The 119,667-nt window shown below is 41.2% G+C and overlaps 2 protein-coding genes and 1 long non-coding RNA gene across 3 annotated transcripts; 1 reads left to right on the top strand and 2 right to left on the bottom strand.

Moving 5' to 3' along the window:
• Nucleotides 1-42,246: 42,246 nt before the first annotated feature.
• On the bottom strand, nucleotides 42,247-72,054 carry ppm1f (protein phosphatase, Mg2+/Mn2+ dependent 1F). The gene is made up of 7 exons (XM_033043520.1): nucleotides 71,757-72,054; nucleotides 59,021-59,142; nucleotides 53,318-53,517; nucleotides 49,495-49,683; nucleotides 48,316-48,459; nucleotides 45,090-45,183; nucleotides 42,247-44,126 (listed from the first exon to the last, which is right to left on the bottom strand). Exons 1-7 carry the CDS (start codon nucleotides 72,029-72,031, stop codon nucleotides 43,753-43,755), a joined length of 1,398 nt encoding a protein of 465 aa, XP_032899411.1. The 5' UTR covers nucleotides 72,032-72,054; the 3' UTR covers nucleotides 42,247-43,752.
• LOC116987460 lies at nucleotides 56,410-70,974 on the top strand. Its single transcript, XR_004415716.1, has 3 exons — nucleotides 56,410-56,431; nucleotides 62,927-62,931; nucleotides 70,957-70,974. It is a non-coding gene; the product is annotated as an uncharacterized LOC116987460 (long non-coding RNA).
• A 9,451-nt stretch (nucleotides 72,055-81,505) lies between the features above and the next one.
• On the bottom strand, nucleotides 81,506-111,351 carry top3b (DNA topoisomerase III beta). The gene is made up of 17 exons (XM_033043519.1): nucleotides 111,229-111,351; nucleotides 108,291-108,422; nucleotides 106,500-106,606; nucleotides 103,711-103,785; nucleotides 102,759-102,955; nucleotides 101,117-101,273; nucleotides 99,951-100,064; nucleotides 98,836-98,926; nucleotides 95,746-95,900; nucleotides 95,180-95,285; nucleotides 90,381-90,527; nucleotides 89,120-89,293; nucleotides 88,497-88,625; nucleotides 87,481-87,630; nucleotides 86,013-86,113; nucleotides 84,928-85,129; nucleotides 81,506-82,246 (listed from the first exon to the last, which is right to left on the bottom strand). Exons 1-17 carry the CDS (start codon nucleotides 111,296-111,298, stop codon nucleotides 81,768-81,770), a joined length of 2,586 nt encoding a protein of 861 aa, XP_032899410.1. The 5' UTR covers nucleotides 111,299-111,351; the 3' UTR covers nucleotides 81,506-81,767.
• Nucleotides 111,352-119,667: the final 8,316 nt, after the last annotated feature.

The following is a 119,667-nucleotide window of genomic DNA, read 5'->3' as shown; positions in this document are numbered from 1 at the left end:
CTTAGTTAAAAGCAAATGAGATCCTAAGGTTTGTGATAAAGACGTGGAGTATAAGATCAAAGATCATTATGTAGCAACCTTTTCCAAATCTTTGGGTTCAGCTACAATAAGACTATTGCGTTCAATTTTAGGCATTTCTATTTAAGAAAGATGCGAAGGCTTTTGAGAAAATATAGATATCTACTAAAATGATGCCAAGGACGAAGGACTTCAGGCATGTGGATTGTCTGGAAAAACTTCTTGGAGCAGAGAAAATTGTAATGGTTTCTCGTAAAGCTATTTAAAACCATGGCCTGTCTATATACGGAAATTGTTTCCATTGGCAATAACTAGGGGATATAGATTGACAAAAGAACCAAAAATGTGAGGAAAAACATTTTATGCAGGAAGCGTTCAGGGAATGGCAACAGATTTATTTGTAGTGCACAAAAGAATGATTATAAGGAGAAAGAATAGGCAGACCTAAAGGGTGAGCATAGGAGACTGGAAAAGGTAGTTTGCATAATTGGTACAGACCTAATGGATCGAATAGTCTTCTTCCTCGCTGTAACTAGTCTGTGCTTCTTTGAAGATGTAACTAATAGAATAGATAAAGGAGAGCCAGTAGACGTAGTGTGCATGGATTTCCAAAGCACATTTGATTTGTTCCATATAAAAATGACTGCATAAGGTAAAAGCATCATGTCAGAATGATTAGAAAATTATGTAGCAGGCAGAAAAACAATGGTAATAGTAAACTGGAGACACGAGACAGCAGATGCTAGAATATTGAGTGAAAAGTAAAATACTGGAAGTCTGATGAAGGGTTCCAACGCAAAACGTTTTTTTCCCATTTCCGTCAACAGATGCTGCCTGACCCACTGAGTTCCTCCAGCATCTCTTTTTTTTAACTTTGGAATGCAGCAAATGGTAATTTTCAAGTTGGCCAGCTGATTAGAGCAATGTCACAGATTCAGTTTATAATCTGTACTAATTACAGATGTATGAACCCAGTCCATTTTTCCCTCAACTTATAACACAATTAAAATAGGAATACGTTTTGGAGGAGACACAAAGAGATATAAACATGTTAAGTGAGTAGCCAAAGTGATAGCAAATGGAGGGAAAATGTTAGATTTTCCAGTTTAATATGATGAATAGAATTTAAAGTATGATCGAGAGTCATAGACATACATCTCGTAGAAAGGCCCTGCAGTCCAGCAAGTCTGCATACACTGTCAAACACCCGTTTACATTAGAAACCAAAAGTCTATGTTGGCCATGTCAGAACATACTAAAAAAAAAAATCGCTTGGTATCGTAACCATACCCCTACAGTTTTTGTAAAGAATGATATTAAAAGCACATAAGACAGAAAAGCAGCCGACATAGGGACCATGTACTCCCTGTTCATTTCCTCTTCTCTACTGTCAGGCAGAAGATACAAAAGCTTGAAAACGCATACCACCAGATTCAGAAACATCATCTTCCCTGCTGTTATCAAACTATTGAACGGTCCTTTCATGAACTAAGGTGTGGTCGTGATCTCTAAAAATTGTGGACCTTGCCCTTTTTATACCTACACGTTTGCTGTAACTGTAACGTTTCTCTGTAATACTATAAAGTTGTAACACTGCACTGTTGCATTTTTCTTTGCACTACCTGCTGTACGTGTATATATATATTGATTGTACTCGTCTGGTGTTATTTGACAGGATAACATGTAAATAAATGTTTCACTGTTTCTCTGTACACATGACAATAATAAACCAATACCCATACCCCCAAAAAAAATTACAAGTGGAGAGAGAGGGGTAACTAGTTCTACCATTCTTGGGAATTAATATATATATATACATACATTGGACTTTTGAATTTAGTAATATTAATGGAGCTCTTTAGTATGTAGGGGCACCTGTACGTTTCCATCAATTCCCCAGATTCTACAATTCAACTGCGGTGGCCAGTTAACGTACCAATCTTTGAGGTATTCGAGGAAAATGGAGCACCCGGAGGAAACACTTGCACAGGGAGAACATGCAAGCTATATATACAGACAGTAAGCATGGTCAGGACAACATCTGGATCTCTGGTGCCCTGTGGCAGTGACTGCACTAGATCCTCACTGTGCCCTTACATAGTACAGAATTAAATATTGTCGTTCAATGAGATCCTTGTACAACAAAATCTCAATGATTTTGTATTTCCAATGATGAAAGCAATTAAGAAGTCATAAAGAATGAACATAAGATTAAGGAAGTATTATAACAAGTGTTAACAGTGTTGGTGAGAGAGCCAACAGTTGGAACGCTGAGTACACTTTTGATTTTTATAATTATAGAGGATGTACTTGGAGGCAGTTAACTGGGTTGTTGCCTGGAATGAAAGGTGTCATCTTATGAAAAGTGATTAAGAAAAATGAGCCTGTACTCTCAATTCCAAAAATGACAGAAGGTTTTATTGAAAATATGATTCTGAGGTGACTTGATTGAAATGTTGATTGATTGTGGATGTTTTTCCTAGGAAGCATAACCTTAAAATAAAGGGACTACATTTTAAGACTGAGATGAGGAGAAATTCTTTTTCAGATGATTCTAAGTCCTTGGGATTCTCTACCCTAGAGAGCTGTGGCTTTGGAACCATTAAGTGTATGAAATTGATTGATTTTTCAACTCCAAGATAATCAAGGAGAGCAAGGATATAGCAGGAATAAGGTGTTGAACCCAGACATTAGATCAGGTCAGATCAAAGGAGCGACCTTATGACCTCCTCCTGCAGTTAGGAAGTGCAAAGTTAGGAAATCTCAGCAATTCTCTCACACTGTTTTTGGTGTGGACACTAAGATATGGATTTTTTTGTTAGATTAGGTTTACTGGAAATAGATCATCTAAATTATGTTGATGCGCAAGTCAGCCTTCTACTAACTGGATGGGTACCACGGGCTGAATGGGCTGCTTCATTCATGTTGGGTAAGTGATAAATGTCGGCTCGTTAGACGGGATAAATTCCTTGCTAGCTTTTGAATACTGCTTTGGGATTTTTTTATGCTCACCTGAGAAAGTAGGCTGTGCTCAGTGACAAGCCTCGTGAGTGGGGTGTGGAGACTTTTGTTAGGAGTGAACAATACTAAAATAAATTTATCATCTAATTCAGTTTGTTTGAATTATATGCAGTTTACAACACTATGCTATTTGGGACAACATAGTGTTTATATTCTTCGTGAGTCTTTCGGATGGTCTTCTGCCACCTATATCACTCTTATTTATTTTCCTCACAAGAAACCATCAAGTTTTCCCCAAAATACTTTTAATGTTAATTGCTTCAACCACTTTCAGTGCAGAAGGACTCAGATCCCACCACAGAATTCTACAGAGTTTTTTTATTTGATCCGTTTCCAACAGTCTTGTGACACTGCTCCCATATTTGGAAGTTCTCTACAAATATAAGCTGTTTATGCATGTTCATACAAGCTACTCATACTTACTCACGCCTCGCATAGTTTTAAAGACTGCAGTCGGCATTCCCTTCTGGAGAAAAGCATTAACGTGCTGAATGTTCCCCAGTAGTTGTATCTCTCACATCTAGTAATACTTTATCTATTTTATTCTGCCCAATATCTTTAGCTTTAGTACAAAGCCATTTAGAACGGAAACGAGGAAACACTTTTTCTCACAGCGAGTGGTGAGTGTGGAATTCTCTGCCTCAGAGGGTGATGGAGGCAGGTTCTCTGCATGCTTTTAAGAGAGAGCTAGATAGGGCTCTTAAAAATAGCAGAGTCAGGGGATATGGGGAGAAGGCAGGAACAGGGTACTGATTGGGGATGATCAGCCATGATCACATTAAATGGCGGTGCTGGCTCGAATGGCCCACACTTGCACCTATTGTCTAAAGAGCAGATCTTTGTACAATATTGCATGTATGATCAATCAAAAATTCTGTAATTGTGCATTAACCTACAGGAAAGGATGAAACCATCAACAGAAATGTTAATAGCTTTTAAAATGTTACTCGATTGTCCCTATATATTACAGCACAGAAACCAACAGTTTAACATAGTAAGTGCATACTGAAAAAGGATTTGGTGTTGATGTTAAATGAAGAGTTGGATATTCATGCATCCTTGATGACACATGCTATTGTTCAATAAACAATCCGCTAGAGAAACTCAGTAAGTCGAGCAGCATCTTGGGGGTTTTGATGGGGTTCCCCTCTTCCATTATAGATGAGGCCCTCACTAGGGTCTCCTCGACATCCCGCAGATCGGCTTGCTCCCCCTCCTCCCACATTCGTAAAAGGGACAGAGTCCCCCTTGCCTCACCTTCCGCCCCATCAGCCGTCGCATACAGCACATAATCCTCCAAATCTTTCACCACCTTCATCGGGTTCCCACTACTAGCCACATCTTCCCATCTCCATCCCGTACTGCAGAGACCGTTACCGCCGCAACTAGTCCCTTCCCTCCCCACCCCCCTTGACCTCATCCAGGGACCCCGACAGTTTTCAGGTGAGGCAGAGGTGCACTTGCATCTCCTCCAACCTCATCTACTGTATCCACTGTTCCAGGTGTGGACTCCTGTACATTGGCGAGACCAAGCGCAGGCTCAGTGATCATTTTGCTGAACACCTCAGCTCAATCCGCCTAAACCTATCTGATCTCCCGGTTGCTCAACACTTTAACTCCCCCTCCCATTCCCACACTGATCTTTCTGGGCCTCCTCCATTACCAGAGTGAGGCCCAGTACAAATTGGAGGAACAGCACCTCATATTTCGCTGGCCAGCTTACACCCCAGCGGTACGAAAATTGACTTCTCTAACTTCAAATAGCCCTTGCTTTTCCTCTCTCTCCATCCCCTCCCCCTTCCCAGTTCTCCGACCAAGTCTTATTGTCTCTGACTATATTTTATCTCTGTTTGCTTTGTTGTTACCTTCTCCCAACTAACAATGATCTACTCTATATTTTCCTTGATCTCCATTCCCGTTGTCCTGTTTTCACACCTTACATATCCTTATCTATACACTTCCTTATCTATGTACCGCCCAATCCCCTGACATCTGCCTGAAGAAGGGTCTCGACCCAAAACGCCACCCATTTCTTCTCTCCAGAGATGCTACCTGTCCCACTGAGTTACTCCAGCATTTTGTGTCCATCATTGGTAGCTTTGTGTTCCCTCTCATTGGCCTCTTAGTTTCTCCTTCAGTCTGAAGAAAGATCCAGACCCTAAACGTCATCTGTCCATGTACTCTGGAGATGCTGTTTAACCCGCTGATACTCCAGCGCTTTGTGGCCTGTTTTGAAAACCAGCATCTGCACTTCCTTGTTACTCCACCTTCATCCTCCCTGCCCTCATCTGGTTCCTTGTACCTTTTGTCTGCCGCCACTGATCTCCCATTTCCCTCCATCTCCCAATTCCACTCTTCCCCCTCCACCTGGTTCCATCTGCATGTCAACCTCCATCTTTTCGTGGTCCACCAATCATCTACTGGCCCCTGTTTCACCACTCCCCCTCTCTTCTTTGTACTGGCTATCTTTCCTCTCCACTCTCAGTTCTGGTGCAGGGTTTTGATGTGAAATGTCGACAATTCCTTCTCCCCTCCCCACAGATGCTGCTTGACCCACTAGATTCCTCCAGTAGATTGTACCAGCACTTGCACTCTCTAGTGTCTCCTTCTCTTATTGTTCCTTGGCAACATCTTGGTGAATCTGCTCTGCAGCCTTCTCTCTCCATGTGCAGTTACATCCTTCCTATGGTGTGACAACAAGAACTATACACAGCACTCCAGCTGTGTGCACATTAAAGTTTTACAAAATTGTACCATAACCCATCAACTTTTATATTATATGAACTGCTGAGTGTATCCAGCAGTGGAGGATAGCAGGACAAATTAATGACATTGTTTTCTATATGAAAATAAATTCTGTCAGTTTAGGTGGTCATGGGCCTGTTTCCGTGGTGGGACGACTTAAATGAAAGTCAACATTTCCAGGAAATTTACTAAAGTAAATAGTTTGAAACACAACCAAAAAGACTTTAAATAATTTGCAAATGGGCAGGAGTGGGTTGTGTGCAAGCAGATTGAGCAATAACATAAAAAATAGCAGAAGTTGCAACATAATAGAAAAAGCAAAGGAGTAAGGCTTGGATGCAGGGCTGCCAACACACACGCATTGAGCGTGAGAATCACGCACGTGGCTAAATTCTCACGCTGAACACAAATTTCTCACGCTCGGTCGTGAGAAATTCTGTGATCAACAAAAATTTTAAAACGCATATCAACTGTATGGGCCACGGGTGTTGGAGAGCCGGGGCTGAGGGAGGGATGGAAACAGAACAGCGGCGGGGACAAATGTGGACGGGGAGTCGGGGCTGGCGAGTGTTTGTCAGGCTGGCGAGTGTTTGCTGGGCTGGCGAGTCGCTCGCTGCAGCTCCGGCCATGGAGCAGCCTCAGTGCAAGAGTCCCGGGCCGTCGGAAGCGTTGCGCTGCGGCCGTGAGAGTCTCTGTGCCGAATTCGCCCAGGTGACCGGCATGGATCAGGCTGCGGCTCAGTACATCCTGGAGGACAACCAATGGCTGCTGGAAGTAAGTATCAAGCACTGGGTTGAAACGGTGGAAGATAATGGCCTTCAAATGGGGGTGGTTGGAGAAAGCATCCTGTTTGCCTGCTAGATTTTCACTTACTGTAACTGCAGGAAAAATGTTCCCGATGTTCGGGAGGTTCAGAACCAGGGGTCACAGTTTAAGAATAAGAGGTAGGCCATTTAAGACTGAGATGAGGACAAACTTTCTTCACCCAGAGACTTGTGAATCTGTGGAATTCTCGATCTCGCTACCTTTATCTGTAGTCTGGTTTGGGACTGCTTTCCACCATGAGTTCAAAACTACAATGACTATCTTGAGGGATCTGTCTCCATCCATAGCTCAAAAATAAACGTGGGTCCATTTAGCAGCTCAGGCGGAAGAAATTATAATATAGCATAAAGGAATGACTTGGGCAATAGGAAAATTTGACTACCTGGGTCCGACTTAATTTACTCAGTCTCACTGTCAAACGGCAATTAACAAATGCGCCAAGAACATAGTGTCACCCAGACAATATTCATATCCACCACAAAGATTCCCTGTTCTCTTCCTCTATGCTGCCTAAAACACTTTTATTTTACCTTTTCAGTTCTGATGAAGGCTTATTAGCCTGAAATGTTAAACACTTTTGTCTCTCCCTGGATGGTGCCTGACCTGCTATGTATATTCAGAATTTTAAGATTTTATTTTAAATGCATTTCATCTTAGCGTTCCTCATAGAAGATACAGCAAAAAGAGTGAATGAGCAAATGTTTAATGATGGTGGATTACCTAATAATAAAGATAAAATAGTGGAAGGTTTAAATAGATTAAAAGTCAACAAATCTTTTAATTGTGATATCCTGCAAACTGGGATTTCAAGATATGTGGTTGCAGATAGATGATAATTTTCTAATATTACTGAAATTCTTCAACAATTCAACTAGCAGAGTAGAAGCTACATGTATCATGAATATTCCACACATCTCCAACAACTTGGTTTCATTTGGTCCTCCAACGCTGCCTGTTCTCCCTGTATCTGCAAGGGGTTCCTGCAATACCCTCCCATATCCCAAATACGTGAGAGTAATTAGCCACTGCAAGTTATTCCTAGAGTTTGGAGTTTGTAAAGGAATCAATATATATTTGAATAGAATATGTGGAGAATAAAATGAGAATATATTTGGTGGGCTGAAGGTCTCATTTCTTTGCTCTGTAAAGCCCCTGTCCCACTTAGGAAACCTGAACGGAAAACCCTGGAGACTTTGCGCCCCACCCAAGGTTTCCGTGCGGCTCCCGGAGGTTCCCGGAGATTTTTGTCAGTCTCCTTACCTGCTTCCACTACCTGCAACCACCTGCAGCCTCCGGGAACCGCACGGAAACCTTGGGTGGGGCGCAAAGTCTCTAGAGGTTTCCGTTCAGGTTTCCTAAGTGGGACAGGGGCATAACTTTATTCCAGAAAAGAGAAAATTAGGAGCTGGATAGGTTTATATCGTTAGTTTTACTTCACTGCTGAGAATCCATTATTAAGGTTGTGGTAAAAGTGCACTTAGAAAATCATATGATTATGCAGAGTTTATGTGGTTTTTGAAGGGAACATCTTGTTATTAAAGCTAATAGAATTTTATGAGGATGTAATTAGCAAGATAGCTAAAGGGATTGTTGGGTTTTTTTAAAAGGCATTTTACAAGGTAACATACAGCAGATTGTTCCATAAAATGGTTCAGTGTTGGGGACGTATATGAGCGAGGGAGTTAGTTAAAGAATAGGTTAAAGGCCAGAAAATGGAATGAGTTAGCACTACAGTGCAGCAGCAACCAATGCCATCTCACAAGTCCAGGGAGCAGGGTTACTCATGATCTCTGCTTTTTTCTGTGACCACATGGCTTTGCTATGTGCACTTCAGTGCTGATAAATTAATTAGCCACTGTAAATTAACCCTGGGTGGAAGTAAATGCTGAAGTTACAGGGTCAGAGGGGAAAAGAATGGGGAAATGGAACTAATGGGTTATTCTACTAGAACCTGGCATGTCCCTGAGAGCTGAATGGCCTCCTACGTGATGGTAAATCTATCTTTTTCAAATTTAAAGACTACTGATGGGGTTTCCTACAGATCAATGCTGGTCTCTTAGTTATTTATAATCTATTTTAATAACCGTTTTCATCTGAGGGTAGCATATCCCAACATCCTGATGACACAGAGCTAAGTTTGTAAATTGGTAAATCAGGCAATTTATCAGTCAATTTAAGCAAGACTGCTCTTAGCGAGCGGCAGTGAGTGAGCGAAGTGCCCTGTGAGAAAAGTGTGAGTCTTTGGCTCGAGAGTCTTTGGCGAGGAGACGAAAGAAGGAAATGTCAGGCAAGCTGATTCAGTGCGATGCTTGCAGTATGTGGGAGGTCAAGGACACCGCTAGTGCCTCAGGCTGCTACAAATGCGAGAAGTGCATCCAGGTAGAGCTCCTGAAGGGCCGTGTTGGGGAACTGGAGAAGCAAGTGGATGACCTCCGGTTCGTCCGAGAAACTGAGTCGTTCCTCGACAAGTCCTACAGTACGATTGTTACACCTAAGGTACTGGAAGAGAGAAGGTGGGAGACAGTGAGAACGGGAGGGAAGCATGGAATGCCAACGTCCCCGGGTGTTGTACCTCTTGTGAACAGGTTCACCCACTTAGAAGCTGCCGGGACAGAAGAGGTGTTTACACTGGGCGACGGACTGGCTTGTGATGCGAATAGGGCTGTTGAGCCAAAACCAAAAAGGCCTAAGGCAGGCAACGCCATTGTAATGGGAGACTCCATTGTGAGAGGTACGGACAGGGGTTTCTGCGGCAACAGACGGGATGCGAGGATGGTGTGCTGCCTTCCTGGTGCCAGGATCCAGGATGTCACGGACAGAGTGCAGAAAATCCTCAAGGGCGAAGGTGAACATCCGGAAGTGGTAGTGCATGTCGGCACAAACGATGTCGGAAAGAAGGGGATGAATATTCTGCAGCGTGACTTAGAGAGCTCGGAAAAATGCTGAAAAGCAGGACCTCCAGGGTTGTTATCTCCGGTTTGCTTCCAGTTCCTCGTGCTGGCGAGAGCAGGAACAGGGAGATACGGGACCTGAACGTGTGGCTGATGAACTGGTGCACGGGGCAGGGGTTTAGATTCTTAGATCACTGGGATCTGTTTTGGGGTAAGGGGGAACTGTACAAAAGGGACGGATTGCATCTTAACAGGTGTGGGACCAGCATTCTGGCAGGCAGGTTTGCCACTGCTACACGGGTGGTTTTAAACTGAATAAGGGGGGTGGGGTGTCGAATGGGATAGTGGTGGATGGAGTTAAAGGGAAAGGGTTTCTTAAATGTGTGAGCGTAGAGACAGAGGGGTGTAAAATGAGGGTAGAAGCAATAGGTAGCAAGGTGAAAAGTAAAAGTGGCAGGCAGACAAAACCAGGGCAAAAATCAGAAAGGGCCACTTTTCAACATAATTGTATAAGGGGTAAGAGAGTTGTAAAAACAAGCCTGAAGGCTTTGTGTCTCAATGCAAGTAGCATTCGTAATAAGGTGGATGAGTTGAATGTGCAGATAGCTATTAATGACTATGATATAGTTGGGATCACGGAGACATGGCTCCAGGGTGACCAAGGCTGGGAGCTGAACATCCAGGGATATTCAATATTCAGGAGGGATAGAGAGAAAGGAAAAGGAGGTGGGGTAGCGTTGCTGATTAGAGAGGAGATTAACGCAATGGAAAGGAAGGACATTAGTTTGGAGGATGTGGAATCGGTATGGGTAGAGCTGCGAAACACTAAGGGGCAGAAAACGCTGGTGGGTGTTGTGTACAGGCCACCTAACAGTAGTAGTGAAGTTGGAGATGGTATCAAACAGGAAATTAGAAATGCGTGCGACAAAGGCAAAACCGTTATAATGGGTGACTTCAATCTACATATAGATTGGGTGAATCAAATTGGCAGGGGTGCTGAGGAAGAGGATTTCTTGGAATGTATGCGGGATAGTTATCTAAATCAACATGTAGAGGAACCAACGAGAGAGCAGGCTATTTTAGACTGGGTATTGAGTAATGAGGAAGGGTTAGTTAGCAGTCTTGTTGTACGTGCCCCCTTGGGCAAGAGTGACCATAATATGGTTGAGTTCTTCATTAGGATGGAGAGTGACATTGTTAATTCAGAAACAATGGTTCTGAACTTAAAGAAAGGTAACTTTGAGGGTATGAGACGTGAATTGGCCAAGATTGACTGGCAATTAATTCTAAAAGGGTTGACGGTGGATATGCAATGGAAGACATTTAAAGACTGCATGGATGAACTACAAAAATTGTTCATCCCAGTTTGGCAAAAGAATAAATCAGGGAAGGTAGTGCATCCGTGGATAACAAGGGAAATCAGGGATAGTATCAAAGCGAAGGATGATGCGTACAAATTAGCCAGAAAAAGCAGCATACCGGAGGACTGGGAGAAATTCAGAGACCAGCAGAGGAGGACAAAGGGCTTAATTAGGAAAGGAAAAATAGATTATGAAAGAAAACTGGCAGGGAACATAAAAACTGACTGCAAAAGTTTTTATAGATATGTGAAAAGAAAGAGATTAGTTAAAACAAATGTAGGTCCCTTGCAGTCAGAAACAGGTGAGTTGATCATGGGGAACAAGGATATGGCGGACCAATTGAATAACTACTTTGGTTCCGTCTTCACTAAGGAAGACATAAATAATCTGCCGGAAATAGCAGGGGACCGCAGGTCAAAGGAGTTGGAGGAATTGAGTGAAATACAGGTTAGCCGGGAAGTGGTGTTGGGTAAATTGAATGGATTAAAGGCCGATAAATCCCCAGGGCCAGATAGGCTGCATCCCAGAGTACTTAAGGAAGTAGCTCCAGAAATAGTGGATGCATTAGTAATAATCTTTCAAAACTCTTTAGATTCTGGAGTAGTAAACGTAACCCCACTTTTTAAGAAGGGAGGGAGAGAGAAAACGGGGAATTACAGACCAGTTAGTCTAACATCGGTAGTGGGAAAACTGCTAGAGTCAGTTATTAAAGATGGGATAGCAGCACATTTGGAAAGTGGTGAAATCATTGGACAAAGTCAGCATGGATTTACAAAAGGTAAATCATGTCTGACGAATCTTATAGAATTTTTCGAGGATGTAACTAGTAGTGTGGATAGGGGAGAACCAGTGGATGTGGTGTATCTGGACTTCCAGAAGGCTTTCGACAAGGTCCCACATAAGAGATTAGTATACAAACTTAAAGCACACGGCATTGGGGGTTCAGTATTGATGTGGATAGAGAACTGGCTGGCAAACAGGAAGCAAAGAGTAGGAGTAAACGGGTCCTTTTCACAATGGCAGGCAGTGACTAGTGGGGTACCGCAAGGCTCAGTGCTGGGACCCCAGCTATTTACAATATATATTAATGATCTGGATGAGGGAATTGAAGGCAATATCTCCATGTTTGCGGATGACACTAAGCTGGGGGGCAGTGTTAGCTGTGAGGAGGATGCTAGGAGACTGCAAGGTGACTTGGATAGGCTGGGTGAGTGGGCAAATGTTTGGCAGATGCAGTATAATGTGGATAAATGTGAGGTTATCCATTTTGGTGGCAAAAACAGGAAAGCAGACTATTATCTAAATGGTGGCCGACTAGGAAAAGGGGAGATGCAGCGAGACCTGGGTGTCATGGTACACCAGTCATTGAAAGTGGGCATGCAGGTGCAGCAGGCAGTGAAGAAAGCGAATGGTATGTTAGCTTTCATAGCAAAAGGATTTGAGTATAGGAGCAGGGAGGTTCTACTGCAGTTGTACAGGGTCTTGGTGAGACCACACCTGGAGTATTGCGTACAGTTTTGGTCTCCAAATCTGAGGAAGGACATTATTGCCATAGAGGGAGTGCAGAGAAGGTTCACCAGACTGATTCCTGGGATGTCAGGACTGTCTTATGAAGAAAGACTGGATAGACTTGGTTTATACTCTCTAGAATTTAGGAGATTGAGAGGGGATCTTATAGAAACTTACAAAATTCTTAAGGGGTTGGACAGGCTAGATGCAGGAAGATTGCTCCCGATGTTGGGGAAGTCCAGGACAAGGGGTCACAGCTTAAGGATAAGGGGGAAATCCTTTAAAACCGAGATGAGAAGAACTTTTTTCACACAGAGAGTGGTGAATCTCTGGAACTCTCTGCCACAGAGGGTAGTCGAGGCCAGTTCATTGGCTATATTTAAGAGGGAGTTAGATGTGGCCCTTGTGGCTAAGGGGATCAGAGGGTATGGAGAGAAGGCAGGTACGGGATACTGAGTTGGATGATCAGCCATGATCATATTGAATGGCGGTGCAGGCTCGAAGGGCCGAATGGCCTACTCCTGCACCTAATTTCTATGTTTCTAAGTGGGAATAGCATCATACAGCTCAGAAACAGGCACTTCAGCCCAGTGAGTCCACGTCAACTGTCAAGCACTAATTTACAGTCATCTCAAGTTCAACCAAATGTTTATTTCCTCTCACTGATTCTCATCAACTCCCTATCCATATTCAATGACTCACCTACACAACAGGGGCAATTTACAATGACCAATTAACATAGAAATTAGGTGCAGGTGTAGGCCATTTGGCCCTTTGAGCCTGCACCGCCATTCAATATGATCATGGCTGATCATCCAACTCAGTATCCCGTACCTGCCTTCTCTCCATACCCCCTGATCCCCTTAGCCACAAGGGCGACATCTAACTCCCTCTTAAATATAGCCAATGAACTAGCCTCAACTACCTTCTGTGGCAGAGAATTCCAGAGATTAAACACTCTCTGCGTGAAAAATGTTTTTTTCATCTCGGTCCTAAAAGACTTCCCCCTTATCCTTAAACTGTGACCCCTTGTTCTGGACTTCCCCAACATCGGGAACAATCTTCCTGCATCTCGCCTGTCCAACTGCTTAAGAATTTTGTAAGTTTCTATAAGATCCCCCCTCAATCTTCTAAATTCTAGCGAGTACAAGCCAAGTCTATCCAATCTTTCTTCATTCTGCTGTCTTTGAGATGCAGAGGGAACCGAGCACCTGGGGGAAGCCCACATGTTCCCAGAGAGAAATGTCAAAGTGCCGACAGCACTGGAGGTCGGGATTGAACAAAGTTTACGGGAACCATGAAGCAGCAGTTCTACAAGCTGCACCACTGTGGATTGATTTGTCCTCGAGGTTGACTTGACTGATTCCTGGGTTGAGGGGGTTTTATGGGGCAAAACTGAGTAAGATTTGTCCATGGAATGAAAAATTGTCTCATTGAGAGGTGAAATATCCTGGCAAAATACTAAGTAGCTATCAACCCAGGCTGGAGAGTCCAGACACAGAAAAAAAGGCGTCGGGAGTGAGAGGATAAGAATTTTGACTCAGAGTTGTAAAGCTTTAGAATTATCTTCTCCAGAGCGTTGTCGTCATAGGTATAGAGCACGGAAATGGACAAGCCATGATCTGGTTGAATGACATAGCAAGTGGTATGGCCTATTCTGTTTCTGATCTTGTGCTCTTAACAGCCACATACAGTAAGCTTCACAACACCACACAAGATTTTTTTTTTTAGGGACAGGATGTTGGGCAATAAATTGTTTTTCACTTTGTGGCCTTGAAGCCCACAGATGCAGTCTTTAAGTGTTGCTTAAGCAGACTGCATCCTGCAGATCCTTGCAATTAACTAACAAGATATGACATACATTGCAGATGAAAATACAAGGCCAATATAAACCTAACGGTGACTATTCCACAGAAAGAACAAAACCCTTTGCTAGGTCCTAAGCTGATGAAACAGAATATGGAAATGTTGGGCATAGACAGCTAAACTTTCTGTGGAGGCTACCAAAGGGAGTTTATGCCTTTATTTGATCAAACACAATAACAGGAAAATAATAAGACAAGACAAAGTAGAAGAAAGAATTGGGAAGAATACTTCTCAATTTATGAATTCAAGCCACAAGTAAAATTACATTTTAGAGAGATGGTTACCGGTAATCTCTACAGCTAATCTGCAGAGATAGTTTTAAGAGATGTTGAAAAGGCACCAACACACACCCAAATGCAAGTATACATGCAAATGTACACACACACACACACACACAAATACATGTGTGCACACACAAATGGACATGAATACAAACATACCTGCACTTGAATGCTCACACTAAATACAGCAACACACTCACACATAAACGGATGCACAAATGTTGCAAATGCATGTGCATTATCACAGTGCCCCGTCCCATCGGTGCTGCTTTGATCGCTATCACTGGCTGACAGGCCGGGAGTGCACAATTCCCCCGCATCATTGGTATCAGCTGGGCACAATTAGGTTATATTGGTTTGACCACCTGAACCGTGTCAGCCTACTCCCTATAAAACTGAAGCATTCTAGTCAGAGGGGAGAAGGTCAGAGAAGCCGAAGAGAAAGAATGAAGAGAAAGAGGAAGAATGAAAAGAGGAAGAATGAAGAGAGAGAGGGGGAAGGGAGAGGAAGGGAGAAAGTGGAACACCTCCCTGTTAGCTGTGTTCCCCTGCCGCAGGTTCGAAGGTGATTGAGCCACTGGGACAAGCCGAGACCACCATCGCCACCATGTGGTCAAGACTGGGCTGCTGGGAAGAAGCCCTGGACAGCCAGCGTCTCTACTGAGGTGATGACTGTGTGGCCGGGACAAGCCTCTTCCTGCCCATGGATAATCAGGGATTGCGCCCACGTACGGAGGCAAAGCCTGCGCTGCCAGGATAGTCCAGAGACCGCCAGTGCCGCCTCTTCAATCTCCAAAACTGAGCCACCAGGGACGTCAACGCCTCCTCTCGGGGCAAGGGTGAAGCAGGGAGAAGCCTGAGATCGCCATGCCTTCTCCTTCGTGACCAGGACTGAGCTGCTGGGACAAGCCCGATATCACCAGTGTTACTGCTCATGCGCTCTGACGATGAGGGACAGTGCCCGCATGCGGTCTTGACTTTCTTGTCTGTAAATAAAACATGTCTCATGAATTCAACCTACTGCTACTGTCTGTGTGGTCATCGCTGAACGTGGTGTCATCCCCTACACTACATATACACATTCACAAGGCTCTGCACGCACAGATGAACAAACGTGTGTGCATGCATACAAACTGATGGCCACACAAATATACATGCATACATCCGTCTGAAGAACGGTCTTGACCCGAAACGTCACCCATTGCTTCTCTCCAGAGATGCAAATTTGAGGGTAGTAATCTCTGGAATACTCCCAAAGCCACAGGATATGGTAGGAATAGGATGGATGAATGCATGGCTGAGGAATTGGTGCATGGGGCAGGGAGGGTTTAAACTAGAATGGCAATGAAGTGTGAAGCAGTGTGGAAGGTCGGCAAATGAAAGGACTGATGGGAAGTTAGAGGTTACAACCAGTAAATCTCAAAGGAAGGACAGGCAGGGAGAGATTAAGGAATATGGTGACATGTGTTTATTTCAACACAAGGAGTATCATTCATAAAGCAGATGAGCTGAAAGCCTGGATCAGTGTTGTGGCCATCAGAGAGACTTGGTTGTGAGAGGAACAGGAATGACAGGTCGATGTTCCAGGGTTTGATGCTATAGACATGATAGAGAGGAAGGTAAAAAAGGTGGAGGAGTTGCATTAATAATCAGGGAGAATATCATGGCAGCATTCAGAGAGGACATTCTGGACTGTTTGTCCACTGAGGCAGGTGGATAGAGCTAAAAAATAAGAAAGGGACAATCACTCTAATGGGATTATACAAGAGGCTTCCCAACAGCCAGCTGGAGATAGAGAAACAGATATGTGGACACAGAAAGATGCAAAAGCAACAGAGTTGTTGTAGTGAACAACTTTAACTTCCCCAATATTGACTGGGACATTCACTACAAATGCCTTAGACAGGGCAGAATTAAGTATTATGGGTATCGAAGAGGCTTTCCTGATAGTTCAAGGTAGACACGGTCTGAAGGAGAATCTCGACCCAAAACGTTACCCATTCCTTCTCTCCAGAGATGCTGCCTGTCCTGCTGAGTTACTCCAGCATTTTGTATTTTAAGAGGGAGTTAGATGTGGCCCTTGTGGCTAAAGGGATCAGTGGGTATGGAGAGAAGGCAGGTGCAGGATACTGAGTTTGATGATCAGCCATGATCATATTGAATGGCGGTGCAGGCTCGAAGGGCCGAATGGCCTACTCCTGCACCTATTTTCTATGTTTCTATGTATCTCCCTTTGATTTAAACCAGCATCTGCAGTTCTTTGCTATGGATAGTTCAACTCGAGGATGGATTCTACAGGACCTTGTATTGGGAACTGAGCCTGACCAGGTGACTGGTGTTTCAGTGGACATGCTTTTTGGGAACAGTTATTTCAATTCCATACGTTTTAAGATAGATATGAATAAGGATATGTCTGGAATTTGGGAGAAGAAACTGAAGTTACAGTATGTAAGGCAGATTGCAGCATTATTAGACAGGGGGTAGGGAGAGTAAATTGGGAGCAAGTGTTAATGGGTAAATCCAGATCTGACATGTCATAGTGATTTAGAGGCCAGCTGATCAGAATGAAGAAACAAGGAACTGCAGATGCTGGTTAATACACAGAAGTACACAAATGCTGGAAACCTTCCATAAAAACAAACCTAAAAACCTACCAGAGATGCAACCTAGCCTTCAGAATTTTTGAATGTTAGCTTCATGGGAAAATGGTAAAAAGATTTCAGCTTGAATTCATAGTGAGAAGCTTGATCTAACAGCAGATGATTAAGGGAAGTGTAAATAATGCAGGTGATGGAAATAACTGGACATAATCCATAACTATTGACAGCCTTATGGTTGAAGATGTGAACACCAAAGGCATCGACAGAACAGATAGCATTCACTTGTGCATGTGGGATATCTTGGCTGAAGGAAATAAAAACTAAACTTAAGGTCTCAGGGCGTGGAAAGGAGAATCATCAGAGCTCATACATTTGAAGCCATCAAACAAAGAGAAGAGAGAAGTAAAGAACTACTTGGGGAGGTTTTGTGGTGATGTCTGGGGAAAGTACATGAACAGAGATGGTAAGAGGGAAGTAACAGATCTGGTGAATAACATTTACAAAGGCAGTCAATGAACATGTCAATGAAGGAGCTGGAGGAGTGTGATGAAAATATCAATTATGTTGATATCAAATAATCAAAAATATCAAATATCAAATGATGTTGAGCACTTTTTATACAAGGAACTGATTTCATTTTCAGTTTTATTTTCTCAGTGCCTCTTCGTGCTGTTTGTGGGTTTACATGTGCTCATACCAAAACTATGTCAAGAATGTATTACCAATACAAGAATAACCACAAACGTCCCTAGGATGCTGTCTGCAATTGAAGCCCTCAGGAGATTGCAATACAACAGAATGTTTAAAAGACCATATCGGTCTCCAAATCCAATATGGAGCTCATCAAGAAACAGGAGGCCTGAGGCAAGGCGGATTTGTACAGCCACTCGGAAAAGATACTGCAGAATATTTAAAAGCCTGAGCATTTGATTATGTAACTCCTTTAAGTGCTATTAAAGGTCCCTGAGCTCGGAATGTATCCTGAACCTTCAGCCCCCCCTGCTCACAGTAAGCAGCTTCAAACCATCATTGTTGATCGCTCAATTGAGCGACTATTCTACTTGAGTTCCCACAGGACAAGGCATTTTGTTGTTGTCTAAATTCTGATGTCTTAAACTTAAAACCATGGGAACATCAGGGACAGAAGATGGAGTGTGAAGCTGCACCAAACTATTGGTCACAACTAAAACGAGTACAGAAGATCACCATCCATCCGCCAGTCACGCGGTTATACAACATCTGGCCTAGTTCAAAGTTGGGACCCTGTCAGATGCAGACATAAGACAGAGCACTTTTGATTTATTCTACCATGTACCTAACAGTCTAAATCCTGGCCACACCCCAGTGGTGACTATCACTTTCTATGTAAACCCCAGTGTAGCTACGAGTGGGCACAGCCTGGTGCTCATTGTAGAGAATACAACTCACACTCTGATTCATCATACAATATTTCCACCTAAATGCACAAATGATATTCTGCTCCCGTGCCAGATTCCAACTTGGAGCCCTGATCTCCTGATCTCAGCGCTGAGCGGCCACAGTCCATGGCCCAGACAACACCAGCCCTTGCAGGCAGACTCTGTACACAGTCTGTACATCAGTCTGAAGAAGGGTTTCGGCCCGAAACGTCGCCTATTTCCTTCGCTCCATAGATGCTGCTGCACCCGCTGAGTTTCCCCAGCAATTTTGTGTACCTTCTGTACACTGTCAAGTGCTTTATGCCACACCCAGCAATGGCATTATTTTGTCTGCTTCATTGCCACATGAGAGACGGTGGAGGACTGAGCCCTTAACCAGGTCCCTGGCACATCAGCAAGGAGAGCACTGTTTCAACCCATGTTCGTGGTACATCAATACTGTCGGTAACATACCTCACTATTTCTAGGATGGCTCGTTTAGAGATAATTCCAGTCATGCTCGTAAAATGTCACTTGGTTATTCAAGTCATATCCTCATCAACCATCCGTCATGTGTAGCCCTTGTACACATCAGGGGAAATGTACTGTGGTCAATTAACCTAACAGCCCACATGCCTTTGGGGTGTGAGAAGAATCTGGATAGCCCAGAGGAAACCCACATAGGCACAGGGAGAACATGCAAACTCCACGCAGACAGTACCCAAGGTCTGTAACACTGAGACAGTGCCTCAACCAACTAAGCCATTGTGTCACCTTTTGTTGGAATTCAATTAGCATTATTTAGTGTGTTGACTCATTATTCATTACAGAACTGCCCACATCCCAACAACCCAATCCCAAATTTCAAGTCCATCTATAAACCGGAAGCCTAAGATCTCAGCTAGTGAAGTAAATTCTCAATGTAGGGTTAGAGCTTCTTTTCCTGCCAAGCCCAAGAACTGGAACTCAATAGTAACGAATGTTGAATGAGTTAGAGTCGTAAAGCATGGAAACATCCCAACTCACCCATGCCGACCAAGAAGTCCCATCTAAACTAGTCCGATTCGCCATATTCCTCTAAACTTTTCCAATCCATGTACATGTCAGAGCGTCTTTTAAATGCTATTATAGTACCTGCCTCAATTATTTCCTCTGGCAGATTGTTCCATATACCCACCACCTCTACTACATTGAGGACATTGAACTTTATCTAAGGAACTGATGCATTACAATGTGCTACAATTTTGAAAATATTATATTCTACAATTTGCATCTTCCCTTTCCTTTATCTATGGTATATCTGATGTATTTGCATTTGCAAAGATCTTCACTGTACCTCAATAAATGCGACAATAATAATAAGCCTAAACCTTTCTGAGTGAAAAACATTGCCCCTCATGTTCCTACTAAATCTTTCCCCTGTCACCTTAAACGAATGTCCAAGAGGACATCTTGATTCCCGTAACTAGGGAAAAAGACGCATTCACCCAATCTATTTCTCCCATGATTTTATATACCTCTATGATATCACTCATCATCTTCCTGCCTGCCAATGAATAAAGTCATAGCCTGCCCAACCTTTCACTATATCTCGGGTCCTTGGCCCAGCAGCATCCTCATAAATCTTCCTTGCCCTCTTTCCAGTTTAATCACATCTATAGCAGGGTGACCAAAACATAACACAATGTCACATTCCCCAGATTCAAGGTATGTTCTTTCCATTGTGAGATTAATACATGCCAATGTTGTGGAAGGGTTTAGTAAAAGGAGCATAATAGTGCAGCGGAGCTTTGAATGTTTATTCCACATCTAATCAGGGCTGATTGATTCAATTTGACTGCTCAATAATGAATGATTTGTAACATCTTTGGCAATGTGAATGATGCACAATTAGCAAAAGTCCTATAAACTGTGGTTTCATTACATCACTCGCCAAGAGATTGATGTGTCTCTTAGTCCAGGCTGCTGAATCATTTGGAAATATTTTTTGTTGAATGCAGATACTGAAATTCTGCTATAAAAACAGAAAAGACTGTTTCTAGATACACTCAGCAGGTTGGGCAGCGTTCATTTATAAAGAAACATGGTAATATAAGTTCATGACCATGTGTCACTTAATTGTGGACAAACAAGAAGGTTTCCTTTAAAATGTAATTGTTTTGAATAATTTAATCATCTTTCCTTGAGTATCGATTCCTTTATTGATCAGCAGGCAATTGGCAGGCAGTTCCCCACAATGTATCAGTAATTCCCATAACTGACCAAAAATGAGGTTCTGACCAATGGAAACTCTACAATAGCCAAACAGTGATGAAGAACAGGCAACCAGACTATTTTTCTTCCTCCGAAATAAGACAAGTTTAAAAGACTCTTTATCATCAGCATCTCCATGTGCCCGCACCAACCATTAAAAGAAGAGATTACTCAGTTAACTAATAACAGACAAGATCTATGAGTAAAAAGTCATCAAAACCTGTTCCCAAGAAATCCGACTTCATTACCTGCAATGAACCTGTAATTACCTGTAACGTTATCTGTGTGTTAAATATTCCACTCATTGCTTCACTGCTATTCCATTTGACAACCAATGCCATTTGTGATTTTTTTTAAACATCATGTAAAGTTGTCCAAAGCATTGTAAAGGACAGAGATGACAAATTCACTTCAAAGTGGGCAAGAACAAAATTGGGTGGAAAAACAATTGCGTAGAGAGGAGGAATTAAATTTAGAGGCAAAATAGCAGGGAATAGGAATTGAGCGCGTGAAGGTGCCATCACCAGAAGGTGCACAGAGTTGCTTGGGCTGGATGAGTTAAACACAGAAACATGAAACGTAAAAAAGAGGAGCAGGAGTAGGCCACCCTACTAGACATATCCTCAAAGATTTACAATAAATTCAGGGAGCATGATTTCACATTCATAAATCCATGCTGACTTCTAACTGATTCTGCCAAATGTTTTCCAAATACTCTGCAATGTACCACCCAGAGGGAACCAAAAAATTGACCAAAGGATTGACTGAAATTCCTATCCTAGGATTCTAGGGGACCTAGTATCAGAGCTGCAACTTTTAAACACTGTAAATTGCAAAAGGATAACCTGAAATGTTTGTTTTAAAGACAAATCCTTTTGACTAAAAATGTACGTCATCATATAAATAGAAAGACAACTTGTGGTGTGTATAGCTCAAAGAGCATTTTCTGCTGTGAATATTAATGTACGGTACTGCACACATAGATCTCTGCAAGAATGAAATAGTTGCAACATTTGATACCGTACATTTGGTAATTTCATATAACATTGTATGCAATGTCTTTGTAGTGCTTGCAATAATACTGCTATGACTCCATAGTTTCATTCCTAAGAACTGTTGTTAAAAGGTGTTATAAAAACAATTGCATCAACGGGGAAAATGGGGGTTAGGGGGATAGAGAGTTTCAAATAGTTATTTCTTCTACCGGACCTTCAAAAATAAATGTGTTTCTAACAGTCTATTTTAATTTTTATTACCTCAAACTAAAAAGTTCTGAAGATTTGAAACAAGCTGGTTTAAACAAAGGACAAAGTGCAAAGCAACTCAGAGAGTCAGGCAGATTTACTGGAAAACATGGATAGGTGACTCTTCTTCAGATACTGTGGGGGTGGGGAAGATAGCTGGAAGAGGAGAGGTAGGACAAAGCGTGATAGTAATAGGCGGACACAGGCGAGGCGGGTGGGTTTTGATAGGCAGATGGTTGGAACAGAAGCCAGAGATAAAAGCAGTAGGTGTGAGACGTGATTGAACAGTTGCAAATTGTGAAGCCAGAGGAAGGAATGTAAGGGGAGGGGGAAAATAGGTGGTGATCCATGTGGGAAACAGGGAGGGGGGGGGGGGGGGGGGGAGAAAAAGGGAGGATGTGGGGGTGAAAGGAAGGGTTGTTAGAGTTTAGTTTAAAAAAAACATTGACTCTATTTCTATTTCCAAAGATACTGCCTGGCCTGCTATTACCATCATTTTCTGATTTTTATCGTAGACAAAAGCAATGAATGCTGAGTCATTGAGTGCAGGACAGTATATGTAAAAAATAATTTTGAATGTGGACTTTACAGAGAGAAAAGAGTGGGATTCTAGCAACTTCACTTTTGAAATTATCAAGCCTGGCCTAACAGAAGCTGGAGTCTGGAGAGGAAACCAGACACATTGGGGAAGTGGAAGTTAACAGTGTTACAACATGAGCCAAAGCTCAGCTCAGGATATAACAAGAACAGTCTGATTCCACCAAAGAAGATAGCCAGTTATGATCTGTGAAGTGAGCGTTGTGATGCCGGCAAAAAAAACCATATCATAGTCGTAATTCCAATATCAATGAAAAGTGAGCATTAGTTATACATTTATTTGAGTCTTTGAAGTGCTGTGGATAAAGTAGAACATGTGGTTGTACTTTGCTTAAATTTACAGATGGCGTTTGATAAGATGCCACCTCAAAGGTTATTACAGAAAATGAAGCTTCTAGTGTAAATGACAACACATTGACGTCAATAATAGATTGTGCGGCTTACAGGAAACAGCGCAAATGGCCTGTTTCTGGTTGGTAAGTTGAAATGAATAGCGTGGAGCAGGGACTGATGACTGATGTTGGTACATCAACCTTTTTCAGTTTCCATATATGAATTGGACTATGGAATGAGACAAATGGTACGGCAGGTTAAGAAGAGGGCAAGTATGCTGCAATGGGTTGGATGAGAGGGAATAGAACTGTAAAATGGATTGTGATGTGGGGAAATTGTGATATTGCCCATTTAGACACAAAAAAATGAAAACAAGAAGCATAATGTCTAAATGGTGAGAAATTGCAGAACCACCAAATATGAATGGATTTGAATTAGTTCGTACGGTTTAATTGATTAGTACGGGTGTCAGCGGTTATGGCGAGAAGGCTGGAGAATGAGGTTTTGGAGGGAGAGATCGATCAGCCATGATTAAATGGTGGAATAGACTTGATCTAGTGGAGTAGACTAGAATTAGGCCGAATTCTACTCCTATCTCATGATCTTGCGAAAAAGATTGCTGTTGAGGTAAATCAATTAATTATGAAAAATAAGTGTTGGAGGAACTCAATAGGTCAGGCTACAGAAGGAAAGGGATAGACAGCGGGATACTGAGTTGGATGATCAGCCATGATCATATTGAATGGCGGTGCAGGCTCGAAGGGCCGAATGGCCTACTCCTGCACCTAATTTCTATGTTTCTATGTTTCTATGACAGGTGATGTTTTGGGTTGGGGCTCTTCTTCAGTCTTAGGAAAGCGAACAATGTTATTGCTCATTGCAGATGTTGTATTTTATTTATCTTAAATCTACATCTGGAGCATGACATAGAGTATTGGCCTTATTATTTAAGGAAGGATGAAAGTGCAAATAATTCAGTATGATATCTGGAATGAGCAAGTTTGAACAGGCTGGGCTTGATTCTGCTAAAAAAAAACGGGGGGATTAGGTTGAAATGTGCAGGGTTGTCAGAGGTTTTCTCATGGGAGAAACTAGAACTAGGGGTCAATTAATAAAAAATAAGGGGTTATGTACTTGTGATGCTGAGGAGAACTTTTTTCCAATCTCATGAGCCATTGGAACTCATTTTCTGATAGAACAGTAGAAGCAGAGTCTTTGAATCTTTTTTATAACCGAGGTAGATTGATAGGTGATATATAAGGGGTGAAAGGTAGACAGCAATGCTGAGTCTACAATAAGATCTAACACGATCTTATTGAATGGCAAAGCAGGTTTGAGGGGCTGCATGTCCTACTCAGTTTCCCTATTTTTATCACCATAAACAAATGAATATCAAAATTGGGAAAGCATGTAACCAACAACTAAATAGGTGTCAACCATTTTACATCATTCTAAGTCAAAATGGTTCCCACTAATTCTAAGTCAAAATGATTCCCACAAATTAGTCGCTCCTGTGTTTAGCTGGACGAAATCAAAGGCTGGAAAGCAGTAGAGAGGTAATGGGAGTGGGGAGAGGGAGCATATGGAAGAGTCGGGAGAAGTACTAGTGGTAAAATGGAACTATCAGTTTGTAGTTGTAGATGATGCTGTCATGGAGTTTCCCCGGAGGCTTGGAAATGGAGGGATCCAAGATTGGGTCTGTGGCAGTCTCCAACAGTGATCCTGAAGATGGGAAGAGATTTACAGGACAGTTTCATAATGGTCTCAGAACAGGGTTCAGCCATTTCAAACTGAAACGAGGAAAGATCTCATCGTTCAGTGGTAACCAGGCTTTGCAGTTCCTACCGTACAGGTTGTGAATCTCTAGATTTCAAGTCTGAAGTCGGAAGGGAACAAGAGAATGCTGCTAATCTGGTAGGAAATGCAAAGAGGTAAAAGTGCAGATTCTAGGGGGGAAATGGCCTACTTCTGCTTCAGATTATGTTTTCGCTGTTAGAGGTGCTCAATAGGTGCCCTGGTATATGGAATTGTACAACATATAAGCAAGCCCTTCTGCCTACCTGTTCTATGCTGACTATCAAAGTCTGTCTGTACTAATCCCACTTGCCTGCATCAATTCCATCTTTCTCTATGCCCTGCCCATTCAAGTACCTGTCCAGAAGCCTCTTAAATGTTGTCACACTTCCTGCTTCCACCTGCTCCTCTGGCATGGCATTGATGGGTGAAACGGGGCTTGCTGTCTCTCCCTTCGGGGGAATACGACCTTTTTGTCGTATCCCCCTTCTCTGCCTCCATCTACGCTGAGGCCTAATGGCGGAGCTGGCGACCTCGGGACTCTGGAGGCAGCTGACAGGACTTGCCCTGAGCTCGCTCCCGTGATGGCGGCCCAGCCCGGGGCTGGAACTGCGCTCCCGTGAGAGCGGCCTGGCGAGGGGCTGAGAGACTCTCCCGTGAGGGGCTGTGGCCCGTCGGAGTGGCCCAGCCCGAGGGAGAACGGCACTCCCGTCGGAGTGGCCCAGCCCGAGAGTGGAACGGCACTCCCGTCGGAGTGGCCCAGCCCGAGGGAGAACGGCACTCCCGTCGGAGTGGCCCAGCCCGAGGGAGAACGGCACTCCCGTCGGAGTGGCCCAGCCCAAGAGAGAACGGCACTCCCGTCGGAGTGGCCCAGCCCGAGGGTGCAACGGCACTCCCGTCGGAGTGGCCCAGCCCGAGGGAGAACGGTACTCACGTGAGGGCGATCCGGCTCGGGGCTGGAACGGTGCTCCGGTGGCTGGGACGGCGTTCTGGCGGCGGTGACCTGAGTCCTGGGTTCAGCCGCGGGCCAGCGGCTGCGTGTGCTGGACTGGAGGGCGGCAGCTTCGACCACCCCCGGGCCGCGGTGTTTGAACCGGCCCGTTTGCGGGGCTCGGTGAGCCGCGGGACTGTTGTGCCATCGCCCGGTGGGGAATCGCCTCAGCGCAGAGGGAGAAGAGGAGGGAAGAGACAGTAACCCTAAGATTTTTGCCTCCACCACAGTGAGGAGGTGCTTGGAGGATACACTGTGGTGGTGTTAATTTGTGTTTATTGTTGTTTATTATTGTATGATTGTATGTATGACTGCAGGCATGAAATTTCGTTCAGACCGTACGGTCTGAATGACAAAGGTATTCAATTCAATTCAATTCAATGTGCTGTGAATTTCCAGTTTTGTTGATGGGGAGTGGTGGAATTGTTAAACAGGTTGCCAGTTTGAGGGTGAAGTAAGAGGATCTGCTTGTGACCAGAACAGAATTGATATCAGCCTTCTTAGAACATAGAACAGAACAGCAAAAGAGCAGGCCCTTTGGCCCACAATGCCGGTCCAAACATGATGCCAAGATTCCATGACCATCTCTTATTTACCTGCACATACCTCACATCACTCCATTCCCTGCCTCCAGATGCCTATCCAAAAGTCTCTTAAATGCCACTATCACCGGCAGCGTATTCCAGGCATTCACCACCTTCTAAAAAAAGCTTGCCTGCACATTTCCTTTAACTTTGCCTCTTTCACCTTAAAGCTATACCCTCTTAATCATCAGTCTGAAGAAGGGTCTCGACCCGAAACGTCACCTATTCCTTCGCTCCATCCTCACCCGCTGAGTTTCTCCAGCATTTTGTCTACCCTCTAACATTTGATTTTTCCATCCTTGGGGGGGAAAAAATAATTCTGACTGACTACCCTGTCTTAACCTCTCATAATTGTATATATCTCTATCAGGTCCCCCATAATCTCCAGTATTGCACAGAAAACAATCCAAGTCTGCCCAACCTCTCCCTGCAGTTAATACTGCTTCTGTGATGTCTTTATTATTTATTTTATTCTGATTATATGTTTATATTCCTGTTAACCTATGTAAGGTGTCCTTGGGATGTCTGAAAGGCGCCCAATAAATAAAATTTATTATTATTATTATTAATTCCAGATATCACTCTGGTAAACCTTCTCTGCACTCTTTTCAAAGCCTCCACATCCTGTAATGGGGCAACCAAAACTGCATGCAATACTCCAAATGTGGTTAACCAAAGCCCTACACAGCTGCATCATGACTTCCTGACTCTTATACTCAAATGCCCCAACCTATGAAAGCAAGCAGACTATGTACCTTATTTTCCACTCTATCTGGTTGTGTTGCCACTTTCAAGGAGTTATGAACTTGGACCCCAAGATCCCTCTGTAAGCTGTTAAGGGTCATGCCATTAATAATATATTTTCCCCATACACTTGATTTCCCAAAGTGCAACACCTCATACTTGCTCAGATTAAACTCCACCTGCATTTCTCCATTCATTTCTGTAGCAGATCTATATCCCGCTGTATACTTTGACAGTCTTCCTCACAGTCCATGACTACAACAATTTTGGTGTCTTCTGCAAACTTACGTACCAACCCATCCAGGTTTATGTCCAATTCATTTACTGTATATATATATATATATCAAACAGCAGTCATCTGTTCAGTCACTTAAAATCGAGAATGACTTGCTTGTGCTCCAGGTTCAGAGATGGGTAATGATACAAGTGTGGGACCTTGACTCAGTTGATGCAGAGTGGGAGGATGTTGTGTGAGATGCTGTGTTCCTTCCACTGTTTAAGCTGGGTTGCTGATAGCTCCCAATGAAGAGGCTCTGCTCAGTTCCACCCTGGACACTACTCCTCCATTCAGACACTCCAGAATCAGGGATTCCTACGAGCCAGTGAGGCTTTGACCATTTCCTTAGTCTTTACTCTGCCCGCTTGAATCTGTGAAGGAACTCGAGGGAGAAAGTGTCTCAGGAATCCGATATCAGGCATGCAAATGACACAAAAAGCTGGAGTAACTCAGCGGGACAGGCAGCATCTCTGGAGAGAAAGAATGGGTGACATTTCGGGTCGAGACCCTTCTTCAGACTGGTGAGGGTCAAGGGAAACGAGAGATATAGTCGGTGATGTGGAGAGATAAAGAACAATGAATGAAAGATATGCAAAAAAAGTAACGATGATAAAGGAAATAGGCTGTTTGTAGGCGACAATGAGAAGCTAGTGCGACTTGGGTGGGGGAGGGATAGAGAGAGGGGGAATGGCGGGGCTACCTGAAGTGATAGAATTCAATATTCATACAACTGGACTAAGCTGCCCAAGCGGAATAGGAGATGCTGTTCCTCCAATTTGTGTTTAGCCTCACTCTGACATTGGAGGAAACCGAGGACAGAAAGGTCTATGCGGGAATGAGAGGAGAATTAAAATGTCCAGCAACCGAGAGATCAGGTTGGTTTATGCAGGCTGAGCAAAGGTGTTCTGCGAATTGATCACCCAGTCTGCGTTTGGTATCGCGGTGTATAAGAGTCCACATCTTGAACAACGGATACTGTAGATGAGGTTGGAGGAGGTGCAAGTGAACCTCTGCCCAACATGAAACGACTGTCGTGGGACCCTGGACAGAGTTGAGGGAGGAAGTATAGCGACAGGTGTTGCATCTACTGCGGTTGCAGGGGGTGGTACCTGGGGAGGGGGTGGTTTGGGTGGGAAGGGATGAGTTAACCAGCGAGTTGCGGAGGGAATGGGCTCTGCGGAAGGCGGAAAGAGGTGGAGATGGGAAAATGTGGCTAGTGGTGGGAGCTTGTTGGAGGTGGCGGAAATTTCAGAGGATTATGTGACGGCTGATGGGGTGAAAGGTAAGGACTAGGGGGACTCGGTCTCTGTTAAGACTACGGCCGAAATGGTCTGCCCATTGAAATGCTAGGGGAGTATGATGGAGTCTGTAACAGAAAGCTAGGGAAGTTAGCTTGCATAGTTAGCTGATCCTGCCAGTGGATATGAATGATTTTACAGAGACCTTTGAGCTACTTGCAGTCAACAATCCAGGTCTCAGAACCATAGGGACGGCAAGAATTCATGCTGGCCAAGTAGCTCTTGACCTTTAAAGACTCTTTGTATCTGACAGCTACCAGTCCGCTGGAGATGAAGTTCATCTTTCCCTTGAAATATCAAACACAGCCAGAATGCTCTGGTGGGCTGCCTGTGGGTATTGGAAATAAATTCTCCAGGTTATTTTCCTAAATTGACCTGTCTTTCTATTTGGATTGCTGCCTCTCCTTGTAAATTACTTGTCTGCTGGGCTGAATGAATACTGCTTGATTCATGAGACTGTTTGAAAGATATGGTTTGTTCCTTTAAAGCTGTTACTTCCCACCATTTTGCATTCATTCTGAGTTGTATTTTTAAGCAATGCTGATAATGTTGACCTGACACATCGGATAGATCTCCAGTCTAGTTGAGGCCTCAATGTCCTGAGTGCAGATTCAAATTACATCAAGCACCAATCCCAAATTGCAATAAAATTATTTAGTCAGCTATGATCTCTGTTCTGGTTCCCATTTGAAATATTTTGTTATTAATAAAAAATCAATTTTTATGAAGTAGTTATTTTCAGATTCCCATATATTGATCTTTGGATGGTTAAAAAAAACATTTTCTTAGTTGTTCTTGTCCAGGCTCTTCCTTTATGTCCATTTCACATTGAACAGTTGTCATAATTTTATTATCTTTGACATTGTTTATTAAATACATAATATGAGTATATTATATAAATGTATACTCTGAATCCCTCCACCCTGTTATAATCACCTTTCTGATATCTGCCGGGTTCATCAATACTGCCATTCCTTGTGTTCGGTTTAATATTATGAAATAATCAGAGAAAATGGGGGACAAATTCAGCATCTTGGAGAGAAAAACAGATACTCCATCTGAATTGGGAGGGATGCAGTTAGATTTAAGATGCAGGGAGGGTGGGGGAGATGGAGAGGACAAAGAGCGTGGCTGAAGTTGTCCCGGGGATCAGCTGAGAATGTGGTGATTTACTTATTGGGCTAATGTGAGAATTGGGAAGAATGAATATAACCCCTTGTTCACAAAAGCTGCGTGATGAGGGCAGTTGTGAAATGAGAACAGACACTTGTCTTTTCACCTCTTACTTTCCCACCATCCATTCTGTGCAGGTGAAGCAGTGACGCACTTGCATTTTCAGTCTCATGCCTCCTCTACACTGGGGAAAACAAATGCAGGTTGAGTGACCGTTTTGCAAAGTAGGCTGCAGGAGTGACTCTCAGCTTCTGCTTGCCTGATACTTTAATTCCTCATCCATTCTCTGTGGCCTTCTAAACTCCTGGAATAAGGCCTAATGCTAACTTGAGGAACATCATCTCATCTTCTGCCTACTTGAAAATATGGAGGTCTATACCTCCAGGTAAGTCTCTCAGTCTATGTCGTCCATCTTTAATACAGGCATGTGTTTTCTCTCTGCATTGTCACAGGCTGACCTGCTGGCATGTTCTATGGCCTTACATCTTACATTCCTTTGTCAGTGTTCTTACTCTCTAACTGTCCTCCTTTAATTTATTTTATAAACAAAGGACCATATTTTCTTTTTCTCCCATTAACCACCCGTATTATCCCATTGACCATATGAACGCATTTACAGTATATCCCCACAGCAAGTCTTGCTTCACCTTATAAAAGGTAATCGCTTTGTCCAATTCATCCCTTCCCCTCCCAGAGGCTTGATACTAACGTGACTTATCTCTTTCCCATTTCTGATGAGAGGTCAAACCAGCACCTTCACAGACTATTCAAATTGGCAGAAATACTTCTTCCTCATTAACAGTCGATAAGAGAGCACCTCATGGCTGTGTGCTCAGCCCCCTGCTCTACTCACTCTTTACTCATGACGGTATAGCCGGACACAGTGCGAACTCCATCTTCAAGTTCGCTGACGTCACCACCATTGTTGGTCAAATTGCAGATGGTAATGAGTCAGAGTATAGAAGTGAGATCGACCGATTGACCAAATGGTGCCAGCACAACAACCTGGCTTTCAATATCAGTAAAACCAATGAAATGATTGTAAACTTTGGAAGAGGAAGGATGAGGACCCACAATCATGTTTCTATCAACGGAACGATGGTGGAGAGTCAAGAAACTTCAGATTCCTGGGTGTGCATATTTCCAAAGATCTTTCCTGGACCCAGCACACTGATGCAATTATAAATAAAGCACATTGACGCCACAACTTCCAGAGAAGATTAAGGAAATTCGGTATGTTAAAGAGGATTCTCTTGAGCTTCTACAGGTGTACAGTAGAGAGCACATTGACTGGTTACATCATGGCCTGGTTCGGCAACTTGAACGTCCAGGAGCGGAAAAGACTGCAAAACGTTGTGAACACTGCCCAGTCCATCACCTGCTCTGACCTCCCCACCATCGAAGGGATTTAGTGGAGTTGCTGCCTCAAAAAGGCAGCCAGCATTATCAGAGACCCACACCACCCTGGCCACACACTCATCTCACCACTGCCATCGCAGAAGGTACAGGAGCCTGAAAACCGTAATGTCCAGGTTCAGGAACAGCTTATTCCCTACAGCCATCAGGTTATTAAATACGACAACCTTAAATAAGCTCTGAACTACAATCGACTATTATTATTATTAATGCACTACTATTGTTTGTTTTTTGAGTGTGTGTGTGTGCGCGCGCGTGTGTGCGTGTGTGTGTGTGTGCGCGCATACTTGTGAGTAGGTGTATATGCGCACTGAATTTTTTTTCCTCTCGTTTATCATATTGTTTACAGTGAACTATGTTTACTTATTCTGTTGTGCTGCAGAAAGTAAGAATTTCATTGTTCTATCTGGGACATATGACAATAAAACACTTGACTTTTCTCTCCCCACAGATGTTCCTGACTAGTTGAGCGTTTCTGGTATTTTCATTTCAAATTTTATTTCTGTTTTCCAACACCCGTATTTTTTTATTGTGAAGCCATCTAATACCACATAAAGTCCATTAGCGGTCCTCAGCTGCGTCTCTCTGATATAATTAACAAGAGAAATGGATGGAAAGAGCACTTGTAAAACCTACATTATTGTAAAAGCAACCCTACTCAAAGCTCATTGTTATCTTAATTGTATCCTGTTTCAACCATGATCAATACTCTTTTCAGTTTAGAGTCTACAATGCTGCTTTTTGTGGTTCACCATTTCCTTAGACCTACACTAAAACATTTTTATTTCAATTACTTCCATTTCATGATGTCCTTACATATTTGATCTATGCTTGATACAACATGGCCCATCAAAGTATTCATTACCCAAGAAATAAATTCTGCCCTGCCTACTATAACTCTATATGGCATTTTAGTCTGCACATTCTTTTAAATATACTGGAACCCATCAAGGTGCCATTGTAATCTGGCAGCTTGACCTCTACAATGTTGAAGCCAGGCACCAGATCTTGATATCTCATCATTTCAAGGGGCAGGAGTCGGCCACTCAGTCCCTCAAACGTGCCCGATCATTCAAAATGATCATGGCTGATCTGCCTCAGGCCTCATCTCTTCTCTTTTGTTCCCCATAGTCCTCAGCTCCTGATCTTTCAACAGGAAATACTTTCTCTTTAAATACTCGTAATGATCTAACGTTTCAGGATTGAGTCCAGAAATTCACCTTCTACAAAGTTCCTACTCGCTTCAGTTTTCACTCCCCCTTTATATTTCAGTAATATCACCCCTCATTCCTTTAACCTCCAAAGAATATAGATATAATTTCTTCAACTATTTATGATAGCACAACCATCTCAAAAGGGGACTGGATTAAGAAATAAATTCTTCAAAGGAATTCTTGTAAGACATGTAAGGAAAATTGGAGAAGTCATTTACCTGGGTGATTGTGATGAAAATATTTTTCAAATCTTTAATCGTAGGATGAAAATGTTTTTAAAATCTTTAATCTAAAATAAAACTATAAACTGCTGTGAGCGAACAAGCATAGAACTTAAAAGCAGATAAGCTAATCATTATATGGTAGTCTTGATTAGACAACAGATAGAACATAGCGCACAGTTCTAATCTCAATGTCAAAAAGTGGTTACCGAGGCAAAGAAGTTGTTGCAGAATTGAAACTAAACAAAACTGCAGGTGCAGCAATCGGAAATAAAACCCGAAAATATTTAGGCCAAGTAGTACCTATGAAAACAAAGAATTGGCAAGTTAGGTCAATGGCCCTTCATTGAAGAAGCATTGATTAATTAACAAGTAAGATAGATCAAAATGCTGGAGTAACTCAGCGGGACAAGCAGCATCTCTGGAGAGAAGGAATGGGCGAAGGAAAGGAATGGGAGAAGGTTTTGTAGTCGAGACCCTTCTTTAACAAAGTTTGGTGTTCACAAGAAAGATACCAGAATATAAATGAGGGGCTACCTAATTGGGGTTTTAAAAAGTATGAAGGCTTTTTTTTAGATAGTTGAAGACAGTATGTCTTTGTCAAGGAGTTGAAAACCAGGCATAATTATAGGATAGTCTGAAGAAGGGTTTCGGCCCGAAACGTCGCCTATTTCCTTCGCTCCATAGATGCTGCTGCACCCGCTGAGTTTCCCCAGCAATTTTGTGTACCTATAATTATAGGATAGTTGTTAATCAATCCAATATTTTAGGATTTGGTTTTAGCCATGGATTAGCTAGACTATGTATTGTGATCACTACCACATGAAGTAATGGGTACAATGTAATAGTTGACAGATTGTTATCTATTCTATTGCAGAACAGTTTTACTTGGGTCAGCATAATCAGCATAGTACTAACTAGCAACTCCTGGTGATTTACGGAGTCTATTCTTAGTATTTCCAAATGCTGTTCATTTTGGAGGAGTACTGAATCATCAGTAGAGGGAGGATAGTGGGTGAAAACAATCATGTTTCCTTGCCTACCATGAGGATTCGTGGGATCCAGAATAGATGTGGAGAGCTCCCAGGATTACTCCATCGTGAACGCTGTGCTGCCACCTCTGTTGGATCTGTCTCCCTAAAAATTAACTCCCTTTAAAACACCACATAAAAATGCTTTTGGTCACCTGCTGCTGACATTTTCTTGCACCAAAAAATATTCAGATAGATCAAAAGTATCAAATTTTGTTTGATAATATTTCTAATAAGTGCATTGGGGTATTTATCTGTGTTAAGAAAACCAAATAAATACAAGATGGAAAACTTGTATTACTTTCTGTTTTATATATTTTCATATTTGAAAATACATAATATAATAATATTTACATTTGTAGATTTGCCATTCAATCTATATAATTAAAAGTCTCATCTTGACCACTTCCTGTTTGCACAGTGCTTTGATTTTAGAAAAAAAAACACTGCCACATATGGCTGGGATTTTTTGGCCATCTTTCTTAGAGTCCTCCAGGGAGAGGTCACGACTGAGCTGGGAAACTACAGAACACTGTGAGTATGCAATGTACTTGAATAAATTATTTGTTAGCCCTTAATGAAAATGTAATGAGTTGTTTGGCCTGCCCTGTGCTTGAAACTGCAATGGCAATGGAAATGAAGTGAAAATGCAATGAGCTGTGTGGCTTGAGCCTGCCCTGTGCTTGAAATTGCAATGGAAATGAAAATGCAATCAGCTGTTTGGTTTGAGCCTGCCCTGTGCTTGAAAGTGCAATGGCAATGGAAATGAAATTGCAATCAGCTGTTTGGTTTGAGCATGCCCTGTGCTAGAAACTGCAATGGCAATGGAAGTGAAATAAAAATGCAATGAGCTATTTGGCCTGCCTTGTGCTTGAAATTGCAATGCAATTGGAAATGTAATGAGTTGTTTGGCCTGCCTGAAACCACTAATTTCGGCTCACATGGCCCCTATTAGCCGGGAAACCAGTCCCTTTTGCCCAAAATGCCCGTATTAGCCCAGGAGGAGCATTTTGGCCCAAGCCAGGAAAAGTCCAGAAAAAGTGCCTTTCACTGAGATTTCACTCCAATTTTGTTTTAAAAAGAGCCCCTTTGGCCCATCAGGCCTGTACTAGCCCAGGAGTCCCTTCGGCCCATTCCCTCTGCAAGTATTAAACCTCACCCCAGTATTTTCCCCCCTCTCTTCATTTGCTCCCTGTGAGATCCAGGCCAGGATAGACTTTCCTCCTTCATTGCTGTGATCTGCAGAAAAAGATGAAAAATGTCTAAAATTGATTTTCCACCCTCTCCCCCTTCGCTCTCACAGAGTCTCTCACCTGTTTTGGGCAGAATTTCTGGCAGTTTCTGAGCTGCCAGCCCACCAGGCCTAAGTGACAGCTGCCAGCCCACCTGGCCTGAGCTGCCGACCCACCAGGCCTGAGTGACTGGTAGCTGCCAGCCCACCAGGCCTGAGTGACTGCGCTGCCAGCCCACCAGGGCTGAGTGGCTGAGCTGCCAGCCCAAGAATTCATTCGCCCACAATGTCCATACTAACCCTCTGGAAACCAGTCCCTTCGGCTCACAACATCTGTATTAGCGCTCCAGAAAGCCCCCCCCCCCCCCACCCCCACACTGGTAGCTATATTGGAATTGGTGGAGAGGCGGAATATTGCGTTGGGGGACCTCCCGTGTGAACATGGGACCCAATGGGTCCCACTTAGTCTAGTATCTCTATGTATTTCTGACAAAGTGACACTGATCTATCTCAATTTGTGGTGAAAGACCAGCTCTGCTTAGCATTTCCTGGCTCTCACTAATTTAGGGAAGTTATTGGAGTTTGTAATATCCTATGTAAAGGACATGCTTGCCAGAGTGAGAATGCAACAAACATTTACCAGCCCGACTCCTTGGATGGCTGGACTGTTGCATGAGAAGAAATTAGGGCAATCAGGCCTGTAACATACAATGTTTTGACAAGTGAGGATGTTTGCCCTTGATGGGGCACAAAGGTTACAGGGAGGAGGCACTTGTGGACTCACTGTGGTGGATGTTAAACTGTGTTTATTGTGTGTTCTGTTATTTTATTCTCAGTCATGACTGCAAGGTACGTAATTTCGTTCAAACTAAAAATTTGAAGACAATAAAGGATATTTTACTTTACTCCTGCCTCCTCCCTGTAACCTTTGACACTCTTATTAAACAAGCACCTATCAATCTCCCCTTGAAAAACACCCAATGTCTTGGTCTCCACACCCACCTGTGGCAGTGAATTCCACAGATTTGCCATCCTCTGGCTAAAGAAATTCCTCCTCATCTATATTCCGAAGGTACGTCCTTTTATTCTGACTCTCCCACTACTGGAAATATCTTCTCTACGCCCACTCTCTCTAGGCCTTTCAGTAGGTTTCAGTAAGATCCCCCCTCATCGATCCAACATTTTTTTACATTGTGGGACATAAGGGAGTCTCCCAGAAATACAAAGCTAAATCTTTTACATCCCTCAATTTTCTGTTAAGGGTGCAAAATACACTGTATGTTTCTTTACAACTAAAAAAACATTGCACTAAAATTAATATAGCAAAATTGTTTTATTATGAGAGTAACACTGCATACATAAAATTGTTTCAGAAGAAATCCCAACCACAATAAGGCAACTAAACAATTTGGTTTCAAACTTATAGCTTAGTAAGGTATTATACTGTTTCAGCATTGTCAATGAATGATGTTTGAGACATCTTTGACAGACTGCTTCCTGTTGGTTTTGTGCAGTGTTGAGAAGGTACAGACCACTGGAGTCCTGGCAAAAACTGCAAGCTAAGCTACTGAAATAAGCTCGCTTGTTGTGAATAGTCTGAGAGCAGAGAGATGCTAATAAGGTCAAAAGGCACACCATAGACATCATCTAAAAGGATACGTTATGTATTTTCCTACAAAATGAATGTATTTTAACATAAACCATAATGAAAAGATTTGACAGAATAAAAATCTATTATGAATCCATCTATAGCACCATAGAATAATCAGTTATTCTAGATTTATTTCTTCTTTCCATTCTTTTCTGCCACCTGATGAGATTGTACTCAATCGATTTAGTTGCTGTCAATTACAATTATCATTTACTAATGGGATGCATTAAATGGGATAATGGTAACAATATCCTTACCATTGGTAGTTATGTGTGTACCATTTTTTCCACTTAGATAAAACTATAATTGGATCATTTATAAAAACAAGAAATGGCAGGAGAGTTTGATCCTTTGCTTGAGTAAGAAGACACTTGTCCTAATTCTCCTTCAAAGTGTGGGTGTGCTAATAACGGTTGTCAACTGCAAAATGATTGTCCTCCAAGACATTTGTTTTGTTTGATACCAGGTGGAAGTGCACATTTACAAGATTTTTTACTGCAAACCTATTTTGGAAGCATGTGATATTAAGCCTGCCATGAGCCATTACCAATTTATACAATGAATTTGGCACAGAAGCAATTCTATGGACATTATGTATTCATTACTATATTTAGAAATCCAAATCTATCCAAAGAAAATTGGTAGGATAGGATAATTGTCTACCCTGTCTCAAGGATAATATACCGTTACAATCCAACTGTCCGAAATGCATTTACCTGGCAATGTCAGGGTGTGTTCTTTCTTGTAACTATACTCATGCTCACCATCATAACTTGAACCTGCAGTTCAAGCACGGGCTTGTCAAGAACCTGTGCATGTCAAAACCCAGAGGCTGTCTTGGCACGCTTGAAATTTGAGACAAAGCATTCACATTTAGGTGTGGTGGGATCTTATCGAATACCGCAGGAGTGAGGTGGCTCATAAACATTGAGACAGAGATCAGCCCATGGCACATCACATCTCCTATGATCAGAAGAGGCCACACATCTGTTTGACAATCAATTTGACATTTAAAAAAACTTAAATTGAAAACCAAAGTCGAGTGAGCTTAAAGTTGTTTTGAAACATACATTTTATTTTTTTCTTCTAAAGCTTCATCTCTTCTCACTTGCAAACGCAAACTTTCTTTGACATTTAAAGGCCATGCGGCATAAAGAGATATTGCAAACCTGGGACTTTAGAATTTTGTGCAGTTCCTGAAAGAATGTTCAGTGCACCTAAAAATATCTAGTCAGCTCAAAACCATCCAGGAAAAGCATTTTGTTTAATGATCATCTCTGCCACTGAATTTTCTATCCCTAGCCCTTATGAACATAACCACCTCAGGATGGACTATAGCAACTCACTACTAAGATTACTTCTACCACACTTTCCTCAGAACGTTAATTGCTAACAATGTAACATGCCGAACACCACAAAACATTTGGCTGATAAGTTAAAGCAATTCTCATGGTAGCACACAGGATGACATCCAGGACTCTAGCTGCATATATTGACCTTTCTGCAATCTGCACATAACCACATCAAGCATCAGTAAGTTTCAGGATTACTTAAAACAAATACATGTGCATATCAAGCAATGGGAATAAATAATATACTTAGCTTTAAAGTTTTATGGTTACATCAAAAATGCAAATAAATGTGCAAGAAACAGCAGAATGAAACACTTGAAGTATACACAGGCAGCAGCTCTGCCATTCCAAAATACAGTGTAATAAACATTAGTAAGCTACATAATGGTGCACAGATATAAATTGCAAAGGTTAGTATCAATATGAAAATAATTATCTTCTCTGAGAATTGGTAATCGGAAATTAAACTGACCAGCATCAGGTACAACATTAAACAATGATGTGGTTTTATTCTAGCATAAAAAGTCAATGGCAACATATTTGACTGACAAATGAGTTGATAGAATGCCACAGGATACAAGAACAGAGAACCGTTTCATAGACTATGTGTTTATCAGAGCAAAATGACAAAACAAATCCACAATTAAAAGAATAAAAGCACTCAGATCTTGCTGTGATCATAATGTCCCCAACACCCATTATTCAGCGTTTGTGCACCAGTTTATGCAGGATGTTCTTAAATGCATAACTCAGCCCTGTAAAAAGAATCAGATATGCCAGAGCTATGTCATAGAGAAGGCTCTTTATCAGCTGTAGGCCATTTAAGTTTTTTACCTACAATTTTCTCTTAATTACCCAATATGATGGCATGCATGTAAACAAACTAAAGGGATTCAGGATGTACAGAATCTCAAAGATGGACACAAAGTAGTGGAGTAACTCAGACGGTCAGGCAGCGTGTCTGGACAAAAAGGACGGGTAATGTTTTTTAATTTTAAATAAATACAATGTGGTGAAACGACTAGCATGGATAAAGGGGCCAAGGGGGGAGGGGGAATGATTGAAGGCAGAAATTACTTAAAATTAGAGAAATCATCATTCATAGCGTTGGGTTGTAAGCTTCTCAAGCAAAATATACCTCCAATTTATGTGCGGCCGCATTCCGGCAATAGAGGCCCATGACAAAAAAGTCAATATGAGAATGGGAAGGGGAGTTGAAATGGTTGTCAACCGGGAGACTCCATCTGGGCGCAAGTGTTCAGCAAAATGGTCGCTGCGTCTATATTTGCTCTCGTCGATATACAGCAGCCCACTGGGAACACTGGCGGCAGTAGATGAGGTTAGAAGTACATGTGAACCTCTGCCTCATCTGAAAGGACTGTCGGGGTCCCTGGATGGACTCGAGTGACGTGTAAGAACAGGGGTTGCATCTCCTGCGGTTGCAGGGGAAGGTACCTGGGGAGAGGGTGGGAAGGGATGAGCGAACCAAGGTGTTGTGGAGGGAGCGATCTCTGCGGAAGGCAGAAAGGGGGTGGAGCTGGGATGATGTGATTAGTGGTGGGATCCCCTAGGTGAAAGAAATGTTGGATAATGAAATGGTTCTGACCTGAAACGTTACCCATCCTTTTTCTCTTGACCAGAAAGTTACACGAGTACTTTGTGGATCTTTGGTGTAAACCAGCATCTGCAATTCTTTGTTTGTACAGAATCGTAACTGGTGCAAATCCAAAAATATTTAATATGCAAAAACACAAGAAAATAGTTGGCCATTGGGATCCTCAAGCCAATCCTCAACATTCAGTATGATCATAGCTGATCTACCTTGGCCTCATTTCCTCTTCTGCATCAGTTCCCCATAACCGTCAATTCTCGATCACCTGGCCTCCATTACCCTCACGGGCATGGAATTCCAAAGGTTCATTACTCTGTAAGAGACAATTCTTCTGTGCACCTCAGTTTTAAATGATCAGCCCGTTATTTGGTAGCTGTGTCACCTTACTCGCGACTCTTACCTGCGAGGGCTCTCTGCCTCTACCCTGTCAAGTTGTATTAAGATCTTATGTTTGAATAAGATTCCCTTATGGCGATCCTTCCAAACTTCGAGGAATGCACCAATTCTTAAACTCCAACCACTTCATAATTGCCAATATGCTGTTTGCCTTTTTTAGTCCTTCCAGCTAATTTTAATGATTCATGCACGAAAACACCTAGGTCTCTGTGACTTTCACTCATTTGCAGTCTCTCTCCATTTAGATCAGAATCCACCTTTTCATTCTTCTTACTGAAGTGCACAACCTCACACTTCCCCACATTAATCTCCATTTGCCAGATTTTTGCCCAATCATTTAATACATAATCTGTTGCAGAATCACAACATCTTCTTCATAACATTCCCTTCCACCTACTTTCATACTGCTGCCATCTTGGCAACCTTACATTTTTGTTCCCTCCTTCAGATCATTAATGTAAATAGTAAGCAATTGAGAGCCAAGAACTTGGAGTATTCTAAAAGCCACAGTCCTCCAGTCTGAAAATAATTTGTTTAACCCAATTCTTTGTTTTCTTTCAGGAAAACAAACCTAAACTGTCAGTTTTCAATCCCATGCTGACATACTTCCTCACATGCGACGTTGGTGCATAAATTGAAAGCTCGTGGTATCGGAAGAATGTTAGCATGGGATTGAAGTATGGGTGATTGGGCAAAAATCTGGCAAATGGAGATTAACAGGCATGCCTGTTGGAAAATTAAATGTCCCACATCTACAGGTTCCCCTCTAATCAACTTTCCCCGTCAATTCCTCAGAATGTGGGACCTGCATTCAAACTGGAACCACTGGGAGTGAGAATTCATGTTACAGCGTAGAGGAATGTTGGGGAGAATGCCAGCGAACCCCTTTCTACATTGGAAAATAATCTAGAAGCTCAAAATTGCAAACTCATTAAATATTACAAAATTGGGAGAATAAATGGTTAACAAAATGCAGTCAATGTGTGAGCAGAATGGGGCGTTTAAAAGTGATAATCATGCAATGAGAAAAAAATGATACATTTTTACCTTTGAAAAAAGCTATCAAGTTTAAAAAGTGACATATGCTAATTGCAGAGACCAGTAACTATTATGCAATGATGGAATTAGCTGTAAAAAGACAAATTGTTGAGGTTTCCAAATCTTAGTCAACAAAGCTTCAGCAAAAACAAGTTAAAGCAAGATGAACTGCTGGAATTGGAAGCTTTGGAGCTGCGATCGATAATCGGACACAAGGTAGGAATGCAAAACTATGTGGTCATGTTCTGCATAAAAGTCCTGCCTCCGTTCTAGTTTATTTCTGGGGCAACATAATCAGCTGAATTTTGCAAAAACATTGCAAAACATTGCTACAGATTGAAGTTATCTGGGTAAATTTGTACTAATCAAGATAAGAAAAGCTAATGAAATAAGTTTCTTTATTGTGAATAGTCTGACAGCAGGGAGATGCTAATAAGGTCAGAAGGCACACCCTAGACATCATCTAAAAGGATAAGTTATCTGGGTAAAATTGTACAAATCGAGATAAGAAAAGCTAACCAAATTAAATTACAGAGGAAGCACTAATATGGGACAGCGTGTGTGAGAGGTTGAATGTTCTCCCCCTGTTCCTATTCTTACATCAGCTAAATGTACTCCCTGATGGACGGTTTCGACCTGTAACACCGCCTGTCCACATTCTCCAGGGATGTTACCAGTCCCAGAGTTACTCCAGCATTTTGTATCTTTTGTTTAGGAAGGAACTGCAGATGCTGGTTTAAAAAGAAGATAGACACAAAATGCTGGAGTAACTCAGCGGGACAGGCAGCATCGCTGGAGAGAAGGAATGGATGCTGTTTTGGATTGAGACCCTTCTTCAGACTGATGAAGGGTCTGAAGTTTGAAGAAGGGTCTCAACCCGAAATGTCACCCATTCCTTCTCTCCAGAGATGCTGCCTGTCCCGCTGAGTTACTCCAGCATTTTGTATCTTATGTTGTTGGGTGCAATACTTGGAATCATTTGAGATTTCCCTCATGAGGGTCCAAGGATGAAAAGATGGAAATTGTTGAGAATGGAGTCAGCAGCAGTAGTTCCCAAAAGACAGCAACATGTCAACACATAGAAAATGGCAACCTTGGTAGTGGGGCAGTGGAGAGTATTGGAGGCTACTAGCATCCACTGGCCCTCATCCCTACGTGTACACATAATTATCATCAGTTCTCAACAAATCCTGGTTAAACATCCGCCATTATCATTTTTTTCCAGTTTCAAATAAAACTTGATAATCCAGTTTGTTGGGAATGCATTTAACTTCTTTGCACATTGACTTTTAATATTTTATTAAATAACCATATTTGAGGGTCCTAGATGCTTTTGAGGACTCGTGTACATTACTTATTATGTTATGCAAATTCTGGGCAGTTGGTTGTAGAATTCTGGGCGAGCAAAGTTTTTCAAATGCACAGTATCGAAGACCATTCAGTTATTAGAACACTGTTGTGAAAACCATAATATTTCCACAACAGGTCAATTCCAGTTGTTATTTTTATTTAAAACCACAATACATTCACATGTGTTTATATTCTTTAACACAAGCAGTAGACTGAACATTACAAATTCAGCATTAAATAAAATGCCTAAATAAAATCATCTCATATTTTTCTCTCCCAACAAATGGCAATGAAGCAATGCTACAGTGCACAACAAATACCATCGCCATAGGTGTGCAGAGATGCATAAGGCACTAAACAGTCTGCAATGGATCCGTGGAACAGTACAAATTATTACATAGTTTGTACTACACACAGATCAGAATAAGGCACTAGATTGTCAACCTGTATTTTTTTTTTCGCTTGAGGAAAATCAGTACGTAAGGGTGCTTGAAAACTTTGCAAACATGAAAAAACAATTTTGAAAAAATGATGAGTTTGCATTTTTACCACACAGAACTTGGTCAGCATGGTAGAATAGCCCAAACATAAAACCCATTGTGAATTTTTCTATTAATCACCGATGGTTCATTTACACAAGTAAAAGAAAGTGGAATAAAATGCTTTGTAATGCAGGACATTAATGACTTCCAGATAATATAAAAATAATCTCACAATATCCCCCAATGGTCATCCAACTTTCATGGCATTGTTACTTGCAATCACTGATTTCAGCTTTAAATATCTTCTTATTTAATTTTAAAGCATAAACCAATGAAATAGCTTGCTCCCAAAACTTTGGGTTAGTTGCTGTGGAAAGCTTGCAACAGAAGAGGTTGTGAAACAGGTGTAGTGCGAATGGCACAATTTTGTTGGTTTGGAGGAAGTTGAAAGCAACGTTCCAACCTCTAGGCATAGCTCATGTCTGAAATCAGACCAAATACTGTCGTAATATTCTAGCATCCATTCTGGTGAACAGGATTAGGGAACACTTTCCATTTATATGTTCTCCATAAAAGTCAAAGCAAAGCAATACCAGGCTTAAATCCAGCCTTTCAGCCTGGAATTTACGAAAACGTGCGATGGCGTGACCGCTGTTCTTGGCCACCACTCGCCTTTCCCATTGAAGCTTCTTGCACCCTCAATTACTGAGTTTAGACACCTTTTTATTAAAGGTCATACAGGAGACTTTAGATTAAAATAGATTGTTATACACACTGCAGGCATAGCTTTGCCAAGATGCGGGCATTTTAACACCAATACCCTTCCCCTCCAATTCTTTGGCATCACCGAGTAAAATATATTCCCTGAATGTAACACTGTTAAATGATCTCATGATCACGACTAAATGATAGTCAGCCATCAGCAAGTCATATAATTTGTCTGGCTATCTTTAACCTCACTTGAGAAGATTAACTGTTTCAGAGTTTCCTTTGGCTTGGGGGCACTTACTGTCCAGACCGGCATTCTCACTGCCCACTTGCGATTGGCTGTCCTTTAAAATGACCTGTGGGTCTTGTAGAAAGAACACCACCACAGTGATGTTGTCATTCGATCCACCTTCTTTTGCAGCTGCTACAAGCGTCTCTGCAACAGAACTGCCATCACCTGCGTTTTCTAGTAAGTGCTCTTGTACAATGTGCACAACCTTGGAAGGTTCAATTCCATCAAAGAAGCCATCACAGGCTAAAATAACGTAGTCTTCTCTGCCATCCAGTTTGAACGTGGCACAATCCGCGTCCCCCGAAATGTACGGTTTTTGGTCAATATCCCCTAGAAAATTAAAAATATCATAACAGTGGACAAGAGAAAACACCACACTAGGACTTGATATACTTACTTGCATCTCAGAAACATTTGGGGCACTACTACAGCTACAGTTCACCCGTGGTTAAAGCTCTCGTTTGTCACCTCCAGAATACCTTCTTCAGTGATCTTTTGGTCAGCTGTCCACTTTGCACTTTCTACAAACCTGAGTTCACTCTGCTGTGTTATGTTAGCCAAGAAGATTAACAGGAAGCCAAAGGAATAGATTTGAGGCTATACTCAAAACACCTTGAAAAAATGCAATATCCCCATTGATTACCTAGAATCCCATTGCCCACAACCACTCAAAGAACAGTTGGCATGATACTGAAAATATCAAGAATATGAATCTCGAGCATATAAAAGCCCAGCGTAAATGACAGAAGGCTTGCGTGATCTCACAAAGCACCCTTCCACTTGTCCCATCAGATACCTCCTGTAGTCGTTTGCAGGCCCAACGTTGGCCTGTCACTCAAAGGGGTGTTCTGAATGAAGGAGCAAATGTGATAAAATAAATAAATCATCTATGGGACAATACCAGACCCGTACTTGCTTATTTCAAATATTAATGAAAACTGTTTAAGAAGGAACTGCAGATGCTGGAAAATCGAAGGTAGACAAAAGTGCTGGAGAAACTCGGCGGGTGCAGCAGTGTCTATGGAGCGACAAAAGTGCTGGACATAGATGCTGCTGCACCCGCTGAGTTTCTCCAGCACTTTTATCTACCATTAATGAAAACTGATTCTTTCAGGTAGCAGTTTTGTTTATTGTTGTAGTTTCTTTTTAGAGATTTATAATACAAGTTTTTTGAGGAATCAGGGAGCTGAATTTTTGGTGTTAGGTTTGCTAAAATTGGTGCATTTCATTCACTGATAGTTTAAGATGGCCAACTGTTATATTTAGCACATCACCACTAAAAAAAAAACTTACCAATTGCCCTAGAGACTGCAAGTATTCCGTTTACACGCCAACATCCCAAAAATACTACACATCCACCAAGCTGTTCAATCCTTTGCTTCTCGTCCTAAAGAAGAAGAATTCAGAGATAATCAATAAATTGATTTATAACTAATTGAGCAAAATGCATTTAGCAAAAATCTACAAGATAAAGCAATATGACTCCAATGTTTATAGGGTGATTTCACGAAAGGTCACTGGAGCGTAAATCCCCACTCACGTGACCGAAAATTTTAACTGGGGGACAAGCGTCACTTCCGGTACATGTTAGTGGATGGGAAAACACGCACTTTCACACCCGTTAAAAACATCGAAAACGGCCAGGTTTTGAGCTGCAATTTACGGAGCCAGTCGGGGTGACCGTGAGGAACATCTACCTAAATTTACAGTCCAAAAAAAAGATAGAAACTAAGGTAAATACAAGAGCGAGCTGAAGGTGTAAACAAGGCGGAAGTGCTAGCGGACTTTTTTCTTGGAGATTTAAAGATCCAAAATATCGGGAATTATCGCGTTTGCTCGCTGCATTTCATCAAAAGTGGCATTATTGACTTTTTATCTTTATTCATTTGTTATATGAAAAGTATTAAAAGTTAGAAACCCGTCAGTAAAATTGCAAAATCGCCCATGGATCTCGGGTGGGTTTTAACATGCAAAATGAAAACGCTTCTGAAGCTCCATTTACCATTTAAATAATCGTAAACTCTCAATGCGTTTGGAAATCAATTTTACTGAGATGCAAGATTACGATTATTTAAATGGTAAATGGAGCTTCAGAAGCGTTTTCATTTTGCATGTTAAAACCCACCCGAGATCCATGGGCGATTTTGCAATTTTACTGACGGGTTTCTAACTTTTAATACTTTTCATATAACAAATGAATAAAGATAAAAAGTCAATAATGCCACTTTTGATGAAATGCAGCGAGTAAACGCGATAATTCCCGATATTTTGGATCTTTAAATCTCCAAGAAAAAAGTCCGCTAGCACTTCCGCCTTGTTTACACCTTCAGCTCGCTCTTGTATTTACCTTAGTTTCTATCTTTTTTTTGGACTGTAAATTTAGGTAGATGTTCCTCACGGTCACCCCGACTGGCTCCGTAAATTGCAGCTCAAAACCTGGCCGTTTTCGATGTTTTTAACAGGTGTGAAAGTGCGTGTTTTCCCATCCACTAACATGTACCGGAAGTGACGCTTGTCCCCCAGTTAAAATTTTCGGTCACGTGAGTGGGGATTTACGCTCCAGTGACCTTTCGTGAAATCACCCTATAGTAAAACAAGATACAACTTGCTAAAACAACCATGACATTCTTCACAATAATGAGATTTTGCAGCAATCAGACTTGCTGTGATGGAAGGGATTTAGCTATGGGGATAGGGCTAGGAAAAAATGGTTGATTTAACACGGACAATCCTCCCTCAACTGATGAATTCATGTTTAACACTGATTGGAAGCAGCAGAGTAACAAGGACAGTAATAATTCTGATCAAATAAGAGTCTAACCATTTAAACAATACTCAGTGGCCCCTGATATATATTAGACACCAATAATATTCTGGGGTTTGCTATGGATCAGAGACAATTAACTGGACCAATCATGTGGACGCAAGGTAGAAGGCTGTGTTTGTTTTTCCTGGAGTCTGAGAGGTGATCTGTTCAGATGTATATTAAAATGAGGAGAGGCATAGATAGGGTAGACATTCCAAATATTTTTCAATGCAGGGCATATAACAAAAGAGCACAAGTTAAAGGTGAGAGGAAGAAGTTTTTAAGGGAACTTGCGAGGAAAGTTTGTTAAAATAGAGAATGATTTAAATATGGAACATGCTTCTGGAGAAGGAGATGGTGGAGTCAGATAAAATCCATGACATTTAAGAGACATTTAGACAGGCACTGAAAGAGGCAAGGAGTGGATGGATACTGACCTAAAAGGCAAATGGGTTTAGTAGGGATGGTCAAAAAGGTTGGAATGGACATGGTGGGCTGAATGGCCCTAGTCTGCACTGTATAATTATCACAAAGCAATCCACCTGATTGACACAAAAAGCTGCAGAAACTCAGCGGGTCAGGCAGCATCTCTAGAGAGAAGGGATAGGTGATGTTTCGGGTCGAGACCCTACTTCAGAACTCTCGACCCGAAACATCACCTCTTTCTTTTCTCCAGAGATGCTGTCTGACCTGCTGAGTTACTCCAGATTTTTGTGTCTATCTTCGGTTTAAACCAGCATCTGCAGTTCCTTCCTACATCACTTGACTGACAACCTATCAACCACCAACACACGGTTGCTGCTCTGCATATCATTCACAAATTGCACTGCAGTCTTATATGGCACTTCATCTACCATCCAAAAGGACAGATGCAAGCGTCTAGCAAACACCAGTCTGCAGGCTCCACTTCAAACTATACACTTTGTCAACCTAAGGATATGACCATTCCTTTATCAATACCTTTATAAAGAATCAGTGGTTTAAGGGGGTGCCTCTCCACCACATTTTTCATGAGCACTTCGAGATAAGCAATAAATTCTGGCCATGCTAGCAAGAATCATATTGTCAGTTAATAATGAAACAACGTTTTATGCAGAAAATCAAAAACAATTATTGGAAAAAGTCAACCAGATGCACAATGTTTTTTTCCGAAAGTCTCAGGTGTGGTTCCTAGCAAAATAGCATGGCTGACTCACTGGTGCAAGGATACTTACTGCCAGTGTGGCATCGTTGAAGTATTGTGCATTTTTAGTAGCAACAAATATGAAGCTGATTGGGTTTCTGAAGTTCAGTTCTTGCCTAAAGAAAATTCCTAATCCCCTGGTTGCTGGTCTCACTGAATTCATTAGTGATCTTGGCATTGCTGTTACTCCTAGATAACATCTTTGATTAAGAACATGGTAATGCTGGCTTAGGGCTCCAATAAAAAATATAAACACCTTATCTGTAACAGTAATACAGGATTTGCAAACCGACCCATTCTGCAACTAAAAATCACTGATGAATATTTAATATGTGCACATCTCATGGGGAATATTAAATTGTGTTTCGTGGAACTCATGCATATAATCAGTTTGTCAAATACATTACTGTCCCAGTTTCCATTTAGTTGGTAATATATATATGCTCTTAACTATAATTTAGTCTGCATATAATGTTCAAGCCAGAAATCATTCGGCAGCACTGGTCCCTTTCCCAATATAATATACCCACCGTTTTCTCAGGTTTGTGTGGGTCCATAAGGTTCACAGCTTGGCCCTGTCGCACCATCATCACCTGCGAATCTCCAAGCCAAGCCACATGCAACGTATTGCCAGCAATTAAGGCTGTCACACCAGTGGTACCACTCCTTAGTTTCTGCAACACATAATTTGAAAACATCTGCACAATGCCAGTGACATGTTCATTTATTTCACTTTTTGCTTACCAAGGTCCCGATTTTGGATTTAGACCAAAGACCCTTTGTCTGACAAAGGATGTTTTATCTGCAGCTTTAACCCTTTCTCTTTCCACAGATGCTATCTGATCTGCTGATTGCTCAAGAGCATTTTATTTATGTTTTGTTTTTGGTCAAGATTTCTGCAATCAGCAGCTTTTTGTAAGAACAAAACCTGATAACTTTGCAAACAACTGAGAACATGCTTGTTCTCTCACTTTTACAGTTTTTTAATTCTCAGGTCCTTGGCTGTGTTTTTCTAGGAAGTGATGCTGTCTGATTTGCTGATTGTTTTGGGCATTTTGTATTTTTGCATTTCCAGTAAATGCCGGGTTTTTTCTCCAACTATCATCTAGCCCGTTAATTGAAAATCAAGTGAAAGATCTGAAGGTTTTCAGTATTTCTGGTTTATATTATCCAATCCAATGCTGTTAATTGAAAATTACAGTTTACTGCAAAAGTGGAGCATTTCACTACATTGCCTTGCAACTATTTTTCTCACAGAAAGCTTCTGATGACTTATTATCTTGTGCTTACACAAATAAAATTACAAATTTGAACAAATCTGGTATGTGGAGCATGATATTGAATGTGGTCCATTTTAAGTCATAAATGCAATTAGATGTTTGTTATAATTTTGTATTAAATGGCTCCAGAATTTCCAGTGCAGCGACAAAGCAAAACAGTCAAGTTAAATGCACATTGCAAATAATCTGAAAGTGATTCACCTTGGTAAAGAAAAAGAGGCTTAGCAGAACCAGTGTTCATCAGGCTAAGTAAAACCAGGCCATCATCTTCTACCTGTCAGTATTAACGTGCTAATAATTTCCTGAATTTGTGCTGTTGCTTGAATGAGTACAAATTAAAACCATGGAAAAGAATTTGCTCTGAGAAATGTTGGTGATAAGCCAGTATCCACATCCCATACGAACTCTGTTCAGTCACACTGCCATTACCTTTCTCTTGGCTCTCTGAAGAAACGTCTCATCAGTCTGTTTGAAGGCTTTCCTTAATGCTTCAGATGGCTGTGTTGAAAACTCTTCCTGATGAGCAAGAATGACATGAAGGTGTGTTGCAGCATAGTCAGCTGCGTCTACTCCACCATGCCCATCAAATACAGCAAAGTAAGCCCTCTCTTTCTCATCCTAGAGTAGAAAACAACAACACATCTCTCTTTATTTTTGCAGTATGTGTAACTCATTGTTGATAATGAGCACAATTTATTTCATAGCTCCATCCAGGTTGCCTTTTAATTTAGGAAAATCATGAACACAAAACAGCAACAGTTTAAATTACAGGATAAGTGTGGCTGCGTTTAATCAATTTATATCTTGTTCAAGTCCAAAATGCTGCAGTGAGAATCACCCGATGCATTTTCAATAACCATTGATTCATTTTTCAAAAAGAAAACAAATGACAGGGACTTTAAAAGTTTTACAGGTTCTGGAAGCAGTTATCAGAAAACATGAAGGTCGTCCTATGTTACAATGCAAGTTTAAATCCTTCAATTCAGAAAAAGTTGTCAAAGTCAACTACCAGGGCAAAGGAAACAGTGACCTCTACTGAAATTTACTGCAGAATTACAAGCCAATTTCAAACCATATTTTAAGCACAATCTCAAAAAAATAAAATGGAGAATTTGAAAGAAAAAAAACTATGGGGTTTACCATTGGTTGTGGTAAATCAAGTCAGATTAATTTCAAATTTCTTATTTTCAATTGGTGACATTTTAGCTCACGTTAAAAATATGAGCACAGTAGGAGAAACTCAGGTGAAAATCTAATTAAATCTACAGAACTAAAAAGGGAGGTGTTTTTGTACAACAGCATTGCAGTGACCGAACTCCAACATGATCCTACCACCAGTCACATCTGTCCCGCTCCCCTTTTTTGCTCTCTGCAGGACCACTCTCTTCACAATACTCATTCCTTTCCACCCTCCACTTGCTGCCCCTTGATACTTTCCATTGCAACTGTAAGTGAAACATCACACCTCCTGCGTCACCTCCATTAATGGACCTGAACAGCTCTGCCACGTGAAGAAGTAATTGACCTATACCTCCTTCCACATTGGTCTACTACATTTGTGATGTGGCCTCCTCTCCAAGCATAGAATGGGCCACCATGGATGGACCACTTGTGCTCGGACCATAACAACCATCTCAAGCTGCATGTAATTTTAACTCTCCCCCAGCTACTTCCACACCAACCTGTCCGTCTTTGGCCTTCTCCATTGAAATGGCAAGAAAAAACAAATTGTAAGAACTCATCATATTGAACTTTCTCATTTCAGATAACAATGCCGCTCGCATCTCACAGAGATGCTGTTAAATTCTGAAGCAAGATTGAGGGGTGGAGTAGCCTGCTCCTACAAGTATGTTCTTGATACTCCATTCTATGGAGTTTAACTAGAATTAAAGAATACTGGTTTAGTCCAGTACTTGAAAGAAAGAACACTGGACTGAGGATATGTTCAACTGGACGTCGAAAACACCTGATGACGGCTTGGCTGGAGAACTTGAGGGAGCCCAGAAGAAAGTAAATCTCAGGTGCAGCGCGCATTTACATGCTCAATACATCTGTGTTTCATCCCTAATCTATAAATAGTCAACTATGTTTTAAAACTAATTATCTTCACTAATACTGAAAACAAGAGTTATTTATATTAGTAGTTAAAGTTGAACTAATCTCGGATGTCTCTGGTACGAAAAGTTTGTCTTATCTTATTACTACTACATGTTCTTGTAGCTGCATGATCAGACAAGTTCTTCCAAATTCTTCCAGCAGCATAATCAAGGACGAGTCACACCCGAGCCACTCCCTCTTCCTCCCTTTCCCTTCAGGCGAAAGGCACAGACGTGTGAAAACACACAGCACCAGATTCAGGGACAGTTTCTTCCCAGCTGTTATCAGGCAACTGAATCATCATACTACAACCAGAAAGCTGTGCTGAACTACTATCTGCCTCTGATGACCCTTGGACTATCCTTGATCGGATTTTTCTGGCTTTATCTTGCACTAAACATAGACCACCACATGATTTTGGCCAACCAAGCAAAAACCACATTCACTTTCCTAACTATTTGCGGTATCTTACACTAGCCTTTTGTGAATCATGCACTAGGATATTCATTCTGCGATGCTGTCTTCTTTTCCTACATCATCTCCAGAGATACTTACGCTGTTGAGCACAACTTTATTATGGGGAAGACCAGATTTACAATCCAACCACTTCTGAGGATCACGTTTTATTTTATCTGTGTGTAGCCCATACATTATTTCTAGACATGCCGAAGGAGACAAGTGTTGAAGATCTCGCTGCCCCAGTCACTACTGGTCTGGTACTATTTTTCACCTTGTCAGATCTGTGCCCACAGGATTGCATCCCAGTGATATTCATTGACAGGCCTGTACATCATAACTGAATTTGGAGCTGAATATCAACCTGGATCTAGACTTGAGTACATAGGAAAAGATTTGACATTAAATAACTCTTTGGGTACCATAACCCTGGGAACTCACTTGGGTTTCCCCAGAGTTGCTATGCCTACAAATGGGGGTAAACTACCATAGCAAACAGCCACACTGGACAGAAGTGGGCTTCACGCATTGTGAGTGTGGTAGACCCATTCCACAGGTCAAATGTTTCACTACAATCTGAAGAATGGTCTAGACCTGAACCATTGTCTGTTCATTCCCTCCACAGATGCTGCTTGACCCACTGAATTCCTCCAGCACCTGTTTTTTTGCTCAAAATGCCAACATCTACAGCCTCTCGTATCTTGTTTTACACTGTGACTCTACTCTATACACTCAGTGACACTATATTTCATATACATAGGGTTAATGTTAGAGAGAGGCATAGAGTTGCACAACACAGAAACTGGCCCGATGGCCCAACTTGCCGACGGCAATGTCTATCTACGTTAATCCTAGTTACCTGCATCATGCCTGTACCCAGTTAATTATATTACTTGGACAGGTATTTAATAGGAAAGAATTAACTGGGTACATATCCTCAGATGCCATAACCGTATCTGCTTCTATCACTTGCTATCATGCAAGATTATGGTCTCCCAATTACACCATAATGCTTCAAAATATGCACATCTACTGTATAGATACATCTGAAGCAAAATAGACACACCTGAACACAAAGTACCAGCATTAACCAAGATCAACCAGACCAGCAGAGATTTCACTCAATTTATTAAATGTAAAATTGTACAAAACAGCAACACTTTTACAATTACTCTGCATCGCAACTGAAATATGAACTTTTCAAGGCAGCTAAACACCAAAGAAGGTGGCTAGTCTCAACTCTTGCATGTCTGAACTGACAAGGTCTTCAATGCTTCAAAAAGGAAAAAGGTAGTTTTCAGACATTTTCAGACTTGTAGGAGCATGCTTACATTCTACATACAATGTACAGGCAGAGCACAAATCCCTGCTGACAACTTTGGCAATTAACATCTGAGTTTTATGGTGTGCACGTGTACCCACTTGGAATGGGATTAAAACCATAAACCATACATGCAGTGACAAAATTGTACAAAAATTAACTGTTCCTGCACTGCAGTACTGCCCACATTTTAAAGTATGTTTTGGCTGTAAAATCGTTATCCCAAGATCATGAAAAGCACCGACTGGAAGTCAATATTTTATTCTCCTGCCTCTTTTAGAGCCTTTTTAGGCAAGAAAGTTTCACCTGATCAGTTTAGGTTATATTCGCTCTCCCATGGGGCCAATATAAAACAATGATTTAAAAAAACCAACTTACCTTAATGCCAAACAGAGCATTAAACTCGAGCAATACCACATGTCTGTCTTCCATCTTTCTTCGTGTGTTACGAATAGCATGAGTGGAAACTTTTAAATACTGCTTTGGTAATTGTGGCAATAGTGGTTCTCTTATCCAGTCAGAGCAGACCTCAAGCAATTTGTTAAATACTGTTCGAGCCACCAGTTCTCCATCCAGTACTAAAAAGAGAAAGAATAATAAAATTAGATAAATCTATCCTAAAAAGAAAAATAATAAGTGCTGTAAAATTCAGAGACTCGAGAAACTACAGATGCTGAAATTTTGTGCCAGAAGAACTTGGTAGGCCAGGAAGCATCTGTGCAGTGTATGGACAGATAACATTTCGGGCTGGGATCCTTCTTTACACGTCCTTCAGGGGGGGGGCACAAAGCTGGAAAAGAGTTACGAGGTGGGACAAAGCCTGGCAAGTAATAGGGGATTGAGGTAAGAGGGGGTGATTGGCACATGGGTGGAGTAAGCGACAAAGACTGGAGGTGAAAGAAGACAAAAGGATGTCAAATATGGAAGTCAGTTCATCCAGTTTTCACGTGGCTTACTCTGACAATGGGACAGAAAGATCAGTATGGGAATTGGATGAGGAGTAAAAAATGTTAGCAATCATAAGCTCCAGCAGGCCTTGGTGGACAGGGCACAAGTGTACAGTGAAGCAGTCACCTAGTTTATACTTGCTTGCATTATTAAAGTTATATCTGGATCACCAAAAGCAGAAGACGAGATTTGAAGAGGTGCACCTGAACCTCTGTCTCATCTGGAAGAGCTGCTGTGATCACTGGATGATTTCCCCCAACTCTTTCCTCACTACATCAGAATCTCTGTTGATTTCAACAACTTCACTACTAATTTCTGCTCTGTACTCTAATTCACTTGGAGTATCTCAGACACCCCTTTCTCAATCTCTCCGACTCCATCACAGGGGACAGACTCTTGAACAAGGTCTTCTACAAATCCACTGACACCTACAGTTGCCTTGACCAGACCCGAGATGTCTTCTATCTTCAGTAAACTTTCAGACATCTCCTCCTACTTATCCTTTGATTGTGATCCCAGAGATGGGACAGGAGCAAGCAGAAACAATGGTTCTGCCAGGACAGTTCTGTTTATGGATTTTGGGGAGAAGATAAAACCAGGCTGTGCGGGGAAGGGGAACGATAAGGTTGGAGGCTCCGGAGGGCAAATAGCCAGAAGTGATAAAATCAGAAATGGTCTGAGATTTTGGCCTGGTGCTCATCTCTGGGATCACGATCCAAGGATAAGTAGGAGGAGGTGTCTGAAAGTTGGTGCCTGGCCTCAGCGCGGTAAAGGTCAGCGCGCCAGACTGGTACCTCCCTTGTCGGCAGGTTTGATAATTTCACGGTTGCTGCAGAGTGAGCGGGGTGGCTGTATGTTCAGAGGGGGTGAGGTTAGAGTAGGTAAGAGGAGTGGAAATGTGATGGTTGATGTCATGCCAGCAGTTAGAAATAAAAAGGTCTAAAGAGGGTAGAAGTTAGTCCAAGTGAGGGAGTCCAAGATGAGGGGGACCGGTGGAGACGGTAGAAGGGGTCAGAACTGGCTGGCGAGGGAGGACTCCATTAGAAAAACGCAGGGAAGCAGAGGCGATGGAAGAAAAGCTCTACGTCGTGGCAGACCTGGAACCCACTGAGGTAGGGGCTGAGGGGAACAAAAGTGAGGCCTCTGTGGAGGGCAAACCATTCTGTATCGGAAAGGGGGAGGTCAGAGGGGGATGGTGAAGACACGACAAGGGTGGCGGTTGATTAATCTACCTTGATCTCAGATAATCTTCTGCCACAGCATGCAGCCGTCCCGGGTAATGAATGCTCAATTTATGGACACTCCTACATACATACGAATCAACTGCCATCATATTAAATTCAATAGTTTGATGTACGTTAATGTTTGTCCCTACAAACAGTGGAATGGGTTCCCCCCCCCCCTCTTTTCTTCCCCCCCCCCCCCCCCCCCACCCCATCCTCTCCCCAGACTTTTAGTAATTGTTCTTTCTTACTAGCCGTAAGCTTTTGATGCCATTCATTACAATATCATAGTGCTTTGGTTAGTGTTTCAAGCGATCTTTGGGCATGTTCCGACTTGTGATCAAAACACCACTTATCCACGTATGTAAAAAGTGAAACATGCTCGTTACCAGAGGACGGCCTGTACATTCATAACACTGACTGAGCAAACCCATGACTAAGAATCACCAGTCCCTATGCAATCTGTTGTACACCTTTCGGATGTCACATTTAGGATAAAATAAAGCTCCAGCAGTAGGGTAGGATGAAGTCAAACAGCAGGATATAATATTCATCCAAATTATTGCACACAAGCAACAAAAGAGATGCTGTGCTGTCAAAAGTTGAAATGTTAGTAAAATTAAAAATGTGTGCTGGCAAAAGTTTCCTGCTTTTACACCATACAACATACTAGGTTGTGATATACTTCATATCCTGGATTAAAGAAAGATGGCTCAATTTGTTTCCTACATTGAGTCATTTATCAGACACAAATGGATGGAGGAAGTGATTTTAATTACTCAGGCATCGAGCTGTATAACAGGAAGCAACTTCAGGCAGGACACGTTGAACTGGGTGTAACTGTTGTTTGCCCATTTTACAGTTGTGCTACCGAACTGCACGATTGTCAATTTTATCAGTGAGGCTGCTCCCCCCAAAAAAATAGAATCCTATGTTGAAAAGTGAACAATAGTTAAGCCAACCAGTGAATACAGTTTAATGATATACAAAATGAAAATCAAAAACTGTAGATGCTAGAAATATGGTATCAACAGTAAATACTGTAAACAGTTAGCAAGGAAAGAGAAACAGTTAAAGTTTCAGGTTGAAAATCCTTTATTTTGATGAACACGATTTAAGTTGGCAGAGGTTTTTAACTGCTGTTCAGGTATGTAATGTGTTTGTTGCCTTTCATCCAAATTGAAATTTAAGTTTCCCACATCCTAGTTCTTGCACCACTGCACTTTACATATCCGCAGCTCTGGCCTTACACTGATCAAAATGGCTACAAAGATTTGTATAAACTAAGGTAAGATAAGAAAATGCTTGAAACACTCAGGAAGTCAGCAGCATCGAAGCAAGAGTTAATATTTCAGTAATTAATCAGACCTGATGAAGTCTTTAACCTGATTTGTTAACTTTGTTTCTCTTTCTGCAGATGTTATCTTCCTAGCTGAGAGTTTTCAACATTCTGCCTCATTCAAAAACACAAAAAAATCTACCAAATCTATTTGTCCTTTTGAAAGGTGGAAATTGTACCACGTTTCTAGGAATTAACAACTTAACAAATATAGCCCTAAAATTATTTCCCAATGAGTCTGACATGCACATTTAATTATGCAAAGCAGTGCAATAACAAAAGATGTACTTTAATTCCAGGGCAGATTAAAAGCACCAAAAGGGTAAATGAATAAATAAAAAAATTAAAAACAAAAACAAAAATGAAATGTTATACAATTTGCTACTATCAAGTGATCCATCAGAAAATTGAATAGGGCAATATTTCAAATGGGAATAAACTTTGACACTGTTTTTTTTTCCTTCTTCTTCTCCTTCCTTCCTTCTTCTCCCCCTTCATGTCTGTCTGTCTGTCTGTCTGTCTATCTATCTATCTCTCTTTGTTTGTGCCGGCAATGTGTCACGCTGCTCTGCTTTTTCCTATCCTCTTCCAAACGCTAGGCCACAGCCTTCCCATTTTCACATATTCTACTCAGATTTTTCCCGTCGAAGCGATAAACATCTTCCCATCGCATTCCAACCTATATTTCCAAAGTTATTCACAATTTAAAGTTTCAAAATACAACTGCAACATTATCTCACAACTTCTATACTCTGACTGATGAAGGCTAATGTGCCAAAAGCCTTTTTGACCACCTTATCTACCTGCGACCCAACCTTCAAGGAACCATGCACCTGCACTCTTAGATCCCTCTGCTCCACAACACTCCCCAGAGGCCTACCATTCGCTGTGTAGGTCCTGCCCTTGTTAGACTTTCAAAATGCAACACCTCACATTCCTCAACCCACCTGGCCAATCGATCCAGATCCTGCTGCAATCTTTCACAACCATCTTAACTATGCAAAACCACCCACTTTTGTATCATCAGCAAACTTGCTAATCTTACCCTGTATGTTCTCATCCAAATCATTGATGTAACGGGCCCAGCACCGAACCCTGAGGCACACCACAAGTCACAGACCTCCAGTTCGAGAAGCTACCTTGCACCATCACCCTCTGCTTCCTTCCATGGAGCCAATTTGCTATCCATTCAGCTACCTCTCCTTGCATCCCATGGGATCTAACCTTCCAGAGCACCATTCCATGCGGAACCTTGTGAAAAGGGAGTAGGTGAAAAGCTGGATATTCTGTACCTTATTCCAACTCTTGTCAGATACTAGATAAAATTGCAATAACATACTTCCCTATTGCCTATGTCAGCCAACATCCAGGAGAAAACATGCTTGAATCTACCAAAACATGCTTGAATCTACCAAAACATGCTTGAATCCATCATTATCTTAAACATTTACTTCATCCACCAATAACTACTGCTGTACCATCTACAATCTATGGAGGCTATTTTTGACAGCCCTTTGTATGCTCTGACCATTATCATTAATCGGTACATGATATATCTCCAACTCATCCACAATTTTGATCTGGAAATAGATCAACTTTGTCACTTTGTCAACATTTTTGACCGACCTCCCCAAAAGCACTTTCATCGCAGGAATTACAGCTGTTCAAGGTGGCTGTTCTGCACTAGCTAATCTGGGGGCAATTATGGATGGGAAATAAATGCCCGTCTTGCTGATGATACTGCATCAATAAATGAATAGGAAAGTTTTAATTTTTTTAGCATTCTTTGAATGTCAGGAAGCATTTGAGGATAAAAAACAACCAGCTAATCATTAACAAAGTGATAATTGTTAATTACTATTCATTAATAGGATTGAAAATTGTAGAAAATAATTGCATGCAAGTCCTGCAACATTACTGAACGTCCGTCTAATCCTCCAGTTTGAAGCAAAAGTCCCTTTTAGTCTTTTTGATGGCCTTATCAAGATTTATCTGCACTTCTTAAATGAATCTGCGTCATCAGACTTGAATGCCTGAGGTCTGGTCCTCAGAAGATTGCGAACCTTCTGGTTCTTCCAAAGCTTCTGGTTGGGCATGCTCGGATGGATTTTGTGGGAACACATTCCTCCACACATTCCCTTCCTGGTCACGCTCTCATTTCACTCCTGCCATCAGAAAGGTAGCATAGGAGCCTGAAAACTGTAACATCCATGTTCAGGAACAGTTTCTTACCAACAACCATCAAGCTAAAGAACACCCTGAACTCTAACAACACTCCGAACTGCCTAGAGACTTTGGATTTTATTTTTGTTTTGTAACATGGTTTTTTTTTAATTTATTGAACCTCTTTTTGTTTATTATGGTATCAAGTAAGAATTTAATTGCTCTGTTTTGGGACACGTGACAATAAAACACGCTTGATTCATAGTTTGCAGATACACGATTGAACAATCATTCATTATCCCAAAAGATGATACCTAATTAATATTCTTTGAAGGGTTGGCTAAAAAGATCCGTAATAACACAGATTTTAATTTTTAACTACTCTTAAAGAAAAATCCAAATACCTACAGACAAACTCTTTCTCATCCTGATCAGGTTCCTTTTTGTTTTTAAAGATGGAGACATCCAGCTGTTTTACACGGGTAATGGCAGCATGCATCAGAGCAGCAGCATGGACGGGCAACATGTTCCTACAGGAGGAATAAAAAAAACTATGCAAGATTATCACTTTTCAACATTTTTAAACATACATGAAATCCACCCTTCAATCACACTGAAACACTGACAATGGAGGACAGGAACGATGGAATAAATCTGCTCTTTCACAATCTACAACTTATTTCTTACAGTTTATCTTTTTTGCTGTAAAACTCACTAAATCCAAAGTATTTATTGTCCATCATCCCAAGCAACCTTCAGCATATATAAGGGTAGATATTTGATGCCTTTCTAATTATACCCAATATGCTCTCCTTCTGTAATATTAGTTAAAAGTTCACAATTAATTTCCATATGCAAGCAGCATCCAGAATCACCTCTTCTTTGACTTAATAGATGGCTTCAGTTATTAAAGTACTAATTGTTTGGCCAACAAAATTATAGGTATCTAAAAGGAACAGCAAATGCTGGTTTATACCAAAGATAGACACTCCTGCATTCGCTATTGGTAATACTGTAGACATTTCATTTGGCGGCACGGTGGCAGAGTAGTAGAGCTACTGGCTTACAGCGCCAGGGACCCCGGTTCGATCCTAACTACTGGTACTTGTCTATACGGAGTTTGTACGTTCTCCGTGACTTGAGTGGGTTTTCTCCGAGATCTTCGGTTTCCTCCCACACTCCAAAGATTTGTAGGTTAATTGGCTTGGTGTAAATGTAAAATTGTCCCTAGTGTGTGTAGGGTAGTGTTAATGTACCCCCGCTAGTTGGTGTGGACTCGGTGGCCCGATGGGCCTGTTACCGCACTGTATCTCTAAATAAAAGAGAAGGAAAGTATTTTAGATGGACCATGTGAAAGTAAGGATCTGAAGGTGAGTCCTCAGGGAGGGGTAGCACCTCTGGTGGGGAATGTCCTTAAAGGGTAGTTCGTCCATGTTTGGCCCCCACCCGGCACCCAGCTCTCACCAGTGGCTCCAAGAAGCTGTTAGCATGTGACAGTGGCCACACCCTGGAAAACCTCTTCGGCTGGCGGGCGATACTAGGTGAGGGTTACTGACGGGTCTCAAACCATCGGTGAGTTTAGGGACTTGCTCAGCTCAGCATGCAAAGTAAGTTCCAGCAGATTGGGTGGAGGAAATGCACTGGAGGGTTCAGCGGCCAGGAAGGCGACTCGGCTGTGCACTGTGGAGTGCAAAGGGAGGGCATGAAAGGGAGTCAAAGCAAGAAGAAGACATGACCATCCACTGCAGCCAAGGGAGTTTCCAGTCGTAACATCTAACCGTGTCGCTGCTTTCAGTTCCTGCGGCGGAGAGGGTGGGGTTGCTCCTGTGCAACAGCCTCTCCACCATAATTGTTCCCACACACAGGTTTTTGTGCAAGTTGCACAACCATGCTATGGTCATCTGCGACGGGCCACCACCACTAATGCCTCCACAATCTCTAAAGCTATCTCGTTCAGACCTCTAGGGTGTAGCCCATCTGATCCAGTGACATCGGACCTTTCTACTTCCAAAACACATTCTCATCAGTAATAACAACTCCACTAACATGCCCCCTGACTTCTGCCTATGCTCAAAATTATTTTGTGGAGGAAATCTGTCAGTGGCTTCTATTTTATTTACATTGAAATGTCAATTTTATTGTAAAAGAAAGACATTGATTCATTTATATTGTAAAATATAAATATAATAATTTATAATAAATTTAAAATATAATTTTAGAATGTGATTCATTTATATTGCAAAAACATTTGTTCGTTTAATTTGGTTCAGATTTTCAGCTGGATTAAAAGACAATGTAGTTTGCTGTGTTGTAGATGGTATATAATGTTGTTCAAGTTTCCCACTTCCTGGATCCTGCACCATTTCACTCTGCCCTTAATGTAACTAACTCTAGCTGTTGCCCGACTGCTCTAATTGGCTGCAGGGGTATATATAAACTAAAATATAAAAAGAACAAATTAGAAAATTTTCCGGTCAAAAACCTTTTATCAGAACTGCCAACTAAGTGTTTCCAGCATTTTCTAGTTTTATTTCAGTTTTCCAACATCAGCTGTTTTTGATATTCAAATTTTATACAAAGGGAGGGTGATTCGACGGGGTAATACAGTACTTAATACAACTTCATACATCTTTATGCTATGAGGAAACATAGCAACTAATCCTCTGTTCTGTTTCCCCACATACATTATGTTCTGTGTTTCTAATGCCTTGGGATAATTTAGAGCAAGGATTTTATATTTCAACTGAGGATGACATATCATGAGTGTTTAATGTCAGCTGTCAGTTTTGAACAAATGTCTGTTTTGATTTTGGAATTTGGGTGGCTATGGATTTCAGAGAATAAAAGGATAATCTGACATCCAATTTAGTTTATCAATGTTCATTTAGCATTGGTTCCTTTGATAGGATTTATCAGAATCATTAGAATTCCCTTTACGTGTATCCAGTCTGATGATGAAAGAGCATGGCATGAAGTGATGTATTGCCATGTGTTGGGAGGTTTCCTGCTTGAATAAACCCCATTTCCTATAATTTGAGTTTATTTTAGTTTAGAGATACATTCACAGGGAGAACTTACAAACTCCGTACAGACAGCACCCGTAGTTGGGATCAAACCCAGGTCTCATGCGCTGCAAGCGCTGTAAGGCAGCAACTCTACTGCTGCGCCACCGTGCCACCCCTTTCTGGATCTCTGGTAGCGAAATATATCCATTAAAGGTATACAGATTTTTACAGCCATTTCAAATATAATGCCAGGACAGATGCTGGAATCTTGAGTAAAACACAAAGTGCTGGAGTAACGCAGTGGGTTAGGCAGCATCCTTGGAATATATGGGCAGGCAAAGTTTTAGGTCGGGATATATAATTCCAACATTATCACTCACAAGGACTTCATTCCATTCTCTTAGCTTCTCATCCGAGCACTGTATTTGCTCTGATGAGATTTTCCATGCAGTTACCCGAGATATCTTCCTCTTTCTTATCTGTTGTTTCTCCTCTGCCATAGTTGACGGAGCCCTTGAATGCATCACTTCTATTTCTTGGATATCGTTATCAGCCATTTCCTCCTGGACAGCCCAAGGATAGAGTTCCCTGGTCCTCACCTACCAGGCCAGCCTCCACATAATATGCGCCATTCTTTGCAAATTCCACCAGGTTCAACGAGATTCCACCACCATACACATCATCACTCTCCTCTTGGCATTTCAGAGATCATTGCTGCCATGGCTCCTTGGTGCGCTCTCCATCCCCACTAACCACTTTTTGGCATTTTTTCCATACAGCCTCAAAAGATGCAACATCTGACTTTTAACCTTTTCTCTTCCCACCCGTGGAAGGTTTTAAACAGTCCTTCGAAGTGAATCAGCAACTCACTTGAATTAAGCATTGGAGAAAGCAAAATCAGATTCTGTGATTGCTTCATGGAACATTTACATTCATTTGACAGGGGTGACTGTCATTCACTGCCATTTTAATTCTCCACCCATTCCACTCCGACCCATCTGTCTGTGACCACCATCATGTTAATGACAAAGCCCAACAGAAGCTAGAAGTGTAGCTTTCCGGACTCGGTATCAAATTCTACAAGTTCAGTAACTTGCTTTTTCTGTCTTTAGCTCTATTGACCATTTACTGCAAATCACTCATCTTTCATATTGGATCAGTTGTTCTTTCTCCATTGACAAAGCCTGTCCTGTGGAGGTCGAAAAGACCTGTATTTCACAACTTTTACATTTATGCTCTCTCTAAGTTCTCTCATTTTATTTATTTTGTTCATTTTCTCTCCCTTGCTAATGACCACATCAACCCATAGGCCAGGTGGTAACATGGGTCTCACCCTGTTACACAATTCCTTGTCCTATTCCACCCACCTGTTTATTCTGCAACTTAAATCCATTGTCTCTCTCTTCCTCAGTTCTGACAAAATACCTGAAACCTGAAACGTTAAATGTTTCTCTTTCCGCAGATACTGCATAACCTGCTAAGTGAGTCTAGCATTTCTTGCTTTTATTTCAGATTTCTAGTATTGGCAAATATTTGATTTTCTTCAAAAAAACACATTCAACATTTCACTAATCTTGTCAAATGCTATGGATCATTGATCTGTATGAGAAATGTTGTTCCAATGAGTTTTCAGAATTAGTTTGAAATGTTTCAAGCATGGTAAAATTGCAGATGTACTATTCTTACAACTTTCTTTGAACCTATCATAATAGTGAATGAGGGTACATAAAAATCATAATGGCACCCACTGGAATTCTGAAATTAACATAGGCTGGAAACACTCAGCAACCCAGACAGCATAGAGAAAGAATAAGTTTTAATCTTTCAGAACTGAATACGTTTTAATATTTCAGAACTGGAGCCCTTATCAAAAATTAGAAAGAAACAAGTTAGGGAAGGCAGAAAAGAAGATTGGGGGGGAACAAAAGACATTTCTCTGATTGGGTGAAAAAAGTGACAGTTAAGCTCTTTGTCCAAGTAATGGGTTGATACATTTGTAAAGTATGTATATTATCATATACTCTGACCTACTGGAACATGTTCAGCTGGTCAGAATATACAAATGAAAGGAATAGGAATAAAGGGGATGGCATCCAAAAAAATGATACAAAACAGAAAGAGAAAGTCGTCTAGTTGGAGAATTGCAGGCTACAACATGCCCAGACAGATGATGTGGTGTGGCTGAGCCTCGTTGTAACAGTAGAGGAGGCCGCAGACAGAGATCAGAGTGGGAGTGGGGTGATATATTAAAGTGACAGGCAAGTGGAAGCTCAGAATCACTTGCATGGACTAAACACAGGTGTGCCACAAGGTGATCACCTGCACTGATTTCCCCAATGTGGAGGAAGCCACATTGTGAATATCAAATCTAGGACTTTTTCCTTTCACAGATGCTGCCTGATCTGGTGACTTTTAATGCAAGGACATAATCAAGAACGTTAAACTAGGAACTAGCCCAGAGCAAGGTCTAACAGTTCCAATAATTTTTTCAAGTTATAATCAGATCAATACTTTGAAACAGACTTGGTTTTGTGGTCACCTTCACAATGGGCGTAGAGTCCAAATTTACTTTTCTCATCGTTACATTCCCAAATCACGAAATGCATCCTGCAAAATAAAACTGCCTGCCTGAAGGGGAGATTAGATTTAACCAAGTGCCACATTCTTTAAATTAATTCCCACCCATGCTGACGACTATTTGTTTCTAACCAACCCCACCCACACCTCCACATGCATTTTCAAGATTCCTTTTTTCCCCTTTGCCGATTTCTTCCAATTTTCAGAAATTCTTCAACGCAAGCATATTAGTGGTAGTAATACATATTAGAGAGTGGTGAATCTCTGGAATTCTCTGCCACAGAAGGTAGTTGAGGCCAGTTCATTGGCCATATTTAAGAGGGAGTTAGATGTGGCCCTTGTGGCTAAAGGGATCAGGGGGTATGGAGAGAAGGCAGGTACAGGATACTGAGTTGGATGATCAGCCATGATCATATTGAATGGCAGTGCATGCTCGAAGGGCCGAATGGCCTACTCCTGCACCTATTTTCTATGTTTCTATGTTTACCATTCTGTCACTCTGAACACTTTTTTCCCTAATGCAATAAATCTCTTGAAACTATCAGGCTGCACAGTCATAGAGCGATACAGAAACTCGCCCTTTTACTTAACTTTTAGTTATAATTTATACATTAATATTTTTTGATATCTTACATTCAACATCTAGCATGTCTGACAACCTACCCATGACAATCAATGTAATGACATTACCAAGTCTTCAGTCAAAGTCAGTGATCAGAACTAATCAGAACTGAGTGTCAGAACCCATCTGGACCAGGCATTCAAAGTACTTTGCTGCAAATCCAGAACAAAGGATGGGTAACCTGCAACAGGTGTCTCATGTATTGAATCCCCAAACATTTTCACCTTCACAAAGCTTAAGTCAAGAGCACGTTAGAACACTCTCCATTTGCCTGCATGAGTGTAGTTTCAACACTATCCTGGACAATATAATCTGCTTGATATACACATGATCCATCACCCTAAGCATTCATTACCACCACACTATGCAGGCAGTATTTCCCATCAACAAAATATACTACTATTGTATATTTCCTAAAACCGCAATCACTAGCACAAATAAGAAAAGCACAGACATAGCAACTTATTTTTGATGTAATATATCTGTTTACCAAGTGACCCTGCCTCCTGCCAAAAGATAGATTCTGATTTATGTTCAATATAATAGTGATTAAAGCAGGAGGAGTGTTCAACTCTCACTCATTTCAAAAAACTGCTATGACATCCTAACTCCAGAATTGCAAGGAACATCTGTCAAATACAATGAACAAAATCAAAAGGACAATTCTAACTCTTTATAATCTCAATTCAAACCTTCTATTTCTATCTCCTCCTCCTTTCCAGCAATTCCAGCATAAAGAAATCAAAGATCATTGGTGCCGAATACGACTAAATTCTATTACCTTATAATATATCAATGTAAAATCATATATTTATTCTCATTATAAACATGAAAGCAGCAAAAGCCATAGGCTGAAAATACATGCTTCCTGACATATGGGAAACATCGCTTGCTCTGCAGAATCTACTCATTAACTGGAGCAGTACTGCACTCAAACTTAGATCACGAATGTATGTAATTCCATGGGTCCTTAAAGAAACGTTTTAAATAGATTTCAAGCTGAAGAATCTTCAAAAGGAAAATATTTCTAAACATACAGGACTATCCAAGGATAGTTTACTTATTTGTTTGACTGCCCACATAATTTTCAAATTGACAGGTAAGTGTCCATTGGAGCAAGAACTTTTCAATGTACTGACAAGCACAAAGTTCTTCCACATCAAAACAACCAGTGAAAAATGAATGACATGACAAATTAAATCAAGCAATACATGAGCTTACAGGTGGAACAGTCAAAAGTGCGGGGTTTCCAATCAATTGTCATGGCCATGACTTTTATATTATGAAAGGAATATTTTGTAGTGAGCTGTGGGGAACCTGCAAAGACCAGCGGGCAGAATTGATCACCTGTATATAAAAGAGAGAGGATCGAATCACTGGTATTAGCTGCATTCAGAAGAGTTGGAGAGAGATATATGCAAGTTGAAATTACAGTTGAAGTGACACTGCATCAGGTCACCAGTGTACAAGAATTAAATCAGTGGATAGTATATTGAATATTTTGTAATTTTATGCACATACAGGTCCACCACCGATTTTCTGGCACTCTAGGTTCCCGAAGTTTGCTGGATTATTTGTTTTGCCAGACCAACGGAGGTCTCTGCATCCGAAAAGAGTCGATCAGCCTAGGCCAGCGACGGCCGAGGTACCGGCCCGCAAAATCAGCCTCGGAAGTCGGCTATGTGAACAAATCTCCTTGCTCCTGCCGAGCCAGAGTTCCAGAGCCCCTGCTGCAAGGGGAAAATTTGACCCGACAATCGGCCACAGTAGTTTGCGATGGGGACGGATCTGCCCCCTGCAGCCGGGCCAAACTTTCAGAGCCCCAGCCGCAGGGGACAAATTTGACCCACCTATCAGCCACGGAAGTTTTGATGGGGTCGAGATGCGCCGCCTCACCCGGCCTAGGCACCACATTTTAGGGGGACTTCCAAGGGAGATTTCAAGTACACTTTTGTAATTTTGCACCAGTTGCCAGAAAATCAGTGATGGACCTGTATGTTGTTGTTTTCTGTAATATTTTGTTGCATCATTTGTAGTGCTTCAAACTGGCTGCAGCTTGCTTGGTTTTAATATATTAAAAAGAATTCCAAGTTGAACTATGAATATTGACTCGTATTAGCCTACCAGGCGGGTTCAGGCCAAACTCCGATAATAGGTATTACTGCCTACTGGATGATCTAGCGGCATGTCAAAGCACAATTGCTGAGACAACAATCTCCAAAATGTGCCCGATCGTTCAGTCATGAGTCACACAACTAAGATTGTTGATATTTATGATAGATCTCCTTGTCTATTTTAGAAACACAGGAACTTGTTTTTCATGATTTCAATATTTTTGAAAATTGGGTTCTGGTGGTATGCTTGGTAAATCCACTCTCATTTCAGTCGAACCAATCTCTGCTATATCTCTTCTGTACACAAGGTCAAACATTGAATGCGATGTTCTTGTAAAGTAAAAAAATTCCAGATAATAAATAATTTCCAAGTAACACACACGTTCAATTTCTGTACGTGATTTATCACCTAGCTAACATCAGAATCAAATCCAGAAAATTGCAAGTTACATAAATCCTTTTCCCTGCAGCCAAATTTTATTCATAGGTTACCCTAACTCTTGTTTATGCAGAACAAGAGAAGAATTGTGGCACTCAGCACATCGTGGATTACAAGCAAGGAAGTAACAAGTTACGTTGCACAATGGGCTGCGTAAAAGGAAATAACAGAACAGCTGTTAGTTTTGAGACAAAAAGCCACCTGGCCCAAAGGAAGCAAATTCCTTTATCTTGTATAACACAAGAAGAAACAATATTTAAAGGAAACAACAGGGTCCCAATCCTAACAAAACTTGTAAAGTCAATAGAAATGGTCATAGGACTGAGCACTAGTGTTGCTTATCCACCTGGATAAGAACTGAGGATACAGTATGTAATCTAGCAAGTGAAACTCGACTGCAATATAGACGTCTGATGAATAGTAAATTATATTAAACAATTTTCACTTAATATTTTGCAAGTAAATACCCATTCTATGGTGTAGGAAGGAACTGCAGATGCTGGTTTAAACCGAAGATATACACAAAATGCTGGAGTAATTCATCATTCGAATTATGTTTTTTCTTATAATATAGAAAAATGGGTTTCAAATGTTTCTTGTTCTTTTTAAGCTCCAAATTCACAGATGGCATGCCACAACCTTCTTGGCTCCAGGTTGTTCGAATTAAGACTTCAAAGGGAATAGATTTTATATTCCTCCTTTTGTTTCCTTCAGTACAGAGGATGAAACAGATGGAAAACGTTTTATTTATCTACGCTATTAGTGACTGAGACCTTTAGGGCACAATATTTTCCTGAACAAATGAGAGTGAATGAAAAATGGCCTTCAGCTGTCACAGTAGTTACCTACCAGGCCAAAAATGCCACGAAGGATGGCGATCCAATGAAATTAGGTGCGATGCAAAGAGGAGAGATAAAATTGCCCAAAAAAGCAAATGTCTGAGGATTGGGACCAGATCAGAATTCAAGGGAAGACAGAAAGATGAAGAGGGGAAAATGGAGTATGATTGCAAAGTTGTAGGGAACATAAAAACTGACAGTTGAAATCTATACACAAACAGAAAGAGGTTAGTGAAAGAAATTGAAGGCTGTGTTGGCCAGCAATGGGGCAAAGTATAACAGGAACAAAGAAATGAGAGAACCATACTCTCTCACAGAGAAGAACATGAATAAACTCCCAGAAATCTTTGGCAACAAAGGATCTACTGGGAGAGAAGGACTGAAGGAAATCATTATTACTGTTGAAATTGTGCTAGGAAAGCGAACAGTGTTAAAAGCTGAAACACCGACAGGGCCAGATAATCTATTTAAGAGTAACAAAGAGCATATTTTGAAAAGACTAAACAGGTTGTGATCATCTCCGAAATTCTTTAGACGTAATAGTAGTCCCAGCAAATTGTTTGGTGGCAATTGTAATCCTGCTATTTAAAAAAGGGAATAAAAGCAGCAACGGACAGATCAGTAGGCCAAACTTCAGTTCTAGGAAAAATGCTAGAATTTATTTTTAAAAGATATAATAACATAACGCTTGGAAAACATTGACACAATTGAATGGCCTTCTCCAGTAGCTGAAAACTGATAAAGGTGACCTCAGAACACCAGTTCAACTAACTATATAGTTTGTAGGAAGGAACTGCACCAAAGACCAGCTAGACACAAAATGCTGGAGTAACTAAGCGGGTCAAGCAACATATCTGGCTCCGTCCCTCCCCCACCCTAGTTGTTAGTTTCACTGTCCTTATCTCTTCGTTTTCACCTCCACCCCAGCCAAAAATGGACCATAGTGGGCGCTTTGACCATCGGAACAGTCTCTGCTTTGTTCTGTATCTTTTCATACCTCTGGTTTCCCTCTCCCTTGATTCTCAGTCTGAAGAAGGATCTTAACCCGAAACATCGCCTATTCGTTTTCTTCAGAGATGCTGCCTGACCTGCTGAGTTACTCCAGCATTTTGTGTCTATCTTCTATATAAATAGTTTTCTTGCAGATCTTTTGTCACTTCCTGCTGACTTCAGCAAGGCATTTGATAAGGATCGAACTGGAAGACTGCTCTGGAAGGGTGGAATGCATAGGATCCAGGAAGAGCTAGCGTACTGGTTAGAGAATTGTCTCAATGGAAGGAAGCAGGTGATGGTGGATGGTTGTTTTTCATACCAGAGGCCTGTGACTTGTGGTGTGCCTCAGGGATTGGTGTCGAGCCCATTTGCTGTTTGTGGTTTATATCAGTAATTTGGATAAGGCATGATTCGTAAGTCAGCAGTTGATACCAAAGAAGGTGGTATCGTAGATCACGAAGGTGGTTATCAAAAATTATAGCAGGACAGTTGGGCTGAGGAATGGTTAATAGAGTTTAATGCATATAAGTGCGATGTGTTGCTTTTTGAGAAGTCAAAGAGAGCTCTCTGGAGCTTAACATCTCCAAGACCAAGGAGCTGTGTTGTGGGGGGAGGCGAACATCTTCCCCCCAACCTCTCTTTGAACCTCTGAGGCTGAATGGGCAGACAGTTGAGCAGGTAGAGGCCTTTAGATACCTGGGCATAGAGATTGACACCCGCTTGTCCTTCTCCCAGCACACAGACTCTGTGTACAAGAAGGCACGGCAACGCCTGTTCCTGCTGAGGAAACTCAGGAGCTTAGATGTCAGACAGGACATTTTAACAGCTGTCTATAAATCACTTATGGAATCTGTACTCACCTTTAACATCTCACCCTCACCTCTGTCAAAGACAAATCAAAGCTTTCCCGGATCATTAATCAAGCAAGCAAAATAACTGGCAAAACTCAAAATCAATTATCAGTACTCCACACCCAGGCAGTTAAAAGGAAAGCCAACCTCATTACACAGGATCCCACCCACCCCCTGCACAAGTCCTTCCAACTTCTGCCATCAGTCCGCCGATATAAAGTCCCCCTATCCAAGAAAAACATCCACAAAAACTCATTCATACCCATTGCCATAAACAGTTTAAATAAAAAATGAACAAGGGACAAATTAACCCTGACGCACTGTCACTTTACACGTATCCACAACTTTTATCTTGTCTATATTTACAGTTTTTAATCTTTATACTTGCTTTTAAGATCTATACACACTGTGTGTGCTCGCAGAAATCTGTGTTGTATGACTGCTTATCAGTACATTGTCCTGGTTGTATGTTGAGCCACGTCAAAGAAGATTTTCTGTTACGACAGACAATAAAGTTTTCTGAATCTGAATCTGAATCAGAGCAGGACCTTCACAGTGAATGGCAGGGCCATGGGGAGTTTTGTAGAACCAAATAATCAAGAATGCAGGTTCATAGTTCCTGAGAGTGGGTCACGGGTAGGGTGATCAAGAAGGCTTTCAGTACTTTGATCAGGGTATAGTGTATAAACAGATAGATCGAGTATAGAAGTTGTGAAATTATATTGTACAAGACGTTACAAATTTTTCTCAGTTGTGATGAAAGGCCATTGAGCCGAAACATTAACCAAGTTTCTCTCCACACAGATGCTTTCTGGCCAGCTGAGTATTTTCAACATTGCCATTTTTATTTCACAACCCCACTCACTTACTCAAAACAAAGTGCTGGAGTAACCCAGTGGATCAGGCAGCATCTGTGGAGGGAATGGATGGGCAAAGTTTTTGGTCGGAACCCTTCTTCTGACCGATTGTAGTAGGGGGGTTCATAGCTGGGAAAGTGAGGTGGGATTGAGGCTAAGCCTGGCAAGTGATAGATGGATGCAGGTGCAGGAATCTGTTGAGTTACTCCAACACTTTGTGTATTGCTCAAGATTCCAGCATCTGCATTTCCTTGCATCTCCACTCACTTGCTATTTTCGCCATAATGTAACCTTTTAAAAAGTTCACACTACCCTTGACAAGGTTCGTTCCAGATCACAATCTTAAGAAAACCTGAATTCCCTTAAGCCACGTCTTTTTTTTTTCCTTCAGGTCACTTTAAATGCCTCTATTCTGGTTGAAAATTTTAAAGCAACGCAATGTAAGAAAACCCCCCAGAAGTTGCTGGACTTGCCAAGTGATTCTAGCTTTTTATGATTTTTGTCTCCTATTTGGATTCTATCAAAACAACTCGATTTTGAACATTTTTGCTCAACTTTTGGAAAACTCTAGCTTCTTGCATTATTTTAGGTGATATTTGCGGCATTGCGCGTTACCACTTCAAAATAAAGTTTCATTTCAAGTAACTGTCATAGCTCCGCCAGGCTTGTTTTCACATGCGATGAGGTGAGTGGAAAATGACACTTGCTAAGGACGCTGCCCCTCTGTCCCGTTCACGTGTACGGTTAATGCAACGCTGGCCACAAATCCGAGAGTTTTACAGCCCACGGTGAAACCTCCAGGGAACTGGGGTCAGCGGAGACCGATCCCCCCGGGCTGTGCCCTCACCTGTCCCGCAGCAGCTTCAGCCCCATGTCGACGCTCTCTCCCTCCACCTCATCCCAGCTCAACGCCGCGCTCTGCAGCCGCACGGGTAACGAGTTGCCGGGGCCTAAAGGGGCCGGGAAGTCCCGCACCAGGGAGTGCAGGACCCGCTGTGCCTCGGTCGCCATCTGGGACTCGCTGTTCTCCGGCACAGCGTTCATTGCTCCCTCATCCCCGGCCACTGCTGGCGGCCACCGACTAACGGCCAACGCGCGCGCTTCCGAACCGGCCCCGCACATGCGCGGTGGCCCTGATCCTTCTAACCCGCACGCATGCGCACCCTGGTCGTGCTCTTGCGCGTATTATTTACCGTCAACTGGTACTTCGATAATTTGCACCTTCCAGAGCGACCCATCATCTTAAAGCAGATAAAAACAACTGGAGAAAATGCGGACTGGGTTCCACCACTGCTGTTACAGCCTGTTCGATGTTATTCTTTGTGTAACACTGTTAGCAGGCGCAGGGAAATGGTGCTCCCCTAGCGGGCAGAAGCCGACAGTGTAGGAAGCAAAGGTACACAAAAATTCTGTAGAAACTCAGCGGGTGCAGCAGCATCTATGGAGCGAAGGAAATAGGCGACGTTTCGGGCCGAAACCCTTCTTCAGACCCTACATAAAGTGTAGGAAGCAAAGCTCTTTGATCTTTGGTAGGAAGGAACTGCAGATGCTTGTTTCCACCGAAGATAAGACACAAAATGCTGGAGTAACTCAACGGGACAGGCAGCATCTCTGGAGAGAAGGAATTGGTGACGTTTCGGGTCGAGACCCTTCTTCAGAAAGCAAGCAAACGGGACATGTCCCTATAAACTTTTACTATCAACTTACCTGTCCAAATGGTTTTTTTTTAACGTTGCAATTGTACCAATGACCTAAGAATCTGCAGATGTTAGAATCTTCAGCAAAACACAAAGTGCTGGAGTAACTCAGGCAGCATATCTGGAGGGAATGAACAGGCATTTAAAATCTAATTTGATAATCATATATACATAAAAATACACTTATTCAAAAACACATTAACCAGAGAATTAATTTTTTTTTTAAATAGGAAGTCAATGACATCTACCTATTCAATCAAGGTTCACGATTTCATTCAATACTGTAAATGGATGGCATAATGTCGAGTGGCTGGGTGCAAAGTGCAGGTCTCGCCTCCAACCTCCACACTGTAGTCATCAAGCAGGAAAGCAGAAATTATCTGACCTGCAAAAGGACCTCTTTTCAGAGCTACTGTAAAAAAGGCATATTGACCACTGATATGAGGGAATTAATTAATGGCAAAGCATCAAAGTAGTTAGGCTGAAGATAGACACAACATACTGGAGTAACTCAGCGGGACAGGCAGCATCTCTGGAGAGAAGGAATGGGTGACTATTCAGGTCGAGACCCTTCTTCAAAGTAGTTAGACTGTCATGCATTGGCTCCAGTTTTTGGTTGGTTTTTCAAGAGGTTGAGATGGTTGAAAATATTTGCAAACTTGTCTCAGACTTGAACAGCATTTCCAATTATGATACCATAATTGAGGATGAGGAAGGTTTACAGCCTCTTTCTCTAGTTTCTTGATTAACTGTAGCCTAATATTCGAAACTGATGTAACAAGATGGATGAAATTTGGTCTCATCTGTTTGTTCATAGCAAAACTACAATTGAAAGATATGTTCAGCAATAATAGTTCAGTAAAATGAGTACATTAGCATAGTGGTTAAATTACTGAAAGAGCATAGAGGCCTATTGCTCCAAAGACCCAACCTTAAATCCTATCATGGAAGCTGAAGAATGTAGTAATTACTCAAGTAATTCAATACATTCTTGAATAAAGGAAGTGTATTGGTAATGGTGACCATGAATTATCAGACTTCTGTAAATCCCACCCAGTTCACTAATGTCCATCAAAGGGAACCGATCGCCTGGTCTTGTTTAACTAAAGTACTTGTCTGAAAACTGCCTTCAGAAATGACCTGACATTATCAGTTAAAAAAAATTGAATATCCATAAAGCTGATGTAATTCCTATGTATATCGCCAGGTGGCAACCCTAAGCCAGGTCAATGCAGATGAAGAGAGCCTGCTAAAAAGGGATATACTGTCCCCTAATGGATGAAGCCAAGATTTGCAGTGTACACTGAAGTCCAGCAAGAGCTTGAATAATCTGAAGGTAGACACAAAAAGCTGGAGTAACTCAGTGGGACAGGCAGCATCTCTGGAGAGAAGGAATGGGTGACGTTTTGGTTCAAGACCCTTCTTCAAACTGGTTAGGGATAAGGGAAACTAGAGATATAGACGATGATGTGAAGAGATAAAAGAACAATGAATTAACGATATGCAAAAAGGTAACGATTTTAACGGAATCAGGCCATAGTTAGCTGTTTGTAGGGTGAAAATGAGAAGCTGTTACGACTTGGGTAGGGGAGGAATAGAGAGAGAGGGAATGCCAGGACTACCTGAAGTTAGAGAAATCAATATTCATACCACTGGGCTGTAAGCTGCCCAAATGAAATATGAGATGTTGTTCCTCCAATTTGCGTTTAGCCTCACTCTGACAATGGAGGAGATCTAGGACAGAAAGGTTTGTGTAGGAATAGGATGGAGAATTAAAGTGTCCGGCAATCGGGAGATCAGGTTGGTTCAGGCGGGCTGAGCGAAGGTGTTCGAACACCTAGTCTACGCTTGGTCTCGCTTATATATAAGAGTTCACATCTTGAACAACGGATACAGTAGTTGGGGTTGGAGGAGGTTCAATAATTTAATTTCCCAAACAAAATTCTAGCAAACTGCATACTCTCAATCACATAAAAGATAGAGAATCTTCAGAACATCTGACTATTGCTTGAAAAACAAGTCTAGATACATTGCTCCAATATTCAACTCTATCTATTAGCCATCTACTAGAAATGCCTACATTGAGAGTTGAGCTTATGTTGCAGGGAAGCAAATAAAAATGAAAAATAGTACAAATGGTAGAAATTATATAAATGTAGGTAAAATTTTTTTTTTTAAATGCAGATATGAGAAGTCTGAAATAAAAACATAAATTTGGCCCAGTGAGCCATTAGGACTAGGAAGGAGCAACTCAGACAGTTAATTTGCTGTCAGTCAAACTACAAACGACACTCCTCTAGAGTGAAAAAAGGTTACAGGAATAATGATATATCAGTTATAATTCCTATTGAGCTAAATAAATGCAACCCTTCCTCATATTAAATAAGTGAATGCCTTTATGACTAATGAATCCCTGTCTCAAAGTATTACTGTATGCAAGATATTTGTCCTTAAAGGGTGCCTTTGGGCAAAACATTTGGTATATGCCTCTTGGCAAAAACCATTAATGTAATTCCAGAATAAAATCTCAGGATATTCATTATTGAGATCTGCAAGTTTTGAATGATTCCTTTGCTAGGAACACTGGTCTGAGAGCAAACCTCAAATAACTTTACCCAAGTTGAAATAACTTAACAAAACTGTCATGAGAAGTTGTTTGGTAATGATCACATCTCACCCTGCTGGCACAGGGACTAAAACTGATCAACACAGATCACCTCTTTGAAAAAAATAGGAAAGACAAGATAATAATAATTACATAATATTGTATAATAAATAGAAATGCCATGGTCATTCTGCTCTCAGGCCTGCTCTGTAATTCAATAAGATCATGGTTCATCTTTTAACTCGCTGCCACTTTCCCATACTAACTCCCCTAAACTAACTAACCTCAATTTTGATAAACAAATTAATTTCAATATCGCCAGTGACTCAGCCTCTCTAACCACTTAGGCAGAGAATTGCAGGGATCAACTAACCTCGGGGTGTAGAGATTTCCTCTCAAATCGGCCCTGTGTGGACAGTTTCTCACTTAAGTATCTCCCCGAGACAGGAAATAATCAAGAGCAACTTCAAAACTACCATCACCACTTAAACAATCGTAGGGAGAGCACATGTAGATTTGATATTTATTTAACCAGGAATTGGCAGAAACTCTCAGCAATCCAAATGAAGTAAAAGAACATTAATTGAACATTGTCGTAAAAGAACATTTCAGGCAGGAAATTTCTATTTTGTTACTGATGGAAATTGTACTCAGTTAGGGAGCCTTCATTGTACTCCCATTAAAGTAAGTTGACTATCAGTACTGCAATTTTGTGAGTTGCTTGTAAAGGATGTGATTTTACTGTAGAGGGTGCAAAGGTGATTCATCAGGATGTAGGCTGGATTAGATGTTTTTTTCCTTGGTGTGATGGAGACTGATGAATGACCTGACAGTATAAAATAAGAGGTAAAGATATGGTAAATAGGGAATCTTATTTCCAATGGGGGAGGGAGGAGGCTTAAATAGGAAGGGATGCATTTTTTAGGTGAATGGGAGATATAGAGGGAATCTAAGGGAGCAGAGTTTCCCCCTGATTGGTTGTTATTTGCAACATGCTGTTAGAAGTGGTGGTTGAAGCAGATATCACCACAACATTTAAGACTTGTGTACAGACATTTGATTGCGGAAGGCATAGAAGGTCAACTGCAGCGACAAAAATCCACGGCTTAAATCATTACATTGATAATTCTTAATTTGGGTGCAGAAATGGTCAATATTGAATCTTCACTTGGAAGGGCATTTATTAATTTTACTTCGGAGTCACGTGAGTGACTACGTGAAGAAGGGCCGTCCGTCTGCGTGCGCGTCATTACGTCTGAAAGCAACGCGCGCAACGGACTGGAGAGGCACTGCGTCCTCCAAGCCGTTGGGATTTTAAAAAGGCGGCAGGTAAGAAAAGTTGAACCACTTACCCTGCGCTTTCTGTTCGGGCTAAGGAATTATTTGTCTTTCAGAGCCCCAAAAAAAAATGTCGAAGAGACGGTCCGCGGGGAAACCGGCTGCCGAAGACCGCAGCATTCCCGGTAGCGGACGACGGTCATTTTCGCCAACATTGCCGCCGGCATCAGAACCGGCAGCAGCAGACTTGGTGCAGGAGGAAAGCACCGTGGTGGTCCCGGCGGGACGTAAAGTCACCCATAAGTCTGCCAGACCCGTAGACTCGGATGAGTCCGGGGAAGAGGGATACCCTCCCTCATCGGGAAGCGTCCGAGGACGACTCTCCCACATGGAGCAGCTTGTGGAGAAGCTGCTCCACAATGATAAACTCCGGAGAAAGGAGCAATATCAGCACGAGTCCCTTCTACAGACCGTGCCAGCAGCCTCATACTCTGGGCAGCAATATGTCTTTCCCATGGAAGGGGGAAGTACATACAGGGATTACCCGGATTCAGAGTTTGGAAGCACAGGGGGGGAACACTCCCAGGGGAGATTGGAGGAAGTACCTCTACAATCAACTAAATTTGCGACCTAACAAGTAACATCAACTACTTGGCGTCTCATCAACTCAAGGATCTCGTCATGGAAGAAACCCTAAACAGGTACCCCCCACCATCTAACTGTGCTTCCCTCAAGGTTCAAGCGGTGAACCGTATAATTTGGGGGCAAATAGGTCCCATCATCAGGAACCAGGAACTGAAGTTCCAAAAAGTATTAAACCTGCTGGGGTCTGGAATCACTTCATTTGCAGGAGGTGTGGAAGGAGGCCTCCTCACTGACCGGAAGCAGGATACCATGGCACTGCTATGTAATGCCTGTTTCGAAATAAACTGCATTCGGAAAGAGGCAATAAAACCAGCAATAAATTCGAAGTTTGCAGCTCTTGGCAAAGCTAGTGACATCCAGCCCGCAAACTACCTGTTTGGGGAAGACCTGTCAAGACAGGTACGGGACCTGGATGACGTCGCAAAAACCGTGCGCCTCATAACAAGAGGTCAGGCCACACCCAGGGGTCCATCCACGAGATTCCACCCCTACAGCTCTCGGCGTTTTACACCTAGAGAGCCAGGCACCGGAGGAAGATTCACACCTGAGTCAAGGTCTTTTTTTAGGGGCAGGCCCCAGCAGGCCGACAGCGAGGATGAGGAGAGAGCAACCACCAGCTCTGCTCCCCAAACCTCGCGGACGAAAACCAGCGCCATGCCGCCAGTAACAACAGAGGTAAGTCAAACCAGTTCCTCAGGGAACATACCAGACGAACCTCACTTACAGGTGGGGGGGAAGGTTAAAATACTTCTTAAAAGAATGGTGTTGGGTTACTAAGGATCCATTCATACTGCACAGTATAGAAGGATTCAAAATTGAGTTCAATTTGAATTCATCACCACCACCAACACATTCTAATATTCGCACATATGTCTTTTCCCAAAAAGAGACAATGAATATAAAAAAAGAAATTGAAACGTTATCTGACAATAATGTTATTGAGAGGTCATACACAGAACCTCACCAATTTATATCCAATATATTTCCAAAAGAGAAAAAAGATGGAGGGATCCGTATTATTTTGGATCTTACGGAACTCAATACATATGTGCAATATAAACACTTTAAAATGGACAATTTTGGAACAGCAACTCAGTTGGTTTCCAAAAATGGCTATATGGCATGCATCGACGTCAAAGATGCATACTATTCGGTGTCTATTCACAAAGAGTATAGGAGATATTTGAAGTTTACCTGGATGGGTCAATTGTGGCAATACAAGGCTCTGCCAAATGGGTTGACATCAGCCCCTAGACTGTTTACCAAATTACTGAAACCAATTCTGGGGCTGCTAAGATCTCAAAATCACATAGTCATGGCATATTTGGATGACATTTTCATCTTTGGAGTCACCAAAGAATTGGCAGAAGCAACAGTCAAGGCAACCAAAACCCTGTTTGAAAAACTTGGGTTCCTAATCCATCCAGTTAAATCAAAATTAACTCCTACCAAGGTAATTGATTACCTAGGATTTACTACCAATACAGTAGCAATGTTGGTGACTTTGCCTAAAGGCAAACAACAAGACTTGAGGAAAGCCTGCAATGATCTGATAGAAAAACACAAACCAACTATCAGACAAACAGCAAGTGTTATTGGCAAATTGGTAGCTGCCTTTCCTGCAGTACGCTACGGGCCTTTGCATTACCAGCATTTACAGCGGGCAAAGGAACGAACATTGAAATTGCATGCAGGTCAGTTTGGCAAATCAATGTGGTTACCAGCTGAAGCCATTATTGAACTACAATGGTGGATGGCAAACATAAGACTCAGCTCAAGAAAAATCTTACTTGAGAGCCCATCAGTGTTTCTCCAAACCGACGCAAGCGGTTTAGGATGGGGAGCCACAAACACAGTCAGGAGCTGTGGAGGCAGATGGGATGAGCAAGAGTCTACTATACTCCAACTATATGGAATCAATTACCTAGAATTGTTGGGGGCACAATATGGGCTCAAGTTTCTCTGTAACAACATGCAACATGTGCATGTTCAAATTCAGATTGATAACACTACTGCGGTAGCATATATCAATCACATGGGTGGTGTAAAATCTGTATCCTGTGACAGATTATCTAACTCATTTGGCACTGGTGCATCGAGAGGGATATTTGGGTCACGGCAGTATATCTACCAGGAAGATATAACACGGTGGCAGATGCAAGGTCACGAATGTTTAATGATAATATAGAATGGATGTTGAATCGTACGGTATTCAATGAAATAACTATACGATTTGGCACTCCAGATTTGGATCTGTTTGCATCTAGATTAAACCATCAATTACCCAGATATGTGTCCTGGGAGCCGGACCCAGGAGCAGAGTCAGTGGATGCTTTTTCTCTAAACTGGGGAGGAATGTATATTTATGCTTTCCCACCATTCAGCCTCATAAACCAATGCTTGACTAAAATCAAGCAAGATAAAGCCACAGGCATTTTAGTAGTACCAGATTGGCCTACACAAGCCTGGTTTATCGATAATATTGGGGATCATAGTCCAGCCATTAATGGTTGTACCTAAGAGGAGAGATCTCCTAGTAAACCCAGTTTCAGGGAGCAACCATCCACTTTCTGACCGGATTAATTTGTTGGTTTGCAGATTCTGAGGAGGCCATTTCAAGACATGGGATTATCCGAACGAACTGTGGATGTCATCACAAAGGCATGGAGGGACAGTACCAAAAAACAGTACGCCACTCATATTAAGAAGTGGGAAGCTTTCTGCCATGCAAACGATATAGCATACAACACAGTTCGGATAACGGATGTCTTGGAGTTCCTATCAGCCCTGTACTATGACTATAAATTAAGTTATAGCGCAATCAACAGTGTCAGATGTGCACTATCCTCCTATCTGACACTGGAGGCAGGGCACGGGCTGATAGGAACGCACCCCTTCGTAATAAAATTCATGAAGGGAATTTACAATTCGATACCCCCAAGGCCTAGGTACACGGACACATGGGATGTGAGCATGGTACTGACCTTACTTCGTCAGTAGGGACAGCCAATGGCCTTATCTTTGTCAAAACTAACATTGAAAGTGGTTATGCTGATGGCGCTAATAACAGCCCAAAGAGTCCAGACACTACAAAAACTACGACTGGACTACATGACAAGCAATACGAATAACATAACATTCGTTGTTATGGACCTGATCAAACAGAGCAGGCCAAGAATGCCAGGGATGAAGATCCAGTTCCTGGCATAACCAGAGGACCAACGATTGTGTGTGGTAACACATTTACACCACTACCTGAGAGTCACGGAGAACCTCAGAGGTTCAGAACAATCGGTCCTCATCAGCCACAAGAAACCACACCGAAAGGTGTCAACACAAACTATCTCCAGATGGTTAAAGGAGGTAATGGTGGTAGCGGGAATAAATACTCATATCTTTAAATCTCACTCCACCAGGGCTGCATCTACGTCGGCAGCAAGAACGATGGACGTGCCCCTTGATGACATCCTAGCGGCTGCAGGATGGGTGAATGAAAGAACATTCCCGCGGTTTTATAACAAACCCATAATCGGACCAGGGGTATTTGCTCGTGCCATCTTAAGTTCTGTTACCTAGCTTTCCCACAGGTTCGGAGGGGAAGCTAATAAAACATTTCCTTTTCTTTATTTTAAAGCATCAGTGTCTTTACTAACTACGTTATGTCTGAATGCTTTAATAATACTCTCATCCATGGTCAATCCATTCAGTGTGTGACGCCTGGATTCGTAACCGGCGTAAAATCACAGAGCTTTGAAATCTTCACGTAGTCACTCACGTGACTCCGAAGTAAAATAGTAAGATTAAACGAGAACTTACCAGTTTGAAGTTTGATCTTGATTTTATGAGGAGTTACGATGAGCGATTACGTGCCCACCGCTCCCACCCTCATATTATCAAGGTCATATGGAAGTTCTAGTTTTTCACAATCTTACTATTCTCAGGTCTTCTTTGTTATACGTGATTTAACACCGCTGCTTTGAAGATTGACGCGCACGCAGACGGACGGCCCTTCTTCACGTAATCGCTCATCGTAACTCCTCATAAAATCAAGATCAAACTTCAAACTGGTAAGCTTGCCCATGTACTGTGCATCAGAGGTTCTGAAGAATAATTAAGAAAATAATAAATTCCCTCTGATTCAGACATAACTAAGGGCATGAAAGGAGCCTCTTGTATTGCTATTACTAGCCTGACCAAGACCAGTATCGAATATTGATTGGTTCAATGATATATTTAGTCAGACATTTTCCAGTTCAGTAATTAGAGGTTAGTAAATACATTTCAAATACAAAATTAAACATCTGCAGGACAAGCATCTATATCATATGAATAGTCGGTCTATGTTAATGACAAGCAGAAAATTAGCACCAATTTTAGATCGAGGCCTCATAAACCATGTATTTTATTTTAAAAGTGAGTTATTTCAGTTGGACATAGTCAACTGCCCAAATCTGAGTTACGCAGCCTGCAGATTCCATTGTTTCTCTCGAGTTTCCTTTTCCTTTGCCTCATTTCCTTGAAGTCCAAGGCTCTGCTTTACCTTTTCAGCTGGAACAAGACTAAGCATACTACAAATTCCTTAAACAGACCAATGAAAATGCAAGCCATCAGTTATTCAAGTCCTTGTTCACACCTACACAAAATAAGCCGCTAGTGCAGCCATTTTGTCTTTGGGTTTCTTTGGATTGCCCCTGCCGGAAGGTCTACGCCCCCTACCTCTCCCCCGTCTTCGTCCCTGTCCTCCACCACCTCTGTGCATTGGGTGCTTCATTTTGGCATACTGAAGTTCCACAAGGTTTTGAAACACTGGATCACAGAAGACACAGCCTGAGTGCTGTGTTGCTTCACCAGGCAGAGGGGATTTTGCTTTGTTGAAGTCCACATCAACGATCGCTGCCTCACATACACAGGTTTCAGATGATACTTTCACTCTGTGGGCATTTTCAAAGAAGTGCACGACCACATTGCAACTGTTACAAGCCATCTTCCATTTGGGTCCTGAGGTGGGGTCAAAGACCAGCACACCACTCTCACATTCAACACACTGGACGATTCCCAGCAGGCTCAACGAATGCTGACAGGTCGGATGGGTGCATTCATTACATCCCATTCCTAGGAAAGTAAAAACAAATTTGTCAGTCGCCCTCAACTCAGTAATGTTATTGGCTAACCCCATAATAACCTTTAAAGCTGCAACAAGAAATAATTAAATTGTCCAACTCACATCTGGTGCATAAAGCAAATAAGCACTAGATAATAGTTATGTTGTTTATACTCCAAATTATTCTCTGTAATTATGCAACAAAAAAAAAAACAACCACCAGCCTCAGACAATGGAGGAGGCCCAGGACAGAAAGGTCAGATTGGTCAAACATAAAGGTCAGAGGGGGAGTTAAAGTGCTGAGCAATGGGGAGATCAGAGCGGAGGTGTTCAGCAAAATGATCGCCGAGCCTGTGCTGGGTCTCACCAATGTAGAGAAGTTGACACCTGGAATAGCGGATCCAGTAGATGAGGTTGAAAAGACTGTTTGGGTCCTTGAATGGAGTTGAGGGGGGGAGGTAAAGGGGCAGGTGTTGCATCTCCTGTGGTTGCACAAGGGAATGGCTTGGGTGGGAAGGGACGATTTGACCAGGGAATTGCGGAGGGAGCACAGGGGTGGAGATGGGAAGATGTGGCCTGCAGTGGGCTCCCGTTGGAGGTGGCGAAAATGTTGGAGGATTATATGCAGTATGCGACGGCTGATGGGGTGGAAGGTGAGGACAAGGGAGATTCTGTCCTTGTTGCGAATAGGGGGAAGGAGGAGCAAGAGCGGAGCTGCGGGATATCGAGGAGACCCCAGTGAGAGCCTCATCTATAATGGAAGAGGGGAACCCCCGTTTCCGAAAGAATGAGGACATCTCCGATGATCTAGTATGGAAAACCTATGGGGTGCTGATTGTGGATGATCAGCCATGATCACATTGAATGGCAATGCTGGCTCGAAGGGCCGAATGGCCTACTCCTGCACCTATTGCCATCCAACCTGTCCAAGTCACCCTGCATCCCCATAACATCCTCCTCACAGTTCACACTGCCACCCAGCTTTGTGTCATCTGCAAATTTGCTAATGTTACTTTTAATCCCATCATCTAAATCATCAATGTATATTGTAAATAGTGGGGCACCCTGCCTTGCGGTACTCCACTACTCACTGCCTGCCATTCTGAAAGGGACCTGTTAATCCCTACTCTTTGCTTCCTGTCTGCCAACCAATTTTCTATCCATGTCAGTACCCTACCCCCAATACCACATGCTCTAATTTTGCCCACTAATCTCCTATGTGGAACCTTATCAAATGCTTCCTGAAAGACCAGGTATACTACATCCACTGGCTCTCCCTTGTCCATTTCCCTAGTTACATCATCAAAAAATTCCAGAAAATTAATCGCATGATTTCCCCTTCGTAAATCCATGCTGACTCGGATCGATCCTGCTACTGCTATCCAAATGTGCCCCTATTTCATCCTTTATAATTGACTCCAGCATCTTCCCCACCACCGATGTCAGGCTAACCGGTCTATAATTCCCTGTTTTCTCTCTCCTGCCTTTCTTAAAAAGTGGAATAGCATTAGCTAGCCATCCAATCCACAGAAACTGATCCTGAATCTATAAAACATTGGAAAATGATCACCAATACATCCATGATTTTTAGAGCCACTTCCTTAAGTACCTTGGGATGCAGACCATCAGGCTCTGGGGATTTATCAGCCTTCAGTCCCATCAGTCTACCCAACACCATTTCCTGCCTAATGTGAATTTCCCTCAGTTCCTCCAACACCCTAGATCCTCTGGCCACTAGTCCATCAGGGAGATTGTTTGTGTCTTCCTTAGTGAAGACGGATCCAAAGTTCCTGTTCAACTCGTCTGCCATTTCCTTGTTCCCCGTAATAAATTCACCTGTTTCAGTCTTCAAGAGTCCAACTTTGGTCTTTACTAATTTTTTCCTCTTCACATACCTAAAGAAGCTTTTACTATCCTCCTTTATATTCTTGGCTAGCTTACCTTCGTACCTCATCTTTTCTCCCCGTATTGCCTTTTTAGTTATCATCTGCTACTCTTTAAAAGTTTCCCAATCCTCTTGCTTCCCGCTCATCTTTGCTGTGTTATACTTCTTCTCTTTTATTTTTATACTGTCCCTGACTTCCCTTGTCAGCCACGGTTGCCCCTTACTCCCCTTGGAATCTTTCTTCCTCTTTGGAATGAACTGATCCTGCACCTTCTGTATTATTCTGATAAAGACTTTGCCTTCCATCACAGTGAGGATATGTTGGAGACTCACTGTGATGGATGTTTATGTAAACTGTGTTAAGTGTGGGTCTTGGATTGTTTTGTAATGTAAAAAACAGTAGAAATATTTCGTTCAAACCTAGGTTTGAATGACAATAAATTGCATTCTATTCTATTCCCAATGCCTGCCATTGTTGTTCCACTGTCATCCCTGCTAGGGTATCTTTCCAGTCAACTTTGGCCAGCTACTCCCTCATGTCTCCATAGTCCCCTTTGTCAGCTGTAATACTGACACTTCCGATTTTCCATTCTCCCTCTCAAATTGTAGATTAAAACTTATCATATTATGGTCTTTACCTCCTAATGGTTCCTTTACCTTGGGTTCCCTTATCATTACCCAACACTAAATCCAGAATAGCCTTCTCCCTGGTAGTTGATGAAGTCAGTTCCATTGTAAATGTTCCATTAACAGCAGACTCACAAATAAAGTGAATTGAGTCAGCAATGATACTGACAGCTTTCTTACCTTTCTTCATATCACGGAATGGTGGGTGGTTGTAACAATACGGACACAGAGGATAGCTTTTCCCTCTGGAACCAGACGACCAGAGAACCAGTTCAAACTCATCGAGCGGACAGCGGAGCTCTTTATAGAGCTTGATAGTTCCATTTTGGGGTAAGTTGTAGGTATCGTCACAATGGGAACAATGCATCCGGCTTGGTTTGGCCTGCAAGGTAAGAATCAGATTTGTGGTATGCTACATCGTTTCGGTTTTGCTGCACAATGGCAAGGTTTAATTTTTACCTCTGGGATCATACCAGCTGTACATTGAGTACCTTGGATGTCCAGATCTGGTAACTGCATAATCAGAGCTTTGGACCTCCGTGCAGAAGTGTGGTAACTACAAAACAAGATCCTTAGATTTGCAGTCACAGACCTGTTCAGAATTCTTGTATTTCCACTCACCGCCAGTGTAAGTGACACTAGTTTCAATATCCAACAAATAAAGTGCAAGAAAATGGGAGTCCCATTCTCTGCCCTGAATCCAATAAATAAGAAACTGTTCAGAAGTCCTATTCATTGCCTCGTACCAAGAGCAAAATAATTCTGGTCTCATATTTCTTGCCCAGTAAATATAGTGTATTCTGAAATCAAATTCTAGGCTCAGTAATTATAGTGCGATTCGACCAGATGTCCACTCCCTTTTCAAATGCTGCAGTGAAATAGGGTGTGAAGGACTCTTTGCAGATATCCAGAACAATACAGAGAGATTTGTACTTTCCTGTGCCTGCCCTCCACATATATTGACGGTGTTTTATACTTTCATTTTTTTAATCTAATATCTAAAGTGATCAGTCAGGACTTATTCCATGTATAGTAATCAGTGTGAGAGAACATGTTGGACTCTCATTCCCTGCACAGACACGACTATTGCTCCAGTAATCTATTTCTGCTTACGTGGCATAATCTTGGGATTCCTTAGTGTTAAGTATATGTATCACTTGGTAGTGCTCTTGTTATATTCTCAATGCATTTGCACGAAACCATGAATGTAATGATTAAAAATTAATGATCCCTGCACTCTAAAATGGCACATTCCCTTTACCAACCTGAATGTACTTCATGAATCGATGGCACTTGCCACAACGGGACAGAGGCTTCCCCGATTCAGCAATGGGAGAAAATGACACCTCCATTAATTCATCCATGCCTGTCGAGAGATCAAGAACAGACTGAGCAAAACAGTAAGTGGGGGGGGGGGGGGCACAAGCCACCATGTCACTGACATTCAAAGTAGGATCCTGGAGTTAATCTTTCAAAGTTTTGGACAGCATCAAGCCATTTAGCTCCTGGTGGTTTTGTTGCTGTTCAACCTTTGGCTTAACTCCACAAACCAACCTCCCTTTCATCCTCTCTATCTACATTTCATACTGCCTCGGCAAGGACGGCAACATAATCAAGGACCAGTCTTTTTAGCCTATGATGCAGAAGGATTTCAGTGCAAGTATAAAGATACATTACAAATATATAGAACCTAGTAAGACCACACCGGGAACATTGTATACAGGTCTCGTCTCCCGCTCCAAATAAGTATATAACTTGCCATACCAGTGCAAAAAAGTTTCACTAACTTGATTCCTGGGAGGGGGAGTTTGTGCTTTGAAGACAGGTTAAGCAGACCAGGCCCACTCTCTCAAGTTAGAAGATAAGAAGTGATCTCATAAAGACACAAAATGAGGAATGACATTTCCTCTGACAGAATGCCTGGATTCAAGGAACTCAGGCGCAGACATCCAGGACTGAGATTACAAGGAATTACTTCATCAAATCTTTAAATCTTTAGAATTCTTTACCCAAGAGTGCTGTGGTGGCATTGTTATCAACTATATTCAAGACAGACATCAATAGATTTTCAATCATAAAGGAATCAAGGGATGTGGGCTTAGTACAGCAACTCATTAATAATAAAATTAAAATTTCTATAAGAATACAGTTTATTGCACATGCTGCCGTATCTTTTTTCATGTTCAACCCCAGAGTGGCATACTCCTTTTGCAGGGGAACACCACAGCATGAAAACAACTTTCTTGCCAAGAAACCAATTCTGAGGCTTGAGAGCAACAGAGGGATTGGTGAAGTTTTCTCAGTGGAGTGCCAAAGAAAGGAAACATTTTAAGCACGGTATTTATTGTGACTATTAACAATGCTTTCCTTAACAACATTCGTTGAAAAACTCTTTGCTGAAATAATTGTGGTTAAAGCTTTTCTACTAGGGTATCTAGTGCCTTTTATTGGTCACGTTCTGCTTCAAGAAAATTGTGAAAGCTAGCTTCATGAACAAACAAATGCAAGAATCCATATCAGAAATATGCACAGGTGAACATGCAGGCTATAATCCAGAGTTACGGGTAAATATTACAAGATTTTGCTGCCACCACTGAATTTTACTCGACTGGGCGAGACGACCTGCAGGATTGCATCTAAGGGAAGCCTTCCAAAATGTGTATTTGTAAGTGATGAGTTGAACCGTATAGCAATTAAGAATTTGGTACAAGTTGTCATTGGATTGATTCATACCTGCTATGGAGTCCACAAAGAAGTGGAACTTCCGTTTGAAGATATTCAAAGCATGCTCCAGGACTGGGGGGAAATCGGCCTTGCCTGCAGCAATGAGACCAAGCTGTTTCTCAACAGCACTGCGGATGGTGGGAAGGACAAGCTCCTCGTCTGTCAAAAAGTAAACAGATCATATATTTTACATGATATTACAGAATAATTGCTAATAAGAGAAACGGGATGCTGCAAACATCTGCACAAATTTGATTCATTAATCACTGTTCTCCAACCCAGCCCTAGAGATGTGATTGAAGCCAAAATTAAAACCTGATTTGACCACAACCAATCTGAAGCTGACTTCAGTCTCAAGATTTTTGAAATCCGACCTGATTACTGTCAAGAATGAAATTCTGCCACAGGCAAAATCCACGTTCCATCCATTCCACCCAGCACTGCAGAGACAAACATTGGGACATCATGGTGCAGCTGTACAAGTTGTTGGCGAGACCACACTAGAGTACAGCTAAAGGACAAATATCATTGTTGGAAAGGGTGCAGAGGTGATTTACCAGGATATTACCTGGGCTTGCAGGCTTGAGTTATATGGAGAGGTTGGATAGGCTGCAACTTTTTTGTTGTTCTGAGGAGTGATCTTATTGAGGTGTACAGATCATGAATGGCATGGATAATGCGAACGTTCGTAGTCTTTTTTCTAGGCTGGAGGATTCAAAAACTAGAGGGTGTATGCTTTAAGGTGAGAGAGAAGAGACTCAAGAGGGATCTCAGGCGCGACATTTTCCACTCACAGGGTAGTCCATAACTGGAGCGAGTTGCCAGAGGAAGCTATAGAAGTGGATACAATTATAAATTTGAAAAAATTATTTGGAGCTATGGGTCAAATGCATGTGAAAGGGACTAGACTACTACGACAACTTAGTCGGCATGGACAAGGTTGGCTGTTGAGCCTGCTTCCATGCTGTGTAATGGTTAAATATAGGCCCACAAATAAAATCCTAGGTACAGATTATTCCACTCACCAATTTTGTAATATCCATGAACAAGGACAATCCCAAGGTTTGTGGGTTTCAATCTGCGGCCACTCTCCACAGTAACATAGTTGCGTTGACAGATGTTGTTGATGTGGACAGGGATGCTGGCATCTGTCCCTATTATCGAAAATAAACAATTTAAGGTTCAACATTTCCAGATTAAATCTCAGATAAAGCCTCGACTGCTGCATTCCTCAGAACCAACAGTTACATAATTACTGAGATAAACAAAGACCAGGAATATGGTGAAACAAGGATTCTAGTTTACAAAATAAAAAATTCAAAATGCTGGAGTAACTCCACTGGTCAGGCAGCATCTCTGGGGAACATGGATAGATGATGTTCGGGAAGGGATCCTTCTTCTGCACAAGCTGAAATTATCAGTGTGGTTGTGATATGAGAATTTAGCTTTTTTTTCTCTTGGCAGAAGCCATAGGCCTTGTTTACCATACTGTGAATTACCTCCCATTGCTGGTGCCTTCACTTGCAACACAGAACGTGCTCTCTCATGCATTGTATCCTTTAACATCATTGTATCATGATTTAAATCCCACATATAATAGTATTGTTTCAAATATAAAAGTCAGCCGAGAATAGTAAGATGAACTTACCAATGCCGTGTTTTTCCATTAAAGTGATGAGTTCTGACTCTGTTAGGTAATCAGGTGGACTTGTCTGTTTCTCCAGCAACTTGACCTCATTGACAGCAAACACATCACCTCCCTCGCAGACTGGAAGGGTCTCCTCATCTGCTAGGCTCTGCCATGGCATCACTGTAGTGTAACCTACATTGCAGCAATAAAATCAAACATAGAGTGCATGAAGCGCACTCAGGAACATTGGAGAAGAAACTGTCTTTCTAATCTCTTTTTAACAGTTTTAGAAAACAAGAGGCAAAGAGAGAATCATAACAATTGTTTTCTTTGCAAACAAAACTATGGAGAACAGAAGAAAAATCCGAAAGTAAATCTGCACCAAAAAGCTTCTGCGTCAAATGGCAAATTCCATGATGAATGTTCAAGCATGTTTCTTATGTTAATTTAGTTATATTTTTTTTAATGCCTTGGATTTTAGCGATTAGTAACATAAAACTTTTGCCTGGACCAAACTAGCAAAGAACTCCATCCTAGTCAATGCCATTTCTTATGATTGCCTGTTGTGGTAATCTTGCCCTGTGACAACAGGGATATATAGAAGTCTATAGTAAAAAGTAGATCGTCAATATCAATTTATTAGTTATGTAATATCCATAGGTACTTTTGCTAACTTTAAGATAAATATACACTCCACATGTACATTGGAAACTGTCAAAGAAAACCTAGGCTGGAAATAGATGATACTTGCCCCAAACAAAATGATGGCAGTTCCAAATCTGATAGAATGGTTTAGCAATTGATGCATTTACCTAACACTTTCCAATACATATCACCCACCATTCCCCCCTTTTCCAGTGGAATTGCTGTTTTCTTTTTATTCATTCACAGGATGTGGCATTGCTGGCAATAGTTCCACCAGCAATTGCTCCAGAGTTGAGAAGGATGTTAACAGCCAAACATAGTGGAGGGTCCAGAGTCACTTATGGGCCAAATTGGATAAGTATTGTCAGTTTCCTTGTAGATTACCTTCTCATCTGAGAAGTAGGTAGGTTTGTACAAAATATCCAATAGTTCCAAGGTTGTAATCACGATTTGATTCAAAATAAACTAGATTCATTTAATTCATTGAAATTAAATTCCCCAGCTGCCAAGGTGAGACTCAAAGTTACGTCTCTGGATCGATGATTCAGAACTCCGACTGATAGTTCAGTAATTCAACAAATTCAACTATGCTATGTACCCAGCATACAACATTTAACTGATGTTCCATCCTTACCAGCTGAAAGTAAAGTCTTCCCTGTACAAGTAAAATGTTCCTCATCAATATTGAAAGCGACTGTTGTTTGGAGGTATTTGCAGTCATAGCTGATTGTAGCAATGAAGTGCCTGGTGATGTACTCATAAAGCCTCCAGCCATCACTACCTGGAACAGCAGTCAATATAACAATAGGTTAGAGGTAAGCTGGAGTTCAAATTGACGGTGACAGGAGAATCAGATCTCTCCAGTTTTAGTCCAATTGGGCTTGTGAATCCTCACATTACTAATACAATCATTACAAAAATTATTTTGAATCTAAAGCTCTTCAAATGTTTGATAGGTCTTTGTTCTGAAGGAAACCTATTTTTATTGACAAAATGCTTTTGAAATGGGAAAATGTAAAATTAGTACCTAATCTTATTTAAAGCAGAAAATCACAAACCACTGCGTGAAACTTCACTCGTGCTCCATGAATGCCGCAATTTTCAATTATATTTTTGAGTTTACATTCTGTAATTCAATCCCATTTACAAGTAGGCTCATTCTATTTTAGGATTTAAAAAAAATACCACGTGGTGTTTTGTTTCTGCTGTATTGGAAATCATCATGAATTCCAAAATCCCATTCAATTTCTTATAAATCAAATCTTGTCAACTATTGGCTATTGAACAGTGCTTGCATCTGGAAGCAGTATGAAAAAACCTATACAATCATAATGTTAGGTCAATCAGCATCTATAAGTAATCTTCTATTTAAAAAAAACTAAATTAAAAAATGTTGCTTAGGAGCAACTTGGTACAATGAATAAATAGAGAAGTGAATGTGATTATCTAAATAGCCAACCTCTGTCAAAGAGCGGATAAAATCAGTTTCAGCCCGTAATCTCACAGGTATAATTACCAGCACAAATCAAAGGAAAACAAATCAAAAGCAGGAAGCTTTGCCGGTTTATTTTCTAAGCACAGCATGTACAGCAGCACAGCCATGTCAATTGCTAATTGCTAACTTTGCATTGATTTCCTGTAGAGCTCACATCCAAAATCAAAAGATTGCCAATTTAGCATTGCAAGATCCAATCTGGAGATAGGTTTATTATTTACAGCCACATTTCTCTAGCACTCCTGAAAATGCAGATTTTCAAAATAACATTACACCTTCTCAAACGATTTCAGGATTTACATCTTCACAGCTCTATTTGGGAGCCTTTACCACATTTCGTGTAAGTATTTCAAATTTGTCTATTACCTCGAAACGATATTTGTTTAGTCTAATTTGCAATATTAAGTAATGCCTATCTTTAAGTTGTAGAGTGACCAGACCTCCTAATAATATTGGGAAGGACCAACTAAAAGGAGCTTTGTCTCAAAATTCATCACATTTCTGCCAGGATTTCATTTGACCCAGTTTTCAAGTTTGCTGCCTGGTGATTTGAGAGTGAACAGATTGCTTAGGCTTGGAGTTGACGGAGAGATAATTACTGCCCCAGCACTAGGCAACGGTTGTCATGGCAAGTGTCAGCCTGAGTGTATAATACTGCATTTTGCGAACTGAGAATTTAAACAGCAGAATTATTATTCCTGATTTTTTATTCCATACTTTCTGAATCAAATCTTATGTTTTTTTCCCCTACGTAATTGCCCCTGGCATCCGCAGAATTTTAGCCTAGCCTATCCTATAATATTCTGAGAGGATTTACCCTAAGGCAATACTGCTCCTCCACTATTTCTATTGCATTTTTCTCCAATATCATTAACAACAACACTAATAAGGCAAAAACCCTATTTGCAACTGTTGACAGACTGACCAACCCCCCCAACACAAATACCACCTGAACTCCATTCCACGCAGAAATGCAATGAGTTTGCATTATTTTATACTGATAAAATTGAAGGCATCAGACGTGCCATCAATATCTCCGCTTCAAACAAAAATGTTGGATCACCACCCTGTTTAGGCAAAAGTAACGTGGCAATGATGACATGCTAAAACTCTTGTGGAAATGGTGACACAACTAAGGCCATCCACCTGCTGCCTTGATGCTTTACCTACCAACTTCTTTAAGAATGTTTTTGACTGCCTAGCAATAGACATACTGCAAATAGTTAACAGTTCTCTTCAATCAGGCAATTTCCCAAAAGCCTTGAAAACTGCAGTTATCAAACCTCTTTTAAAAAAGCGGAGCCTAGATGCCTCTATTATTAACAACTATAGACCAATATCAAACCTATCTTTCATAAGTAAAATCATTGAGAAAGTTGTCCTCCAGCAACTTAATCACTTCCTGGCTTCAACTGGCTGCTACGACAACTTCCAGTCAGGATTTCGACCTCTTCATAGCACCGAGACTGCCCTTATTAAAGTTGTAAACTACATCCGTCTTTTAACACAGACTCTGGCAAAGTTTCAATATTAATGCTATTAGACCTCAGTGCTGCATTCGACACTGTTGATCACTCAATACTTTTGGACAGGTTGGAAAAATGGGTGGGGCTTTCAGGCACAGTCTTAAGTTGGTTCAGGTCATATCTACAAGATAGGAACTATTTTGTTTCCATTGGCGACTTTGTATCAGAACCAACCAACGTGACGTGTGGAGTCCCGCAAGGTTCGATCTTAGGGCCCTCTTTATTCAACATCTACATGCTCCCACTAGGGCAAATCATGTGAAATAATAATATTGACCACCACTGCTATGCCGATGACACTCAAATCTATGTAGCGCTATCACCAAATGACTATCGCCCCATAGATCTGCTGTGCCAGTGCATTGAGCAAGTCAAAGACTGGATGTGCCAAAATTTCCTCCAACTAAATAAGGACAAAACGGAGATAATTGTTTTTGGTGCTAAAAAAGAAAGGCTTAAAGTAACCCAACACCTTCACTCTCTGTCCCTGAAAACTTCAAACAAAGCCAGAAATCTTGGGGTTATTATGGATTCAGATTTACATTTCGACAGTCACATCAAATCAGTAACAAAATCTGCCTACTATCACCTCAAAAACGTAGCAAGATTAAGAGGACTCATGTCAGCTCAAGACTTAGAAAAACTTGTACATGCCTTTATTACTAGTAGGCTAGATTATTGTAACGGTCTCCTTGCTGGTCTTCCGAAAAAAACTGTCAGGCAGCTACAGCTTGTTCAGAACGCTGTTGCTAGAGTTCTAACAAAGACCAAAACATTTGAACACATTTCACCAATTCTTAAATCCTTACATTGGCTCCCTGTATGTCAGAGAATTGATTTCAAAATCCTGCTGCTCACCTATAAATCACTACATGGTTTAGGACCAAAGTATATCACTGACATGCTTCCACTATATAAGCCTTCTAGACCGCGAAGATCTTCTGAAACCAATCTGTTAGTGATTCCCAGAGTAAATAAAAAACATGGGAAAGCAGGATTTAGTTACTATGCAACAAATAGCTGGAATAAGCTTCCTGAAGATTTAAGACTTGCCTCAACTTTGACCACTTTTAAAACAAGACTGAAAACTTTTATGTTTACTTTAGCTTTCAGCTAAATCTTAACTACATTGCACTTTTAACTTTTGCACTTTTTATAATGCATTTTTAATTTTGCTTTTCTTTTCTTTTAATTCTTCTATTTTATTTCATTTTATTATTTCATTTTATTGTATGACATGTTTTTATGTGAAGCACTTTGAGTCTGCCTCGTGTATGAAATGTGCTATATAAATAAAGTTGCCTTGCCTTGCATTGTATGGTTAATGAGGTTTTAAAAAATAAAATGGCCTGATCTCACAATAACAAAGGTTACATTTTAACCACATTACTGACCAGCAAGAATGAGGTGGTGGAGTAATGCAAATCAAATTCTGCCGCTACTATTTCCAAGTAACAATATCAAGAGTGGAGATTTCATGAAATGAAGTCAGGCAAAGTAAATGATGACCCAATTTAAGTTCCAATTTTGCTTTGTGATTTTTGGAATGATTCAGGAAAAATGTACCCAGCATCAAACCAGCCAGGAAAATCTGGGGAAATCCAGAAAAGGCTAGAAGTATCCAAACAAATCATTCCTATTGATGGAAGACAGGAGCACACAGAAATGCTCTTCCTTTGACCATTCTCACACCAACACTGGTCTGCAACCTAAAATGCTTACAGCAGCTTTTGTTTACCTCAGTGCCAGGATTGAAATTAGTTTTAATTTCCATATTTATTTATTATTTAAAAAGTTGAGCATTTTAATTCCATATATTTACAGCTTTCCTGCTAACCTCTACCCATACTCATTCCATTTCTAATCTTAGAATGCTTTACCATGACTGAACTACTCACCCATAATTAGATAATCTGTCCAAGGTATTTCATCACATGGCCAGATCTAGCGATAATACCAAGATAAACCAAAACCAATAACAATACCCCTTTGTAGCCATAGTTTTATATTCCTTGAGAAAGTCCAGGAATCCTTTAGTGAATTTATTCCCGTTTTTCATTTTTGCAGTTCTGATGAAAGGTCTTCAATCTGCAATGTACACAGCTTCTCTCTCCACAGATGCTAAAGTCGTTTAAGTCATTCCATTCACTCTGCTCAGGAATTTGCATTCTGTATAATGAATGTTCTGACTATTTTCTGCAAACGACATCACTTGTAAGCCACAGACTGTGTGTACATCTGACTCCATGATTTGATTATTATCCACCAAGGCCACAGCACTGAACAAAATCCCATCCAAACCTCAGGCCCATGAAATTCACAGTGGTTATTAATAAACACAAACATCGCAGGTTTGTGGCCCACACAAGGACTAAGTTTGGACATGTTTGTTGTAATGTAACACAGACGTACCCAATTCAGCTTCTGTAGCTGAACGCATTGGGGTGATGGGTGGATGATCACCAACGTCCTGACCCTTCCGAGGACGATTAATGCCTTCAGTAAGTAAAGCCTTCACCTACAAAATAATTTAACTCTATTATTGCCAGATAAGTGATTTCACCTTTATCTCACTATTCATTTTAATTTCATCTTTCAAAGTAATTATTAGGATTGGGTGACGAAATAAAACTAGTACAACCAACAATAGATAGACATTCAGAGTTTCTGATGAGCAAGTAGCGAGTAGAACAAAGAAAAAAAGCTACAATTTTCAGACAGAATGGGAGCAGCAAGGTATGAGTGTGTCTATTTTCACTGGCCATTTTAAATTATTTTTGAAACCATAGTTGCAAAACAAATGACTGAAATAATTATGTTGGTTGTATCTCAGTTAAAAAGTAAAACAACAGAGACTGGAGTAAACCCATAACACTTTGAGGAGGAGGAACAGCACATGTTTATCAGCACTACCAGATTCAAAGCATTTTTGAAGACTTCAAAAGATGCTATGTATACGTAAGTCTCTTTTTACCAACCACGTCACTCCAGTTGATGTTATTTGCTTGCTGTCGGAGGGTTGCTTTGAGGTCGAAGCTTTCTGGATATTGTGTGGTCTCTGTTCGAGGGTAACTGATGTATCCTTGAGTGTAGAGTTTCTCAGCTATTTGCATGGTATGCTGTGGGCTCATCCCTGGTCAGGCAATTATATGAAGGATAATATTATTTAAATACATCATAAAGTCAGTGACAGAAACAATCAACCCAGTTCATTGTGCATAGATATGCAGCCCAAATAACAGGTCTTAATTTTAACATCTTCCTGACAGTCTGCTATTCTGCCTTAAAAGCTTTTGAATAGATTGAATAAGAATATTGATTTGGGTTTTACAAACTCAATAATGTGGAATGCAACAATATATAACTAAATGAATAGTATGTCCATCTAATAATTTTTTTTCAATATACTAATATTGTACTAATTATATTATACTAATATTAATATACTATATACATTTTTTTTTATCCCAATATTCATTGGGATTAAATTACTCCATATTGAATTTGGTACCAGTTAAAAATAATTGAAAATGAACTCTGATATATCAGCAACACTTAACACGATTAATGCATTAAGAAATACTGAATGTTTGAAACAAAATGAGGACATTTTGAAAATACAAATGCCAGTCAGGGTCCATGAAGAGAATAAAACAGTTTACACTTGAAATGTCAATCCTCTGTAGAATGAAAGTACAAGGCAGATGCCCTAATGTGAACAGAAAGAATTACGTGTGGTTTAAAGACTATCACGTTAAAGCAATGGAATTCCTGAAACCGAGGGGTTCAATGTAATAATATTGGGAAATATAATCAAAGATTAACTTCCACCATTTCAAAATGTCTACCCAATTTTAAGGGCCACATTACTTATTGCAAAATCTAAAAAAATGAAAGAAGAATCCTGTATCACCTTTCCTTCTCCATTGTATAATGTCCCCAAAAATAAATGCAAATACTTTGGAAAATTATCCATTATCAATGCAGCCAGCAAGAATATTTCCGTAGAAATAGTTACATTCAATTCCTGAGGACAATCAGAATTTCTTTTTAAATGTTTGTTATTGCTGACTAATAACACCTTGGTCAAACTGCCTTTAAAGTACAATACATACTGTAACTGCTGTTAATATATGCAATTACATAGTGAATAAAAACAGAGTGCTGGGGGATCTCAATGGGCCAGGTATCTGCGGAGGGAAATGGTCAAAGTTGTCTATTTCCCTCCAGCGACACTACCTGACCTACTGAGTTCCTCCAACATTATTCTTTCAAAATTCCAGCACCTGCAGTCTCGTCTCTTTTTAACAGAAAAATAGTTGACAACAAACAATAGATCTATAATTTTCTGTGCCTCAAATGCACCATTATTTTATAATTATAGACCCAGTTGTTGGCATGATCAACCTGTTTACAGACAACCAAGGTTCCTTGTAAAACTAAATTAGGTAGCCCCAAACAAAAAGGGCAAAGAATAGGTCTTTATCCAAAATGCAATTCATTTCACCAAGTGAGATGCAGGTAAGGTATTGTGGAAAATATTATACTGGCACTGGTGGCATGCTATTAATGTTGAGATAAGATGATTTAGCAATGCCTGCTTTTGGCATTGATGCATTAAATGGTCAATGATCTATTCCCCATCATTAATATGTCACCCTGACAAGTATAGATAAACATAGAAACATAGATATTAGCAAGAGTAGGCCATTCGGCCCTTCGAGCCAGCACTGCCATTCAATATGATCATGGCTGATCATCCAAATTCAGTACCCTGTTCTGGCTTTTCCCCCCATATTCCTTGATTCCCTTAGCCCTAAGAGCAAATTATAACTCTCTCTTGAAAACATCCAGTGAATTGGTATTCACTGCCTTCAGTGGCAGAGAATTCCACAGCTTCACAACTCTCTGGGTGAAAATGTCTTTGCTCATCTCCTAAATTGCCTACCCCATATTTTGAAACGGTAACCCCCGGTTCTGCACTCCCCCAACATCGGGAACATTTTTCCTGCATCTACCCTGTCCAATCCTCTAAGAATTTTATGTTTCTATCAGATCCCCTCTCATCCTTCTAAATGCCAGCAAATACAAACCCAGTCAACCAATACTTTCATCATTCATCAGTCCCGCCATCCCGGGAATTAACCTGGTGAATCTACGCTGCACTCCCTCAAAAACAATAATGTCCTTCCTCAAATTAGGGGACCAAAATTGCACACAATACTCCAGGCACGGTCTCGCCAAGGTCCTGTACAACTGCAGTAGGACCTCCTTGTTCCTAAACTCAAATCCTCTCGCAATGAAGGCCAACATGCATTGGCTTTCTTCACTGCCTGCTGTACCTGCATGCTTTCTTTGAATGACTGATGTACAAGCACACCCAGGTCTCGCTGCACCTTCCCTTCTAATCTGACACCATTCAGATAATAATCTGCCTTCCTGTTCTTGCCTCACATTTATCCACATTATACTGCATCCACCATGCTTCTGCCCACTCACCTAACCTATCCAAGTCACCATGCAGCCTCATAGCATCCTCCTCGCAGCTCACATTGCCACCCAGCTTTGTGTCATCTGCAAACTTGAAGATGTTACATTTAATTCCCTTCAGTTCCTGCCTCCCACTAGATCCTCAGTCCCCTAGTATTCCCAGGAGATTGTTTGTGTCTTCCTTAGTGAAGAGAGAACCAAAGTACTCATTTAACTGTTCTGCCTTTTCCATGCTTCCTATTATAAATTCACAGGCAAGTGGGACAAGCTCTTAGGCAACTTGGCCAGCATGGATGAGTTGGGTCGAAGGGCCTGTTCTGTGTTTAGCTCTACGACTAAATGAAAAAGGCAACGTGACCAGAAATGCATGAACCCTACAATCTTTTCAAATGCCAAATTAATTTATTAGTTTGCACTTATTTCAATACTTAATAAATAGTTGAAGCTGTTTTGTTTTTTTTTAAGTTAAAAGGAAATTAAAAGTTTAGGCATTATTCATTTAAAATACTCAGACACTTTGATCGTACTCAGCTGAACAAAAGTAACTCATCAGTAAGAGCTGTTAATGCAAGGCATACCCAGTGCAGAGCTTGCTACACGTAACATCTCCACAGTGTTTAGGGCCTGTGGTCTCTGCTTCACCTTCTCCTTTTTACTGACAGATTGCACCTGTAATAAAACATGAAAATAAATAACCAGGCCACAAACTACCTCCAGAGTTAAGATGAGATGCTCTACTTTCAGTTGGATGCCATCTATCATAAGCAGGGATATGCTGTGGAATGGTCTATATTTGTGAATCAAAAGTCCTGGAACTAACTGCATAACATAATCTGAATGACTGAAAGCATGTCATTGGAAGTATATCATTTAAGGTGTTATGGATTGTTCAAGGACTCTCAATGATCTATGTACGCATTAGGTTGCAGACAGGACCAAAGAACTTTATTTTCAGCCTAAAATTCTCTTCTTCCATTTCTCCCCTGTCTCCTTCTCAATTTATCACAATTTCCCCAATTATTTCCTTCCCTTGCTTCTCTCTACCCTTCCAGTATATCATTTCCCCCACTTAACCCCTTCCCTTATTGCTTCCTCTCATTCCATTTCTCTCAAACAATTGCAATTCCCATTCTTTCTACACTCTTGTGTTAAACAAGTGCATTCCCTTTATGTAGTTTAGACATTTCTACTTATCTGTGCATTTAGGCAATTAGTTTGTGTGTCATTGACAAGCAGTTATTGCCCATTCTCGACCACTGAAAATGTTAACAATCCTGTCAAATGTCTGCGGACTCTACTTGTACCAGTTTAAAAATAATTAGTACTGTTTACACCACAGCAAAACGCAGATAAACTGAAGATCAGAACAGGCCAGCATGTTGGGTCTTTTTCCTGATTAAAAGTTTGAATAAACACATTGGGCTTGGATAACAACCTATTGTCATCATGATCACTTTTCCTGAAATCAGATTTTAGATCCAGATTTCTTAAACTCAAAGAAAATTGTCGAACTTTAACGTTTTTTCGACTTGGTCTGTGAATCATCACATCATTTTTAGATCACTGTTATTATGAAATGGTTATACCCTGAAAACCCCATCCCCATGCATCTTTTCCCCTCGTGATACCCCGAGGGACACAATAACTAAGAGCATGACAGGGGCTTACCCATTCCCCCCACCCCCCTACCTACCTTTGTTTCTTTTGTGGACTTTGTCATATTCAGATACATCTGTGCTATTTCTCGATCAAAAACTCTGACTCTGTCCCAGTCTAGAACCATGGAATCACCAGCAGAATTAGTGACCTGGAACAAAACAAGTAAATTGAGAGTGCAATGACCCCCAAATTGTTCATTTGTGCTTGCAGAGCAGTTCGCTATAGAGAAACTCATTATTTTTTAAATTGCATGGAGACAAAGTAATAATACCGACAACAGCAGATATCTATCAGCTCCCAGAAGGAAAATAAAGGAAAGGTTTGCATAACTCATGTCTAAAAGTAGGATGTTCCAACATGTCATAAAGATGGTGTCATCCAGGCAATAGCCACTGCATTTTACAATTTATTTATTTATTAACTGCATTTATTAACCGTCTGTGAATGGAAAATGCTTCTTGGTTTTCGGAAGCTCTCCAAATGTGATTATCACATTTTTAAAGGCAAAATATCATTGTGGATCAAAATTTGCACCATCCACGCATTAAGATTAGAATTACTAACAATGTTTAGTTTAGTTTAGTTATACAGTGCTGAAACAGGCCCTTCGGCCCACTGAGTCCGCACCGACCAGCGATCCCTGCACTTTAACATTATCCTACACACACTAGAGACAATTTACACATACACCAAGCCAATTATCCTACATATCTGGAGTGTGGGAGGAAACCGAAGATCTCGGAGAAAACCACGCAGTCACGGGGAGAACGTACAAACTACATACAGATAGCACCCGTAGTCGGGATTGAACCCGGGTCTCCGGCGCTGCAACTCTACCATTGTGCCATCGTGCTACCAATGTGCAGGAAAAGGAGCCCACAGATAGAACAAACAGCACCCATATACGATTAGGTTAACTCCACAATCAAGTTCAGTAGATGCAAATGGAACTGCCATTCCCATGTGGGTCTCGACAACTATTGCAGATACTGCATGCCAGCAGAATACGAACATTATCAGGTGCAAATCCAGGGTCTCTTAGGAACTAACAACCATCTCCTCTTCAAATAAACAGCATATTAACAGTCTTCTAAATAAAGGTCATTTGTCTTGGAATGTGCAAATGTTTCCTTGATAGTCAATGGGAATGTGGCAGGCTGAAGGGAATACGCTATATACCATTATGACTTTATCACAAACCTTTGCTTGCAGGACCCAGTAAGCCTCAGGCTTGAAAGATTGGATCTTGTCATGTCTCTCCACACAGAAACCAAGAGTGGGTGTCTGGCAGGGTCCGAATGAGACGAGGGAACTGTCCAAATTCCCATATTTACCTTGAAAATATTTGGTCTGAAACCTGGAAAACAAGTGGAAATGTCAGCTTCTTACTCGGAAATGTTTGTTTTCTGCCCTTGCAGAGTCCTTTAAAATTCGATGAAACCTATCTCAGTCTATGGTTAATCACCAACACAAGGTTTTTTGTTGCACTAACAACTTCCAAGAGACATTTGTGTTGATAAAATACCAGTAGAAGCATGGATGATTGAGATAATGGATAGGGCGAAATGTGACAGGCAGGTTATAATGGAAACAAGAGTTTGTCTAGATGATTCGTCTCCTTATTTCCCTAGGTACAGAGGAGATACAGAGTATTGTAAAGTGGCAAATGTGCCAGTCTTGTTCAAGGAAGAGAGCTAGGTCATTTCTAAACACTTTAATATCACAGGTAGGGTTTTGGAAACAATCAATGGGAGTAAAACTGGTACAAGAGGAGATTTGAGTTAATTAAGAAATAGCAAATACGGCAGAAAGTTTGTCCAGCCTAGATGAGTTTTTTAAATGAAGCAACCCAGAACCTTTACTATTAAAGACGTGGGTGACTGTTTTGATGGAACATCACCTGCCGCTCCTCTTCAAGATGCAACACCATCCTAATTTGGAAATAACAACATTTTTGTCACGGGCTCTACTTTTGAACTCTTGACTGCCGAGCAATATGGGAGCTTCTTCATTACATTGACCACAATGGTTCAAGAAAATGACTCACCACCACCTTCTCAAGGACAATTAGGATTGGGCAATAAATGATGGCCTTGCCAGTGATGTACAAATCCTAGTTTAAAAAATTCAAAAATTGAAGGAGGAATGTTATGGACTTTGTGTGTATGAGTTTTAAGAAAACCTCCGACAAATTTCAATGGACGAGTGGATGCTACATGTACTAATACCCAAATGCACTTGCGCTTTCTTTTTATAACGATATTACACATTAGTCCGATACTCTTTTCTGTGCTTCCGCTAAGCGTAGAGTAAGTGGGAGATAGAACCTGGTGAGTTTCAGCCAGTCAGTAGCCACACTCTGTATCCCAGCATCAGCCGCACATTCCTGACCCTACTCAAATTTCAAGAGAATTTCACTTTTACACAAAAAAATCAAAATATTGCTATAATTACTTAAACTTTTTAAAAAATTCTATGAGTTTGTTGAGCAACAATGGCAAAGTAGTGGTGTTATTGATAAAGACTACATTAGATTTGTAGCAGAGGATGCTTAAATGATTCAAGGAATTTCTCAAGAAAGCAATGTTCTTAAGAATATCGAAGGTATATCGTTACGGGTTTATAATGATTTCATTTTACAGTATATTGGATGAAAGCAAGTGCTAGATTCAAATACCTTACAGGCACTAGGAGTATTCTGTTGGACTTTTAATCAACAATTTGGTCTTTCTTTGATGATGTTCGATTTATCAAACCCAATCTACTTCGTCAAGATGCAACTTGATTATTGAATATGTGATCTGGTGTTTCGGAATGCTTTATATATACACTCTTGCTGTACCTTGTAAAAGCACAACCCACTCTCAGATCAAGCTCCTGACGTGCATCAACCGAGAGTGCTTCATTCCGATTAGGCTCTCCTAATTGGTTCATGGCCTTGCTAATGTCACTATCCGTTATAGCACTGAACTTTGCACGATAAACCACCTTTTCATTTCCACGGGGAATGTTCATAACTGGTTTAATGGCATCCAGTACCTGAATAAACACAAAAATACACAGTGCAAGTCTGAATGTAAAGAATATACTGTGGACAAATGCACATTCCTCAAAACATTACTCTTATTAATGGGTCAATGCTTATATCGCAACCAATCCAGAAGAAGGATGAAAATTCAAAATAAAAGGCAATGAGCTGGAAAACATTTTAGAATAGAGCTCAGAAGCATCTTGGAAGTAAATTTTATTGTCACCACTCAGCTATCGTTACTTGGCTGCCATTCTCAATCTATACAAATACCGACCTTTACCTCATTAGGAATAATTTAGGCAAGATTTTGGCTTATTATGTATAGATATTAGCAATGGTTATGTAGTTTCGAGATACAGCGCAGAAATAGGCCTTTCGGCCCATCGAGGCCGCGGCGACCAGCGATCCCCACTCACTAACGTTATCCTGCAAATACGGGACAATTTACCATTTTACCAAGCCAATTAATCAACAAACCTGTACGTCTTTGAAGTGTGGAACCGGAGATCCCGGAGAAAACCCAAGCAGGTCACGGGGAGAACGTACAAACTCCGTACAGACAAGCACCCATAGTCAGGATCGAACCCAGGTCTCTGGTGCTGTAAGGCAGAACTCTACCGCTGTGCCACCGTGCCGCTCTGATTCTTCTTCTTCTTCTCGTTCTTGTCCAGTTCTCAGTTTTGGGTGGCAAAATAAAATCTCCTTTGGATTCTAGGAAATGTAATGTGCTTTTTTTAAACCTATGATTAAAAAAAAATCTTACCTCAAAGCAGATGTTTTCTCCTTCCTTGTCACAATCCAGCCAGAGAACAATGTAGTCAATGCCTCGCCCTTCCACCTGCTCAAAACAAATAATACGTGAATAAATGGGATTAATTACTCAAATTCACTCTGGTGCAATACTGATGGAACAGTTATCCTCATGATCAGAAGTTAAAGTGATCTCTCAGGTAAATGATAAACGAGTCATTGCACCATTTTGATGAACATGTAAATTTTCACTGATAACCTTGCAAATATTAATGTCTCAAGAGCCATATTTTAGAAACATCTCTAATCATCATATTGCCATGTGAAAGCATGTTGGATGCGTATTGGTCTCTGTGTTTCCTTCCTCATAATGGTTCACACTTCAAAAATATTTTATAGCTTGTCAAGCACTTTAAGAAGATCTTCGAGATTTAAAAAAACTGAAAATGAAAAAAGGGTTACATTTAACTAATGCAATCAACTCAAAGCTTTGATATGGATGCTGGACAAGCAAAATAATTTAATAAAATGGACAGCACAATAAGATGTTAATCAAATAGTAACACCAAACCTCTGTAACCCCTAACCTGCTAAATAACAAAAAGCCCAATGAAACTACAAAATATTGTAGTTCAAAGGGATAAGGAGTATTAGTGCATGAAACAAAAAGTTAGCAAGCAGGTACAGTAATTAATTAGGAAGTGCAACAGAATGTCAGACTTTTTTGCAAAGTATAAATGTTTTGAACCAACTTGACAGGCCACAGCTGCAGTGCTGTGTGCATTTTTGGAAAGATATTTAAGGAAATATGTGTTTAGAGATACAGCCCGACCAGTGATCCCCGCACACTAACCCTACCCCTCACACACTAGGTAAAATTATTAAGAGATTGGACACGCTAGATGCAGGAAACATGTTCCAAATGTTGGGGGAGTCCGGAACCAGGGACCACAGTTTAAGAATATGGGTAGGCCATTTAGTACTGAGATGAGGAAAAACTTTTTCACCCAGAGAGTTGTGAATCTGTGGAATTCTCTGCCTCAGAAGGCAGTGGAGGTCGATTCACTGGATGCATTCAAAAGAGAGTTAGATAGAGCTCTTAGGACTAGTGGAATCAAGGGATATGGTGAAAAGGCAGGAACGGGTACTTTATTTATTTACCTCTGTACTCCACAATTTAAGATTTGTAATAGGAAAAAGAAATCACATGTTAAAGTGCACATTCTCAGAATTTAATAAAGGGCTTTTTATACATTTTGGTTTCACCTTGTAGAAATTACAGCAGTATTTATACATAGTCCCCATATTTCAGGGCACCATAATGTTTGGGACATAGCAATATCATGTAAATGAAAGTAGTCATGTTTAGTATTTTGTTGCATATCCATTGCATGCAATGACTGCTTGAAATTTGCGATTCATGGACATCAGCAGTCGCTTTGCGTCTTCTCTGGTGATGCTCTGCCAGGCCTGTATTGCAGCTATCTTTAGCTTATGCTTGTTTTGGGGGCTAGTCCCCTTCAGTTTTCTCTTCAGCATAGAAAAGGCATGCTCAATTGGGATCAGATCAGGTGATTGACTTGGTCACTCAAGAATTGACCATTTTTTAGCTTTGAAAAACTCCTTTGTTGCTTTAGCAGTATGTTTGGGATAATTGTCTTGCTGTGGAATGAACTGCCGGCCAATGAGTTTTGAGGCATTTGTTTGAACTTGAGCAGATAGGATGTGTCTATACATTTCAGAATACATTATGCTACTACCATCAGCAGTTGTATCATCAATGAAGATAAGTGAGCCAGTACCTTGAGAGGCCGTACATGCCCACCCCCACCACTGTCTTTCACAGATGAGGTGGCATGCTTTGGATCTTGGGCAGTTCCTTCCCTCCTCCATACTTTGCTCTTGCCATCATTCCGATATAAGTTAATCTTTGTCTCATCTATCCACAAGACCTTTTTTCCAGGATTGCGGTTGCCCTTTTAAGTACTTCTTGGCAAACTGTAACCTGGCCATCCTATTTTAGCGGCTAACCAGTGGTTTGCATCTTGCAGTGTAGTCTCTGTATTTCTGTTCATGAAGTCTTCTGCAGATAGTGGACATTGACAAATCCACACCTGACTCCTGAATAGTGTTTCTGATCTGTCAGACAGGTATTTGGGGATTTTCCTTTATTATAGAGAGAATTCTTCTGTCATCAGCTGTGAAGGTCTTCCTTGGCCTGCCAGTCCCTTTGCGATTAGTAAGCTCACCAGTGCTCTCTTTCTTCTTAATGATGTTCCAAACAGTTGATTTTAGTAAGCCTAAGGTTTGGCTGATATCTCTAATAGCTTTATTCTTGTTTCTCAGTCACATAATGGGTTTTTTGACTATCATTGGTACAACTTTGGTCCTCATGTTGATAATCAGCAATAAAAGCTTTCAAATGTGATGGAAAGTCTGGAGGAAAGACTAGGTGCTGAGAGCTCTCTTATACCTGCATTAAGGATGCAATTAAACACACCTGAGCAATTACAAAAACCTGTGAAGCCATATGTCCCAAACATTATGGTGCGTGAAATGGGGGGGGGGGGGGGGGGTTATGTATAGATACAGCTGTAATTTCTACATGGTGAAACCAAAATGTCTAAGAATGGCCTTTAGTAAAATCTGACAATGTGCACTTTAACCACATGTGATTTTTTTCCTAAAGTCGCAAATTGTGGAGTACAGAGGCAAATAAATAAATGATGGGTCTTTGTCCCAAACATTATGGAGGGCACTGTACATGTAACCATTTTAAATCCAGACTAACGGCTTTGGCACCTGTAAAAACTTCACCATATTGAGTTTGGGGTTAGCTTCCTTCTTTTCTGTTGGTGCTTTGCTGAAAAGCTCTGCTGGATCAACTTTGTCCCAATTATTATATTTTCCTGAAAAATGAAAACATGATGTTATAAATTGTTGTTGAAGAAATCCCCACAATCCACAATCCCATTATCAGAGTATTGAAAACAACAATGCCAGACAAAAATATATTTACTTCCCTGTTGTCTTAAACTGTTCCAGACCTCACCTGTCGATAGACTGCAATGGCCAAGGTATATTCGCAATGCTAAAAACAAGTCACATCAATGCAAAGGTATGTCTTTCTACAAATTATATATTATTCCAGTTGCAAATCTGCAATTCTTAAACTTACCATATGCATCATTAATGAGCTGGGTTTTGAATTAGAATTAGATTATGAATTTGACACAGATGTTACGGGTGTGTTTAATTTGGTTAGGTTATTGGCTATTTTGTTCAGATTGTAACAAACTAAATAAAGGCACTCGATAGAGGAGCACAGTGGTTATGATACAGAATTAGTAATCTAAAGGTTTAAATAAATCACTAACAGACACGTTTAAATTCCAGCATGGCAGATGTGGAATTTAAATTCTGTTAATAAGCATGAAATAAAAAGTTAAAAAGCTACTTGATTGGTTTATGGTGCTTTTTTTCTTCTTCAGGGAAGTAAATGTGCCATCTTTACCCATCCAGTCTTCGTGCGATACCAAATCCTCAACAACATGGTTGATCTTAATTGGTCTATGAAATTTCCAAGCGTCACACTTTACCGTATCACATACTGAAAAAAGCCAACTCGTTACCAGGCACGGCAAAGGGGTTGTATAAAATCACCAGACATTTTCTCACTGGCAAAATGTAACTTGTTTTCATGCTAAATTAGCTGTTAACAACTGCATGGCTTTCACTAATATAATAATGTAATGCTACAATCTGAATGATGGATTAAATCTATTCAACTTCAGATCGTGATTCGTGAAACAACGTCAGCAGGCAGGCACGCCCAATTTGATGGGAATATCAACAGACCAGGATGATTCTGGGGTTTGAATTTGACACTAATTTCCAGAGCACTGCTGACAGAAGACAGTATGAAAAAGATACGTCACTTTTCTCATTATTTTTTCAAAACGTTTGATTGTTACTTACTAAAATATTGGAGAAGTAGGCAAAAAAGACTTTTATCATAGGGCTGACTTGAAGTAGGAAATTTAATTGAAACCTTCAGGAAAAAATTGAGCTAAAACCAAGAATTCAGGCACTGATGGATTTACTTGATCAAATGAAGTTACATTTATCATAAAAAGGAACTGCAGATGCTGGTTTATACCCCAAAATGATATAAAATGCTGGAGTAACTCAGTGGATCTGGCAGCAGGTCTGGAGAACATGGACAGGTGACATTTCGGGACCCTTCTAAAAACAGGGAACTATAGATGTTGGTTGACATCAAAGAATCCTATCCATGTTCACGAGAGATGCTGCTTGACCCACTGTTAATCATGCATTTTGTGTCTTCTTTTGAAGCTAGATTTACTTTTGCATGGATATGATCAATTCAGGGACTGCACACTAACCCTTGGCCTCATAAAACAAAGGAGTAGGTTTTTAATTCATAGCCGTATCTGCAAATTCTGCGATACTTTTATAAAAAATTGAGGAATACTCATTTGAAGACTAAAACTGGCAGTGTCCAGTATCCTCATTCATTGGACAATAATTCACATCTCTGCTAAGTAAAAGTTCCACCAGGATCCAGATTACCTATGAAATCCAAGGTCATCACATGACCGCAGACTGACGTCACCTTGAATCGGACATTCTGCTGCAGGAAGGTCCCAGCGTACTCGTGCACGGAGCATACTCCATTCAAACCTTTCCGGGAGTTCAAGTTACCTGAATGGAAAGCATAAGAAAAAAAAGTTTAACTTTCTTCCACAACTTTTCTTTGTGGAACAGAAGGCAAACACAGAGTTTCTACAATGAGTATTCCAGCTCCAGATTCAAATTTAATAATTCACAAAGCTTTTTTTTACAATTAAGGATATGTAATAATTATCAATCTAATGACTGCCGCATGATGTGAGCTATGAATTGCAGCCATGAAAAAAACATGCATCTAAAATAGAAATCAATAGATTTGAAACAGGAGTGGTTGCACTGTGGTTATGGTAGTCAATTTATAGGTCTGGACTAATGATTTCAAAGATAAAAATTTACAAGTCAGAGAGAGATCATGACTTCACTTATTTAAATACATTGAGAATAATACGATATTACAGATCTGCCCTGGGTTAGTGACCTTGGTGGGAACTTGAGAGTGGTGAATATTTGCATTGAAAGGCCAGAAAGAATGGTGAAGACAGAGATGCTGACAGGATTTAAGAACAAGCAGAGGCATTGCTGAAATATAGAAGGCCATGAGCCTAGTACTGAAGGATGGGTTTCATATGGGTTGGTACCCAAAGATCAGCGGGGATGTGGTGGACTGATTGACCTGTGTCCATGTGGGGAAAAATCCTTTCAGCATCTACCCCATCAAACAATCTACAAATTTTATTCCTCAGTCTCAAAGTTCTGGAGAATATAGTCCTATTCCAACAAATCTCCAAAAATCTATCTTAAAAATCTCTCATAAATTAACATATGCTTATGTAGGCAAGGAAACAAAAACTGCACTCAACATTCAACATATGATTTCACCAAAGCCTGACGTTACATCCAAATTTACAAAAGAGGTTTGATTATGCACAAAAAGCAGGAATTGTTGTTAAAAAAATGCCAGGCACAGCTGTTTTTTCCAAAAAATTGTCCATAGCTACGGTATATAATTCAGTTCTCTCTGATTCTGTACAATGACCACAATGGGTTAGTGTCTTGACTTTAAAATTAAGGGGTGGTGCAAAATTCAATTTCAAAATTTACAGACAACATATTTGGACGTATACTATAGAGATGAAAATAGAAAAAGATCAAAATGACAATGGAGGATAGGAGATTGCTTGATATATGAAATTTCATACAATCCAATCCAAAGAAAAGCAGCTAAAAATACATTTTCTAATGGAATGCAAGAACAGAGAGATCTGGTAGAACATGTGAATCTTTGAAGGTGGTAGGCTTATAGATAAAGGTTTCAAAAAGACGTGGTTAATTGGTATTTGTAAATAGATGCATGGAGTAGAAATTCTCATTTATGGAACAGCTCCATCCAAGATTGCAAGAAATTGCAGAGAATTGTGGATGCAGCCCAGACCATCATGCCAACCTTCCTTCCTACCATTGACTCCGTCACACTTCACGCTGCCTCAGCACGGCCACCAGCATAATCGAGGACCAGTCTCAGGCCGAACACTCCCTCTTCTCCCCTCTCCCATCCGGCAAAAGGTGCAGGTGTGAAAACGCATACCTCCCGATTCTGGGACAGTTTCTTCCCAGCAGTCATCGGGCAATTGTATCATCATATCACCAAGTAGAGAGTGGTCCTCAGCTACCATCTACCTTTTTGGAGACCCTCGGACTATTTTTACTTTGCACTAAACATTATTCCTGTAATTCCATATTTGTACACATCCATAGATGTGGACAGCTTGATTGTAATCATGTTGAATGGATAGCACAGAACAAAAAAGCTTTTCACTGTACCTCGGTACATCTGACAATAACTGAATTAAATTCTAGGAAGCTACACTAAGTAATACAACACTTGTTCTACTCCAAGTTTGGTATCCAATTCAGGGATCACAGCAAATTTTAAAACATAGTTCCAGCACACAAGGGTTAAAGATAGTAGATGGACTACAAAAACTGATATTATTTTCCCTGCAACAGAGGAAACCAAGAGGAAATGTGTTAGAACTATTTAAAATGATGCCAGGTTTAATGGGAGCAAATGCAATTATGCCAATCATTAGGAATAGATCTAAAGTGACTTGTCAAAAGAACGATAGAATAAACGTCACAAATGTGCTTGTCTATTAAAGCAAAAAAAAGAGTTAAGTACCCCATGGAGAAAAAGACGGCAGCACTAGGAAAGAATGGGGGATAGAAAACACAAACTTGACTGCCCGATTTTAGATTCTGAAAGAACTGGCAGACTTGATGGACTGAACGGCCTCCTTCTGTGCTCTTATTCTATGATTTATATTGGGCCCACACTTTGTAAATGGAGAAAAAAAAAACGTCAGATATCGGAAACCAGAAATACAAAAAAAAAGAAAATGCTGGTAACAGGCAGAAAGTCAGGCAGCATCTGTGGCAAGAGAAACAGTTAATGTTTTAGATCAGGGACTCTTTGTCAGGTTTTTTATTTTGCACAAATGCTGCCTGACAAGTTGAATGTTTCCACAGACACAACGGAATGCAGATGCTGGAAACTTGAACAAAACACAAACTCCTGGAGAAAATCAGAGCACAAACTCCTTGAGAAAATCTATGGAGGGAAATTGACAGGTGCCGTCACGGGTGTTTCCGGTATGTTCTGTATTTATAAAAGATTTGCAAAGTTGCAGAACCCTTTAACTTTTCAAAAAAGTTTATTGAATTTCTATGGAACCGGTCTTACTTCTTCCTTCACGCTTGTGAAGAACCGCAGACGGCCCCTGCTCAGCGAGCATCATTTGCCTGATTTTAAACTGGGTTGATCGGGACCAGCCATATCTGGATGCAATTACAAGCCTCCTTCAGACTCCGGTTCACTTACCCCGCGACAGGATCTTGGCAATGGATTGAGCAAGGGACGGCTTCTCCGCCACCATCAGCACCGTCTTCATCTCCCCAGCCGGCGCACATCGGCCTCACGCTCAAACAACCGTCGCAGCAACATCACCGACACTTCCGGCGCATGTGTACAACTTCCGATTGCTGGGCTGATGGAGGACCCCGTCGTTGTCAGGGCAACCCCCTCCTCCCCTCCTCCCCTCCTCCCCTCCTCTTCCCTCCTCTTCCCTCCTCTTCCCTCCTCTTCCCTCCTCTTCCCTCCTCTTCCCTCCACATTATTGAGGGAGGTAAGAGAGGAGAATATGGGGACCCTGACAAGGATCTTCATTGGGGTCAATTGGTGCTATCATCAGGTCAAGGATCCTTTGTCACAAGTTTGCTTCTTTTTTTTCCCCCTAATGCTACCTGACGACATGTTGAGTGTTTCCACAGACACAAGCGAATGCAGCTTCTGGAAACTTGAACAAAACACAAACTGCTGGAGGAAATACCACTTGTGGATATTAGTTTTTGTGGATGCTTCGTTCTGTGTGTACTTTCACATCACGAATGCCTTGTCTCTTCATGGAGTAATACCACATTCTCCAAAAACTCATCAGGGTCAACCAACACTTCCAGAGAGAGAAATCAGATTAAGGTTTCAGTCCAATGATTTATCGTCCTGTAACGTCAAACCATGGTTTTGCTTTGCTTCCCATTGCTTACCCGGCTTACAAAAACAAGCCACAAAGCTCTGGTGTAGCTCAGCAGGTCCGGCAGCTTCGTTGGAGTTGGAGAAGATAGATTGGTGACGTTTTGGGTTGGGACTCTTGTTCATTCTGTTTCGTTGAACTAATCTACAACATACCCCCCCCCTCCCTACTTCTCCCATCCTTGCCTGTGCTCACCCAGACACAAACACATTTCTCCTCTCCCCGCCACATATATTCCTTCCTGTGGCCTCACATTTCGCACTTCTTCTATCCTTACGTTTTGACTTATCATCTCTGTCTTTGCCCAAGCAACTACCACCATCTATCAATTACCAGGCTTTGTCCTGCCCCTCCTCTCTTTCAGTTTTATCCTCCACCACAATCAGTCTGAAGGAGGATCCTGACCTGAAATGTCACCTGATGCCGTCAGAGATGCTGCCTGACCCGTTGAGTTGCTACAGTGCTTCATGTCTTTTTGTTTCATGCAATAAGACATCTGTCCTAATATGAATGGAGATTACCAATGTGTAGGCTATTGAAGATGGAAGCTGAGGCAGAATATTACAGTGGTATACAAAATTATGAGGAGCATAGAAGGAGTTGGAGGACAGCGAGATCAATGTGGAGAATACAAATATGCTAGGGCAGTTTGAGGTTGAGATGGTGACAGTGCTGAGGCTCTAGCAGAGCATTAAGGTGGATGTCCCCAGGGCCTGATGCGATCTATCCCACATTATTGTGGGAGGCAAGAGATGAGAATATGGGGACCCTGACAAGGATCTTTGTCTCTTCTCCAAACACAGTAAAGGTCCCAGAGGACTGGCGAATGGCCAATGTTGTTTGTTTTTTTGTTTAAGAAATAGAGAGAATCCAGGGAATTATAGGTCAGTGAGCCCCACGTCAGTGGTAGGGGATCTTGGAGTTCAAGTTCGTAGCTCACTGAAGGTGGCAGCGCAAGTAGATAGGGTGGTAATGAAGGTGTATGGTATTGTTCGGGGCATTGAGTATAAGAGTCAGGAAATCTTGATGCAGCTCAATAAAACTGGTTCGACTGCATTTGGAGTATTGCATGCAGTCCTGGTAGACCCATTACAGGACTGACTATTATATGGTCAGGAAGTTGAAGGTGGGTCTCCCCATCTGTGGCTCTTCTAATTGCAACTTGGCCCTCTCTCACTTTAGGTGCAAGGACCTAAAACTCCTTTGGGATACCCTAAGGCACTCCACAGATGCCTGCCACTATTTTCTGCACCAAAGGTATGATTTGTTGCTTGCGTCCGGATGGCATGAACGTTGAATTCTCCCAGTTTTGCTAGCCCTTGCTGTCTCCTCCCCTTCCTTAACCCTCGAGCTGTCTCCTCCCATCCCCCCGCCCTCGGGCTCCTCCTCCTCCCTTTTTCCTTCCCTCTCCCCCCCACCCCCCATCTGTCTGAAGAAGGGTTTCGGCCCGAAACTTTGCCTATTTCCTTCGCTCCATAGATGCTGCTGCACCCGCTGAGTTTCTCCAGCATTTTTGTGTGCCTTCTAACCACATAAGGACCAGCCTTTTGTGTGCTGTATGTCTTACGCAGAGCTCCATCAGAAAATAAGTGACCTCCATGATCTACGACACGAGGAACTCTTCCAAATTTGATCCCTCCAGACTGCTCCACCATTCACTATTGTCTGGATTGATTTGGATTTGGGATAATCTAGAGTCTCCTGCCTGTTCAACGAATTTTTGACCTTCCTGTAGTTCTGCCTCAGCTTTGATTATACTTCATAGTTCAATGGCCTCAGTTCTCTTGGAGAATAGATTCCAGGGACTCGTAGAAATTCTTCCTTGACCTCAATCTCAAATGGAAGAAGGGTTTCGGCCCGAAATGTTGCCTATTTCCTTAGCTTCATAGATGCTGCTTCACCCGCTGAGTTTCTCCAGCACTTTTGTCTACCTCAAATGGATTGTCCCTTATGCTGAGTATGGCCCTTGATTCTACGTTCTACTCAGTCTGTTTTTACACCGTGGGAATCCAATAGAAATGTGTGATGCACAGCAAGATCTGACCCTTTGATCTGACCGACGGGGAACACATTAACTGGCATTTCCAATGTTTGCAACACAACAGATAAATTGTTACATAATAAAATGTCTCGGAGCAGTTGATCCTCGCTCACCAAGGATCTCTTCGGCCCCACCCACCTCTATCACATCCGAAAACCCCTGGGCTCACACTCACCAACGCGCTCGGTGCCCCAACTCCTGCTCACCATCCGATCTGGGATCCGCAGCTCCAATTTACCAAGGGACAATCACCCTCCGCCATGGTCCTTTTTTTAAAATCATCTTTCACCTTTGAACAGATGTTTGCAAATTATGCTCTGTGTATGCTCTCGCAAAACATTTATGCTGGAAGCTACAGATGAGTTGTAAACCGCTTTATATGTGTGTCCCAAGCGGTTGGTATTATCACTTTCACCCCAAGACATGTTTAGCTCCCCCGCCCGCCTACACTCAGCGGGAGCCTTGTGCTACCAGTTCCTCAGTGCCATCAGCTGGTGATCACCAATACTACAGCTGAGAGCAAGAACCACTTTGTTCTTGAAGCAGGAAGCATTTTAAATTGCACCGATTGCTCTCGCTCTTCCAGTTTCAATAATCAACAAAATGACGTCCTCGTTGTAAGAAAATAATAGTAAAACCACGAGACAGATCAATAGTTTATGTTAAAGATTTGAGACAAATTTACACTAAGAGGTTGAGTGCATTAAGTATTAGGTTTAGTGCATTGCATCCAGGTTACGTAACTCCAAAGTAAAGAACGGATTTAAGTCCCTACAAAAAGAAATGCGACCAAGTTGGTGATAACGTAACACAATTGCGGGAAGTAATATCGACTTATGTTTGACATTAGTATGTAAAAGGCGGCGGGCACGCTTGTTCCCGGTGGAGAAACGGCGTAATATTTTAAACATTTTATTCACTGCCAGTCACTTCCTGGTTCCTGTGGAGAACCCGCTGCTTTCCTTATCGGCCCTTGGAGGAACTTGCTGATTGATACTCAGCCTTCGAGAAGGAGCTGTGCGGTTTTATTTATTGGTGAATATTGAGGCCAATGAGTTGTTGCGACGGGAATATAGTTTCCACAATCAGCTTTTAAGTAGTTGAACCACCACTAAAAGGGACCAATATTTCCTTTGATTGGCAAGAGTGACTTTTGACATCACGAGTTCTCTTTAAAGAGGCATAGTTATGTTAACTAGTATTACTACGGCTAAGGAAAATCCTGCAGATTCAGGAAACCTGAAATAAAACCAGAAAATGCGGAGAAAATTTAGCAGGTCAGCTGGTGAAAGTGGATGGCCAAAAAAGAGGGAGCTGATGGGAGAATGTTACAGGATAATCAATCAGGGAATGGGGATGACAAGCTGGCATGGTCAATGGACTCCTACAAAGAAATATGAGAATGAGAAACTTACAATAATGCTAAACATTTGCATAGTAATAGGCCACTTACTCTGTGAAGAGACGCATGGAACAGAGCTCTGAAGAGTATGAGCATTCAGATCAAGTTGAGACCATCCCCAAGAGGATAAGCCTCTTTCAGAATGCATACGCACAAGATTATCCACACACACTAGAAAGTGAGACTGCCATGAAAATGGATTGGATTGGTTGTAAGAAGATGCATCAGAAGTGGATCCTGCCATGAGACGTTACCTGTCCATTTTCTCACGGATGCTGCCTGACCCGCTGAGTTAATCCAGCACTTTGTGTTTTGCTCAAGATTCCAGTATCTACATTTCCTAGTATCTCTAATGCCATATAATTACTTGGCTGTTATATAAGTGAGAGGTGCATATGTCCATTTTCATGCATGTACAGACATTTAAAATTGCAAGCTGGAAAACAATGAAACAGCTGATTTCACAAGCAGCAGTTCCACTAGGAAACCTACACAGGAAAGATGCATGTACTGAAAAATGAGGTTGATGCTCTTTCAGATGTAATCTCCACACAGATTGCATCCTCTATGTATTATATAGTCATAGATCTGCAAGTTAAAACTATACATCCACCTCAAGAACATTGATATAACATCGAATGTGCCTCAACCACAAGTACAGATCAGTAAGGTAAAGCTAACCCAGATGTCCACCAGCATAAATGTCCACCCTGTCAATAAAGGGTAGGTCATTTTGAATCAAAATGAAAATCTGTTCACTTATAGTGGCGAGTCTTGAATTCTCAACCATGGCTAAGGAGGTTCAGCCGTTGATTACGTTCAAAACAGAGATCAACCCAGCTACTACACAAGAGGGAACATAAATTAGTCTTAGAAAATAAATGCCTACCTCCCTCGACAGTCACATGTGCTTAACATACTGAACCAAGGCACTTTACCCAAAACATTGGAATGGTTCCCATCACTATTCTAACTTATCCACGTTAGCCGTGTCAAGGTTTTACACCAAGCATTTGTCATTGCAAAAGCATTACTACCAAATTGAATGGTTTTAATCTGCATTCAGGGCCATTACTTACATCCCTTACAACTGCCGTTTGCACTTCAGCACTAATTTAATGTTCATTGGTTTAAAAACAGTCTAGTTGAATTATTTCTTTAAGCAGAGAAACGGTTCTCAGTAGTTATTTTAATGCAATAAATAAATGTTAACTGCTGAAAGATCTTCATAAGCATCCATGGTTCCCCAGCATCTTTCAAGTCCATTTACATGGGTTGTATAATTTCACACTGGCCTGTGTAACTTAGCAATGTTCTCTACACAAAAATAATGGTGCTTTCCATTCTTACTTTCTAAAGTCATCTTCAAGCTTTTACAGCACTCATTAGGTATGGTAGTTTGGTGTGACCATACCTACTACATTGTGGGAACTGTACTTGTGGACCCATGGGCCTCAATGACCTAGCCAGGTGAGATGGGTAAGTAAGAACAAACCCATCCACAAAACTCCTCTGGAACCCCATGATGCTTGGAAGAGCCACACAACTCCACACTCCCACTCCGCCATCCGTCAAAGCTGTCAATACTTTTAATGCCTCCAATTATCCCCGTCATTGACAAACAATTACATTTTTAAAAGTCTTTAAATTATTTATGTTTGTTACTATTTATAGAGCATTAAGGCAGTTATAAATATTACTGCTAGTCCAGTAAAGCAGGTAGATGTGGCCACATGATTCTGCTATGTTAAGGAGACAATACTCATGGACAAATTGCAAAATAACCAACCTATCTTTATATTTCTTCCCCACAGCCTAAAATCTCCATTTAGATGAAAAAAACTCTTTAATCCTGTTCTAGGTCTAAACTGGCACAGGATCTGAGAGCAGATTCTATAGTGCAAACACTGGCTAGTTGCTGCTCCACTGCTGGACGCTATGTGGGATTTATGACACATTTCGAAAAGTTGCCAAACTTACGTGGGGTCCCAGGACAACTGGCATGGGGCCACAGGCAAAATCCAGCCCCAATTTTCTTTTGCTTGTAACTGTTAGACATACCAAACTGCATCAACATTCACGTATAAATAAATAGTTGAAAAATGTCTTGTGGTGTACAACACATTTGTAAACACAGTGAAGAATTTACAAACAAATTGAATGCACACTCAGAGTGCATGACATTTGGGGGATGAAAGACAGAAACATGAAAATCTAGCTGTGACTTGTGTAATAGGGAACATTTGCAGACATCTGCATTTACCACTATGCAACAATACACTTCAAACCGACCCCGCTGGCTGTAACATGTTGTGTGCGCTGCTCTGAAATCTAAAAGGGGATTGTAAAAATCAACTTCTCTTTAATCCTCCTTCGTCCACGCATACAAATTACAAGCACAGAAAAACTAGCGGGGAATACACAAAACTGATGCGTCTAACTGAACAGGCAGTAACAACACATGCATACCAAGTGCACCAAAGGAAATAGACAAAACAGACAATATGGACAGAGACTAAGGCCTAATTGTATCCATATCAATAATGTAAATGATATAGAAGCAGAAACATGAGATAAAACTAAAACACATGCCTGAGAAAATGAGATCTGAACATGCATTGTACACGCACACACACTCATGGATACCCAACATGCATGCATATGTACACAGTATAAATACACTTTGGATTTACAAGCACAATTTGTACATGTAGATATGAAGTATGGATGAGCCAAATAAGGTCAGAATTCAAGAACATGCATTTGAGTTAAAATCATACACAAACTGCATGTAAGGATACTCCATAAGAGATGCACATAAATCACATCCAGAACATGAAGACCATATCTTTCAAGACAGTTGCACACAAAGCAGGGCACGTACATATGAGGCCTTAAGTATGATCCAAAACACATCTGCTCCTCACCCTCTTTTTAAGCATTGTGAAAGTCAACGGTCAAGTATCCTTTATTGTCGACCATTCCCTCAGTAATACCTTGGCCAACACTTCAATTACTTCTGCTTCAAAAGTCACCTTTCTATACCAGAGATGGCACAACATCCATCCCTTTACTTCACTGCCCCTGGCCCTACACACTCCATGAAAATCCACACATTGTACTATTTTATGTGGGTAGACTTGTATTCTTGATGATTTTTACTAGGGGTCTGCTGGCAAGGATGGTAGTTGTTTCCTATTTTATTTTGCCCTTGAACCGTGTGGCAGGCATGGCCAATTCAGATGATACAAATGAATCAGAAAGATTTTTATGATATTAAGTTATTTTTAAAATTCCAGATTATGAATTGAATTGAAATTCTAGATTGGGATTTAGAGTGGATTCTTGATCCTGTCGTCTGAATTACCAGCCCCATAATTTAACTGCTGCACTACCATTTCCACCTCTGGGACAGAGAAACAAAACACAGACAAGTACTCACACTGTGGAACACCTCCATTCAACTGCCAGTGTAACCATGAGTCCATTTGATTCTCATTTTTAATTACCGTTGCAATCTTATTGATCTTGAAGGCACCAAAAGTCTAAGTAATTACATGTTTTGATTAGGTACTAGACTCAAATAAAATCCAATAATTTCAGACCATAATTGCTCTGATTATGCTATTGTTCTGCTAGTCCATTCCCTCTAACCCACCTTTTGTTTAACATGTACAACTTGGACATGACCTTTGATATCTTTACCTAAAGAAAAATATATACTTTCCATAGTGGGATTACAAGCAAGATTTAATCCACCAGTTGAAGAGAAGACAGAATGTTTGCATGAGGCGAGATGGAGTAGACTGGGACTGCATTTGTTAAATCGATTGAAATGTACATAATTCATATAGGATTCAATGAACAAGACTCAGGAAGGATGTTTCCCCCTGACTGAGGAATGTAGATCCTGGGTTACAGTCTCAGAATATGAGGGTGGCTATTTAGGGCAGAGATGAGAAATTCTTTCATGCAGAGGTTAATGCTGGTTTTATTTCTCCAGCCCGGAAGGCAGGGGAGGCTCAGTAATCCGGTTCATTCGAAACAGATAGATTTCCTGATGATAAGAGAATCAAGGGATATGGGACCGTGCAGGAAAATGGTGCCATGGTAAATTAGCCATGATCTCAATGAAAAGGACCAAATCAGAACACATTTAGGCCAGCCAACCTTCAGTTGCTTCTGCTCTCTTTTCTGTTCTGTGCTTGTTACCTCTGGCACACCTTCCATCATCGGAAAGTCATATTATGGAAATACTCCTTCACAACTCTTTAAAAGAGGTGCAAG

The sequence above is a fragment of the Amblyraja radiata genome, chromosome 25 (assembly GCF_010909765.2).
Source record: "Amblyraja radiata isolate CabotCenter1 chromosome 25, sAmbRad1.1.pri, whole genome shotgun sequence".
NCBI lineage: Eukaryota > Metazoa > Chordata > Chondrichthyes > Rajiformes > Rajidae > Amblyraja > Amblyraja radiata.
Note: the sequence above shows the minus strand (reverse complement) of the source record. Positions and strands in the feature narration are given on the sequence as shown.

Bases quoted from the DNA above. Each gene is read 5' to 3' on its own strand.
- ppm1f (XM_033043520.1), bottom strand. From the start codon at position 72,031: ATGTGCGGGGCCGGTTCGGAAGCGCGCGCGTTGGCCGTTAGTCGGTGG. The intron at 49,684-53,317 runs GTAAGTTGGTTT...TTTCTACTCTAG, and splicing joins ATGCTCTGTTTGGCATTAAG to GATGAGAAAGAGAGGGCTTA. The intron at 45,184-48,315 runs GTGGGTATATTA...CTTCTTCTTTAG, and splicing joins CACACAAACCTGAGAAAACG to GACGAGAAGCAAAGGATTGA.
- top3b (XM_033043519.1), bottom strand. From the start codon at position 111,298: ATGAAGACGGTGCTGATGGTGGCGGAGAAGCCGTCCCTTGCTCAATCC. The intron at 100,065-101,116 runs GTTTGTGATAAA...GTTTTGTTCCAG, and splicing joins ACTGGGTCCTGCAAGCAAAG to GTCACTAATTCTGCTGGTGA. The intron at 95,901-98,835 runs GTATGCCTTGCA...TTGCCTGACCAG, and splicing joins TGTAGCAAGCTCTGCACTGG to GGATGAGCCCACAGCATACC.